Below are 144179 nucleotides of genomic sequence, written 5' to 3'. Positions count from 1 at the left end.
GATCTGCTGGATCCAAAAGCCCTTCTGTTCTCTGACACCTACCCAGAGCAGGGGCCCTGGTGTACTCGTTTTCTGTCCTATTGGGAGCAATGGGAGGGACTTATTTTTTAAAAAGAAAGTTGAGGCAGGGTTGGGAGTGGACACACACGCTGCCCTTTTTTCTGCCCTGCCAGCAAGGCATGGACCTGGCAGGACTCAGGATTTGGAGATTCCTGCACCTTGGGTACTCTTTCCTCTGCTCGTTTTGGACTGCTCTACCTAGGATTGATATTGTTATGGGTTTCTGGGGTACCAGAGTTTGTGGGTAAAGGTAAAGGGACCCCTGACCATTAGGTCCAGTTGTGACCGCCTCTGGGGTTGCGGGGCTCATCTCACTTTATTGGCCGAGGGAGCCGGCGTACAGCTTCCAGGTCATGTGGCCAGCATGACTACGCCACTTCTGGCGAACCAGAGCTGTACAGAAACGCTGTTTACCTTCCCGCCGGAGTGGTACCTATTTATCTACTTGCACTTTGACATGCTTTCGAACTGCTAGGTTGGCAGGAGCAGGGACCGAGCAACGGGAGCTCACCCCGTCGCAGGGATTCGAACTGCCAACCTTCTGATTGGCAAGTTTTAGGTTTTGTGGTTTAACCCACAGCACCAGCTGCGTTTGTGGGGGCAGACCTTTTAACCCCTGGACCCAGCAAATGTAAAACTGCAAGCCTGTCTGGCTTCCTGGAGAGGTGGGCTGCCAGCAGAAACCAAAGACAGGGTGATGACTCATCCAGAAAAGCACCAAGGAGGCCTGGGGCCCTACTCTGAGCTCTGAGCACCAGAGTATGGAGGGAGAAGTGTCAGGATTGCAGTTGGTGATGACATAAGCTGAAGGAAAAAATAGCTGGTGGAAGGGGAGTCACAACACAATGTGGGCTGGAAGTCTGAAAACAATGTGGTCACATTGGGAGTAACAGGACTCTCAGAGTGTAACGCCAGAAGCCCCTCCATCACAGCCTCTGGTTGTATACAGGTGTAAATAAACCATATATCATAAAGACACCGCCATCTCCGCTGTGCCTCGTTTTCAAAGGAAACACAAATCCTGGGTCAGCGCCTGGAACCCCTGGAATCTCTTGCTGCTGTGGAGATTGGGGGGCTGTGTAACAGTATTCATGGGAGGCAAGGCGTTGATTGCTTTAGGCTCCGTTAAGATTAGCCATTAAACTTTCATGTCGGGAGGCTGCGTGCTGTTAAATGCCAGATGCTGGGAACAAGCAGGAGATGACCACGACCTTCATGCCTCTCTGGGTGGGAGGGCAGGGTGACGGTGGAGGCAGGATGCTGGGGAGATGCGCTTTGGTCTGGTGCAGCAAGACAGCAGTGCTTATGTTTTTATATCAACATCCAGAATGAAACCCTTTCAGCTTAATGCCTGTGAGGGGTCACAATACCCAGACCTGAGAGGGTGAGAGACGGGGCCAAAGGAAACGGATTTCATCCAGTTCTGTTAACAGCAGCCCTGCAGATCCTCCCTGATTCAAAGTGAACACCAATCCAGGGGAGAGGAACAAGCGCAGGCGGCTGCCTCTGAAGGAAGACAATGCACCCCAATATATTTTGCATCCTTCCCCCTCACAAAACAAGCTCACTGTCTCCATCAGCGGCCATTCTGCCTGGCTTGTGAAGAATCTGCGATTTGCTTGTTTTCCTCTTCCCTTCCCAATCCATTTCCTTTTTGCATTGTGCCTACTTGATTGCGAGCCTGTGGGTGAACACTCTTTTAAAACATTGAGTATATTGCAACTGGTGCTGTTGTGATTACTCAATACAACAAACTAGCAATTTGGTGTTCATTTATTTCTTCTGAACATTTATATCCCACACTATCCTCCATAGAACTGTTGAACCTGAAATCTAGAATCAGGGACGCCAACTTACATAAAATAGTGGGGGTGGGAGAAGGTAAGCCCTGCCCCACATAACTGATCACATGACATGGCACACACACACCATTTGAATAGCAATGCCTATCAGCTTGGGGGGGGACCTCAGATATTTTATTGGTGGAGCTGCAGGGACCTTGGCCCCTAGGAGTTGGCTCCTATGTCCAGAATTATGCCCCCAGCATCATTCCAGAGGCGCTGGATTGGGCCTGCAGCTGTGGCAGGTGTGCTTTTTGTTTTAAAGGCCTTTCCTTTGCATACTTGAAATTGCCCTCCCGAATGCTTTGCAGACCAACAAATACCCGTATTCTGTCTGGCCTTGAGTAAATGAGGTTTCTAAAATGCATTGTGTAACAAATGGCATATTTTCTATCTTGATCCTGGGAAGGAGGACGTGTGAGAAAAAACCAACTTTCTTCTTTAGTCTGTTTTTGTTACAAGCTTCCGTCTCCTTTATCTTTCCCCTCCTTTAATTCTTCTTCCTCCTTGTTTGCCCCTCATTGTGCCTGCGCCCTCCACGGACAGACTTCTGAAAAACAAACTGGGCAGAAACAGCAGGTATGAAGAAACAGCGCAGCCCAGTTATTCAGAACAATGGCAAAAGGGTAAATAACGGGGACCACAATCTAGTCCTCTTTCTAATATTTATTTATCACAGGTATGTATGTATTGTCATAGATCTAGGGTACCAGAGTATGCTAGTGAATGGCAGAACTTAATAAATGGTAAAATTTAGATAATATTTGGGATATGAAGGGAAAATACAAGCTGCAGAACTGTGCTAGACAAGAAATTACTGGGTTAGCTTATGCAGACCAGCCTGGCCAGGCTAGCGAAGTCAGAGCCATTGAGGAACAAGGAAGATCCAGGCCCTGGGCCATTGAGGGCCACTGGCAGGGCCAGATTTGGGTGTGATGAGGCCCTAAGCTGCTGAAGGTAATGGGGCCCTTTATATGTCCAGCTGTCCTTTGTCAACAACAAACTGCCGCTGTTTTGTGTGTGGAACATATGCTATGGTAATTTATGGACCTAATAGGCATCTAAAGGCATTTGCCACTGTTGCCGTATGTAGGTTTTATTTTATTTGTTTTTTATCTTATATTTTGGAAATGTACATCCAGTGTTTTTTCCCCTTTAACTTTTTGGGGGGGGCCCCAAGAGAGTGGGGCCCTCAGCTATAGCTTGTTTATCTTATACGTAAATCTGGCACTAGCCATCCTTCCCTGCTGCTTTGAGGAGTGGACAGAGACGGGAGATTTGGGCAGTTGCCAAATGTGTCCTTTTTGAAATCTAAAGTTGTTCTGGGAGCAAGAAGGAGGAAGAAGGCAGAACTCCATGTGGTGCTGGATGGAGGAGGCTGTACTGACAGGCCATGACTCCCTACTACTTTGGACTCAAGTCCTGCAGCTATGAGGAAAAGGGCAACGAGAGAGGCTCTCGGGGTAATCATGTTCTGCACCCCCTACATTAAAGACTCCAGGTGTAAATATGTGCAAAATAAACCATGTTCCTCAACAACTCTAGCCACTGCTGGACCCCTGAGTGAGTGCCTGGAACCCCCTGGAATCTTGCTCCCACTCGGCAGAGATTGAAGGTGGTGCCCAACCTTCATGACAGTATTTAGGCATTATAATCTTATTTAGTTATTTATTTATGATGGGTGGACAGCTTTTCTGCTGAAAGGCTGTAGCTCAGTGGTACTTTTGCCTGCAAAAGTTCCTAGGTTCAAGGGCTGGGAATGGCCCTTGTCTGAAACTCTGGAGAGCTGTTGTCAGTCAGTGTTGGCAGTCATGAGCAAGATGGAAGAAGGGTCTTGAGGGTTAGAACTTTGTGTTCCTGGAGAACCTCCCAAAGCAGTTTCCATCAAAGTGCACTTCTTCTCCAACAATATGGATTGTTTATTGTGCTGAATAGTAGTTATAAAAACAGCTGCCTCTTTTACCCTGCGCTGTTACTCAGGGTCAGAGAGGCATCTGAGGCCCTGGAAGGCAGAATAACTTCAGGAACTGTGACTTGTCCCTCCTTCTCCTCCTTTCTTTCCAACTTTAAGAAGAGTTGAGTCTCCAATCTGTAAAGGCCACAAAACCTGAAATGTCCCTTTCTGATTCTGTAGGGTAGTTTCCCTTTAAAGAAGTCTCTGGTTTCAAATTTGTGAGTTGTGGTTCCTTTTTTTACAGTCTACACATACTGTTTACATTTATTTAATTTGTCCTTAACTTGTGGATGAAGTGCTGCATCAAAAGGTCTTTACTCCAGAGTGTTTGGTGCAGGTATAGTCTTGTAAAGGCTTTATGTCCTCTTAACAGGTCAAAGCAACTCATGTAAGGTGTTCATGGTGCCAAGTGTCAATTAATAAACTATAGGTTCTCTTTTTTTAACATGGTCCTTCTGTTCACCAGGCTTTTAGGTCTTGGATGGTACAAGGAAATTGTCATAAACATTATGCCATTACTCTGGAGGTATTTCTGTAGGTTAACTGAAACAGACAGCAAATGCTATTCTAGGCTACACCAAGAGAAGTAACAGTACTGCTCTTGGAGTCCCGTCTCCAATTCTGGGCACCACAATTTAAGAAGGATTCAAGTTACAAGAAAGGAGATTCCAACGAAACATCAGGAATAACTTCCTGATGGTAAGAGCTGTTCAACAGTGGAACAGACTCCTATGAGAGGTGGTGGACTCTCCTTCCTTGGAGGTTTTTAGGCAGAGGTTGGATGGCCTTCTGTCATGGATGATCTAGCTGAGATTCCTGCATTGCAGGGGGTTGGACTAGATGACCCTTGGGCTCCCTTCCAAGTCTACAATTCTTCGATTCTATGTTCCAATTTTTGCAAGAAATGTCACTTCAGGTCATTTTAATTTTATTTAAAATATTTTAAAGGTTAGGGTTAGACACATATTTCACAGCCAAAGAACAAAGATCACAGATTTTTCAAAAATGTATGCAACCCCCAAATTACCAAACTATGCTTGGGTCCTCCTCTTCCTTTCCTCCCCCTGCAGCACCCTCATACCCCCCCCCCAAAAAAAATTGCTCTGGAAATTGAGAGATTCTCTGGGGCACATGGGAGTGGGGACCAGGGGGGGTGGCGGTGGCAGAAATCTGAAGGAGGAAGGAGAGAAAGAGCAAGTCTCATTACACTCATTGATATGATTTTGCCCTATGACATACTGTTTGTAATTACCTCAGCTTGTCTCCATCTGGCCACCGCAGTCTTGTCAAAGTAGCTGTTTAGTTAGAATCATTCCCAAATAAAAAAATCAAATATTTTATTTATTTACTAAATATATATACCACCCTTCATCTGTGGATCACAAAGTAGTTTACAGTATAAAAACACAAAAAATACATAACATAATGGTAAAGAAAACAAGAACCAACACCACCCTGTAAGTTTGATAAAACAACAAAATTATAATTATTCACTTACTACATAGAAGTCCTGCAAAGCATGTTGACTATCTGTCAGTGTTCCAGTATCTTCCAAGTCTTGGAAGGCCTTCTTTTAACTAAATGGGCCTTCACTGCTTGGTCTTTCCTCATGGGTGCTGCCCATCCTGAAACAGAGACCATCCCTCGCGTCTCTGTGTAATGATAACTTCTCCCTCATCATTAGATTTCACTTCATCCTCTAGTCTAGATGGGGTACAGGCAAGCCAGATAAGCAGTCAGCAGTCACATTTGTGGCTCCAGGAAGACAGACAGTTTCAGAATCGAAGTCCATCAGCTTCACAGTTCATTTAGCAATTCTTGGGGTGGTCTTATTAGAACCTCTTGCGGTCTGACAGAGGACTGACAGAGCTTTATGGTCAGATCTGAGAATAAATTTTATATCCCGTAAGTAATTGCTTATCTACATTTACCTTTCCACTACATTGCACTTTCCAGGTATGTTCTGTACTTTAAAGCTCCAAGTGCTATATTTTTTGTCCCAGAGCTTTCCCTGTGAAAAACTGCTCATTAAAGCAGAATCAGAGCTAACGGCAGTCTGCAAAAAAACAAATTGCCATTTGTTTCAGCCGTGAACCGCCCTGAGATCTCAGATGAAGGGAGGTATGAAGGGCAGTATACAAATTTAATTAGTAGTGGTGGTGATGATGGTGGTGGTGGTAGTAGTAGTTGTAGTAGAAGTAGTAGTAGTAAGCCTGGAAAGAGTGGGGCAAAAGGTTAGTGTGGATAAGCCCCAAGTCCTGAAATGTCTCCCACCTCAGTCACATGGGACTCGGGGCCCATACACACTTCTGTTTCTGCTATGATTTCAACTCATGGGTCCAAGAGGGGGTTTTATTTGTCCTGCCGCTTTCCCCAGGAAAACCTGCTGTTTGCTGCTGAATCGGAACAAACATTAATTGGGTTTTCTGTGGGTTGATGTTTGTTCTGATTCAGCAGCAAAGAGCGGGTTTTCTCAGGGAAAGTGGCAGAACAACCGCTCCCCCCCCCCCCACCACTTGGACCTGTGACTGGAAATCACTTGAAATCACAGGACGAGCAGAAGTGGGGGTGGGCCCTCAGTCAGTGTTTGGGAGCAGCAGTGGAATGCTAAACTTTTGTGAAATGTTTTAGAATTTCCCACTCAATTTTTACACCCTTCTCACAGAGGTAGCACAAAGGGGGCTATTTGTGCAGCATGTTGTTTTACACACTTTGAGCAGTGTTTGGAAAATCCAAGGCAAGACCAAGAGTTATCTTCATGGTCTGGCTCTGGAGCTTCATGACTCCTTTTTATTACACAGATTTTTACTAACCCTCTCTAAGTGCACCGTAGGAGCACCAGTAAATTGTTTGAATTGATATTTCTTATTGAGTAGCAGTTCATATTGCTGAATTTTTTCGGGGACATTTTTCAGGATAATGCCATCTTCAGATTAATTCTTGCCATATGCTAGGATACTGTCATGGAGGTATGTAATACCTGCAGCCTCTCAAAATACTGCATGGACAACATGCTGGAACACCGATGTGGCAGAAATCAAACTTTCTGGCATGTGTCCAGATATAAATAAGGCTTCTGGAGTGATAAAGGTAGCATGCATGTGGTATTTTTCTACCGAGGAACCTGGTGATAGTACAAGCATAGAGCAGCAGTTCCAAAAGCTTTCGCTTTTTTGAGAGTAAGCAAGCTCTCACCGATATGGGACAGAGAATGTCAGTCCATAACAGCGTTTGATTTGTGATTTGACCACAACCATGTGGCATACACATTCTGAGGCGTCAACAAGCTCAGTGATGTTAGCATTGTATAATTTGAGAATCCCTTGAGTGGCTTCCTCAGCTCATTCCTTACCCTATGGTTGTGTACACACTATACCTTTAAAGCCCATTTGAAGCACATTATTTCCCACAAAGAATTCTGGGTACTGTAGTTTGTTAAGGGTTGCTGGGAACTGTAACTCTGTGAGGAGTAAACTACAGTGCCCAGAATTTTTTGAGGGAAAGAATGCACTTTGAAAGTGCTTTAAAGGTACAGTGTATACACAAACCATAGCTGCAATGGCACAGATCTTTTCCCCAGCTGAATCTTGTATTTGAATTTTCTGGTGACCTCTAGAGTGTCTCTGAAGACTTCCAGAAATGCAGCACATATTCCTGCATGGGAACTCTCTGCCATTTGTAGGACTGGTTCTATGCTGTTTGAAGTCTGAACCAATTTAAGAGCTCTTTGATGGTTCCATCTTAGTATAGTTATGCTCTTTGGGGCCATATACACTTTTCTTGAGCAGTGTGACCTTTGTGTTCTGGACTCACAGTAAAAATGATAATGATGGGAGACTAACAATACCCTCTGAGATGTATGTCTGAAGGATGTAGAGAAGGAGAAGTAGCAACAAATCTCACAGAGTGCAGATGATCAGGAATAATAGTGTTTAGTGAGCTGGAATCTACTAGCATCCACAATGCAGTGTCACTTAACTCACAATCAGCAATGAGAAAAGAATGGATTTCAGTAATATTGAAGACACTGGCAGAGTTGTTCAACACCATGGAAATTCTGATACATTATGATTTAGCAAAATGTTCTTTTAAAATTGTATTTCTTGCATGTTGTAGATTTTGCCAGGACACATGTAAACATCTGTGTTTAGGAGTTCCACACCAGTAATACTGATCAGCCAGTTTGCGATTACAAAGGGGCAGAAATTGAAGGCATTTTCTTTGGGGTTTTCTTGCTAATAGTCTAATGCTGTACTAAATATCTGGAGATAACAATCTAGCAAATAACTATTTAGAACAGCGAAGAGCACTTTTCACCTCCCGAGCAATTTCAGTTGTTTTTTCAAGACTCAGACCCTTTTCCATGAGGAACTTCTCATGGATTTTGGGATTATTTGTCTTAATTGCAGTTTGATCCTCTGTCATCTCATCTGCACAAAGAAGTACACAAGTTCCACTCAAGTCATGCAGCTGAGCTCTACATTGGTCAAAAGACTCCCGAGGTATGATTATATGAGAATGTAATTTAAGATGTTCTGATACATCACTCAACATGGAATTAAAATCTTCATCTAGGACCCATATGACTGCATTGTTGCGGCTGCATCTTGCAGCCTTCAGGGCCAAGGCAGTGTGTAAGCAGAGCCTTCTCTGTTCTGGAGAGAAGACATTAATTGCTATAGCTAGTACATAATTACTGAAAGAGAAATACGACTTCCATTGTTCCCATGGGAGCCTGGGATCACCAGCAGTGAGCAGGAAGAAAATGGGGGTAAGATCTGTGACATGTTTGAAAATAGCACAAGACAGGCACTCATACTGCAGTTGTGGTTCCTAGATGAACAATAGAAACTGTGTCCACACAGAGGCATTATTTTGCAAGCAGGATGTTCAGTTTGATTTTTTGCATTCGCAATTTGCTTGCAAACACCCCCCACTCCTATTTCTCATTCACCATTGACCTTGCTGCTCCATCACTTACTGTCCACTTTAGTGGGTGAAGCCTGTTGGAAAAGAGCCCTGATTTGTTCCTCCCTTCAGTTCCTCCTCACTCCCTTTTTACATTCTGGGCTCATATGCAGGTATTTCTGACTTGGGTGTACACATTGCCTTTCTGAAGAAGAAAAAAGTCCCTAGAAATATGCAAGATCACAAAAGTAAATGCTTCACAATGGACAAACAAGTGGGTGGGTGGGCACTATGCAGTTTTAAAAAAACCTTGCTGAGAGTTTTGCACAACTTAAATCTGCCTGAATCTCCACAACTGTGTGCAAGGTATCCCAATGTCCCCGGAAGCCTCCCTCTTGAGACCTCTTTACCTTGTGATGTGTAACCACTCCAATCATTCTTCAGTGCGGATTATTTTATTTGCGGCCATAATTATATGCCCTCATGAAAATCCATATGCATTTAAGAGGGAATGTCTCCTAATATACCTATTTTTGCAAAGCAATTTCCCCAAATAGAATGCATTTTAATGTTTGTTCATTTTGACTAATATCTTGTTACAGATTTGCAGGCGGCAAGGGTCCCCCAAGATTCCTGGGTGCCAGGTTCTACTCATAATGTCTGAAATTAGAAAATGTGGGCTCAAGCCAAGTGCCTCGGGAGCTAGGCTTAGCGTCTGCCATCCAAAAACAAAGACATGTGATAGCCGAGTCATTTCCCTGACAAAAGGTGAGACATTCAGCATTAGACAAGAAAGGATTACAGGGGGCACGGTGTCACCACAGGAAAAGGGTCTGGAAGGGGAAGGGGAGGAGTTGTTTTCTGCAAAGGCTGCTGGGAAGAAGAAGGTGAAAGAAAGCAGAGCTCCTTTGGACCCTCAGGCTGCACTCAGAAACCGGGGGTCATGACTGGCTGCTGCTTTGGACCCAAGCTTGCTGAAGCTATGAGAGGAGCAACGAGAGACCATCTTGGGGTGTAATGTTCTGCACCCTTCCACTGAAGGCTTAGCTGTAAATAGGCATAAAAAAACCATATTTCTTCCATATGCCTTGATTTCCCAATGGAAACACAACTTTGGGTGAACACCTGGAACCCCCTGGAATCTTTCTACCTCTTGGCAGAGATTGTGGGAGGCGTATAACAATTTGCATTATTGTCCACACCCTGCCCTAGTACAGTGGTACCTCGGGTTACATATGCTTCAGGTTACATATGCTTCAGGTTACAGACACATGTGTGAAGCAGAAAGGAGGTCCCATCTGTCCTGAACAATTAAAGCAGTATAACTTTGATCTGTCATTGCTTCCCCCAAAGAATCCTGGGAAGTGTAACTTGTGAAGGGTGCTGAGAGGTACGAGACCAGGCCTGGCCCACCCATGAGGTGGGGTGAAGCAGCCACCTTGGGCAGTGGAAGTCCCCAAGGCAGAGGGCCCCATGGCCCCTCTGCTGCCTCCACCTCTGATTTCTGGTGAGATCTTGCCGAAAATCAGTCCTGAAGCAGGTGTGGTGGGTGACACATTATAGAGAGGAGGGCAGGGCAGCAGGAGACCCTGTTTTCCTCACAGAAGTACAATTCCCAGAGTTTCCTGTGAAGAAGAATTGATTGTTAAAGCACTCTGGAAGACTCTCTTCCTCCATTCTCCCAAACGATGTGGTATGTATTTATTTAGAGTATTAATATCCTACCCTTCAGGATGACTTGCAATAAAATGGTTGACATAGTGCAGTTAAATTGCTGTCTGTTGTGTTTGGGTGGCAACATATACAGCATTTCTACCTATCTCCATTCTGCAATGATAGAGAAAGAAGTCAAATTGTTTTCCCAGACCAGTTGAGAAAGTTATGTACAAGCCCATCACAGAGTTCTACATACTGTGGCAAAGGAGAGTGATTTCTAGATGAAGGGTGGTCAGAAGGTAAACTGTAATCCACTGGTGGATCACAGACCAGTTTTTGGTGGATCACTGAATGCCTGCTGGTTCCTGGGATTCTTCTTGCAAAGAATAACCAAAAGTGCATTCTCAGGATCACAGAAATTAGACTCATTAAGTGTTACAAGATCCTGAGCATACACTTTTGCTTTATAATTTTTAAAAGGGCTTCTAGATTTTTGAAAATGGAAGTCAGCGTTTCCTGATGCCGTTTCAGGGGTAAAGAAGAAGCTGAAATGCCAGTCCAGCAGTTGGATGTTGATGCTATCAGCCTTGTCCCCTGAAGAGGAAGATGGGCTGTTCACATAAGCATCTTGAGTTGATTTTCAGGAATATGTTAGCAGTGATAATTGATTGCTACACATTCCACAACATTTTCAGGGCAAATGGTATTTCTTGTTACTGGAATGTAGTGACACTTGCTTTTGATAATATCGGCCCTCCACTAGGCTGGTCCCTGAGAACAACTTTTAAATCCTACAAAAATCTCATCCGTGCCATTGGGGCGTATTACACCAGGCACAAGAGTTTATTATGAGCACAAGAGTGCTAGCAGAAGCTTGCTTTTGTCAAATCTCCCAAGTTGTTTTGAACATTGTATATGAAAGTTGTCTGAGAAACTGTTTCCTTTCTTCTCCATCTCCACACACCTCTTTCCCCACCCCCACGCCGGGTTTCAGCAGGAAGAAAGCCAAAAACAAAAAAGCAGAAACCAATCCATAAATTGCAACAGGCCATCAAGGATTCTGGAACAATAGCCCAGTCTCCCTCCCACGGGTCTCCCCATATACTTGACACTAGTTTGCAAAACCAATTAAATCCCCAGTGCCACTGATGTGAGACGTGCCCAGTGAAGCAGAAAGGATGGGGATAAAGGCTGACAAGGAAGGAGAAGAGGGGCATGTTGCTAATTGTGCCCCACCCCCTCTTTGCGAGAGCAGTCCTGATCAGAACCATGGGATGCATGTGGCTTTGATGTGTGTGTATTTGTTGTGGTGAAACAGCATTGGGAGATGTTTGGGGAAATAGTCACTTGCATTTGGAGTGGAGCTATGGGATGAACAGTTGCTTGGGACAGTGCAAGTTGGTGCGCGCGCACGGATATGACAGTATGCAACTAGCCAGCTGAGATCAGATAGTATAAGAAGGTTGGTATCCAACACTCATCGAGGAGGTTGATTTCTCTCTTTTTCCATCATCATATGTCCATGAGTCCATGACTCATTTCTGAGAATCCAATAGCTTGTCTGTTTAGGACATGCAAGCCTAGGTTTTGGTGCTCCTGTTGCCACCTCCCAGTTGTCCAGTGGATCCAAGGCTGGGAAACAAAGAGCTAAACTGATGATAGGAAGCAAGAGATCAAGCAAGGATTGTGCCCTAAACTGGTCACAGGTCACTCTATAGAGAAACTGGAAAGGGAAGAGGTAGTGAGCAAGCAAGCAATGAATTGGGGGGAGCAATGGGAGAGCTGTGTGAATAGAGAAACAATGGCAGACAATCACCACAAAATCTGTAGGGTCTAAGAAGCCTAGTGAAGGAAGTGCACTAAGTCCTATCTCTCTTCTGCACTCCATCCATGTACAGTTTGCAGTATAAATATTCTTCATAGCTGCTTCTTCTGTTACCTTTACTTTACCATATCAGCCTTAGCATGACAAGAGCATTCCGAGTGCAGGAAGCAAGGTATTGTTCTGCCTCAAATTGTATTGTATTGAAAAACCAAATGCTTTCCCCCGACAATAGTCCATGTGTATATTGATAGATGTTCTGATTTCTGGATTATTGGGTAAAGTATATTCTTCACAGTTTTATCATCTCCATAGCATGGAGGTGGCATTGAGATGGTTCTGGCCATTCAGCCTATTTCATAAAACAATTTTTTAAAAAAAGAATAAAAGGCTAGAGAGCAACACTGTGGTTTGATCCTGCAATGGAGTGCAAGCAATCAGAGTGATAGCAATAATGTCAGCCTACGTGTGACTCCTTAGAAGTAGGTCTCATTGTTTTCAATGAAGCTTGCTCTCAGGAAAATGTTCTTGGATTACAACCTTGTTGTAGCTTTGACTTCTAATGCCTTCTTAGTCTGATGGCAGTCTGAAAAGTGTCTGAAAGCTCGTGCAGTCACTAAGAGAGTGGCATTTCTCACAGAGGGTGCTACACAAAACAGTTATTTGTCATGTATGCATGCTCTCTTAATTTGCTTATCTGCAGGCAAGTTGCTCATTAGTTTACATGCAGAGTAGTCCAAAACAGACTGGGAGGATAAAAGGCAGATGTCTGGAAAGTTTTCTGGCCCAAATGAAATCAATGAATGTCTCAGATCCCAGGCAAATGTCCCAGATCTCCAGCAAACACCAAGAAAGTAGATCAACAGACCTAGATAGTCAACTTTCATTTAATAAAAAGTAAATTTCTATCCTTTAAAGATACACCTAGATACACATTGGTTAGAATTATAGATACACATTGCTTAGAATACTTTACTGCATAGCTATGACCATGCTGTGGATTCTGAATAACCTTCTAATGAAGCCTCTAGATATTCCCAAGTATGATGTGCTATCAAAATTCTAGGTCTCACTGGAATTGAAATAAACTTTCAAAAGTGAAGTCAGTGGGACACTTCTTCAAAGAATAGTGTTATAAGTTTGAGGGCATTAGACTCCCCTAAATGTCTGGGTCCAGTAGGGGTTAGAATTTAATCAAGGCAAATGTAAAAATATAAGCCCACTCAGTTTCCTGATTGGGTAACCACCTAGGAGTTGAGCCATTTAGAGAACAAAGGGAAGGTAATGAGCCATTAGGAAAGCCAAAAAATTATAGAATTGTAGAGTTGGAAGGGATTCTGAAGATCATCTAGGTGGGGTAGAAATAAATAAATAAATAAATAAATAAATAAATAAATAAATAAATAAATATAATTGCGTTCCAAGGCTTGAGACTGAGGCCAATGGGCATGATATTGTTATTATTAATTTAATTTGTATACCATCCGTCCTCTATTAATAATAATAGTAGTAGCAATAGCAGTATATTTTGCCCTTCTTCCCAAGAGCTGGAGATGAAGCACATGATGTCACCCCTTTGATCCTCCCAGTGACTCACTGCAGTAGCTGAGAGGACAGTGGCTGTGACTAGTTAAGCACTAATAAACCAAAACTCTATTCCGGCAAGACAGAGATATGGATAGTAGGTGATTCATCTGATCTGAGAGCTAGTGTTCATAATCAGGGCCAGCCTACTTGTGAGGCAAGGTGAGGCGATCCCCTCAGGTGGCAGAATCCACAGCAGATCCAGCCTCCAAGGAATGCATTGTCTGCTTTTGTGGTGTCAGCCATGGCTGTGGTGGGCTCCCTGGAGGACACATCTGCCTCCTCCTCAGCAGCCTCTACTGAAGCCTCTTGGCAAATAGGAAGCACTGCTGGTCTCTCACCCCTAGGGAGGAAATGGCAGGGGCTGCCCTCTGGGGGTCTCCTGGACCCTGACCCTGCTTGGCATGATGCAGAGTCATCCCCCCCCCCACATGACAGCCTTTGATTCTCACTTTTGTGTAATGTTGATTTGATTTACACCTCTTGTTCCTGAGGTAGATCTTTATTCCTCACTTGTTCCTGAAGTAGGTCTTCACTCGCCCCTTCTTCCCTGGCAGGGAGGATGCCATTTTGTGGTTCGCCTTAGGTGCCAGAATGTTCTGGATGGGATTATATTTGATGGAATCAAGTTCACTGCTTTGGGTGCTGCCAGATTCAGCCCTGTTTTTGGATGCCCAAGTGACGCCAGCAGCATGAAGCACCTCCCACCAACCTATTCCTGGTCAGAGAGAACTTGGCCACTGACATTCCTATCTCAAGAATAGACTAGATTGTGAACGCACTGAGGGCGGCGTTATCTTTGAAGACGACTCTGAAGCTTCAGTTCATCCTGAATTGCAGCTGGCAGAGCTGGGACCAGTCAGACAAAACACATCACACTACTTATGAAATAGCTTCTCTGGAACTGCTGGCCAGATTGTGATGGTAGAGATGTTGCAGATGCCCCTGACCGTCTGAACTGGCCTTCAGGTCAACCTACTTTTCCAGAAACTCAAGAAGAAAACAGCAACTTAAGGACCTGTGGCTATGCCATCACTTACCCCCAAATCTGCTGCTGTCTCCACCCAAAAAGAAGAGACTAGTTCAGACAGTGACTCAGGTGGGTACCTTATGCACAAACAAGCAAGTTCTTTGGATTCTTAATCATTGTGTCTTTTACTGAGGAAATGTTTGGACTTACATACTATGGAGGCAGTGAATGAGACAGGAGTTCCTTCTGTTTGAGGTGACCTGTTGCTTTTGATGTTTACAACTGGTGCAGAATTACTTTGCTATGGGGATATCTCGCACATTGGCAGATATAGTCGCTTGATGAAGAATCACACTTGGGAGTGGATTGGGGGATTCTCTTGGACGTTTATGTCCAGAGGCCTGAGGCAGAATGGCAGAATGAACGGGCCTTCTCTGTAGTAACTCCCTGTTTGTGGTATGTCCTCCCCAGGGAGGTTTGCCAGGCGTCCTCATTATTTATTTTTAGGTGCCAGGCAAAAGCGTTCCTCTTCAACCAGGACTTTAGTTGATTAATATTCTACAGCCTGTTGATTAATATTCTACAGTGGACTGTCTCACCAGAGTGGTGCATGCTCTAGTTATCTCTCGCTTGGACTACTGCAATGCGCTCTACGTGGGGCTACCTTTGAAGGTGACCTGGAAACTACAACAAATCCAGAATGCAGCAGCTGGTGACTGGGAGCGGCCGCCAAGACCATATAACTCAGGTCTTGAAAGACCTACACTGGCTCCCAGTACGTTTCCGAGCACAATTCAAAGTGTTGGTGCTGACCTTTAAAGCCCTAAACGGCTTCAGTCCAGTATACCTGAAGGAGCGTCTCCACCCCCATCATTCTGCCCAGACACTGAGGCTCAGAGGGCCTTCTGGTGGTTCCCTCACTGCGAGGAGCCAATTTACAGGGAACCAGGCAGAGGGCCTTCTCGGTGGTGACACCCACCCTGTGGAATGCCCTCCCACCGGATGTCAGAGAGAGAAAAAACTACCAGACTTTTAAAAGACATCTGAAGGCAGCCCTGTTTAGGGAAGCTTTTAATGTTTAATAGACTATTGTATTTTAATATTCTGTTAGAAGCCACCCTAGAGTGGCTGGGGAAACCCAGCCAGATGGGCGGGGTATAAATAATAAATTATTATTATTATAAATGTATCTATGGGAAGGCAGGAGTTATTGTTTTGCTGTTTGGTTTTATTTACTTACAGTACTTGTTTTTTGTCCTGTATTTTATTCTGTGATTCACCCTGAGATCTAATGAAGAAGGGCAGTAAGGAAGGCAGGGAAAGAACGAAAGAAAGAAAGAAAGAAAGAAAGAAAGAAAGAAAGAAAGAAAGAAAGAAAGAAAGAAAGAAAGAAAGTCCTAAAGAAAGGCAGGAATCCTGGGCAAGACTTTCCAAAATAAAAAGGATGCCATCAGTCTGGAAACAAAGCTCACACACAATGACAAGAAAGAACCCTGTTGCAAGAAGCAGCTTCAGCAGTATGTATCTTAAGAACATTTATGTTAACTCAGTAAGACTATGCCCAAAAAGAGAAGGAGCCCGTTTTTCCATTGTGGCAGGATACCAGAGATTTCACCAGGATGCACATGACTGTCGCAGCAGAAGTGGACACACTTATTCTGCACCCAGTGTGCTCCCACTTCTGGTTTAGGAAGTCGTGTACACACAATGATTTGTACACTGATTTGTACACACAGTGTTTTGTACAAACAGTTGTGTGTACAAATCAGTGTACAAATCATTGTGTTTTAAGCTGGTAATGTGTATGCAGCCCAGCACTTCAAGAGATTACTCTGAAACTGCAAAGATACAACTGACGAGAGATGCCTTCCTGTCCTGTAACCCATAGAGAGACAAGACGCTAAACCAGGAGGAGAACAAGTTCACCATTTTGGAGTGAATCTAAATAGCTGCTCCCAATTCACCATCTCACTGAGAAATTAGAGGCGGCCATTTCAGTGACATTTTGGGAGATGTAATTTGACCCCTAAGAGAGGGAGGGCAGGGAGGTGGATGAACTTCTTACCTTTCCCCTTTTCTTTTTCCTTTTTATAACTTAAAATAAAACAACAACAACAATAATAATTTATTTATTTTTTTAAAATAATATTTTATTAGGTTTTATGAATAAACAGAAAAAACGAAAAAACACATACACAAAAATATAAAATTACGAAATACAAACAACAATTAGACATTTAACTTATAAAAAAGGGGAAAAAGACAGAAAAGCAAAAAAACAAAAATCTTTTTAAATTCTCATCTTTGATTCACTTATTTTCCTGACTTCCTCACATCTCCCTTTTTTGTATCCCTTTTGAAAATTAATTCAGCAAATTCATATCCAATTAACTTATCTATTATCAATCCAATCTTATTTTTAACCTTGTTGCTAGAACCCCTTCAATTCATTTCAATGTCATCAACATTCAAAAATTTTACAATGTTTCTGTAGATAAATTTTAAATTTCCTCCAGTCTTCTTCCACCAACTCTTCTCCCTGGTCTCGGATTCTGCCAGTCATTTCTGCCATTTCCATATAGTCCATTACTTGCATCTGCCATTCTTCCAGAGTGGGTAGGTCTTGTGTCTTCCACTGCTTTGCGATGAGTATTCTTGCTGCTGCTATAGCATACATAAAGAGAGTTCTATCCTTCTTTGACACCAATTGGCCGACTATGCCCAGGAGAAAGGCCTCTGGTTTCTTAGGGAAAGTGTACTTAAGTACCTTCTTCAATTCATTATAGATCATCTCCCAGAAAGCCTTAATCCTTGGGCACGTCCACCAGAGGTGAAAGAATGTACCTTCAATTTCTTTACATTTCCAGCATTTATTATCGGGCAAATGATAAATTTTTGCAAGCTTGACTGGGGTCATGTACCACCTGTACATCATTTTCATAATATTCTCTCTTATAGCATTACATGCCGTAAATTTAATCCCGGTGGTCCACAACTTCTCCCAGTCAGCAAACATATTATGGCCTATGTCTTGTGCCCATTTTATCATTGCCGATTTTACTGTTTCTTCCTCAGTGTTCCATTTCAGCAGCAAATTATACATTCTTGATAGAATCTTAGCATTGGGTTCTAGCAATTCTGTCTCTAACTTTGATCTTTCCACCTGGAAACCCACTTTTTTATCCTGGTTGAAAACCTCTCTTATTTTAAAATAGTGTAACCAGTCTCGCACCTTCTCTTTAAGCTTCTCATAACTCTGCAATTTCAATTTGTCACCTTCCTGTTCTAAAACAATAATAATTTATTATTTATACCCCGCCCATCTGGCTGAGTTTCCCCGGCCACTCTGGGCAGCTCCCAATCAAGTGTTAAAACAGTACAGCGATAAATATTAAAAACTTCCCTGAACAAAAAGAAGAAGATGCTGGCTATTTAAAGGTTTAAAAGGAAGGGGGAAAGGTGTAAGGAGTTCTAAAAGAAAGTAGGGGAAATGTAAGCCTCTTCCCCCAGAAAGGGCACAAATGTTTCCTGACCACCCTGTTATTTGCATCTGCTTTGGAGTTGGCCTCCGAGTCCCACCCCCACCCAAATCAAATGGACCAGCCCTAGTGCCCCCCCCCCCGTTCCTCAGCACTTACCTGCAAGATCAAGCCAGTGAAAAGAGCAAAGAAGAAAGATTGTGTTGATGTATTATTTCTCCTATGAGCAACCACGAAGACACGATGGCCCATGCCCACAAACAGCAGCTCTGAGGCAATCATGTACTATTAGAATGGTAGCAGTGCCTTATTCATAGGAATGGCAGAGTGTTCAAGCAACAGAAGACAGCAATTCCAGAGGAAATGTGCCAAGAGAGGTTGAAGAGGATTCCCAAAGGACATCTTAGAATGGTACTCTGCAAATGATAGGCAAGGAATTTGCTGTTTTGGCCCGAATGGAACACCCAAATTGTAGACCCCTCAAGTGTCCCGATTTAATTTGGGACATACCGAATTTAAAGAAGCTACCCTGGTTTCTAATCCTATTCCAGGATGTCCAGTTTTACCCAGGCTGATCCAGCAGGGACCTTCCCAAGGCCACTCTAGGCGACTGAGCAGGAGGCCAAAGACAGTGAAGGGAAGGAGGGGGCAATTGGGTGGGCAAGGAAGGGGTCAGTGGTAGGGAGGGGGAGAGCGATGGAGATGGGTGGTGGTGGTGGGGAGCCCCATATTTACTTACAAAATATTGGAGGGTATGAAATTGAATTGTGGCAGAACTGAGCCGCTTAAAATCCCAAATTCACCCAGCTAAGGTGAAATATACTCGGAGTCGAGAGTGGATTTCATGCTCTTTATTCAGCTCATAGTAGTGAGGAGGCATGGAAGTTCCCCCGTAATATGTGCTTTATATACATTATTTACACAATGGGCCCCACGTGATTGGCTAATTCCGGGATTCTCCTGTAGGCCAATCAGGTTGTGGATTCACTTCCACCTGGAGCTGGATTGGGTGGCTCCTGCGGACCAATCATACTGCTGCATTGTTCTAGGACCAATCAGACTGCTGCATTTTGAATCCTATTCAACTCAGTACATAACATAAGGCAATCCCATGATTGGTAAGCATACTTAGGAGTTTTTGGTGATGAAACTGGATACCCCTCTCCACATGCATATTGACACTCTCAAGCACACACACCAACTCCATGGGGCTGAGGCCTCTATGGCTCCCACCATGTCTGCTGGGACAGGGCTCAGTCCTCCCCATCTTGAGGGGGCAGAAGAGGTCTGGCAGGAAGTTGCCTTGGGCTATGCAACCTTGAGAGGTGCTGTATGGACCAGCATAGTCTGGTGGGCGATTGTCATATTAGAAGGAGGACTGATTGGCGTCTCCTGATGTGACAGTTGTCACACATGCAACGTGTGATGAGCATGACGTCATGTGCATGTGCATTTTGCACATGACATCAGCCCCCCCCCCTCATGCTGAGTGCAACTTGGTGCCTGTGCTCTCAAATCATTCTAAAATATTAGTCAGACAAAGCTTGCCTTTGCAGAAGCCATGCTGATTCTTATTCAGCGAGACTTGTTCTTGATAATATTATATTTAACTATGCTTTTTACCGGTTTACTCAGAAAGTGCATTAGGCTGAGCAGCCTATAATTTCCTGGATGTCCCCCTGGGCCTCGCTTTAAACACTGCTGTTACTTTGGCCACTTCCCAGTCCTCAGGTAAGGAGGTCAGCCTTACAAATGAGCATGCTCAGTAGCCCCAGGATATAGAGTGATAGTTGGAAAAGAAAAATGGAACCCTGGCTGAGGGGAAATGAAATGCCTTGTTTGGACAAAATGGCTGTCTGGAATCCAAAACATGAGCCTTCCATTTAGATGGGATATATTGCAACATTTTTTTTTGCAGGTCCCACTCATGAAATCATTTGTTGCATGACTGTAATGTACCTTTCACAAGATGAATATGGCTACAATAAAAATAAATAAATAGACATAGTCTTTTTAAAAAATGAACAATTAATGAACTGCTCAGAATTAATGTTTGTCCAATTGTACACTAGAGAACCAAGATGTACTAAAATACAGGACAGATAATTATGTTCTATGAAGAGACATTCAGCTTGGTTGAGAACGTGATCTTGGATGTCCAAATTCATTTGCACCTTTTCTGTGGCCACTGGGAGATTTGAGCAGACTTGAAGTACACTCGAAAGACAAATAGTGCTCGCTTGCCCTTTCAGACTGGAGTCGCCAGACGTGAGCCAGAGAAGCTGGTGGCTGTGAACAGTTAGAGCCATCCTATCATTACTAAATAATTCAAAGTCTCTCTCTCTCTCTCTCTCTCTCTCTCTCTCTCTCTCTCTCTCTCTCTCTCTCTCTCTCTGTCATGGCACTTTCCTACATGAGAAGATTGTGATAGCAAGACAGACTTGGAGAAGACAGGGCAAAGAAGCTTGTGTTTTTGCTGCAGCAACCCTTCCTGCCTTTGCACAGGGTTTGTAAAACAACAGTGGTTCTCACTGAAGCCATTTCTCCCCCTCTGGTGCAGCCTCCGTTCCACCAGCAAAGGTCAACCCGTTCTCTGTTCAAAGCAAAAGCACACCCCCTGGTTATCAGATTTAGGAATTCTATAGGGAGGCTGCAGATGGAATATGTTTAAAACAGGAAGAATGCTGCAATTCTCCATGAAGAGAGGTTGTTGAGGTCAACACGTAAAAAATCGGAGAATGCTGACAAGCTGTGTGAGTACAAGGAGAGTGTGGTCAGTTTGGAGTGTAAAAAAAAGGAAGGCAGTCAGTGTGTGTGGGAACCAGGGAGGGGGTGGGGTGTCAGGGGGCACAGAGTGAGGAAGAGAAACTCAGGGATCCAGGTGTGCTGATTAGCGAAGGAGAAATACGATTAGGAGGTAAGAAATCAAAGGCTGTGTGTGACTAATGGAGGCATATTATCATATGGGGTTTTTAAAAACTTAAATGCAGCTTTCACAATTACTCGGCTGGTCCACCTCCAGATAGTTTTAAGCATCGGGGAGGGGAAAGAGTCAGAATTGATTCTGATTCTCGGATAACAAACAGGAATCAAAGGTCGGACTTTCAGGTGCTGTTTTTGCTTTTTCATACCAGCAACCATAAACCTCTCCGGATTGCATTTAAGAACACAAAGCTTGCATTCATAGTTGAGACCAAAAGCCCATCCAGTCCAGTCAGGGGCGGCCCATCCCATTTTGCCCCCTGAGGTGAAATGGGAAGGTGTTCCCCTGCATGTGCACTGTGCACCATGTGCCGTGCACCCCCTTGCCTCCTCCACCAAAGCCTCACTTAGTGGGGTTGTGCAGCTGTGGTTTCTGGGTTCCTGTGAGATCTCTCAAGCCCTAGGAGATGTCATGAGAGCCCCCCCCCCGATTTAGTGGGGTTCTTGTAAGATCTCGCTGGAAGCTGCCACAGCTGCTCTTCCATACTTCTCCTGGGGCTGGACAGGCCCTCCTTGAATTTCAGTGCCTGAGGTGGCTGCCTTACTCTGCCTCCTAGACAGCCCGGCAGTCCCAGCCCTCAGCCTGGTCTTCTGCCCCATGTCTGGTGCTGGCACACAGAGCGAGCGGAGCTGGCCAGCTGTGATGCAGGGACAGTACCAACATTGGGGAGTCTGGTGGGTCACTACTGGGATCTGATGGGAACCAGGAAAGGAACGGATGAATTTCTCCCCTACTGACCTGTATCCTTGGCTTCCAAGTAGGAGTTTTTAGCATTGGATAAAAGCAAGGTGTGTTGACATGCTTGCCTTTGGTGTTTTGACACTTCAAAGCACATGCAAGCAGTGCCTGATCCTTATGCTCTCACTACTCCTATGCATTATATAAGAATTGTGGCCAGTCTCAAGACTTGAAATGGGATGATCCTAATTCAAGTCCTCCTGCAGCAAAGGGTGACCTTGAGTCAGCCACTGGCTCTCTGTCTAACCTCCCTCACAATGATCATTTCCATACATGACTTGGGAGAAAACCCAGGCTTGCCATTGCTTGTGCATTTTCTCACTCCTGTAGTATGTGCTTGTCACATCCACACCGCTGCATTTTTAGGCATACCACAAAATGTTATGTGTGAAGGGACCCTCTCTGCACCAGGCCTTTGTGTCTGACTGTTATTCCCCTTACATGTCATATTCCTTCTGGAAGGAGGGAGTCAGTGATCTCCATGACAAATGCACACTAAGCCATTTTTACATGGCATGCACCTTCTGCACAGAGAAGAGTTGCTTCTCAGACTTCTCTTTTCTCTTTCCCCCCAGCAATAGGAAAAGGCAATTTCAAAACAATTTCCCACTTTCTTCTTCCTCTTCTTTCTTCTTGGCATCCCCCCACTGCTTTATGCTTGCTGCCCCTGTTGTGCTGGTGCACACAGCAGCTGTGCTCTTGGGAGTCGCCTGGGCAAAAGAGACGATGGCTTCTGAAGCAAGGAAGAACACCCTGCTTTGCCCCCGCTCTCTCCCTCTTGATGTCTCTGTGAGTTTGGAGCTGGTTTCCTTCCACTGGGAAAACACATTCTGGTGCTTCCAGGAGCTGAACACTGCTCTCTAAAATGACGAAACCATCTCTTCCCCTGACAGAAGCTGTTATACGCTTGGGCCAAGATGCAAAGAAATCAGGAAAAGAAAAGCTGGCTTTAAAGAGCGTGAAGCTGGGCAAGCTTGATAAGTGACAGGCCAGTAGTTTATTCAGGGTGCTGGGAACTGTAGCTCTCTGAGGGGTAAACTGCAGTTCCCAAGCTCCTTTGGGGAGAAGCCATGCACTTTAAATGTATGGTGTATACACAAGCACACTGAAGGAAGCTCAGTGCAGTCTATTCCACGGAGGGTTGTTTTTACGGAGTACTTGATTACATTTTGAAATGGGGGGGTCTGTTCCCCACCTGCCTGTGTTACTCACAACTGCCTTCGATTCCCCATCTCTGCTTCTTTCTCTCTTGGGCAGGGTTCATTGCAAAGAGTCTTCTCTGCCTTGTCACAGCCTTAGGCAGAATGGCCCCATCATTCAGTAGGCCAAGGCCCCTGTTACCAGGAATAGGAAAACTGTTATTCAAAGCATCAGAAGTGAAAATACTGGTTGTTGCTCTCCCTTCTGACCATGTAACTCTACTGGGTGTACCTAATAGTTTGGTCTGGCTAACATGACCAACATGAACAATAGTCAGGTATGATGGGAGTTGCAGTCCAAAATATCTAGATGGCAAGAAAAAAGTAAAGGACTCATTTCACTTCAGGCTGAGGTTTTGTCCGCAGACAGCTTTTCTGGGTCATGTGGCCAGCATGACTAAATCGCTTCAGGTGCTACAGAACACCATGCTGGAAGCCAGAGTGCACAGAAACACCGTTTACCTTCCTGCCACAGCGGTATCTATTTATCTACTCGTGCTGGTATGTTTTCAAACTACAAGGTTGGCAGGAGCTGGGACAAAGCAACGGGAGCTGACCCTGTTGTGCGGATTCGAACCACTGACCTTCTGATCGGCAAGTCCAAGAGGCTTGGTGGTTTAGACCAGTGTTTCCCAACCTTGTGCCTCCAGCTGTTTTTGAACTACAATTCCCATCATCCCTGACCACTGGTCTTGCTAGCTAGGGATGATGGGAGTTGTAGGCCAAAAACATCTGGAGGCACAAGGTTGGGAAACACTGGTTTAGACCACAGCGCCACCCGCTCCCTCCTATCTGGATGGCACTAGGTTGGGAAAGGCTGATGCAGACCATCACTATTGTAGCTTGGTGTGATGTGAGGATCCCAGGAACTCTCCTTTGCATAAGAACACTGGCGTGTCCTTGGCTGCCAGAACAGTGGAGCTTGAAGCAGAGTCAGAAAAACAAAGCTGGAACTTCAAGTGTTGCCTGAAGTTCAGAAACTGAAGCTTTTCAACCCTTGTGCCTTAAGAAGTATCCATCTAATGGACAGTAGCCATGGAGAAAGAAGGAAGTTTATGAGTTAGAAAACAATGTATTACTTACAAATGAATAACTTACAAGTGAGACTAGAAGTGCCACAGCTGGGGTGCTGCAGAAAAGCAGGGGAAGGCAGGAGGGGGATAAGCTGTGCAATTTCTGAACCTGGCAAAGTCTCATTGTTTGTTGACTCAGCAAAGTTGCCTTTACTAACAGCTTCACTTCCTGAAGCTCAGGAATGAAATGTGGCTCTTGAAGTTGACTTTAGAACAATCTCCACTTGAACTCAAGTGCTCTGTGCATTGGGGAAGAGAAGCCGAGGCTGAAAGAGGGAGGGAGAGAAAGAAAGAAAGAAAGAGAGGCCCTCAAGAGAGGAAGGAGAGGAGAAGGAGAAGGATGAAAAGTGCCATTTATCTCCAGGTTCCCTCCTTCATCCCTCTTTCTGCTTATGGCTTCCCTTTCTCTTTCAATACCTTCCTGCTGCCAAGGGTGCTCCACGTGTTTGAGCAGTGAGGAGATCTCATCTTTATAGAAAAAGATGGTCTGTCAGCAGCTGTGACATTATAAAGCTGCCTTATGCCAAGTCAAACTGTAGCCCACCTGGTCTAGCCCTGTCTGCCCACAGGCCTCTGGCAGAAGTTCCCCCTGGCCCTGCTGGCCCTGGGAGGGAGAGATTGAACCCAGAACCTTCCAGGGGCAGAGTGTGGGCTCTGCCACTGACACATAACCTTTCCCTAAACAGACAGGTGAGCCTGACCTCCAGGCATGCCTGCTTTCACCGGTATCAGGAAAGGAGTTTCACAGGTGAGGAAGGAAGACCTTTTCCCCAGCACTGGGAGTAAGGACATCTTTTCTTGGCAACTACCATTTTTTTTGGGGGGGGGAACACACTATGAATCAGTCAGCAATATGACAACTTTCTCATGCGTCCAATGTCAATATTGGGCCACTTCAGCTTGTTAAGCATACTTTTGGGGTGACCACATTATCCCCCTTTGTTTTACTTTTTTAATGAAGCCACATACTGAATGCATGCTCCATGCTATGGGACTCCATTTTGTGTTTAGATACTGGGCCTTGGGCCTCTGCACTCCTGATAGCAATTTATATTCACTTATTCTTATTCGGTGGGAATCCGCCTGTCTTTTCTATTTAGTTTGGCTAAGGCATTGCATGGCCTTTCCAGATAAGAAAGGGGTGTAAAACTTTGGCAGCTCGTGTATCAAGACTAGCTGTTGCTGCTTAATTCTTCATGTGCCCTGTTCTATCTACCTATCATCCATCCATCCATCTATCATCTATCTATCTATCATCTATCTATCTATCTATCTATCTATCTATCTATCTATCTATCATCTATATCTATCTATCTATCTATCATCTATCTCTATCTATCTATCTATCTATCTATCTATCTATCTATCTATCTATCATCTATCTATCAATCATCTATCTATCTATCTATCTATCTAATCTATCTATCTATCATTATCATCACCATCATCATCTATCTATCATCATCTATCTATCTATCATTTATCTATCATCATCTATCTATCATCTATCAATCATCTATCTATCTATCTATCTATCTATCTATCTATCTATCTATCTATCTATCTATCTATCTATCATCTATCTATCTATCATCTATCTATCTATCTATCTATCTATCTATCTATCTATCTATCATCTATCTATCAATCATCTATCTATCATCTATCTATCTATCTATCTATCTATCTATCTAATCTATCTATCTATCATTATCATCACCATCATCATCTATCTATCATCATCATCTATCTATCTATCATTTATCTATCATCATCTATCTATCATCTATCATCATCATCTATCAATCATCTATCTATCTATCTATCTATCTATCTATCTATCTATCTATCTATCATCTATCTATCTCATCTGTCTGCCTGTCTCATTTGTATACCACCTTTCCCCCACAAAGAGCTCAGGGTGTTGTACATGGTTCTCTTTCTTCCCATTTCATCCTCATAATCCTGTGAGGGAGTTTAGGCTGAAAGGCAGCGACTGGCCCAAGGTCACTCAGTGAGCTTCACAACTGAGTAGCAATTCAAACCCTGGTCTCCCAGGTCATAGTCTAACACTCCAACCATTATGTCACAATATGGAAGTGCCTTTGAGCATGGGAGATCAGCAAATATACTTCTTAAATAAGTGATAAATAGGATCTGCTTGCACTAAAGTAGTGATGGCCTAATGTAGGGTAGCAGTAACAATTTTGTGTTTGTGCCCTATAACCCCAAGAATGAATGTGAGTGTGGGTATCTATCCTGTGAAAGAATCACCGGTTCCATCTTTCCTCCCATTAAAAACAACAACTGTGTAACCGTATATGCTTTCTCTTACTGGATAAAGGGAGTGTACAAACTAGAAACATATTATGAAAGACTCACAATATGGCAGGTGATGTTGATGGGGAGATGGTAGCTTTGCTGATACTTGAATGTTTATTTCATTTCATTTAAAAAAACCACCACCTGGACAGTGGGAAATGGTCGCCATTGAATGGTCAGGGGAGATTTAGTTTTTAAGTTTCAAAATTATGCAAGCAAGAGTCACAAGCACAAACCAAAAAGCATCAATGGCATTCACAGACCCACAATATTGACAATGGGAACAGATGTATCAGTGGGTGAGGAGAGTGTGCTTGTGGATGACCCGGCAGTTTGAGTGGTGAGAAACTGTTTTCCTTACAGCTGAAATGTTAGCTAGGGGAAGAAGGCATTTAGCTCATCCCACAACCATTTCATGAGCAAGAGGAAAGATGTCAATACCCCAACCCACTGTGTAATGAACGAATATCCATTCCTTGTGCAGAAAGACCTGCCGTCTGCCTGTGAATGTTGCATTCTTTTCAGTAAGTGTAAGCTACATTTAGTTCGGTGGTTACCAAATTGTGTGCTGCAAGAGGTGGAAGGTGCGAAAAATTAAGCCGCTGCAGTGGGTGCATCAGGCCCCACACAAGGAGGCCCTGTGTGAAATTGACCCCCCTTCGGCCAATATACAGGCAGTGAAGTGATAGATGCAAGGAAGAGGGTCATGCCACAATTCCTTGAGGCTGTCCGTGTTACAGCTGGGAGGTACAAAAGAATCTAGAAGTCCCATTCTGTCCCTGGGCTGCCTGGGCAAAAGGAAGGGCAGGTTGCCTGGGGGTAATGTTAATACGCGGATTCTTATAGATGCAAAAAAGATGTTTGCTCACTGTTTTTGAAGTTCATCACCAACAACAAAGAATGGGTGGTATTCAGCAGAGTTTTACCAATAGTAGACCCACTGAAACTAATGGACCTTACTTAAAAATGCTTATTCATTTCATTGGGCTTATTCTGAATACCACCGGTCGTACTTGAGCATAAGTGAAACACAGCTCCAGTTTCAATTCAGAAAAAAGCTGTTCCCCAGCCCCCTAAAGACTTAGGGGCACTTTCAGATTCCTGCTACTTTGGGGTGGGATTCAATCACATACTGGCTAATTCAGGTTGCACAGCGAGCGCTGATTTGGCGTTCTTCCGCAGCAAACTTGCTTCCCCACAAAATAAAACAAAAAAGAAAATCAAGGGGGAATGCACTGGGAAATGTGGGATAAGCAGTGCTTGACTCAGTGTTGTATAACCTCTCTGTAAACAAATCAGACGAGTGCTTAATAAATAGTGACCTCGTCTAACCTCCGTGCAAGGTTGGCACAAACAAATCAAGATGAATATTCAATTAAAAAGTTAGTTGGAGCAAACAGCATTTTGGGTTTTCTCCGGATTGATATTTACTACGATTTAGCACTAAAGAGTGGGTTTCCCTGGGAGCAGAGCAGGGCAAGGGGACCCTTGGACCCGTGCTTTCTAGGCACAGAATAATTGGAAGTGCGGACAAGGCCACCCCCATTTCTCTCTCTCCCTCCCTCTGTGTGCCTCTCAATAGAGAGTATCCCATTTGTCATCTTGGTAGCCTTGACAATATGTCAGCATGCTTGCACTGGCAGTTGTTTCGTTGGTGCAATGGAAGCAGCCTCATGCATAGTTCAAAAATCACACCAGCCAAACCCTTGCAGCATTGGCAGATTTGTAAACATAATGGTGCAGCTGCACTGAGGCGGATGGACAGACAGATTTAACTCTGGTGGCTTGGCTACCACCAGTGGTACCCTTGCCCAGCTTAGACTGATGTGCCAGCTGTTTCTGATCCTTGAGACTGGAAGATCTGGTCACAGAAACTAGCCTGCTACAATGTGCTCTGTGTGGGGCTAGCTGCCTCTGAAATGCGTCCAGAAATGTCAATTGATCCATAATGTGTAAACTGCTTAGATATTTTTCTTACAATCAAGCAGTATATAAATTTTGTTAAACCTGCGAGATCACCTTACCACACGTCAAGTCAGCTACTTTGATCAGTGGAATTGGCACGGCTACAGGGGCCACGTAATACCTGTTCCACATTTGTTAGAACTAATGGTTTAGTGCTGCAGCACCTGCACTTGGGAACTCCCTGCCTATTGAGATCAACCTTCACTGTACTCTTTTCCGTGTTTGCTAAAAAATTCCTGTTTCAACAAGCTTATCCAGATGCTTACAAAACTGGTAACTTTAATCTGTTTTAGTATTTTAACCTTTGTATGTTTTAAGGAAGGGTTTTTATTGTTTTATCTCTTCATAAAAAACCTGAAATCGGTTTACAATCAAGCAGTGTATAATTTTTATGAAATAAATACAATAAAAATGATGTGGCCAGATGGCTAATTGGAGCAACTGATCCAAGGCCCCCTCAGAGGCCCTGCTGCATCCTCAGTACCTCCTGAAGAATGCCTGGCGTTGGGATCAGTGAGATGGCGTTTTGGATGGCTGTGCCTAAAGGATGGCTTTCCTTTAGTTTTATTTATTACATTTCTCTTCCCCCTTTCCCCCAAGGAGCTCAAAGCAGCACACATGGTTCTTTTCCTCCCCTTATTACCTTTGCAACAACCACCCTGTGAGAAACACGGACAGCCCTAAGGCCGCCCAATGAGCTTCATGAAGGCTTTTGGGTCTCAAATAGTCTTTAACCCTGCAGAAAGCGCGGTTGCTTTCCATGGGTGCTTTTAGTGCTGGCTGCTATGTTCTAACTCTGCTGTTTTTCACTTTCTTGTAACTGAACTTGTTTTATTTTTTTACTTTTCATGGTTTTTATTCTCCCTGGACTTTTTCTGCAGAAAGGTGAGATAGAAATAGTGTAAATAACCCTTCTCATAGAGGTTTGCCACTTTAAGAAACTTAAAATAGCGTAAGCGAAACATGTCTTTCAGAATCAGAAACAAAAGTGAGCCGACATGGGGGTGGCATTCATCCCAAGAGTCAAAGGCCCAGGACCTCAGGAGCAGAAGGCACGGCTGCTTCTCCAGCAACTGCAGCTTGCAGTTTAAAGTGCCAGGAAAAGGTGATTTCCATGCAACAAAAGGATTGCAAGTACTTGCTGGTTTCCTGGAAAACTACACCAAGTACATAATAATAAACGTTCCTCTTTAACCAGGCCTTTGATTGACTGACATCCGATGCCCTTTTAAAATGTGTTGTGGAAGGGGGGGGGGTTATTGGGTTGTCTTTGTTTCTATTATGTGTTTTGTTTTTCTCATATTGTAATTTTATGTTGTGAACTGCCCTGAAATCTACGGGTATAGTGTGGTATACAAATTTAATAAATAATAAATAAAAATAATAAAATAATAAAATTATGGGGGCTATGTTGAGGTTGGGAAGTTCTCCCAGAAGTTGTGCATAAATACTTAAATCCAAGTAACTGGTGGGGTGGGGGGTGGGGTCCTGTTTTCTTTTCTTTTTTGGTCTTGTGCCCCCAGCAAACCACGTGTCGCATGAAACCCCCCCAATTTGAAAAAAATTAAAAGCAGCCTTAGTGCGCTGCAATTTGGAGCTGTGGTGAGGGAAGGGTGCTTGGCCTTTTCCATACTGGCTGGGGTTGGGTGTCTCTTTCCCTCCCCCCCTTAAAATCCCACAGCTGCGTTTCTCCTTGTGGGAATGGCAAATGTGCACTTGGATCACCAAGGGAAAAGGGGAGGCTCTGAATGGAGACTGAAAGAGGTTTAGCACTCGCTCTAAATCAAAGCCTTCGGAGGCTTTTTCTTTCCTTTTTTTAATGTAAGGTGATTTGACACTTGCCCTTTCGAGGAGACAAGCAGCAGCGGCCGCTTTGGTACCTGTTTGCGCCCAGTGGAAGCCAGAGGCGGAAATGTGCTGGGGGGCGGGGAGGAGAAAAAAGAAAGGGATTAAAAGCAAAGAACCTCCCTGGCTTGTATTTTCACTCCCTCCTCTTCTTCTTTTTTTTACACTTAAAATGCATGATAATCGGTCCTTGGGTGTGGAATGCCGAGGTGGTTTCCGTGGCATTTAGAGGGAAATGTTTTTGGCGTCGTTTGCAGCAGCAGCAGCAGCCGCCACCTCCACGCCACCTCTCCGGGGGCCTCTTCGGGGGGAGGCGGAGGCCTTTTCCGCCGCGCGAGACGCCTTTTATCTGCCTTCCTCTTTGGCAATCGGGGAGCGAGGCGGCGGCTCAGCTGACCGGCCCTGGCGGCGAAGCATCCTGCGAAGCAGGCGCAGAATTAAGGAGCAATCAGGCAAGGATTATGGCAGAGCCCCACTAAGAAAGCGAGCCGCGGCTTCCCGCTCCTGCCACAACAACAAGCGCGGCCGCGTCAATCAACGGCCCAGAAGCCGCCCCGACAGCGCGTCCCTGGCCGGGCTGCGGCAGCCCAGGCGCCGTCGCGAATGGCTCCGGGCGTTTAGGGGGCCCAAAAGCGACCCGAGAGGATCGCGTCTCTTGCAAAGGGCAGGCCAGCCGACGGGCGCAAAACAGAAAAGCGCCAAGGGCTGAGCAAGGCATTTCCTCGGAAGCAAAGCCGTCCGCATTCAAGAGGGCCTCTTCCCGAGTTTGCATGCTCAGGATCGCAGCACGAGCTGCAACCAAAGTGTGTACCTCGAACTTCCTAACGGTGTTTACTCTCAAGGAAGCCGCCCCCGCCCGGCTATCCTCCAATACCACCGTTACTCGAAAGTAAGCCCCTCTCTGCGTTTCAGCCAGCGGCAGCTTCTGCTCGCCCGGTGCGCCGACGCCCTGCTGGGCGCATCGCCTCCTTCGGCGCGAGGAAAGCCGAGCAGAGCCGTCGAGAGCGCAGCTGCCGCCCCAGGCACAGCCGGAGGCCGATGCCTTCGGAAGCGTCGCCCCTTATTCCCGAGGAAACGCATCCCGGGCTGCTTGTCCCCCCACCCCCTCCAGTTTCAGTAGCCCGTCAGTCCGAGCCTCCCAGTCGCCTTCCTGCTTTCCATCCCGGTGACCTCCTTCCCCGTCGGGTGGAGTTCCGCCCGCCCGCCCGCCTTGGGAGCAGCTCTCCAGCCCGGCCCTCCCCGACGAGCGAGAGCGGCTCCTTCGCACGCACTGGGGCGCTGGGCCGCGAAGGCGGCGCCCCTCGACGGCTGCAGAGAGCGCCTCCGGCTGCGCCCACGCTGCGCCCCACAGCTCTTTGGGGGTCGGATGGTGGCCTCGGACGCGCCGCCTCTCGGTGCACGAGCTTTTGGGAACGTGAACCAAAAGTCCAACCCAGCCCCCTCCGCGCCGCCCGTCGGAGGCGAAGGGGCGGGCAGCGTGCACGTGTGAGTGCGCCACAGCTGCCAAGTCCACTCGGGTTTCCGCGTGTTTTAAGCTCTCCATTGTGAGAGCAGCCCGGAACAAGGAGGGGAGGGCCGTCTTTGCGCCCCCTCCTCGCCCCCTCGAACTTTTCGCGGCTTCCCGCCGCGTCCGGGGGAGGCTGAAGTATTATTTCCAAGCAGCCGAGCGCGAGGAGAGGAAGGGATGCGGGGGAAAGACTGAAACAGGAGGAGATTAGATTAAAATCTCTCCATGTGCGTGTGTGTGACTGCTTGCTGGTGTTGCTGCGTTATTTCCCCAGCCCTGAGCCTCGTCTGAGCAGCTCGATCGATTCTCATTGATTGTCCCTGACGAGCTGCTCCACTTTCCAGCCAATGTCAGCCTGTCTGCATTCGGGAAAGAGAGAAATTAAGGAAAATCTCTGCCGCCCTGGCGGTGTCGTTTCCACACACTTCAGCTGGCAGGCTGCCAGGTGCTAGGCTGCAGCCAAGAGCCGGACCGAACTCTCCTGAGCCGGGGATCCGGATTCGCGGGGGGGGGGAGAATCACGAGAGAGAAGCCGCAGAAGTCCGCGAGGAGTTGCCCGGGGGCGGCTCCTCTTCCGGGGGGGGGGGGGGCACGAGGAGAAAATTGCACACAGCACGCTGCTGCATTAGGCTGGACACTGAGAATATTTTTTATTTCCAATAAAAGGGGTGCAGATTTTGTTAAATGCAAAATAAGTAGTAAATAAAGGCTAGAGCTGACCTGCAGGGGTCAGTGTGCACACCCATCCCACTCTTGCCTCTGAGAAACAAGGGGGGGGGTGTTACTTCAAAATTCCCCCAAACCTGCTCAGTCAGAGGTGATTGTGGAACAGAGGAAACGCTCTGTTCTGTAGCAGAGGAAGCCAGAAAAACCTCTCATTGTTATTTGCCTGTCTCCCAGAGTTAGAGGCGGTTTTTGGAGAATGTGAGTGTAGGTGATATTTCTGAAAGTGACCTCTCTTGACAAGATGCTAGATGTCCCTGAACAAATTCATGCCATTGACCATGCGAGAGGGCCTCCATGCAAGCGCCTTGAGAGAGTGTGGTAGAGACAGCACAAGGCTGTGCAGCCAGCTCAGTTTGTATGGAGGCCTTGGCAGGGATTGTTTTGAAGGCAGCAGCTACTCCCCTTCGCTGAATGTATGGGAGCTGCCTCCTCTACATGGGTCTTTGTAGGAACAGAAGAAGCTGCCATATACTGAGCATCTGCCTCTGTGTTTGCTCTGTCAGAGGACATTCCCTATCTGGAGTTGCCAAGGAGTAAACCTGGGATCTACCACAGAACTGCAGCCCTTCTGTGGGAAGACTATACAAGGCCATTGTTCCAGCGGCCTACTACCTGACCACAAGATTTTCATGGCATGTCAGGCACACAGAAACAAGCGCAACCTGAATTCCCACAGAATTTATTGGCATGATTCCAGAGGCAAACTGGTATCTCCCTTTCTCAGAGCTTTGGACTCTGATAAATATATCGGCTATCTATAATTGGTTTGTGTCACACAATGACCTGTTGACTCTGTGCAAAGCATCACCCCAGCCCTCCAGGGGCTACCCTGACTGTAGTATCTCACCTGATCCCTCCCACAAGGCCAGACAGTTTGCAATCCAATTATGTTAGCTCACTCCCCTTTCAAGCCAGCTGCCCTTTGTCTGAAGAGTGCTCAACTGGCTCCCCTGCTATGTAAAACCACCGTGACCATTTTTTGATGAATGTGTGAAGACACTGTGGGCAGTCAGGGCACAGGCCCATCCTGGCCAGAACCACATGCAGTCCACCAACTTGCAGCAGCTCTCCAAGGTTATTGGTACATTTTTCAAAGCATAGCACAAATCAATAGATCACTCTTATTTGAGCAAACTAATGTTTAACATTTCAGAAGCCTCACCATCTAATTAGTTGCAGTCTTCTTTGGGCGCGGCTATTTGAAATTGCGGGACACAGGTGGCGCTGTGGGTTAAAGCCTCAGCGCCTAGGACTTGCCGATCGAAAGGTCGGCGGTTCGAATCCCTGCTGCGGGGTGCGCTCCCACTGCTCGGTCCCAGCGCCTGCCAACCTAGCAGTTCGAAAGCACCCCCGGGTGCAAGTAGATAAATAGGGACCGCTTACCAGCGGGAAGGTAAACGGCGTTTCTGTGTGCAGCTCTGGCTCGCCAGAGCAGCGATGTCACGCTGGCCATGTGACCCGGAAGTGTCTCCGGACAGCGCTGGCCCCTGGCCTCTTAAGTGAGATGGGCGCACAACCCCAGAGTCTGTCAAGACTGGCCCGTACGGGCAGGGGTACCTTTACCTTTACCTTACCTATTTGAAATTGCAACAACATACAGGTGACAATTGAGCTCCAGGCTGAAGGAATTTGTTCCACTTAGGAAGCAGCAGGAAAGATGCTGGCCAGGTTCAAGCCAGAGCATCACCCCTCTAAAAACTCTCAGGTAGAGGCTTGCCGCTGAATGTCAGAATAGACAAATAGTGGGCTGCGTGGATCAACTGTCTGACTCGGTGCAAAGCAGCTCTCTGTATTCATAGAAACGGATGGCACTGCTGATGGCACATTGCAAGTGAACAGCCAAGTGGTCGTCAAACAAAGAGCAGCAGGCTTGAAAGGGGAACAGGCTAACCTAATTGGACTGCAAAGTGTCTGGCCTCCTGGGAGGTTCATGTTACACCTCTCTGAGCAAGGAGCTCAACATTTTAGCAGGAAAATAGGGGGGAATCACAGCACAAGCCAAGAGGATCCAGTCAAGGTTGCTTTTCATGCTTCTATGGGTTGAGCTGAGAGAGAGCGTGATTGTTAGAGCTATAATGGGGATTCCGGTATTATGAGAAGGAAAAGGCAAGAAGGCAAATGAGAATACATTTTGGGAGGAGTGGGTGTGAGTTTTACAGCATCTTCCCTAATTGTTCATGGTATTCATATACTTGGAATAGCCTTTACAAGAACCTTGCATTGGCTCCAAAATCAGAAACAACAAGTAAAACTGATAGTTGGTAAGGCAAGAACAAACCTTGGCTTCAGATCCTATGATTTGTTTTAGCAAAACAAACCATGACCCTCAATTCAGATGCAACACTAAGCCAACATTTGCTGTTTGCTGCCTCCCCCCTTGCTAGTGAGGAGCCTGCCCCATAGCAGAAGCAGTCTGAGCATTCATGGTAAACCATTTGCCGTGACTTACCATGAAATGGGAATACAGCTAGAGAGTTCATGGCTAAACTGAGAACTCCCTGGTTCACAGCTCATGCGATTAACTGTGAAGATGTGTGTGGTTTTTTTACAAGATTTTAGTCCAAATTAGAAAATATCTGAAAAACTTGAAAACAAGTCATCTTTATGCTGTGCTATTTTTCAAAGCTGTTAAAATATATAAATGTTTTTGTAACTATGCACCCCTTTCATTGTGCCATTAGGATTTACTCGCCAAGCGTCATTGTGTTAACGTATCTATGTGTGTGTTATTTCATATTTTTGTGTTGTAAACTGCTCTGTGGTCTTTGGGTGGTATCTAAATTTAATAAATAAGAAGAAGACATAAATAATCTGCTGGGGGTGTGTGTCTCCACTCTGTATCTCAGCAGTTCATGAAGCCTGGCTGTGAACCACTTTGAATGCAATGCTTACAGAAAGTGGTAGACAGATAAGGTGACTATGACTACAGGATGAACTCTAGAACCCCTTCCTTTGGAAAGCTCATTTGGCCACGTCTCTCTCTCTCTCTGCCATCTGCTGTTTGATAAAGACATTTTTATTCTGCCAGGAATCTGATCTCTTGGACTGAAGTGTTTTAATTCACTGACCTATAGCTTTTCAATTGCTTACCTGCTGTATCTGGCTCACTTTCATTGCATTGTTAATTTTTATTAGTTATTTGTAGTTTTTATTTATTTCTTACATTACCCATCAACCATTTACTAAGCCCTTGGGCCGTCCACAAACTTACTTAAACACACACACATACAAATACAATCCAGAAATTAAAAACCATTAAAAATCAACTACACACAGTGCAAATGGGCAGAGAAATTGTTTTGAAATTGTGGTCAATCAGCTTGAGCATAGTAACTACTGTGGAAGGACAAGGTAAGTTTTTCTTAACTAATAAATTGAATGATGAGAGATTGCTGTGTCTTGCCTTGCTATAGGTTCATGTAGCCCAGTGTTCCATCAGTGGTGCTGCCTGGTGCCTCTTGACGCTCATAAGCAGAGCATAAGGTCCCAAGATGTTCATGGTGAGCTGATTCAGAGGTCTGGTTGTAGGGGATGTTTTCTTGACTCCCTTGTCTTGCTCAGATCACTTCCTTTTGAGGTTTAGGTTGATGGTGTTAAGCAGAGATGGCGAACTTGATAGAAGCTAATCAGGGGGCTTTGTGAGAACCCTTTGAGAATATTTTCAGATGGTTGTGGGCAAAGTATAATGTGAGGTGTACCCCATCACCCATATGCTTTACCTTTGAACCTTGTGACTCACAACATCAAGCAGGTGTGACTGACCACCTAGGTCCAGGAGACAGTGAATGTCTCTACAAGATGAAACTGTCCTGAAAGGAGGTGGCTGTGGAACTCCTCTGAAAAAGTTCTCTGTGGACCTGCAACCCTGCAACAAGAGTCGGGCAGTCACAAATATTCTTTCTTTGTGAGGTCTCTCAAGTGTGTGGTTGCTGTCTAACTCTAAGCATTCTGGGGTTAGACTGATCATTCAGTTAAGCCTCAAGTGAATCCAGACTGCAACTCATCAGTGCTGCTACTGTGAACAACTGTCTTTGCTCTGTGGGCTCTTCAAGCTGAAACCAGGACAGGACAGAAGGTCCTGGAGTGGACAACGCTGACTCCCTGAGTGATGTCTCCTTTTCCTCCAAGCTTGAGGGGGTGCTGGTAAAGGCATGAAAACATGGCACAAAACAACCTTTTAAACAGAATAGCTGAACAATTTCAATCTTTGTGGATCATTCTAAGAAATGCAACTTTAAAAATGGTGCAAGCAGAGCTTGCGTTCCTCGTTCCTTTCTCTCTCCATTCCCCTTTTCCTTGTGTGTCATGTCTTTTGCGTTATAAGCCTGAGAGCCATAGGCACCAACTCTATAGGGCTGGTGTGTCTTCAGCTCCCCACCCCAGTCTGTTGCAGTGGGGCTAAGCACCCCCAAACCTGAGGAGCCAGGCCTCACAATCCACGTCATGACACATGTGACATCACACACACATGTTGGGTGGAACTTGGCACCTCTGCAGAGAGCAGGGACTTGCCTACTACTGATTTTTGTAAAATGATCTGAGAGTCTTGAGAGTCTTTTCAGCTAAAGAGCAGGATAAAACACTTAAAAAAACCTTAAAGTTATTTCAAAATTTATATGAATGAAGTGAGAAAGAAGGGAGAGAAAGTGGAGACTTAGCAGTTTACCAACTCGGTTATAGTATTGTACCAATCAAGATTATAACACTTTCACTACAATTCCGTATAGTAAGTGAGACTAGGAAAATAGCCATTAGGATGAGGCTAGCATTCTTGACCGGGGGTGGGGTGGGGGTGGTCAGCTAATACCAGAAGGTGCTTGCTATAATCAATAAGTGCAATAAAAATAATAAATGAGTCAGCTCTAATGTTTTTAGATGCCCAAAATGCACTTGATCACATAGAATAGAAATTTCTATTTTATACTTGCAATGCTTAATTTGGGAGGTAATTTTTTGAACTCTAAGAGACCAACATTTCATAAACGCACCATTAGACCATTGAGATAAATTGTCAGAAATCTGAACAGATGCCTTGCCCCACCAGAAGAAGAAGAAGAAGAAGAGGAGTTTGGATTTGATACCCCGCCTTTCGCTCCCTTTAAGGAGTCTCAAAGCGGCCCACATTCTCCTTTCCCTTCCTCCCCCACAACAAACACTCTGTGAGGTGAGTGGGGCTGAGAGACTTCAGAGAAGTGTGACTGGCCCAAGGTCACCCAGCAGCTGCAGGTGGAGGAGCGGAGACCCGAACCCGGTTCCCCAGATTACGAGTCCACCGCTCTTAACCACTACACCACACTGGCTCTCACCAGATGAGCCATTCCTGCTCCTTTCAATTCCTTGTGGATCCTAATCTCTATATTATAGCACACATCTTAAAATAATCTCTTAGTTGCTATAAACTAATATAATTAAGGGCTTTTTCCTCCTGAAAAGTATTAGAATGTACTGTCAATTGAACTCTTATCCTGGTTCTACAATTGTATAAATTGGTATCATCTGATTTAAATGACGATCTATTGCCATAGTAATGTTAGCTGGATGGAGTAATCTGGAATAGTTTGTGAGTCCTTCTGTCTCTCTGTTGACCTCTCTTCTATTAATTTTTAATAGGGAAATTGACTTAAATATGGTTTTTCAGGGTTTAACAATTATCACACAAAAGGGATATTGTGGAAGTAAAATAAAAGAAAAGAACAACAAAAAATAAAATGTATTCATTATTTCCACCTAAGAGATTTTATTTTTAACATATTTAGGAAACGGGGAACTGATGGCCAGATTTGATGAGATTTGACCCAACAAAAGTTCCAGCTGTGTCTTTGTACCTTGACCTTAAAAAGCATAACCATAAAGTAATATAGTTAGTACCTTGCCCGATGTAGACAGAACCGAATTCGAAAAATGGTCACAATTAGCACTGGCATTATAACAAAGCAAGAGTTGAGGCACAAAACTCCCTCACAGTAGAGGGATTTTGGAAGAAAAGGTCTGTCTAGTCCAGCCTAGAATCCTATTTTTCATAGGGCCAGCCAGTTGCTTCTGTAGGTCCTTCATCAAGAGAAGAAGGCAATAAATTGCCATTACTTGCTCTCCTTTTTTTAAATTGTTCAACAAATTTTACATACCACTTGATTTTTGGTAAAACCTCTAAGCAGTTTATAAGAAATAAGAACATTATAAATAAGAAAGAGGTAAAGACAATAAAAAGCATTTAAAGATAATTAAAATTTACAGAAAAAGAAATTAAAACACGTCAACATCTACATCTCCTTTTTGTCTCCTAGTGACTGGTATCGGTAATCTGGCATCGTGAGTTATAGCTGCCCCTATACCCCTATGGATATGTCTAATTCTCTCTTTTCTTAGAAGAAAACTTTCTTGATCATCTTAATAACAACATAACTTTACGACCAGGGTCTCTCCTTTTTGCCTTTGTACAAGACTGACAGAGAAACATTTGCTACTTTGACAACCTTGAAACGAACTCCTGGAATGTCACCAACAGCATGACCTTTCCAACCAAAGCCAGAACTTCATCATTCTCCTCAATGAAGTTCAAAAAACCATCAATAGGAACAAATGCTGTTTTTTTTTGCCATTCTTGGTCAGCTGAACTCGGACATTTTTCCTGATGGCAGAATTTGGCTGCTTAGCCTCCATGACAACTTTCCCCAGGACAAATCATTTGGCATGGGAAGCTCCCCCAAAAGGGTTGGCTTTCAAAGCAGTGTCCAGACGGGACTTCTTGTATTGTTTGTCGTGCCACTGCTGATCACGTGGGTGACTGTGCAACTTCCTGGCTGTGTGAAGCCTGCCACACTTGCCCATTGTGCTGTACGAGAATCCCGGGGAGGAAAGAACGTCTAATCAATCCTCTTCTGATCTATTGATCATTATCTCATCCTGTGGCAGTGAATTCCATACTTAGTTATGCTTTTCCTTTGTCTGTACAGAATCTGCTGCCAATCAGTGTCAACGGGTGACCCAAGCTCGAGTGGGAGGGGACAAAACTCTCTCCACACCAGGAGTTGCCAACCTACTTCTATCCCACTACCTAATCTTATGTGGCCCATAACACAGTTCCCTCACTGTGAGAAGTGAAATTACAGGGAACAAGGCAGAGGGCCTTCTTGGCAGCGGAATGTCCTCCCATCAGATGTTAAGGAGATAAAGAACTACAAAACTTTTAGAAGACATCTGAAGGCAGCCCTGTATCGGGAAGTTTTTAATGTTTGATGTTTTATTATGTTTTGATATGTGTTGGAAGCAAGCCAGCAACAGGAGCAGAGTATAAATAATAAAATGATTATGATTATGATGATTATTATTAGGGCACATTGCAATCCCAGTGTCCCCACACTGCAACGACAAGGCAGGAGCCAGAAAATAAATTGGAACTGCCTCCTTTCTTTGCTGCAAGTGAAGGTGATATGCAGCCTTTATCTCCTTGAGATTTTTGCAGCTTTTGGCTTTCCACGTGAAATAGATATTTAGTCCTGGGAAGAAGTGATGGAGCGTATCTAAATAGTGTCTGGGTCAGGCGTGCAGGGCACAGACGGAGCCTGCTGTGGCACTGGTGCAAGGGCGCACTCAAGCGCCCCAGTCCTCTCTCTGCTGGAACTGCCGGCCAACTGTGAGGAAACAGGAGCTTCCTTGCACGCCACAGCCTCTCTGTTACCCCAGGCCAGGCTTGACTGGGGGACGGAGAAGCCACAGCCAAGCACACTGCAGCCACTCTCCTTCCTCGGCTCAGGATTGACCTGGTTCGCGTCCCTCAGATTGTGCACCCGGGGCCACAGCCCCCATGGTCCCCCCCACACACTACGCCACTGCTGGGCAGGCAGACATGACTGTGTATCTTTCAAACATACTTCTAGTGAATGATGGCATTCAGAATGTTGACCTTACAACATTTTCTCTCATCCTGTAGAGGCTGCACATGTCGCCCTTCCAACATGGATAAAACCTTGTGGCACCGACCTCTCCATTTGACACAATGCTGATATTGTTGAGGCGTGTGTTTGAGGCTGGGCTTTATAAGTCTTTGCGTTTAAGATGGGCCAAACTCTGAAAATAGCTCATGCTCAGAGTTACAGCCCCTGTAATAATGGGATCCGACACCTTCTTTAAATCTCTCTTAGGGAATCTTGTCATATTATATTACTGAGCTGTGGTTCAGGAAGGATCCATAGCTCTGTGGTACAGTATAGGCAGATGATCCAGGGTTCAAACTGGCATTTCCAGTCAGCAGATGGTGTAAAGACCCCAGTGTGAGATCCTGCACAACCACTGCCAGTCTGAGTTGACAGTACTTGACTAGATAGGCAAATAAGCTTGACCCAATATAAGGCAGCTTCTCATGTGCTTTGATCCTGGAATAGGGGACAGGATGGAGAATAACTTGGGACACTGTTCAGTGCTCCTTCTCTGACTGTTTATAGCCCAGAAAGGCCTTGGCTTTGTTAATCTCTAGCCCTGTGCACAGATTTTGTTTGATTTGCATGCCGCCTTTCATCTGAAGATTGCAAGGCAGTTGAGAACATAAAAATATATAATAAAACAAAAACATTATTATTTATTAATAATAAAGTCCACCAGCACCATGCTCTCTAGCTCAGGCAGTCCTTGACAGAGGATAGGATCTCAGCCAAAAGGACATTCAGGCTGATAGATCATGATTAGAAGGGAAAAGCTGACAAGCACCCAAACAAGGAATGGAGCAGATGTCCAGTGTCTGCTTTATGTAATGATTAGGAAAAACTAAGCTAAGCTAAGCTAAGCTGATTGTGTAGTGCCAGGTTTGGTGACTGCTCCCTCTGCAAGGGGATCACCCACAAAAATGAAGGGGGGCTCCACACAGTTATGATGTCATACTTGTGTCGTTTTCATTTCTGAAGCAGAGAACCTTCTCCCATCTGAACCTGCAGGGAAGGCCATGTAAGGGAGGCTGAGGTCTTCCTGCTCCTGCAGCCCCATCCTAGCTCCTTCACCTTTTCTCCCCTGCTGGAGTTTCAGAGCTTTAACAGAAGAAAACCAATTGTGGGTGGGGAGTGGGGAGGGCGGACACCCCCCTTCTCCATATGAAATCACCTCTACCAGCCTTACTTTATATTTGCTCAGGGATGCCAGGTGGTCTAAATCGTAATCTGATGTCATCACTAATATGATGACATTGGATTTCCACCTACAATATAGATTCAGCATGCCAAGGTGAAAAAAGGTAGCATTGTGCTTCTGGGCCTAGAAAAAGTTGCAGGAGAGGGCATTTGCCAATTCTAGCTCTAGTTTATACTTGGGTCATTCTATCCTGATTCGCTTCTCCTCTTCCCCTTCTCTGATTTGTCTTTCTTTCTTTTTAAAATTAGATTGTGAGGGAGCAGAGATGAACTGTCCTTCCTTTTATTTGATGAAAAGTGTTCAGATTTTAGAACTGTTGTAATGATGATGATGACGATAATTTTAAAATGATTCTTGCAATCATTTTTAAAAATGAGATGGATATGAACTCTCCTGGCCAAATATCATTTCCCATTCTGTAAGAAGTACCTAGAGTGGCAAGGGTTGTCAGGTTCATCAATCACCCCTCATAAAACTGACATGTGTTAACACACATGGGGGAGGCAGCGGGAAGAGATTCTGGAGGCCAAATCTTAGTATCAACCACTCTTTCTGCGCTAAGCTCTTTCTTCCTGAGAAATACCAATGAGATCTCCCTACAGTTTGGTTTTGGAAACCATAAATGGTTAAATTATGCCCATGTTACTATCGAACCCTTCTTTGCAGTGATGGAAGAGGTGTTTGGTGGTTTTGCTTAAGTATTTAAGACATTAGTCCTTCGTACTGCCGACTTTGTTTCATTCCTTAGTTTCAAACTTCCCTTCTGAGAAATTGTGGTAACAGAGCAACTCTGGAGATATTTGAAGATCACAAAACTCACTAGAACATTCCAATCCACTTCAGGCTGCAGAAGCAGCATTGACTTAGGTGATGGATTGTCCTCAGATAATGGGGGTGGGGGTGGGCAGACAGTTTTCTGTGCTGGCAAGATTAGATCTATCAGCCATTCCAATAACATTGATCCCCAGCACAGCTGATTCAGCTCCTTGTAATTTGGATGTGTGTGATAGTTACTGTACCAATAGTTACTATTGGTCTCAACCAACTCAGTGTCTCTCAGGTATGTGTTATAGGGAGTTGACTAAGTATGATGGACTCTACATGGAGGACGCTTACACATGGATTCCTGGTCCACAGACAGATCCATTTTTCTACTATTAATTCCTTAAATTAAATGAACATATATATGAAAACCAGTTCCCAGCATTTCATCACACTCTAGTGTCTCATGTTAGCATAACCAAGACACCAAGACACTCAATCTAGGTTGACTGACTTGACTGATGGACTGAATTTACTTATATGCCACCTTTCCACATTGACATTTCTGGTACTGGCCTTGCTGCACTCCAAGGAGCCTGGCTTAAATGTATTTCAGAGGAGAGGGCTAGGTGACATACAGCTGGCTTCTACACCTCTCCTCCAGAGGAGGCCGACAGCAGCAACAGGCAAACGTTGGAGAGGTCAAGGATAGTAAGCCTCTTCTCCAGTCTCCTGGAAATACCAGCTGCTGCTGCTGCAGGTCTTACTGCTTATTGCTGATGATATACAGATAAGAAGCAACATTGTTCACAACTAGTGGGGAATGCTTGGTGCTGCTCGGGAATTTGAAGAAACCCAAGATCATGATGAATATGCTTAATGGCATATTTTAATTTGAATTATAAGATGTAGAAACGTGGCTGTTTAAATAAAGTGGGTTTATAGTTCCTTATTTGTGTGTTTTTAATGCTCTGAACTTCATTGGTACTCTGAAGTAGCCATCCGAATGTTCTTGCACCATTTCACTGATACCCCTTCTTCTTTCTAAGTTGGTTTCTAAAATATGCTGAAGGGGGGGGGGAGCCAGGGGTTGCAGCAGTAGACATCCATCTGAGTTGCTTGACGATTTTTGAGGTGGATAGAACAAATTGTGATGATAGTGGAAATTGGCAGGAAGCTTGTTTTTCCTCTTCTGGCTTCCTCTTTAACCCCTCCCCCTCCCCCAACATTCTCGCTTGAGTTCCATTGACAGAATCAGGCATTCCAAAATCAGTGGAGGTTCTAAGTAGAAAATTGTCTCTGCCAAGCTGACCCTCACCCCTAACTATGCAGTTGTCTGCTTACTGAGCTCTCAGTATGTACTTTTGCAGCTTACCTGGTGTCTAGTATGTCCCTTATTGCCGTATTATAGTTTATTATCTATCATCGGGAGTGGGTTAACATGCTCCTCTCAAAATTAATGTTGATGTTTGTGCTCAGTGGTTCAAAGCCACATCTTTGGCAAGCAACCATATAAACAGTAACACACACACACAGTGCCCTGTCTCTTCTGATGCAGCTATCACAATATGTAATTGTGCCTGTGAATTTTCTCTCTTCAACAGTGATTTGGAATGTGGGTTGGGAAACTCAGGAGGGAAATTCACATTACATAGTGAACTTGACTAGCTGTTACAAAAAAGCCATGGGTGTCCCATTTTCAGAAGGAGCCTTGGTTCATCTAGTCCAACCTCCATTCTTCAAATCTGGATTCTTGTCAACATCAGTTTGGTTATGTTGGTACTTGCTCCAGGATTTGATCACTGCACCTGTCACTTATATTGTGGGTTCCTGACCTGGCAACTGGCAACCCAGGCATATAAATAATAAAAGCATTATTATTATTATTATTATTATTATTATTATTATTACTACTACTACTACTACTACTACTACTACTATCTCAAGTCTTTCCATCTCAGTTTTTGCTATCCAATTGAACATGTGTGAGTATAATTATTTCAAGCTGTCATTCACATTGTCATTGGAGTCTTTGGCTTGGTGCTTGTCTGAGTACCTGATTTACACCGTTACCTTCCCAACTACAACTTACATTTGCAATTTGATCCTTCAAAGGCTGCTCATGGCCTTCCAAGCTGTACTCCCATGTTGCACTCTCCATGCAAAATAATTGATGGGTTGCAGGCTCATTTGATCAGGTCTGGGAAAACCTTGCCAATTCTGTCTTTGACAATGTTGCTTTCTAAAATTAAGCACTTCATTACAGAAAGTACAAGATATATTGGTGTTTTGGTATTTTGGTCATTGGGCATTGAGCTTTTCATTCATGCTGCCATTTGTTTATTTCGTTATTCATTAGGGGATGTTTTAAAATCTTCATAAGCCAATCACTGGCTAACTAGTAACACAATAAGGGACCAATGACCAGTCTGACACTGGTATTGGAGAGAGAGCCAATTTCCCTTATGTTGAGGCAAAGGGGAAAGAGTAACCCTATTATTTACTGTGAGCTTGACATGAAGTTAAACAACTGGGGAGGATGAATAAAGTTCTAGGATCAATCCCACTATCCTAACTCTCTATCTTCTTAGCAGGACCCTGGAGTAAATATAATGTTGAAGAACCTGAGCTTATATCTCAAGGTGAAGTCAGTGAGACAAGAAATTACACAGCATCCCTAGTTCTGACAGGTGTCAGCAGGCTGTGGAGGGGGAAATGAGGGGGAACCTGGCTGGCCAGGAACTGGCCACTCAGCAGCTATTGCTCAGCATCTCACCTGAGACACAGCCGTCGCCCCTGACTCTTCCCTTTTTGCCCTCAGTAAGTGCAAAGGCCTGTCATGCTGAGCAGAAAAGAGCAGGCAGGGCCCTCAAGCAACTGACCAGCCAACTGCAAGCAATGGAGAGCTAGCCAGATGGGGTGGGAAGGGGGTGGGGACAGCCCCAATGGGAGGAGGAGCTCATAACGTAAGAGCGAATGGGAACAGCCTCAATTATGCTTTATTCCCATTAATATATCAGGGTTCTGGGGTCCTTCTGGATGAAAAGACAGCATAAAAGTAAAATAATAATAATTTCCTGCGCAGTCTATGCCGTGCAAAAGGGAGACAGCATAGTCGCCTCTCAGGTGTGCATGATTGAACATTCAGCCCATGGTATCCTCAGCATATAAATATGTTGTAGTCCTGCAAGAAGGATGAATTTATTGGAGCACCGAGTCACAGCTGTATTCCTCCACCCTCTCAATGATTTACAGGAAAGGAGAGCTGGTTTCAGGGGAAGCTGCTATTTGACCTCTGTGTGTACCCAATCAGTCTAGCCAGAATGCGCTGCAGCAGTTTCTCCTCTCTAAGTTGGGGACAGACAGCTGGGGTTAAAAATTAACAATGTCTGATGCACATTTCTTGCAGGATGGAACTATGTTGAAGGATATACATATTTAGAATTTGGACCAGATTCTGATGTGAACTTTGGACCATATGAGAATGTTACTTCAGCACCGTGTCCTTAATGTTGCTGGCATTGTTTTAATATATATTAAAAACGGGATGAGTCAGTCCAGATTTATAATCTTTCAGTGCAATTCTTCCCATGTGAAAGAGTATTGGCGCAATTAAGTGAAGCTGGCTTAGTTGGGACCAGCTACCAGGTTGCATTACACTGGAGTAAGTTGAAAACTCACAAAGCTCATAAGGTTACATAAAAGCAAGTTTTTGTTTCACGTTAGCCTCATTCAGCTGCTTACCCATCTTCCTATATACTTTCCTACTTTATACAACTCTAAATATAAAAAAGCAAATGGCTGTAGGAAAGCATCATTTAATCAAAAATGAAAAGGTTGAAGAGATATAACATTATGTAACAACCCCCTAGGACAGATTCAGGTAGGTAGCCATGGTGGTCTGACACAGTAGAAATGTATTAAAAAAAAAAATTGTCCAGTAGCACCTTAGAGACCAAGTAAGTTTGTTCTTGGTATTGCAAGTTTCTTTGTGAGGCTGGTGGACTTCCATTTCCTGCGGCTCAATGTGGTGCCTTCCATGGTTCTAGATTCAGGTAGCGGTAGGTAGCCGTGTTGGTCTGACGCAGTAGAAAGAGGTGGTTGCTTAATCTTTTCCCTCCTTGATGCCTTTCCACACTGAAAGGTAAATGGCCTTTCTCCCCTCCCAAATGCCAAATACATTTGGAGAGGCAAATATGCATTTGGAAGTATTTTGTTGGGGGAACAATGCATTTTCTTAGAGGAACTTGCTTTTCCCCAGGAGAAACAACTCCTGGTCTTTTGCTAAATGCCAAATACAGCAGTACCTTGGTTTATGAACTTAATCCGTTATGGAAGTCCGCTCTTAAACCAAAGCGTTCTTAAATCAAGGCGTGCTTTCCCATAGCAGTGAGGGACTCAATTTACAAATGGAACACACTCAATAGGAAGTGGAACATGTTCTGCTTCCAAGGCAAAGTTCACAAATCAAAACACCTACTTCCGGGTTTGCAGCGTTCTTAATCCAAGTTGTTCATAAACTAAGCTGTTGTTAAACCAAGGTGCCACTGTATGGGTAGGTAGGCTTCAAGACTCAGCTTCCACAGGGAGCAATCCTATGCACAAGCTGACATAAAGCAAGTTGGTGTAAATTAAGCTGGTGTAAACTGATCGAACCATGTTCAGCAGCATGGCTGCTGCTGCTCCGTCTAAGCCTGCCAGAGGCAAAACAAGCCTTCAAAATACTGTAAGGTCCTATGCTGAGGTGAATGGGTCTAAGTCTCTTGTCTCTGGTCCTGTCACTGGAAGGCCCCTGTCTTGGGATTTCCAGAGGCCTTCAGAAGCTACAGCTGAGCTGCGATGAGCATGTTCCACTGATTTATCTGCCAAGATTTGCAGGATCCTAAACTTCTCATCCAGGAGGATCTTGCCATAGTATGGCCCCACAGCTGGTCTGGACATTACACATAATCTATCTTTGGATCTAAAAGGGACGCAGGTGGCGCTGTGGGTTAAACCACTGAGCCTAGGACTTGCTGATCAGAAGGTCAGTGGTTCGAATCCCCGCGACGGGGTGAGCTCCCATTGCTCGGTCCCAGCTCCTGCCTACCTAGCAGTTCGAAAGCACATCAAAGTGCAAGTAGATAAACAGGTACTGCTATGGTGGGAAGGTAAACGGCGCTTCTGTGCGCTGCTCTGGTTCGCCGGAAGCTGCTTAGTCATGCTGGCCACATGACCCGGAAGCTGTACGCCGGCTCCCTCGGCCAATAAAGCGAGATGAGCGCCGCAACCCCAGAGTCGGCTACGACTGGACCTAATGGTCAGGGGTCCCTTACCTTTACCTTTAGATCTGTTGCTTTTAAACCACTTTCTACCACCATCACCTGAGGATCTATTTCCAGGCAGTAGCCTGTAATACTGGTAGCAATTTTCAGAACTTACCTGTATTTTCAAAAATTGGATTGATTTAAAGCTTGACAATTATTTCATTCATCTAAATCATCCAGAAAAAGAGATTGATGTGATTCACTTATTTAAATCAGCTTCCTCATTTTGAAATCCATGTATTTCCCAAATAACCATGCAACTAACTGGTTGCTGCAACAATTAAAACAGCCTGTCTTGCAACTAAATAGAGCCTTTAATACAGCCCAGAACCATTGGTCCTGCAGCCCACATGCCTTTTGCACTGCATAATTGTATCTGCTCAGAGACGTGACACAGATTTCTGTTTTGCTTTCTCTCTGCACATACAGTTACTATGCAAGATCACTTTTTTCAAAGCTAAGGCCAATGAGTCCCACTGAAGAAGTGGGGCATACAAATAAATATGCATAATATCAGGCAGTTGCAAGTATCCAGAACTTCCCAGAAGGAAAACAGTGCAACTCTGTGAGTTAGAACATAAATGCCCATGCTGCTTGATTGTGAAGAGACATACATATTCACAATCCGAGACACGGACACATTGTAGAGGAGGACGAAGGCATAAAAAAGTGTGTTTATAAGACACTATTTTTGTTTTGCTGATATTTCCTTTAGGTTTTTTTGTTTGTTTGTTTGTTTGCTTATGTTTTTTGTCTTAACTTCTCAACCTCCAGTTTTTACTAAGTAAGTTCCTTGTGTAAACATGCTGAAATATTTATAAGAAATTAGGTTTCCCGTAACCTAATTTTGTGCCCTTTAACATATTGGTGTGAAAAAACAAAAACTGCCATTAGTTTAAAACATTTTTTCAATCAATCAATCAATCAATCAATCAATCAATGTTTATTATGGCAAACAACCAACATATTTAAACCAGAATTTCTGCATAATTCTCTACATAAACAATAAAACTGATTGATCTGAGGTTTAAAACATTTAAAGCAATTGCCATAATACTGTTATCACATAACAGCACATATATTTTCCAAATAGAAGATTCATTCTTTTTAAAATACTTTTGAAATTTTACAAACATTTTTGTGGGCAAAGAGACAGATCTGTTATCTCACATTGGATTAATCTCTAAATTCCAGTCGCCATCACTTACTATTTTTTCCTGTAAAAAAAAGTAAAATGTCTTAATTATTTAATTTTATAACGGAGTGATTAAAAATATGCACTCCTTACTGTGTAAACAAAAAGTGATTCCCAAAAACAAAACCTTGACTGAAAATATACCACCAATAGTAAATCAATTTTTCTTTTATATTAACTCTAAGGTGATGAAGATAGCTTTATCTTTAGTTTTCATTGGGGCCAACTCCTAGGGGCTGTGGGGGCTTCAGCCCCCACAACAAAATATTTGAGGGGCCCCCACAAAGTTGATGGGCATTCCCGTTCAAATAGTGTGTGTGCACTGCATCATCTGGGCTTACCTGGGCCCCCACAATATTTTATTCAAGTTGGCACCCTGGTTTCATTAATGCACATACAGAACACGTTTCTATACGGTGCACAGTTGTTAACGTGTTTGCCTCACATATGACTCCAAACCACCAACTCTCGCTTGCCTCTAACGGTCTCCATCCTGAACTGATTTTGCAAACATGTTCTAGCCATGTTCCAGTGTGAGCTCCGAGCAGGGCATAGTTCAAAAGCTGGGAAGTGAAGAACATACATTTGATTCATTTCAGTATTGAAATGCTTGCCCATTATAATTTGTATAAGGAAACTCACACCCTGGTTATTCCATGCACTTTAGCATTTGTACTGTACAGCACTATGTAAGACAGCTCAAAGACCAAGTGGTGTGGAAAGGAATGAGAAGTCAAGCATGCCCTGGGTCATCGTCTTCCCAGGCACCTGAGGCCTGCTTCACACACAATGCTCTTTCAGTGTCAAAACTGTGTGTTGATCCAGCACGGTGGTCACTTGCATATTTGTTTCATTGTAGATACATGTACACGATGGGAAGATTTCCACAAATATGAGGATGACTGTTTTAAAGACCAAAGGAAGCAATTGCCTCCATAGCATCACCGCCACACCCAGGGCCAGCCCAATACATTTTGGCACCTGAGGCGAACCACCAAATGGCTCTCCCATCCCCCCCCCCCAGAAAGAAGGGGTGAGTGAAGATCCATTATCAGGAACAAAGCGGGGAATAAAGATTTACATGGGGATCTGCCGCCCCTGTGGATCTGCTGCCTGAGGCAGTTGTCTCACTTTACCTCACCGCACCAGCACAAAATAACATTTCAAAATGAAAGTGTTTAAAATACTCCAAAACATCAGAGCCTAAGGGTTTCTTAAAGAGGTGCTTATGACAATCACATGGCTACGTTTCACACAACCACTAAATAGCAATGGTGGGCCTAATGGCGGAGAGAATAGATTTTAACAGCAGTCTCCAAGTACAGGGTGTTTGTGTGTTGAGGTCTCTGCAATGGTATCAACAATACTAGCACTAAAAGGTGTCAACAATACCAGCACTACTCACTATGGCTAAAGTGCAGCAAGAATGACATCGTCTCTCAAAGAATGAAATGGCAGTATAACACTTAATTCTGAACCTTTACTTAGCGGCACATGTCAAGTGCAAGCATTTCATATCTATCCATCACAGAGTGTGCTGTTTTTAATCACTCATGAGGTTAAGGACATTCGAAAGTTTGCACAAGGTCATCTTAAACATTATAGGGGTGCAACAACTGATTTGAATCTGAAAACTTAATTGTGTGTTGCTGATTTGCCATTTGTAAGGCCTTTTTTATCTGAAGATCTAGTAAAATGGTGAAGATGTAGCAGGGTGACTCCACTAGCACTGTGAATTGGCAGATACTCATCAAAAGCGAACAGCTATACCAACTAAATACTAGGGTTAGAGACTAGTTAAGTGGCCACTCAAAGAATGCCAGTTGCCTGCTGATTATTTGACCAGAGTCAGATATTGTCAAATAGTCAGGGGAGCCAGGAATATCCTTATGCAGGTAGTGGCTCTGTGCCAAAGTTTTAACTATCGTTTTCGTGAAGGTTTTCAGAACAAAGCCAAATAGTTACACTCATCTACATATAGTCATAGAGTTGGTGATGCAAAGCTGAGGCCAGGAAAATAAAGGTGAGAAGAAAAGAATATTGATGGAGTGTAATTGTGGAGACCTTTTAAGTGGCCAAGCATCACACAGAAAAGGCAGGCATGCTTCCAGGTGCACGGACTCCTTCCTTTTTAAAAGTTGCAAAGGATCTTCAACTGTAACTGCTTCTTGGGGAGCATGAATCCTGCCAAATTTCAGGTGGATAACTGCAGTAAGCTCCCACAAGTGTAGCTGATACAGTGGGCACTTTAAAAAAAGGAAACAATCACTTAATTTTCTCTTTGGAGGGGCAAGTGTCCGTAAAATGCAGTACGTGAGAGATACCCTTGGGTAAGAAACCTGCCAAATAGCAGACAAGAATGCCCAGGAGCTTTTGTACTATGTATCTTTAAAGCTCTTTCATTACTCCTAAATTCATCATATTGGTAAATGGTCACAGGTCTAGGTATTTCTGTTTTTCAAATGGAACTAGACAAGGCCGTCCCCACAAGCTGGAAACGTTTAATTAACTTTTAATAATGTAAGGGGCCACTGCTGAATGAGACTTGCTTCTGGAGGAAACAGTAGAGAAGAATATTGGTCACAGGGAAGGGTATCACTGAATAGGATACCTGAAGGAGCATCTCCACCCCCATTGTTCAGCCTGGACACTGAGGTCCAGCGGCGAGGGCCTTCTGGCAGTTCCCTCACTGTGAGAAGCCAAGTTACAGGGAACCAGGCAGAGGGCCTTCTTGGTAGTGGCACCTGCCCTGTGGAACGCCCTCCCACCAGATGTCAAAGAAGCAAACAACTATCTGACGTTTAGAAGACATCTGAAGGCAGCCCTGTTTAGGGAAGTTTTTAATGACTGATGTTTTAATGTATTTTTAATATTTTGTTGGAAGCCGCCAAAGTGGCTGGGGAAACCAGATGGGTGGGGTATAAATAATAAATTGTTGTTGTTGTTGTATGGTGTTCTATCAAGTGTTGCGTGGAATCTCCTTTTTAATACCACTTCTAGCTAATAAAGAAAACCCAATTCCCAGCAGTGCTAAAGCCTGCTCTGGTGTAGAAGGTGAAGGCGATGAGCTAATGGGCAACGAGAATGCCTTGGGTCCAGGGGCAGCATGTCCTGTTTGGCTGCTTGAGGCAAAACAAGAAGCGCTCCCCTGCCCTGACCCCTCCCCGGCGCCACCAGACCTGTCGTCTGCACCACTCGCCCTGCCACATCCGCCGCTGGAAGAGAAGCAGCTCCAGCATCAAAACTGGTGAGATCTTGCCCAGAACTGGTGCCGATGCCAGCCCCGCTTCTCGGCCGCTGGTGGAGAAGCAAACAGGGGGCCTGCAGAGGCACCACTATGGGGGGCTTCCACTGCCTGGTGGCTGGGATGGCCCTGTTTTGCTCTGAGAAAGTATTGAGGCACCTGAGAAAGATGTATGTGAATTCCTTTAAACTAATCATATTGAAATGACACAGGGTCAAATACTATACAAACATATCATAAAAATTGCCACATAAATTACTGCAACAAGGATATTAAAAATATTAAATATTTTATATTTTATCCTTTCGGGCAGTAGAATGTAAATAAACAAATGAATACATGAATAAATAAAGAAATAAAATCTCTGCAGTTCTCATTAATGTTATATATCTGAATCGAAAACCAACAGCTTCACATTGAAGTTCTTCTATTATCTTCACTTTGTTTCGTCAGTTACTTCTAAAATGACTTCCGTTGCCAGCTTTTATTGACACAGGACTTTAGGTTTATTCCAGAAAACAAAACCTAGAACCTAGTTCAGGCATGGGTATCGACCCAGCATGTTCACCAGCAATTTCCATCTTTTCCTTCAACATTTTCTTCTTCTTTACACGTGTCATCTAATGGGCTGTACCTGCCTTCCAGCTTTTCATGCACATTCTGTGTTAGATTTTATCAGTGCTTTTTTCTAGGGGGACGCAGGGGTATGCGTACACCTAAACATTTTGTGAATCTTTGTACTTTTGTCCATTTGCTGTATTTATTTTTCCCGATTTGAACTATAAAATGGTGAATTTCTTGAGTCAAAATGAGAGTACCCCTAAACGTTTTGTTTTAGAAAAAAAGCGCTGGATTTTATATATTTTTAGCTTGTAAAATTCATTCCATACTTATTTATGATTGGCTTGCTAGAATTTATGCTTCTCATTTGGATAAGACATTTTGCCATGGGGAACACAAAGGTGTGCATTTTCAAATGCATTGTGTATACACACACACACACACACCTCTCTATCATCTATCTATCTATCTATCTATCTATCTATCTATCTATCATCTATCTATCTATATCTATGTATCTCTATGTATCTGTCTATCTATCTATCTATCTATCTATCTATCTATCTATCTATCTATCTATCTATCATCTATCTATCTATCATCTATCTATCTATCTATCTATCTATCTATCTATCTATCTATCTATCTATATCTATCTATCCCCTACATGGACTCATGAAGGAGCTCCTCTCATTGTCTACTAAAGAAGACATTCTGTTGCTCCCATAAGAGACAACTGTGAGAGGGAGCGGCTCATATGTCCTGAAAAGAATTTCACCCAGTTGTTTTTTTTACCCAAGTCAATAACTTCTGGCACCAGCAATTATCGACTGGCCTCACGTTTGCTTGGAGGAGGTCACATGACCTTTTGACCCTAAAACTAGAGGACGGAGACTAAAATGCAAACAGCACCGAAGGATCGTGGGACTGAGTGAAACAGCCAAAACGCTAGAACTCAGGATCACCCAATGAATTTAGCTGATGGAAGGGTCAGAGCAGACAAGAGAAAGGGCTTTGCACAACATTAGCTTATGCAAGCCCTTGACATAAATTTAGGTTGCTTTTTAAAGGACTTTTAGAGACTTTTGAAATATTAAGGACTTTGTAGATGCTTTTAAATAAATAATATATAAATTAATTAATGAAGGATAGGCCTGTCAATAGCTGTTGGGGACTCCTCGGGATAGCTCAATGAAGCCTCCATGTTCAGAAGGTGTGCACTTTGAAATACTGGAAATGGGAAGGTGGACAAAACTCCCCCCGGTTTGATCCAGCAGGGTTGTTCTCCCATTATTACGTTAAATGATGCCAAGCCGAGCTTTTCGTTCTTTTCTGGGGCTTCGCTTCCATGCCATAATTTCAAATATCGTTGGGTTCGGAGGAGAGGACAGGTTCAGTTGGTATGCCAGCTGCTGCACTCCTTCCCAGACAAGGCAGACTGGGCCATTGTGACACATCGAGATGAAACTACTGCAATATGCTTGGTGTGCAGCGACAGTTGAGAGTTCATCCAAGAGCACATTTACACTAATTTTATGCCATCTTTGTTGGCTCTCTGTTTTGTTTCCAAGCCTAATTCAAAGTGCTGTTTTTGTTTTGTTTTTAACCTTTAAAGCCCTAGTTGCTTTGGGACCAAGGAAACAGAGGGACCACAAATCCACCCGCAGGTTGAAATCCTTGGGGGAGGCCTTTCTTTAAGGCCTGCCACTATTTGAAGTATGCTAGATGGGTCCAAGTGAGAGAGCCTTTTCAGTGGTGGCTCCCAGGATTTGGAACTAGTTGCCCTTCAATTGTTTGCTCTTAGATTGTATTCCAGTCAGTTTTCACTCAGGTAATGGTTGACAGCTCATCCTTCTGTTGCCAATGTGTTTGCTCTTATTGCCTCTCCTGCTATATGTTGTTTTTATTGACTTTTCCTTGATTATTGTTTTATATGCTATTGTGAGGTGAGGGTGGGTGTTCTCAGGCAGTTGCCTGAAGGATTCATCAACAAAGCCACCCATCATACAGCCTGATATGCCCACCCAATAACCACCATCGTTCTACTAAACTAGATTATACATCATTAAAGTAAATCTACTTGCTGGCAGATCTTGTCTTTTTAAATGTTTTGTACAGCACCTAGATTCAAAAATCAGTATTTACCTATTTATACATACATAAAGAAGCAGAGTTTAGATTTGATATCCCGCTTTATCACTACCCGAAGGAGTCTCCAAGCGGCTAACATTCTCCTTTCCCTTCCTGCCCCACAACAAACACTCTGTGAGGTGAGTGGGGCTGAGAGACTTCGGAGAAGTGTGACTAGCCAAAGGTCACCCAGCAGCTGCAGGTGGAGGAGCGGGGAAGCGAACCCGGTTCACCAGATTACGAGACTATCGCTCTTAACCACTACACCACTGGCTTTCATTGCTTTTTTTCTAGAAAACTAGGTGCTGTTTCTAGAAAACTCGCCATGAAGTTGTTACAGTAAGTTCCACACTTTTTAACAACAAAGAGGTTGTTAAACCTGCATACCATTGAGTACCCCTGAAAAATAATAGCACTGCATACCTATATCGTACCGGATATTGAGACCCTTAAAATGGCTATAACACTTACGACTTTATAGCTGGTACTATTTTGCTGCGCGAGATCCAGTCAAAAGCAAGCACACGCTTCAGTTTCTCGCCCTGCAAACAATGCCTAACTTGGGCTTTTGCGTGACTGTCACTCTGAGCCTCAGCCAGAGCTTAGCAGTGTCTTCCAGGCATGTCTCGCCCACTTCTGCACAAGGCTCAGGCTGGATCCTGCCCACTCTCCTCCCCTGGCCAGGCCCTCGGGCAAGTACTGAACGGAAGGATTCCGCGCTCTGCTTTGAGCCCCGATCTGGTTCCCGAGCGCCCAGCCGCCCGCCCGCTCCCCGCGCCGAGGGAGGAGCTGCGCTTTGCCCGCTTCGCGGGCGCAGCAGGAAGGACGCGGCGCAACTCTTCGCCGCGGAGGAAAGAGAAAATGGAGGCCCCTCTCCACTAGCTCGACGCCTCGCTTTCCTCTCGCGTCTTGGAATCGAGAAAGATCAGGGTGGATTCAGGGATCTGACCTTGCCGATCTCAGGGGAAGATGGCAGCTGAGGGGAGTCCCAGCAATAAATAGCTGGCCCTCGGTCTTCGCCCGGGGCGTCCCCGGTGGCTTTCATCTCTGGATTTTTGTGCGTGTTTGTTTTAAAAAAACGAGCTAAACCTGTGCCAGTGGGTGTAATAAATATAGTATTAAAGATCGCCCTGCAGTTATCCAAAGCTACTTTCCCCACTGCATGCACCAGAGTCAGTGGCTACGGCGCGCTCTTGCGCCGCATTTCGGGCGGGGGTTGTTGACACCCCGAGCTTCCCCCGCGGCGCCCCGTCCTGCTCGGAGCCGAAGTCGAGTTTTCCCGCAAGCAGCTGGACGTTTGCACGATTCTCGAAGTATCAAGAAGCGGGCACACTGGGAGGCGCGGCGCAGGCTCAGCTCGCTCCTGCAACTAGCAGCGCTTCAAAGTTTTGCATCCTACTTTGGCTTGTTTGTGTGTGTGCATCTGTGTGCGCGTGTGCTTAAAGGGGAAGCCCCTGCACTGGACAACATGCTTGCTGGCCTGCCCTCCGAGCGCGGGAGGGGGGCGAGGAGCCACCAAGGGGGCGGGCGAGGAGCGCGCGCGCGCGCGGCCAAAGGCGAACCGGTGAGCAGGGGGCAGGATCGGGCTGGACTGGCGGCGCGGCCACTGCGACTGGTCCGCGCCGAGCAGAGCCGGGGGGAGACCCAGGGGCCGAGGCGAGCGTCTCCGGCGGAGTTAAGCCGGGCTTGGGGAGGCAGAGGGAAGCCCGCCATGGGAGCCCCCGAGAGCAGGCCGGCAAGAGCGCGACCTGGAGGAAAAGCGGAGGACGGCGGCGAGCAGCAGCAGAAGGGCCAGCTGCCAGGGCGCTGCGCCTGAAGTCCGGTCCGGGTTTTGCCTCCAGCCCCGGAAAGCGGCGGCGAGAGCGGCGGCAGCGGCAGCAGCAGCAGCGAGAGCAAGCGGCCGCCCTTTGCAATGTGGTCGTCCGCCCGCGCCGGTGCTCGCCGAGCGAGGCTGTAGAGGAGGCTTGGCCGAGAAGCGGCTCCGAGCGAGCGAGCGAGGGCTGCCTCCGCCCGCGGCCGCCCGCCTTGCGCAACTTGCCCGCCCCCCCCCCGACCTGCTCTCCTTGCATGCCGGCCGCCCTCTGCGTCGGGCTGGGCAGCCCCCCCGGCTGAGGCGCCAGGCGGACGCGGCTGGGCCACCTCGGGGCAGGTGCCGAGAAGACCCGCCACCTCACCGGGGCGGCGCGCGCTCCGGATCGGGACCTGTAATCCGGCGGGCGGGCGGGCGGCAGCGCGCGCGCAACGCGCACACCCGGACTGCCCGGAGCGGCGGCGGCGGCGGCTGCTCCGCGTCCTCCTCTTTCCTGGCTCCCGCTGCTCCTGATTCGGCTCCGGCTCGCTCGGCTTCGGGTAGGTGCAAGAGTCCAGCCCCCCCCCTCCTCTGTTTGGCTGCGAATGCGGGGCGGAGGCAGGAAAGTACCGCGGAAAAGTTTGCGGCGGGGAAGGGCTGGCCTTTCCCGGCGGGGGCTGCCGGCGGAGCGGCGCGGGTCCTCTGGCCCCCGGCCCCCTTCGCCGCCGCCTCCCTCCCGCTCTCCCTGCCTGCCTGCCTGCCTGCCTCCCGGGGAGGTGTTGCCGCCGCCGCCGCCGCGGCTCCTGCCGCAGCCGCCGCCACGCCGGTCTCAGATCAGTGGCTCCAGACAAAAAGCGAGCGGGGATTTGGGGTGGGGGCCGCGCGCGGGTCTCGGCAGCGCCGGCGGCGCAGGAGGTGTGTCCCCCCCCCCGCCCGAGCCAAGCCGGGGCAGAGACCTGAGCGCCGTCTTTGCGGACGAGGCCGCCGGCTGCGGGCTCTCATCTCTCGTAAGTGGCGCCCCCTCGGCCGCTCTGCGGGGTCCCGGGCGCTGTTCCGGGGGGCGCGGGGAGCGCGCGCTGCGGAGCAAAGTTTTGTTGGCGAGCTTCAATCTCCCCCCCCCCGCGCCCGCCTCTCCGCATCCTTATCTGGAGGTGGACAGATGCCAGGTTCTGGGGCGCAGGATTTATTGCGCGCCCGCCTTCCCTCCCGCCTCTCCGGTCCCTGCGCCCCCCCCCGCCCCCCGGGCCGCCTAATCGGTGCTTCGTTTCCCAGGTTACAGCCGCGGTGTCTGCAGCCAGCCAGGCGTTGGAGGCGGCGGCTGGGTCTGGCTGACCCTCCACGTCGCGCCGGCTCTCCCTGGGCGGATTAGCGCGGCGCCCGGCCCGCCCGGAGCGCCACTGCGGGGCTGTCAGCCGCCTCGACGCTGCCTTCCCCGCGAGGGGCCGCCGAGCCGGGGCGAGCCCGGGGGCGCTTCCTCGCCTGCTGGCCGGGGCGGGGGGGGGGGAGGCCGGGATTGCTGCCCCACCACTGATCTGCAGCGGAGAACGTGGAGGCCGAGGGAAAGGAGTTATTTTTTCCAATGGGAAAGGGTTGCGCTTCAGCTCGACCCCCTGGCTCCGGACTGCTTTGGGGCTGCAAAGCAGAGGAGCTCGCGACCCCCGGCGCTTCCCTGCACTTTGAGACTATTTTGCAAACTGGCAGAGCCGCTGGCGTCGGCTCTTCTGCCTGCCTGTTGCCTTTCGCCCATGTGGCGGCGGCACTTCCCCCTTTCCACTTTGGGAGTTAGCCGTCTGTTTCCAGACTTTCTGGTCGTGTGCCATTCCGCAGAGTTGTGTTTGTGCGTGCTGGTGCCTGCGAGGGACTCCTTTGGGGCAAGCCGTGCCTCTCTGGCAAAGTGGCTTTCTCCTCCCCCAGGGTCAACCCTTTCCCAGTGCCTGGTGGGGGGGGCACCCCCTGCCTGGGCCTTTCCTGCCTGGGAGCCTCCTCTGACACCCCTCCCCCAGCCCTTCTCTGGAGACTCCTTCCAAGATGGCACTGGGGGCCTGGTCATGAGACACAGAAATCTGTGTCACTGCCTGCCCAGGGGCAGCTTGGCGCTTCCCCTCAACCAGCGCAAGAGTCTGAAGTGAGTGAAGTTGGGGATATGGAGAGCACTTTCACCTCCCAAGTCAGGGCCTTCTTGATGGGGGGAGGGGTCTTGACCCATTTTACCTGTGGTTTCACGAAATGTGATTTGGTTGTTTTTGTGTTCCACTGCTTACTGTGATGGATGGCAAATGCCAAATATGTGCCCAAGAAACCTCAGAGGTGGTAGACTACAACCTTCTTCCATTGATGGATACTGCATTGGCAATCCAGAACCATCTTAAATGTAACCATGCTGCTGTTTAGAAGGCAGGAAGTAATAGTAGGTAGTCATGATTTGAGTGTGACAAATACTGCACACAAGCAAAGTGCCCCTTCATAACACGGGCAGAGCCCTGCCGGATACGGCCCCTGGCCCATCTAGTCTAGCATCCTGTTCTCTCAGTGGCCAAGTGGATGTTCATGGGAGGGCCACAAGCAGACCCTGAGTGCAGCTGTGCTCTCCCCCCTTGCAGTTCCCAGCAGCCAGTGCTCAGAGACATTCTGCCTCCAAGAGTGGAGGCAGAACACAACCATAATGACTGAGAGCCACTGATGGCCTTAGCCTCTGGATTTGTCTAATCCTCTTTTCCGAGCCCTCGAAATCATTAGCCACCACTACAGCATGTGGTGGTTGGCTTTGGGGAGGGAACTTGGTGGGTGGTGAAAGGGCAGTAGATCTCTACATACTGTGCACACGGATACTTCTAGCAACCAGTGAGGACCAGGCCATCTGGTGTCAGCAGTAGAGGACATGCTTTGACCTCATCGCTAGTGTCCCCCAGTGCAGCATCTTATATTCTCCCACAGAACTGAATGGCTTTATCCACTCTTACGAGAGTAAAGGAGACAATATTAGGGCATGTCCCTGGTGATCTCAACCTTTGGGAATCCATATTCATCTGCATTCACTCTGTTTCTTCATCACTTGGTGTGATGGAATTTTTGGGACAGACAATATGCCATCTTCAATCCTTGCCAGACATAGTAGTTTATCCAGTCACAGTCCCTTTAAGACTGCCCTGGAGATAACTTTCCCACTTTTTCTGGTTTATTTGGCTTCTTAATCCATTTTTCCTTTGCTCAGGTGATCAGTTCTTTAAAGTGTGGCTCATACTATGGACCATAACCACCAACAAAATTGTATAGAAAGAGAGATTGTGATCAGAAGTCCAATGTGTTCAAGGCTCTTCTTTCTCAGGCCACTCCAAAGATCTTTTACAAGTGATGGTTGGAGTTCCCAGGAATCAGCCTAATTGTGGGAGCAAAGAACTGTAAGATTCAGAATGTTTGGGAACCAGCTGTCAGTGATGGAGGGTCTGGGCCAGGGGTAGGCAACCTAAGGCCTGTGGGCCGGATGCGGCCCAGTTGCCTTCTCAATCCGGCCTGCAGATGGTCCAGGAATCAGCGTGTTTTTACATGAGTAGAATGTGTGCTTTTATTTAAAATGCATCTCTAGGTTATTTGTGGGGCATAGGAATTCGTTCATCCCCCCCCCCAATATAGTCCGGTCCACCACATGGTCTGAGGGACGGTGGACCGGCCCATGGCTGAAAAAGGTTGCTGACCCCTGGTCTGGGCTCTCCTCCGCCAAAGTGAATCTTCTTAGACACCTGTTGCTAAGAAAAGGCTACTATGATCAGATTTCTTTAAGGTGTTGTTCCTGCTCAGTCTTGTGGCATCAGGAGGAAGTCTGAAATGACCTGCTGCTGCAGCCTGGCCTTTAACAGGCATGAGATGAATTCTCTAGGCTTCTTGGTCTCAGTCAAGGTGACATTGCCACGACTCAGTGGCTGCCCTTTTAAACAAAGTAGAATAGCATGATATCATTTGTCTGGCTGGCCGGCAGATATCCAAGCTTGCCAGCTCTTGGGAGATTTGGGAGCGGTGGTGTCTTCTGCTGTAGTCTCTGGAATTTAGTAGTTCTGAAATGATTCTGTCAGAGATTTTAGGTAAGAGATCTGAGGGACACCAGTGTTCTGGCAGTTTTGATAGACAAGCGTGATACTTGGTGGAGTAAATCCAGATGGACTTGCAGACAGGTGCCATAGCCCTGGTAACAGCATTACTGTTTGGAGCAGTCCACACAGCTGACCTGCCTTCCTACAGTGGTTGTGATGATGTCCCAGCAGAAACAATTACTTATATTATTTCTGAAATAGAAAACGTGTATGCAATATATTAGTTATGAAAGTTGTACATGTGAATAAGTTATGGTATTTCCCTTCCAACATATATTTATGGCAATATATGCTAACTTGCTTGTGCACACACAAAATATCATTTCCCACTACAAAGTGATTCATCTCTCAGTTAACTACAAATATGGAAGGAGAGCAGTTAGCTGTTGTTTCCTCAGTTTGCTGCTGCTTGAATACCTTTTGCTCCCAGAAACCTGCTTTATGGATTGTTTTGGGAGCAAAATATGGCTGAAAATAATTGTGTAAAGCCTGTGTAAAGTCACCCAAGCCAAGAAAATTGGAGCTGAAAGTGCAATTCCTGCTGTTCTTTCCTTTTGTGCTTCGAGAAGTCTTCAGACACTAGACACTTATTTTTTAATTTTTTCTTTGAACTATCAAAACCTACCAAACATGAAAGGGAATCATAAGAAATCATCTGCACCTGTTTTTTGAATGGTGAACAACCTTCACCAGGTCCATGGGAAGCAATCTCCCAGTAACGTGCTTTCCCCTGTCTTAATGTGAGAACACTGCTGTTAGAGGAAATAATTCTCTTCATAAAAATATAAATATGGGTCACATGTAGCCTCTTGCCCTTCACTACAAGTACTTTTTAAAGGGATATTTATTAAACGAGAATAATCAATAATAATAAAAGACTGCTGGTGTTCCATGAAAATTAAGAAACATGAACAAAATCTGATCTCATAGGACATCGAATTTCTTTAGGATTAAATAAGATCTCATGACAATTTCAAGGGAACGATGCCCACTTACCCCACACTTGATGTCATAAGTGATGTTCAGTGTGGGGCAGGCAGAGACGTGGCTGCCAGTGCACAATCATGAGCCTTAAGGTGTGTTTCTTCGTGTGCATTGGCTAGGGAAAAGAGGTTTTGGCCCTACTTCCCACCAGCTGAATGGGTGGGAGAGCCATAGCCTGCCATTTTGCTCAAAGTTTTCCAAGTCAGCTGGCTGCTGTGTGGGAACCCACCAGTCAATCCTGTGGTGTCATAATGATGTGTGATTGATGGGTGGTCTGTCCTACTTGGCAGAGTTGGCTCAGAGTTGGTGGTACCAGATAAGGATCTGGCCTGTGGAGCCAAAAAGTTTTCCCACCTCTATTCTAGGAAGATTGATAGCTTAACTCAGCGGTCTATTATTCTGCAAGTAAAACTGCAGGGAAACCTGCCTATTATCCTTTTGTCAGGGAAAACTACGGCTGAACTCTACTCTCCATATATTTCAGGTTCTAGGCAATCTGCTTCTTCTGTACATTAAAGCTAGCACTGTACGTTATGAGAAAATGACAGTTCAAAGTACTGGATGAATGAAATCAATGTAGTAAATGGGAAGAATGACTTAAATGTAGCTTCTAGTTATGTGAATGAAAACTGCTCTTTGAATGAATGAACTTGTCTGGGAGTGTTGTTGATGTGCTGTAAATGCAAAGCACACATTACAAAATTGAAGTCTCTAAATGTGGATCGGTCAGATGGTAACGTTTTGTTTCCACTGAGCCAAAATACACATTTTATGATTGCAAATAGTACTGATAGCGAAAAGACCTTCACTATACAGAATATTTTATTTATGTGTTCCACCAATGAATTTAAAAAGAAGACACCCCTGCCTTGGTACTTGGAGATTACTGCTGCTTGGGTGGACTGTCAGTGAGCTGGTTTGGACATTAAGACAAACTATCATGATGGGAATGAGCCACAGTGAGCCTCTGTCTTATGTGGGCACCCCCTCTCCCCCTTCCTCCTCCTCTTCCAGTGCAGCCATGAGGAGAAGACTGGAAGTGTTTGCTTGTTTTTTCAATTAAGTGCAGTCTCCTTTACTTCAGAACTGAATTGCGGTTAAACTTCAGCTATGATTCATTGAAACAAATGAGCTTCCATAACAAATGGTTTGAAGTTTGCTTGTTTTCAAACAAACCATGGTTAAGATTAACCATTGTTTGTCTAGGTACAGATAACATGACACGGTGTGTCTTGCCATTAAAATGGAAGCTAAGTCCCTGCTCTACTCCTCACAGCTACACCAGAGGAGGAGGAGGGAGCGCACAAGTATGAGGATCACTGTGGCTCATTCCCATTATGATAAGCCATGGTTTAACACAATGGCTGAACTCCATTTATATGTACCAGTTGTTTATGAACATAGGAAGTTATGTACTGGGTCAAATCATTTGTCTGTCTACTCCAGTGCTTCTCATCTAACTGGAAGTGATTCCTAAGGCTTTGGACAGTAGGTTTTTTCCAGGCCTGCTGTCCTCTTCACTGGCCATGTTGTGATCTCTGCATGCATAGCATGCGCTTTACCATTGAACTGTGGCTCCCTCCCTTCATGCTAACATGCACTGCTAAGGTACACAACAACTTATTTGGAGTCCTGCTCTTGGTGATAAACTTTCCCATGTTAGCCCTCTTCATGAACAAGCATTGTGAATGTCCCTCATTGCACTGTGGCTTCTTTCCTGTGACAATGTTTTATATTTCCACCCCAGAAAAATGCATCTGATTGCATACTGATGCCTAGCAGCTGAGATGTAATTCTTTGTTCATCCCCACCCCCTGAGCTTTGCGTGGCTCTGGCGGTGGCACCAGCTGTGTTTCTGACCTTGGGCTTCCCTAGCTGTCCCCCTCCCGTGTTTTTTTGCACACTCCAGTAGTTATGGGTGTCTGTGTATATGGGTGCACAGCTGTCTGTCTGCATAGCCTACATTATTATTGTTATGATTTTTGAAAAAGAGATCAGCCCACTGTCCAGAGAGTAGAGCGAGCACAGCTGGGCAGGAAGTCGTGAAGAGGAGGAACAGCGAAGGAAAATGGGAGATAAACCTGGACAAAACAAAACCATGAACAATGGTGGCAGAGGAGGAGTGATGCAGTGTTGCGAAATGTGGAATTAGTGCTGAGGCCGTGGCGCTAGAGCGGTCGCTAAGCTAGCTTGGCACTCGGCACGATAAGCTTTGTTGATCCAGGTGCAGTTGGGCCTGCAGATGCTCATTCCAGAATTTGGCCAGCAAGAAACTGCTGCAGCCCCACAATGACTGAAGCCCCAGGACTGGTCCAGCTGCAGCAGCAGCCTGGCAAGCAGACTTGTGAAATTAGCAAGCTGAGGAGCATCGGGAGATGTTTGCTTCCAAGAATCTGCTTTCAGCCTTGGTCAAGAGATAGGGTTGTTTTGGCTATGGCAGGGGAACAGTGGTGGAAATACCAAAAGCATGGATGCATTTTTTCTTTTTGTCATCTGTCCTAAATCAGAATAAGTTACCTGGGAAAGCTGCTTTCTGTATTCTGAAGGACCCAAGGCTTATGCAGATTTTTTCAGGTTTGTGGTAATCTGTTCTGGATTGTTCTAGTTCACCCGAGGGTGGTCTTTGTAATGTATTTCTTTATTATTATTGTTGTTGTTGTTGTTGTGGTCCTAAAAATACTCAGTTACAGCAAACTTTAGTCCCTAGTGAAAATCAGAATTTAGTGCAGTCCCTAGAGTCTTCAGTATGAAGATCTCTGGGCTCCAAATATTATATAAAATCCTGTAAAAATCCTTAAATATCAGGATTTTATCTCTGAGGCCATTCAGTGGCCAAAAGCTTTGTCTTCTCCAGGATGATCTTTTTCACCATGTTTGCTGAGAAGTAAGCCCCATTGTGTCCACCTGGACTTGCTCCCTACTTTATTTAGGATTGCAGCCTTCGTGGGGCACTTAAGATTCTGACACAAAGTGCTGGTTTGTGGTTCTTCCAAGCCACAGTATGGATGATGTCCTATATTATTTTTGTGGTGTAATAGACAAGAGGAACTGATACCTTTTCATTTTGAAAGGATTTTCAAGGCTCCCTTGTTTGAAAATGGGGGGAGTTTGTGGAATATCTGAAAGTTGACATAGAGAGATTTGGATTGTAGGTTGTAATATCTCCGTGTGTAAAGTTTAGGATAATAAATTTCTTTTGCAAAATATGCTATATTTAAAAAGTCCACAGAAACTTTCAGAGTTTGAGATACGGAAAATGCTACTTGTAGGTTTAGCCATTTAGTCCTGTTTTGTTGGGAAAATTGAAGTAGATTGTTAGGAAATGCAGATGACATCAGAGTATCTCTAGGGATGTTTATAGGAGTCAGTTTTATTTAGACAGCATGATAGGCATGGAATTTTGTCTGTGGCAAAGTTAAGACTGGTGGTTCATATGGATGGTTTTTTTTTGCAGTACTACTTAAAGGGTGTGTCTTATGATAATGATGTCTAATTAATGCATTTTATTTATTTGTTTGTTTGTTAAAATGGTATACTGCCCTTCATCTAAAGATATCCAGGAGGTTTACCGTTTACAGCATAAAAATGCAATGTAAAGACACAAACTACATAATACAAACAAGAACAAAACAAACTAATAACCCCCCCTCCCATAAACATGTTTAAAAGGATATAGGCTGTCAATTTTTGTGATTTTTGGCAAGGTGAGCTTGGGCAAGTGTGATACTATGTGTGTGGTTTGCCTTCTGGGGCTGCTGTGGTCAGTATGGTTGTGATGTGCCTAAGGTGTGTGTGGCACTGTATATTGGAACACACTTGTGAATGGGTGGAGGGATTGTATTCTCAATGATAGGTCAGTCTCTACTGAGTTCCGCCCCCTCTTGAGCATCTTTCCTAACCATCACTGTTGCTACGGTTGGTAAAGAGGAGATCCCTCCAGGGCTTGGGAGTAAAAATCCCATGTACCTGGCACCTAGAGCTCCAGAGGCACCATCAGCTCCACACCTGGAAGTGAGCTCTGCTCCTCACCCGGTTAAGCCCACAAAAAGGCATTCAGCAGCTGCCTGTCTGCAAAAGGCACTCTTGGATGTAGTTCATGGTATGTTGCAGTGTTGTGGCATTGTAAGAAAAGATTTTACATTGACGAGTTACGTTGTCAGTTTCATTTGGCTTCTTTTGTCTCCCAAACCGTTCAGTAGCCTGAGATTGATTCAGTTGCACTTTAGGGTTTTTAACCATGTGGGAAGCCTCCATGAGTATAGGAGACCCCCTGCTGCAGACAGCAGTGGGGAGGGGGATGTTTGTGTTTCCTTAATGCCCCTCATGCATTTACTTCATCACTAACTCTGACCAAAGAGTTATTACAGCATAGCTAAAAGCATGTGCAGTATTTCTGAGGTGGTAAAAGCTGCCACGTTAGGGGGAAATATTAGACTTTATCATTAGAATTGATATTGTTTGCAGGAGAGGATACTGGAAAAGGCAGTTTAGCTTGCTGCGCTTCTAGTACCACATGTACATACTATTTCTGGTACTATAGGAAATTATTAGTTTGGGGATTATTATGAAGTGAAATTTGCACAATAAATACATTTGCTCTACAAATTCTGAAATTTGGTGTCACAGGAATGTCCTGTGAAATGTCTGCAACCATATGTATTTAGGCAAGCTCTTGCTGTTCTGTGTATGTTCAAAAAGTGGGAGAAAGATTATTTTTGAGCTAAAGCATTCTCAGCTTTCACATGTGAACATAGACATTTGCAAAATTTCAGACAAGCTTTGTAAAATAATAGAGTTGGGAACAATTTTGGGAGTCATTCCTAGGTAGTAGAAGCTTTCAGTGTGTAACAGGGATTGTAAAAAAAGAATTATGAGACTTGAAATCCACAGAACCTCAAAAAAGAAGGGATGTTGTTTTTCTGTCAATACGTTCAGCATACATGGACAGCTTTATTTGGTCTTCATGCATATTGCTTGTAAAATTGTTTCAGAGCCTTAGCAGGAGGCCAAAGAAAAACTGGTGATGTTACAGGAATCTCTGGGGAAATGTTTTTAGGTGTACAGTCATATTTCACAGGATGCTATGTAGGCCAGAAGCAATGTGAAGGGCCTGTCTTGTGTGCTGCTGCTGAATAGCCAGCACCTGACATGAACCGAAAAGGTGCTTCAGATTATTCAGTCACGTGAAGGAGAATTCATGGTGCACACTTGGAGCCACTTTTAAGTTTGCAATGGGCAGCAGCCAGGCTGGAAGTGGTGTGAGAGCCATGATTCATTATTTGCTTAAAACCAAAGGTCATCACAAAGGTCATCACATGACTCATGCATTGGTTCTGATGTGGCTGACAACCAAGCAGGAACTGACTACATGCCAGAGCTCTCTGTGGCACCACAGGTGATTCTGGGGTACATTGTCAGCCCATGACCTCTGTACTCATATGTCGGTGAGCTACCCTGCAGGGCTGGAGGCCTGGCCAGGGATGGCAAATCTTCATTTCCTTTCTCTGTGTGAAATTGTACATGCAGCCTGGCATTTAGGCTCATCTCGCCATGCACAGTGTGCTTTCTCCTTCTGGCAGATATGACAAACTCCAGCCGCCTTCCTCTTCTCCACGGTTGGGAGTGGGAAGAAGATGGGGGGTTGTTTGGTTTTTGCAGTCAGGCCCTCTGGACCAGAATTTTTTGCTTGGCTGTCAGAAGTTTTGGACCCTTGCTGGTCATCACAGGACAGAACTCGTTGTTTGGCATCAAACCTGGGATTGGGAATTCTACACTTGATTCCAGCATTACAAGTGAAGGGCGCTTTGGCTGTTTAGCCTTCATCCCACTGAGCTGCTCCTTCCTGGTTGGTTTTTCTCTGCAGCCTAGTCCTGAGATCAGATTTGCCAGTCAGGAAAAGCAGCAGGGGGAGGATTAAGCCCCCTTGCAGATGTCCCCTCCTTGTCCTCACTTTTTGCTTTGAGAACACGGAGAGGATGGCAAATCTTGTATTTGCCCATCAACAGTGAGTATACTTCTGTTCCAGTTTCTGTAGCCCACTTTTCTATTCCACATTGTTACAGAACTGTGTTTGAAAAATGCTAGCTGTCCTGGAATCCATACACAACCGTTCCGTTTTCTATTAGTTTTGCAGGAAAATCTCGCAGTGCTGAGCTGTCCAACTGCTTTTGAAACTTGAGAGTATTAAAAAAAGAAAGTAAGTTTGTGGTTGAGTGGTAGGAGTCCCTGCAGGGAAAGTGGAGAATCCCGCGTCTCTTGTGCTGTTGATTCTTCTGGGTCTCTGCCATTATCTGCAAACAGCTCCAGTGTTTGTCCTTTGCTCATGGTCACCTCTGTCTTGCTGTTGCCTGACCAGCAAAAGGACCTGGGCATCATAGTGAATTGCTCCGTGAAAATGTAAGCACAGTGTGAAATAGTGTGCCAATCCAAAAGATTTTTTTGGGGGGTGGTCGTGGGTGGAATTCCATGCAATGAGTCCTTAGGAAGGGGACCAAGAATAAAGCTGCCAATATCATCATGCCTCCATGCACATCTATGGTGCAACATGGAACACTCTGCACGGTTCTAGTGGCCTCGCCTAACAAAAAAAGGTATTGCAGAGCTGTGGGCAGAAAAGGAGCAAGCGAAATGATTGAGGGGCTGGAGCAACTCGCCTTTGAGGGAAGGTTACAATGCATGCGGCTTTTTGAAGAAGAGGAGACAGGACAGAGATGTATAAAATTACGCATGTTGGAGAGAAAGTAAATAAAGCGAGCCTTTTCTCCTTTCACAATACTAGAATCCAGGCTCATCAAATGAAGTTAAACGTTGGAAGATTCTGGACCGTGAATAGGGAGGCATTTGAACTGTGGAAGTTGCTAGTGCAAGATGCAGCGATGGCCACCAGTTGGATGGCTTTCCAAGGGGATGAGACCAATTCATGAAGGATACGGACATGAGTAGGCAACCTAAGGCCCGGGAGCCGGAGCCGGCCCAATCGCCTTCTCAATCTGGCCCACGGATCGTCCGGGAATCAGCATGTTTTTACATGAGTAGAATGTGCACTTTTATTTAAAATGCATCTCTGGGTTATTTGTGGGGCAGAGGAATTAATTCTTCTTCTTTTCTTCCCTCCCCCCCAAACTATAGTCTGCCCCCCCACAAGGTCTGAGGAACAGTGGACCGGCCCTCTGCTGAAAAAGTTTGCTGACCCCTGGATAAGGCCACCAGTGACTTCCTCACACCCAGCCACAGCTCTACAGGGAGCAGAGTGGAGAGTCACCCCTGGGCTGCATGCACAAGGGAGTTGCCAAGGCAGCTGACCGTTAGATCTGACCTGGGGGTGGAGTGGAGGACAGTCAGCAGCAGCGCTGTCGCCCCTTTCCTCTGCTGGGCTCTCTCCGCCCCCCTTAGGGATACGCCCTGTGCGCCCACCCTGGGCAACAGAAGCATACCCCCCCCCCCAGTCTTAGTGCTGATCCAGCAGGGCTTTTTTTTTTTAAAAAAATGTTCAAATCTTTTTGCATCATTTTGTGAAAAAATATACGAAATATAGTAGATTTCAGCTCGGCATGCCTGTTACGCAAGCTCTTGCAAAGTTAGAAGATATGGATAATTTTGGTGCAGATTAATCAAGTTTTCCCTGTTAACCTTTTTTTAAAAAAACAAAAAACCCAAACTTTGGAGCAAGATAAATGATCCTGGATATAACTTTGCTGCAGTGCAAACTCTGGTGCTTGAGAACCAAAAGTAATTTGCATCTTAAATTGCCTTTACTGAGGAGGACCTGCGGTCTCCTTCTTGACAGCCACACTTGGGACTTAAAGATTGCCCTGTGTTTTAGCTTTTTTGGCCTCTAGAATGGATTCTCTCCAGCTTTCTCCTCCGATTGCTATTCAAATGCCTTCTGTGCTGAGAAGGATCTGAATTTCCTGTCAGCAGTAGGTTTCCACGCTTTGTCTGGCTGCCACTTCATCACATGCTTTAATCGCCACATCCAGGCTTACACTGAGTAAGCTGGAGCCAGCCTCCTCCTAACTCCCAATCCCCAGGGTGCAGGCCAACCACCTCCTTCGGAGGCTGCTGTGGTCAGTTGATCTCCTTTGTTCCTTGGCAGCTGGAGTGACCTGGCCTGGTCTGCCTGCTTCCCCTCCTTTTCCTTTGCTAACAGACGGCTTTCTCTTACAAACCTTTGAATCAGAAGCAGGTCCAGGATTGCATGCGCACACACACGCAAAGACCACAGTCTGCTCTGGAAATGCACCCCCCACAAAGCGCCCCCACCCACCTCCAGGCAAGTTGTTCCTATTTCTATTCAGAACTGAGTTCAGGGGAAACTGATTCGCCTCATTCCTCCAGCCATTGGTTGCGCACTGTGCTAATCGGATGAGGACTGTGATGCCAAAAATGCACCCCCAACTTCGGACAGTGTTACAGTTTTTGTCCAGTTTTTGAACAGTTTTTTAGCTGTATCACTGTTTTAAAAAACAACACCAAATAGCCTATCTGCAGCACTGAGGAGGAAGGGTGAGGAATTGGTCACCAATCAATGCTGGAATTTGTGTTAGATATGGATCTATCTAAAAGATAGCAGTGGTGGGAGTAAACCAGCCTTATCCCATGAGTGGAAAAACGTGGCTGCAGTTTTCTTTTGATGTACGTATGTACACACCCTAAGTTCATTAATAGTTAAACTTTCAGCTCATAGCTTAAACTCACCAGACCACGAAAAGCCTCCATTAGTTACTCATGCTCTGTTGCTCAACTAGAATATAATGCTGAAGGCTTTCTCTCCCCCTGCCTATGCTTCAACTTCTGAGGTGTTTTTTTGTGGCGGACTTAACTCCTGGAAAGTGGCTCAGATGGTTGGGTGCTTCTGGCGCTCTTCCCCTTTAGGTCTCTCTTCACATTATTTCTCCCTGAAAAATGCAGTTCTTTATTATGTGGGTGGAAAGTTAATATCTTTCACAGCCAAATGAAACTCTTTCCTCTCACCGCTTCCAGGTTCTTTGCATCACAATGTTTTGTGTCCACACAAAAGTGCTATATTAGCACAGTAGCGCTACAAGTGCTATATGCTTTTAGGAATATTGCACCGATGGGCGGATTCACAACTACAAGTATCATGATGGAAGAGTTGAAGCCCCCTCCACCCAACCCCCGCACTGCAAGGAATAAAAAAATGTCTTTTGGTGGAGGTCGATATGTGACTTCATGTTATGACATCACTACGCTCTGTTCTTCCCTGCCAGCCAATCATCTGGAGTGGGAAACCATTTGATGTCATAATGTGAGGCCAATTTCATTAGGTGTTGGAGACGGAGAACTAGATCAGGGCCTACCATACAGTCACATCTAATTTGTCTCTGTTCTGTAAACCCTTTTTCATTTGGGGTGGATTTTGGAACCCTATAGGAATACAGCATGAACTGAAAACTCTGCATCAGTCAAGCTTGTAAACATCTGCTTGCTAAGTAAAATTTTTCCACCCATCCTGAAAAGGAACATGCTGCACAGCTTGGGAGAGAAATGATGCTCTCTTTCTTTTATTTGATGTAACCAAAATAAATATGTGTGCGGTCATATATTCTGAAAAAGTGATGGGGAAACAGGATAATTGTATTTTAATAAAAACAACAACATGTGGGACATCACCTATAAACAGTAACAATAGTAGTGATAAAGCGGGATATCAAATCCAAACTCTTCTTCACCCACCCACCCCTTCCTCTTCAAGGTGGGGGTTCAAACGCGTGTTTTATATCACAAGCATAGGTTTAGAAAGGGGGGAAGCCACTAGAGGAGGCATGTCTAGTCTGTTTCAGGGGCCTCATCCGGCCTGCCAGTCGGTTTAATCCGGGCCCTGTGGCAGTTTATTTCCTGGGGCAAAATCCTAAAAAAAGTTCAACAACTTCAATCCAATAAAAAGCTCAAAAACTTTGGGGTAAAATTGAAAAAACAACTTCAATCCTAAAAAAAGGTCAGCTTTGGTCGGTCTTCACGCGTGTTTGCTTCATCAAATCTGGCCTTCTTTGACAATTTAGAGTGGGAAAACTGGGAATGGAGTACCTACTGAGCGCCTTTTCTCAGTTGCCGCCTCCTGAGGTTGAAGGTCAGGTGATCAGGAAGCAACACATATGGAGTTCAGCTGTTTTCACTTCTGTACTCTGGGGAAGGGACATTCCCAGTCACTTGTCACCCTTTCCCCACACTCTGCCCCAACTGGTTCTCTGCAATGCCGAACTGGATTTTCCTGTTCCTGTAGGAAGAGGGCATTGAAATAGGCTGACCCACAGACAAAGATACGGGAATTTTACATTATTGAGGATATAGCACTTACAGGGGTTCACTTACAAAGATTACAAAATAGCCTGGCAAAGACTTGGTGCCTTCCAAGAAGTGTGGAAAATGAAGAAATTTTGTGGTGTGTGTGTAGAATTAGTCTGTTTGAGCACATGGCAGCAGCATCCTTGCATTGGGAGAGACTCTCCACAAGGTCTTTCATTCATGTCTTTCATTCTCTTCCCCCACCTCCGCTCCAGGTTCTTACAAACTTTTAAGATATCTGGGCTCCTCCACAAACAGCAGCCTCCTGCTAGTGCCTTATTGCTAAGGAATTTCCCATTGTTTTATCCCTCCTGCAGTTTTTGTTCTAATAGATCAGGCTTTTCCAACTTGGTGCCCTCCAAATGTTTTCTGGGCTGTGCTGAAAATGTGGTTTTGTGGTTAAGACTAGATGAGTCAGAAGAGTTGTAGTTCTGTTGATAGTTTGCTTTGTTGGAGGTCTGGGGAGAAGTTGAGTTTTACATCTTCAACAACAACAACAACAACAACAACAACAACAACAACGGGTTAAGAGAGCTTCCAGAAAGGCTTCATACTGTGTTTCTGCCTATGCCTCAGCAGTGAATTCATCTTCCTGCCCTTTTTAAAAACACTTTTTCATTTTGAGAGTGGAACTTCATTTAAAAGCACAATAGTTGCCTTTTGCAACCGAAGAATTATCTTCTGAATGCTGCCCTTCCCCCACCTGATACTTGCTGGAAATGGCTCTTTTTCTCCCATGCATGTGGACAGTTGTTATGCAAATAAAAGGATTTTGAGGCCAGAAGCCTGGTGCCATGGCAAACACTTGCATTTCATGGAAATGTTTGGAGTTAGCTGGTATTAACAGAGTTAGCTGGCTTGCGACAAGGATCTGAAGAGAAACTTAACAGAGGATTCAGTTTGATCCACAGTGTGGAATTGTCATCTTTCAGGTTATTCCTTGGGGGCCAATTTCCCTGTTATACAAGCCATTCCCTTGTTTAAAATGGCAATATGGGAATAGCTGCATAAGTGGGTACTCACATAAAAGTCACAGGTATACAGAGAATGGAATTTCAGCCAGAGTTTCTACTGTATTTGTTGACAAAGGACCTGTGCCTTTCACAGCTGCAGAACAGGCAGAAGTGAAACTGCCTTTTCCCAACATGCAGATAGGGAAAGTCAAATCTCCTGCATTTCTGCCTGTCATGGATGTTACAATGTCATAGTACCTCTGCCATGAAAAAGTGAACAAGCATTGACTGATACATCACAACCAAATACCTGAAACCAGATCTTATCTGCAGCAGAACTGAGGGATGCTTCTGATTGTATGATTTTAAGAAAACTTGTTTGGAATATATTCTGTGGTACTTAAGCTGTAAGGATGGGGCTATAAGTCACATGAGTCATCTCTATTTCTGAAACAACAGCGTGAGAAGTCCAGGCTTGTTTGCTTGCAAAATGGATTTTCTGTGTCACATGGTTCATTAAGTCTCATTTCCACCTCATCCACCCCCCCCAAATATTTCACACAACCCCTTTAGCTCAGTTGAGCTACTTAATGAATCCAGAGAGCAATAAATAAATAAATAATAAAATCAGAAACAATCCATGTGAATCCATGGAAAAACTTAAGCAAGCAAGCAAGCAAACAAACAAACAAACAAACAAACAAGCAAGCCCCAAGTCAATATTCTGAGTCTGGGTCCATCCACTTTTCCCATTGCTTAGTAGTTAGGAAGACTTGCTCCTGCAGTGGCATAGAACTCTCTGCATGAAGCTTCCAGCCTGGCAACTAGATTGACTGTTTGACAATATTTGATTGCATTTTATAATCGATGCCCCTTGACAGTATTTGACTGGTCAATTGATAGGCATGCCAACTCTATCGATATATAAACTTTTCCAACCAAGAGCACCTGCCTAGGCGTTCATAGGCAAGGCAGGGCTAAGTTGCTGTGGGTCTGATTTTCAGCACTGCAAAGTCCCTAGCAGCCATTGCCATGTCACAACCCCTGCTAAGAGGGCACAACTAGTTTTTGACAACTTGGTCCTTTCCCTCTTGCTAGAGATTTGTCTATTTCCCTCCATGCCAGTTTGATGATGCAGTAAACACTTTGTGAACTGCTGACTGTCTGTCTTCAACAAGTATGCAAGAAAGTTGGTTTTCTGTATTGCTGAGAATCGGTGGTTTGTTCTGCCTTTGAAGGGTTCCATATACAGTGAAAGCTTGCACATGTTTCACCAATATAAGTTAAAAACATGCCCTCACTTTGTGTCTCTGAAAATGGCAGTGCACTGCTCATTCCATCCCTCTGCTCATTCTGACCCTCAAGTTTGTAAACAAAATTCCCAGATTTTGCTGTTAGACCAACTATGGGAATAGGTTGACTAACATAATGCTACTAAGAACATTGAAGTAATTTTTGCTTGCAAAATAGGGACTTGGGATTGTTCATCAGGACTAGTCTGACACCTGGGATATAATTAGAGATGTAAAATTTCCAGAAATGTTGAAGAGTAAAAAAAAATAAGGAAGTGTAGAAGTATATATAGAGTATTATTCCAGTTTTTAGAAATACATGGGCGATACTGTACTAAGTCATAATCAGAGGTCCAATGATTTCAGCAGAATTTCTCTCTCTGTGTTGAATACTGGATCTCACCAAATCACTTTTAATTAAGGGGAGAGAAAAAAATAAAGATGTGCTTACTTCCACATTGAAGTAAATTGGACTTCAAATAGCAAGGGGCGTAGAGTTCAGCTCCTTTATGGCATGCATTGCAGCCCTCTTGGAGAAGGATGTTGGGGTTCGTTTCAGGATCTAGTTGACTTTTCCAACCCTGAAAAATGGCCAGCCGATGGAAAAGCCCATAAATTTGAGTCATTTAAGGTCCCCAGCATCTTCTGACACATTAATTCTGTGACAGCGGCCAGCATCTGTCACAGGGTGGGTCTCTTGGGATTCAATAGGGATGCCTGCTGCACTGGCGCAGTGCTAATCTCTTAGCAGACAAGGGGTGTGTGTGTTTAGACAAGCTCAAGAGCTCCCTCCTTTCATTCCCCCAACAGATTCCCAAAGGAAATTAATGGGTGGAGCAAGGAATCCCTTTAAAATGGTTGTATAGTATTTTCATTTTTTAAAAAGCTGCCTTGGCGGTCCCTTGGGACCAAAAATGTGGAGACTGGCTGGCTCACTCAGACGTATTTGTTGAAGGGTAGGTGGCAGTTCTACTGATTGTTTTTGCTGCACAGGTAAAGCACCTGTTGGAAATACTGGAAGTTCATCATGCTAATAATTAAGGAAGCAATCCTAACTGGGGCTGGGGTGATGTGGAATAGCAGATTTTCCACAGCAGCCCTATAATCTAGTCCAGCATTTTAGGGAAGTGTGTGCCTATGTGTGTAGCACACCAATTCTAGGCAGTGTAATGCTCTTCTTTGGGGCTTTAGGTTAACTAGACTTTTCAGTGGGTGCAGCAGCACCTGAGTGAAGGTCCACACCACCAGTGGACCCCCTAGAGCAGGCATGGCCAAACTTGGCCCTCCAGCTGTTTTAGGACTACAGTTCCCATCATCTCTGACCACTGGTCATGTTAGCTAGTGATGATGGGAATTGTGGTCCCAAATCACCACAGAGTAGGGGTTAGGATTGCTCTGCCCAGATGTCTGCTTCATAAATCCACAATTTGCATATCCATAACATTGCATATCTGGACACGGGTGGCGCTGTGGGTTAAACCACAGAGCCTAGGACTTGCCGAGCAGAAGGTTGGCGGTTCGAATGCCCGTGACAGGGTGAATTCCCGTTGCTTAGTCCCAGCTCCTGCCAACCTAGCATTTCGAAAGCACATCAGAGGGCAAGTAGATGAATAGGTACCACTCCGGCAGGAAGGTAAACGGTGTTTCCGTGTGCTGCTCTGGTTCACCAGAAGCGGCTTAGTCATGCTGGCCACATGACCCGGAAGCTGTCTACAGACAAAGGCCGGCTCCCTCGGCCAACAAAGCAAAATGGGTTTGTGTGCCTATGTGTAAACCAGAGTCAGTCACGACTGGACCTAATGGTCAGGGGTCCTTTTACCTTTAACATTGCATATAAGACAACTTGTGCTTCCCAAATTTGGTAGGCCTAGATACAGCAACTGTAAAGTATGATTTCATTTCTTTTGAGCCAACTTCTGATGGGATATTGGCAGACTTTTGTTTCCTGCTGAAGGTGGGTATATTATTTACAGTTTAGATAGACAACTTTAAATTATGCCTCTGGCCTGAATCTTTCCAGAGAGAAAGATCAGAACAAGCTTCAGAAAGGGAAAATTTCCCTGAGCAGTTGTTGAAGAATGAGGGCAGTAAAAATGGTGGATGCATTTGGCTGGTTCTGCTAGGCAGTCACATGGTGTAATTTGTGGGCCATGGGGTTTAATCGGCCCGCCTTCCCTTACTGCTGTGCTGTCACAGGCTCCGGCGACTGTAAGACTCTCGGTCAGTGCTCATGTGGCCTGGGTTGTGACATTGGCTGTGGCCTTTCTGGAATGTTTGTGTTTAAACACCAAAACAGGATTCTCTGTGTGCCTGTTGGTGGTTGCATGACTGTCTCAGCCCATGAAAGCATGGCCAAAAGTCAACATTGGCTAATTAAAAGCCACAGCTGCCCCAAGCTGATGAATTTATGCTCAAGGCTTCATGTGATCTGTGTGTCAAGCGGGGCTGCAAGCTCCCCTGGACCGAAGCAGTTGTGTGAATGGAGCTTGACAAAGCAACAAAAATTTGAACTCAAAGTTTCATGAGTGTTTGCAAAATTGAAAAGGCAGACTTAGCTTAATTCCATTGAATCAGTAGTCTGTTGACTTAAGTTGCTAATAATTACATGGATTCTCCCAGATAGTGTGTTTAGCCAAAGGTGGATAACTTGTTAGTTTGGCTCCTCATCCTAACAATAGGAAAGTACTTTTTTGTTCTTCTCTCAGTCATTGTTGCCTTTCCCATTGTTGCCTTTCACCTGTGGAGGTCCAAGTAGATTCCAGCTAAGGATCCACTGCTTGTTCCTTGAACTGACACAGCAGGATTGAGAGGGTTGTGTTCCAGACTCCATCTATTACGCTGGATCCACACAGTATTGTAGAACTGGAATGGTGGGGCTTGTTTTAGGAGTGTGCTCATCCTGTCGCTGTTGTGCCTGTTCTTTTTGGAAACCTTTGACCTAGTAAGTGTGGCTTCGGTGAATGACTGCAACTCCTGGCCATGGGTGTCATTGCTGTACTTTCTTCAGCTATAATCTGATAACCAGAAGTATGCAAAGCATCCCGAATACAGGCTCACGGTTTGACTCCTCAGGAAAGGTTTTCTTCCCTATTGCTATTTATACAGTGTACTTGTTTCTCTCTGTGTTACAATTACAAAATGAGTTGTGTCTTACATTAGTCTTGCCTTTTTAAAGTGCACATTCAGTGACTTGGTGTGCAAATCAGGCAAAACATGTGCCCTGAAGCATTTTTTATGTCAGGCATTGCAACATTATAGAGCTGCACATTTAGGGGAAAAAAACAGCAGCCAGCTTCCACAGTGATCTCTAAACCAGGAGTGAAAAAATAGCAGTTTGTAGCCAGTTGCATTTTTTTTTTTTTTACTGTAGGTATATTTCACAAAAGCTGCTTTCTACTTTTTCAAAGACCACAAATGACTAATGGGTTTGTGTGCCTATGTGTAAAACAATGTTACAGAGCAGTAACCTTTGTGAACTTATTTTGAAGGCAGAAATAAAAAACTCAGAGGGGGAGCCTTGTGGGTTCCCAGGGGTTGGGGAGAGAGAGTGCGCTGGAGCTTGCGTCCTGCTTTCAGGTTCCGCACAGGCGTTTGGCTGGCTACTCTCAGAACAGGATGCGGTCTAGATGGGTCATTGGCCTGATCCAGCACATGTTCTTATGAGTTGCATCTCAGTATCCTGGTCAACTAGGACGATGGTAGTATGTAGAGTGAGTGGAGGTTCTGCAGATCAGCCAAACAACACAAACATATTTGGACCCATTATACAGAAGAGGCATTCAGCATTGAGAAGTGTTTGGTTTTTACTGGATTTAAGTGTCGAGAATCATCAGTGCTATATTTTATAACTCCATCTGTTCCATTCTGCTCTCTTCATCCTCCTTCACATTTTGGCTATCTACAGACTCTGAATAGTTTGAAAGTCTGTTGGCTTCCATTGCCTTGTGTGCTAGTTGCTCTAACTCAGGGGTAGGCCGCCTAAGGCCTGGGGCCGGATGCGGCCCAATCGCCTTCTCAATCTGGGCTGTGGACAGTCCGGGAATCAACGTGTTTATACATGAGTAGAATGTGTGCTTTTATTTAAAACACATCTTTGGGTTATTTGTGGGGCATAGGAATTGATTCATTTTCCCCAAAAAATATAGTCCGGCCCCACCACAAGGTCTGAGGGACAGTGGATCGGCCCACAGCTGAAAAAGGTTGCTGACCCCTGCTCCAACTTTTTTGTCTCTTTATTGAATTAAGAATAAACATGCTCACTGGCTCATTTTTTTGCTGTACTACTTAGGAATGATCATGTTCCATACATCTATGTCCTTAGTAAACACAATCTGTACATACACTTTGCGTTTTGGTCTTCATCTGCCTCCTTTCTAAGCACTCAGATGGCTCTTAGGATTTGGGTACACTCTGAATAACCACGCATGCAAAGACATTTCAGACCATCATTTACTTGGAATCAAGTCCCATTGTCTTCAGTGGGGAGTACTTTTAGTGTGGATAGGATTGTAGCCTTAATGACTGTCTGCGGTGCTGCATCAAAATACTTCTCTGGAACGTGCAATTCCCATTGATGAAGCTCAGTTGCCATTTGGAAAACATCTTTCTGATTTGTTAGAAATGTGTGCCCTCTCAGCAGTCAATTAATGCAGTCACTGCTTCTGTACAAGTCTTATTTCTGATTGTCACTGGGGAGACACATCTGGATATTCTTGTTTGGGAGGAAACCACATGAACGCAACCAAACTTAAAGAAAAGAGATGGTATGAGCAAACTGGTTGCAGACCACTGCTTTTTAAAGTTTCTTCCATTGAGAACCATGCTTTGGTTTCTTTGTTGTTGAGAACTTGAACCGTTCCCCAGCAGCTTTCCCTTTTGGTCCCATGCATTTGCCATCCCTCTGGTGTTTGAGGTTCTCACTGGAGCCACTGGCGCTGCTGAAGAGACAAGCTGCTTTTCAGTTTAAATTATTCTAAAAGCAGCATGTCTATTTTTCCTTTGTTGCTTTCATCATAGCCCACAAGTGCACCAAGGACAATGGCATAGTCCAAGACATACCATTGATGAAGATTAAAGGAACAGTGGAGGGTGCACAAAGTCCTATTTAGAAGAGCTTAAGATTTTGTTGAAGACTCTCTGCAGTTGCCGCTTCTGACCTGTAAGCAGTCTTCCTGAGCTCCTTTTGACATGCAGAGAGCCCTTAACACACACTGTGGCCAGTCTAGCCAGCCTTCTCACAAAACTCTCTGACCTGCCACAGACTAACAATTTATCCAGAAGTTGGGCATCGCCACCAACAGATCCTCATAAGAACCTTTTCATGATAGACTGCTCATATTAGTATTTTCAAAAAAATGACAACTGGCCAGCTCTGAATTTAGGCGTGTGTGAACTCTCATTGGGATACTGCTGCAATGTTGGTCATTGTAGTCCAACTTTTTGCTGTCTTCCGTTACTACAGATTCTAGTTTGGCAGAAGGATGTATACACCCTGGGCTCCTTCACAGCTTGCCAGCCATCCTTAAAATCCAATAATTTGTTCATAAAAAGTGCCATGAATGAAAAGGTCTTCAGAATCTACCAGGATGGTTTTTATTCAGCCAAGAGCTACTACATAGAGGTTGAAATTAATGAGCCTAATTAGTAATGCCCATCAATAGCTGCACCCTTCCCATTCTGCCACATCGGCAGCAAATGGAGAAATCTAATAATAAAATTGATAATACCACGTGCACTAATATCAGAAAGGTATCTTGCTGGTATCTTCAACTTTGGACCAATAATGCAATTTTGTGTGGCTTTGTAATGTGGATGTCTATGTAGATGGAATGGAGAGCTAAGTGCTCGAAAGAGAGTGCTCTGAACCATCTTGGAGAGCGCTGAAGAGGAGACCGTCTCTTTTACCTCAGGCTAAGCCCAAGTAACTGTAATGCAGCCCTGGGCTTCTCAGGAATGTTGACATTGAACATGCTCATTGTTTTCAAAAGATCATGGTCCCTGCAGTTACTGGAGTGTATATGAGCTGTTCTCTGTGACTGTTCAGTGACTAGTCTGTCATTTTCTTGCATGTTATATATTTTATGCCCAACAGGTCCCTTCCCACTTTCCTGTATCCAGTAGGACCTTGGTTTACAAACTTAATCTGTTCCGGAAGTCCGTTCTTAAACCAAAGCATTCTTAAACCAAGGTGTGCTTTCCCATAGCAACGGGGGACTCAATTTCCAAATGTAACACACTCAACAGGAAGTGGAACATGTTCTGCTTCCAAGGCAACGTTTACAAACCAAAACACCTACAGTGGTACCTCGGGTTACAGACACTTCAGGTTACATATGCTTCAGGTTACAGACTCCGCTAACCCAGAAATAGTACCATGGGTGGAGAACTTTACCTCAGGATGAGAACAGAAATCGTGCGGCGGCAGCAGGAGGCCCCATTAGCTAAAGTGGTGCTTCAGGTTAAGAACAGACCTCCAGAACGAATTAAGTTCTTAACCCGAGGTACCACTGTACTTCCGGGTTTGCAGTGTTCTTAATCCAAGTTGTTCATAAACTAAGCTGTTCTTAAAGAATGATACCACTGTACAGTATTGAGTTACTGTCCTGTGTATTATGCATATTGAATGCTCCCTGCTTGCTTACCTGTGTGGAATGCTAGTCCTTCCACCCAGTTTGCAGGAGTCCTGGGGACATTCCTGTTCGCTGTTTTGTGTCTCGGGACTTCAAGATCTGTAAACCTTGCAGCAGGGATGGTATACTCCTCCACCCATGGGCCAACTTTGACAGAATGACAGCACCACCAGCCTGTCAATCACTTGACAGTACAATGACGTCAGGCAACTCATTTTCCTTTAACTTCATGGTTTACGGCAAATTCACAACCCTTTGCAACCACTGATGATCAGCTGATCGTTGGCACTTTCAAAACCTTTGCATGTGCTTCCATAGTATTTGGAAAGCACAACTGGGTGATGTTGGCGCTTGAAAGAGCTGTGCTGTCTCCTCAGCTGCACTAGAGAGTTCTTGATGTGCAGCCAATTTCAGTGGAGCTCACAGTTGACTCTAGACAGCTTTGTTAGCAAGCCCCATTATGAAGCCATGTTCTTGCCTGCCTCATAGTGGATATCAGCAGGTGTGGGCAGGGCCAGCCACCCATGAGGCAAGGTGAGGCAACTGCCTCATGCGGCAGGACCCACAGGTACAGCAGACCCCAGTGTGGATCTTTATTCCGTACTTGTAGATCTTCACTCACCCCTTCCCTGGCAGAGAGGAGGACACCATTTTGTGCTATTCCTGAGGTGCCAAACTGCATTGGGCTGGCTCTGGGTGTGGCGCAGGTGGGTGTGGTTTGGCAAAAGCAGCTTCTTAGGACAAATTGCAACCCATGTAGGTCGTCATTGGGTCTACAGCGTGGAGCTTCTCCATCCTGCCTTACAGGCTTTAGAAAAACCAGTGTTCACAAGTGTTGGAAGAGCACATTGATCTCAAGCCAGGCTCTTTGTCCCTTTTCACCAGAGTTCCCCTTTGTGCGCTCTAGGCACGAGGCCAGTGATGTAGCCCAACACAGTCTCACTTGCTATTTTTTAACATGTTTATTTACTTACTGATGACATGCGACTTGGTTTACCTGTCTGGGGTTTATATATTGCAGGCTGAGCTGTGACCAACTACAGAGTTTGCATTAAGGAAAGGGCTTTACTAGTTCTGTTTTTATTATTATCTGTATTTTACTAGATTTGTGTTTAATATTGTTTTAATTCTATTAAGAGTTGAATTACTTTTTGGCAATTATCTTTTATATGCTTTTAGCTTTTTGTATTTTATCACTGCTGCTCACTCATTTGTGTGAGCCTCCCTGAGTCCCAACCTGGGGAAAAGGTGGGATATAAATAAATATAATAATAATAATAATTTGATGAAATCTTAAGTTCAGTTGTGGCTGCGTGGGAAGCGATGGGGACGTTATTTTGGGCTCTGAAGGGAAATAATTTATGTGACTCTTTCTTGCTGGAGTCATGTTATGCTGTCCCTGGAGACAGGACTGTTATGTGAGGGAGTTGAGGTTACCAACCTCCCCCTTTCCCAGCTCTGCCCAAGTCTGGCTCCTCTGCTAATGGAGGTTTACATTGGCATAACCCTGGTGGCACTAGTGTGGCTCCCCAATGCCAGTGTTTCTTCAAGGTACTCGAGTGCACAATCAGTTTTGTTGGTATTGCATATTATCAGGCGCTCATTTTCTTGCTCAAAGCATTTGCTGCAATTCCAGATACCCCCAGGCAGAGCTGCCTAAGGTCTGGCACATGGGTAGGCAAACCAAGGCCTGGGGGCTGGATGCGGCCTCCTCGCCTTCTCAGTCCGGCCCCGCGACGATCCGGGAATCAGCGTGTTTTTACATGAGTAGAATGTGTCCTTTTATTTCAAATGCACCTCTGGGTTATTTGTGGGGCATAGGAATTTGTTCATATTTTTTTCAAAATATAGTCCGTCCCACCACGTGGTCTGAGGGACGGTGGACTGGCCCCCTGCTGAAAAAGGTTGCTGTATCTGGCATGATACAGGTGGGATGAGGGGAGGGGACTTTCCTTTTCGGCCAACTCTCAATGTTCAGGATTAGAGAGGCAGTCATGGCAGCCTAGTGATGTGAAGAGGAGGGATGCAGTGCTGTGCCAGAAACCCACACAGGTAATTCTGGCTCCTGCTTCATTATCATCATCCTTGCCTCATTCTTTGTTATGTCATGGTTTATTTATATGCTGCATTTTGGCCCAAAGCTTACCCCCCCCCCCAAAGTGTCAAACAGCTTTAGAAGAGTGGTCGTTGGCTTTCCTGTAGTTCTGGTCAAGGGGTTGAATATCCCCACTCTTGGTTGTGGAAATTTTGCTCACTCCTTTCTCTTCTATTGAATCTGGTCTTTGGTTTGGCAGTACAGTAGTACCTCTGGTTACAGATGCTTCAGGTTACATACACTTCAGGTTACAGACTCCGCTAACCCAGAAATAGTGCTTCAGGTTAAGAACTTTGCTTCAGGATGAGAACAGAAATCGGGCTCCGGCAGCACGGCAGCAGAGGGAGGCCCCATTAGCTAAAGTGGTGCTTCAGGTTAAGAACAGTTTCAGGTTAAGAACAGACCTCCGGAATGAATTAAATTCTTAACCCGAGGTACCGCTGTACTTAACCTTAACTCAAAAAATAAATTCTAGAGCAAACTTATTCTTAGGCAGTTTTTTTCTTGGAAGAGTGGGAAATGTCTGCGCTGTTTCTCTTCAGTCCCCTTGTCTGCAAAACAAAAGGCGTGGTTAAAATATGTTGAAATCTGGCATCTGATAACAATAAACAAAAATGTCCCCTTCATTTTACTTGAAAGCACTGAGTACTTTTAACTTTTATCACTTGCCGATGTGATAATTCATTTAAGATTACCACAAATAGTCATTTTCAATGTGAAAGATGTGAGGTACAGGCAAAACTCATTTTCTTTGACTGCAGTTGTTCTTATTAACAGGTTTGGTGAAAAGAAAGTATTTTGACTTTTGTCTACAGATTCTGCATTGCTTTGATGGATTTCTGAAACGATTAATACAGTATTTGCATTCCTGAGCTGTTGACAATTTCAGGCCCAATCCTCACTAACACAGAATTTCTCTCGCTCTCAGAGGTTTTGCTCATGGTGCCATTTAGTTGTTTGTCAAGTCTGCTTTCAACCTGGAGGGACCCTGGAGCAGCAGTGGTTTCACCTGTGATCTACTGCTGGGTGAAGCTGCCATCGCTCTGCCCCTCATATGGAGGAGCAGGCTGCAATGCTGGGCCAATACAGCTTGTTCCTCCCTCGGCTTCTTTAAACTGCTCCTGCCCCCCAGATGAGTGATCCCCAGCGCAGTTTAAGGCTCAGCTGGGAGGCAGGCGCCTTCCCAATCTCCAGCTGAGCAGAGCAAACAAGCTGCATTGTCCTGGCTTGCTCTGCCTGAAATATATATCTCTTGAGTGTCAAAGGCCTTCCATGAAGGCAACTCACAGAGCTGATAGAACATATGAAGTAAATGAAGTAAGTGGTACCTCTAGTTACAAACTTAATTCCTTCCAGAGGTCCATTCTTAACCTGAAACTGTTCTTAATAAGAGGCGTGCTTTCACTAATGGGGCCTCTTGCTGCCGCTGCGCCGCCGGCACACGATTTCCGTTCTCTTCCTGGGGCAAAGTTCTCAACTCAAGGTAACTCTTCCAGGTTAGCAGAGTTTGTAACCTGAGGCATTTGTTCCTCTAGGTACCACTGTAATTCCAGTATAACTCTTGGGGACTGCAAAGCTTATGTTGCAAGAACTGTCCATTTAGTTCTACCCTCTGTTTCCTGTTTCTTTGATCAAGTGTCAATCCATAAGATAAGTCATCCTGTTTATTCAGCAAGTTCTGGTGAGGAACCTCTTCAAAAACATTAGAGAAGTTCAAGACTATATAGATAGAGGTGAGCTGATGGACATGCTTGAGAACCCCTTCAGACAATTAATAAATGTTGGTTGGACCATACATCCCATAGTAGAAGTCCTGCTGATTTTTCTTCAAGCACTGGTTTTTTTTTATTAAAAAAATTAGTAGTGCTTTCTACCAGTTTACTGGAGAAGCACATCAGGTGCATGGATCTGATTTCCTGGCTTTCCCCAGAACACTGTTTCAATATTGGTGTGAAATGGGCTACTTTCCAATCTTATGGTATGAAAGCCACGGACAGGTTGCATATTTTTTGTTAGATAATCAACGATATTACATCTGAATTCTTTCAAAATTCTCAGGAGTATATCATCCATACTTGGTTTTTTGTTTTATCAATTTTCGGTAGAACTCTTGATGTCCTAGGGGGAAAGAGCAATCCATGTGTCCGTATGTCGCCAGTATCTTTTGCTGTGAAGACTAATGCCAATAATTCTTCCAGTTTCTTTGCAATCTCCCTATTTTCTTTCAGTAGTTCTTTTACTCATTTGTCATTTGGTGCTACAACAGTCTCCTTGGCTGGTTTCCTATTTCTGATGTAGTTCTGATGATGATGATAATGTTGTTGTTGTTGTTGTAAAGTTAGCCACAAGGACCACTACTGTAAAGAGAAAATCGGGGCATCTCTAGGATGCTTTTCTGTATGCTGGGTAGGAGATGTGCTGCTGGACCATATGGTCAGGGAGCGCATCCCATAATATAGAGGTCACATCTGAAAAGTGTGTGCTTCCACAACCTGTGTATCTGACCCTCTGGTCTGGGATATGGAGCAGGGCATTACCCTTTCATCTTAGTTGAAACTGGTTGAGTAAAACAGGATGGTTTATCTTTGAATGCCTGGAAGTGTGCAATGACCATTAGCTCTGTCTCCCAAAATGGAGGTCTGACAGGCCGAGAGCTGGATGTGATGTACTTTAGACTTCCTACTCCTAATCTCCTTAACCTCACCATCTGCTGCCATCACTGTTAGATGATAACAGATACAGTTTTGCCATGAGGCCCAAAACAGCACTTAAACTGTTGTAGTCCCATAGCACCAATCTTTAACTCTTCGGTGTCTAAGGTGATGTTGCGTTCTGGCAAAGGACAAAGCTTTTATTTTATTTTTTCACCGATAACTTTAAGCTAGAGTCACGGAACATCATGGGTAAGTTCTTTAGCTACCAGTCAGAAACATTATTTGTTAGTAAGCTCAGAGAGAAGCACAATAGAATTACATATAAAATCAAACTTAGTAGCAGAGTTCAAACTCCTGCCAGGGTTGCTCTGTTTTTAACATAAGCTTCACCCATAAACATTGACAAATGATAGTGCTTAAATTCACTCCATGCAAAGATCTACCTCCTGATTGAGTTACAGAGCAGGCCGGGCAAGTTTCTTTTTGATCAGTTGGCAACCTTGTCTTTAACAACACTAGGCCAGCCAGTCTGCCTTTGGTCTTCAACCCCAGATACATACATTCAACCTGGCATTGCTTTGTATTTTTCTCTGCCTGGTGAGCATGACTGGTACCAAACTGTATGGGAAACTGCCCTGCTAGAAAAGTTAACCAACAAAAATAAATTAGCACAGGCACATGCAAAAAAGGATGCTTTCACACCAGTGTGGCTCCCTTTTATCACATATACAGCTCAACAAATCAAGGCCACCATGCTGTTACACATAATTGTATAGGCTTAGTGTATAAAGCAGGTACTGTATAGGCAAACTCCGGCCCTCCAGATGTTTGGGACTACAATTCCCATCATCCATAGCTAATGATGGGATGATGGGAATTGTAGTCCCAAACATCTGGAGGGCTGGAGTTTGCCTATGCCTGGTATAATGCTTTAAAGCCACTTTCTGTAAAAAAAAACAACAACAACCAACACCCCACACTCTATGGCCAAGGGTATAGAATTGCTAAGAATAAGGTCACACCAAAATAGGAAAAAGGCTATTACATATGTTTGAAATACATACGAATTCAAATGTTCATCAAATTAAATGAATAGCATGTTTAAAACTAAAAAAGAAAAAAAAAATGTTTTCTGTAGCTCACATTTCAGAATTGCCAATGGTGAATGACACAATGCCCAGTAATGTAACCGGATCAAAAAAAATCATTATTCATTACCTGCACTGGCAATATCACAGCTTGACTTACTATTTGCTAGATTTTTTAAATGTGTGTTGTAAAACTGTTTCTTTCCTTAGAATTTACAGTTTGTGGAGAATATTTTCTGGAGAACTTTCTAGGAGAAAATATTCTTGAGAATATTCTCATTCACGAGAATATTCTCACATCACGAAGCGCGTCTGGCACCGTTCTTAGTGTCTCCTTCCTATTCCTCTCACCTTGGTCTTTGACAACTGAATCTGTGTTTTCAGGAACCCTGTGACTTACAGTTTTGAACTGTTTTTAATATTGAATTTTAATTAGTTGGTGAACGGATCCTGGGATCTAACGGAGAAGGGCAGGAAATAACATTCAGTAAACAATAATAATGTTATCCGCAGTACCAGCCTGTTTTGCACCAGCCTACCTGCCTGAACTGATCACCTTCATGTTGTTCCTTAAAGGCTTGATCTTTTGGGCATAGCTATCCATTCCATGAATACTTTTGGTGATGTTCTAGACTAAGCTGTTCTTAAACCAAGGTACCACTGTACTTTTTTAAAAAAAGATATACCTCAAACTTGGGGCAAATTATCCTTGAATTGGATGCCATCCTAGAAGGGGTTTTGCCCCAGGGTGCAGACGTCTTTAAATGTCTAACTCCACGAAGGCGTCTCGCCCCACCACCCGCCTGCTATAGTAGCATAATGTTTGTGATACTTATAAACTGGCAGTAGGTGGTGCTGCTAGTGCTGATTACATAACAGCATAATGTAGCAAACGGGGACTTTTCTTGAAAATGCCCTTGCCTTCTCTGTGGTAGACAGGAAGAAGCCATTATAGTTCCTTGGAAGGAGATGAAGTTTACTTTACATTAGAGTCGTAATGAGTTTTTCAAGGGAGATATTCAAGCAAAATCTCGTAACTCTTAATTTGCTTGCAGAAATTCAAATGCATATTCTCGTAATTTGATTTCTACCCCAACATCAGCAGTTAAGCATGCTGTGGGGCTAGAATATTTTAGGAAGAAGCAAGGAACCAGCAAAAAGGTAAAGGTACCCCTGCCCGTACGGGCCAGTCTTGCCAGACTCTGGGGTTGTGCGCCCATCTCACTCAAGAGGCCAGGGGCCAGCGCTGTCCGAAGACACTTCCGGGTCACGTGGCCAGCGTGACATCGCTGCTCTGGCGAGCCAGAGCTGCACACGGAAACGCCGTTTACCTTCCCGCTAGAAAGCGGTCCCTATTTATCTACTTGCACCCGAGGGTGCTTTCGAACTGCTAGGTTGGCAGGCGCTGGGACCGAGCAACGGGAGCGCACCCCGCCGCGGGGATTCAAACCGCCGACCTTTCGATCAGCAAGCCCTAGGCGCTGAGGCTTTTTACCCACAGCACCACCCGCGTCCCATAAGGAACCAGCAAGTTGATACTTAAAACATTATCTTAAAACACATTACAATGGTGCCTTGGTTTACGAACTTAATCCTGTCCAGAATTCCGTTCTGAAACCAAAGTGTTCTTAAACCAAGGTGTGCTTTCCCATAGCAGCGGAGGACTCAATTTCCAAATTGAGTCAACAGGAAGTGAAATATGTTCTTATTCCAAGACAAAGTTCACAAACCAAAACACCTACTTCCGGGTTTGCAGCGTTCTTAATCCAAGTTGGTCATAGACTAAGCTGTTCTTAAACCAAGGTACCACTGTACTTTTTTAAAAAAAGATATACCTCAAAGCCATCAGAATTCTAAAGAATTTTAAATCTGAAATGTATTAAATTTCTAATCTCTTACCTTGTTTCAGCTCTGCACTGTACAAGTAAGCAACTACAGAGAGGAGACAAGGACAGATTGCTTGCATAAGAGGATCTTCAGTTAAGAAAGAAGAGTCGACCAAAGTGTGGTAGGCAACTTTTTTAAGTCTTGGTTGTTGTAATGTGGGTTACAAATTAGCAGAATGGACCTACTGGTCTCTGTGAGGCTCTGCTTGAAGCCAATGGAATGTTTGCCACTACTTTCAACAGGAGGGAGGTGAGCTCTCAAATTCTTTTCAGCCTAACTAAGGGACACTTGGTCAGGAAATCTGATTACCATCTGCCAGCCCATCAATAATGGAGCTTAGCAAAACAGCTTCGCTCCATCTGATTACTTGGTCTAGGAATCACACAGCAGCCGCCCACCATTCTAAGTGACCCAGGCTGGCAGATGATGTGCAAGGAGGGGCCTGGGCTGAGGCTCCAGAAGGGACCAGAATTTGCACTCCAAACTTCTACCTGGTTAGTTCTCATTTCTGTAACTCTGTTTTTCCATGGGTCTTTGTTTATTCCTTCCAAAATAAGCTACAACGTGTGCATTTCTGCTGTGCCTTAACACTTGGGGTATGCTAGAAGGTTTTGTTCGGGTTTTAAATGCTGATGTTTTGCTTAGCACTGAATCAGCTTGAATGATTTTTGCCACCAAAAATGAAGAACTGCCTCCTGGTAGAGATCCTACTGGAAAGGTTTAACACGTCATCTTAATGGTTCAAACTTAGACAAAATAGATGCCATCAGAAGTTAACAGTGAATATTATCACGTAATGTAAAATGTGAAGATTCAGATCTGAAGGTTAAATCTGCAAAATGGAGTTTCACTTCCAACCCAGCAAAAGCACTATTTAAAATGCATGTAACCATTTAAATAAGCCTTTCTCAACCTGTGGGTCCCCAGATGTTGAACTACAACTCTCATCACCCCTAGCTAGCAAGGTCAGAGCTCAGGGATGTTCTTATGCATCATCCCCAAACCAGCACACAACTGGTGTGCATATGTGTGGGCTTCGGCCAGATTGGATGGCTTTAAAAAAGGATTGGACAAATTAATGAAGGATAAGGACATCAATTCCTGCCAGCCTAGCAGTTCGAAAGCACGTCAAAGTGCAAGTAGATAAATAGGTACCGCTCTGGCGGGAAGGTAAACGGCGTTTCCGTGCGCTGTTCTGGTTTCGCCAGAAGTGGCTTAGTCATGCTGGCCACATGACCCGGAAGCTGTACGCCGGCTCCCTCGGCCAGTAAAGCAAGATGAGCGCTGCAACCCCAGAGTCGGCCACAACTGGACCTAATGGTCAGGGGTCCCCTTACCTTTACCTTAAGGACATCAATGGGTACAGTGGTGCCTCGCAAGACGAAAATAATTCGTTCCGCGAGTCTCGTCTAGCGGTTTTTTCGTCTTGCGAAGCACGGCCATTAGCGGCTTAGTGGATTAGCGCTATTAGCGGCTGTTAGCGGCTTAGCGGCTTAGAAAAAAGGGGGAAAGGGAAAAAAACTTGCAAGAAGCAAGCCCATAGGGAAATTCGTCTTGCGAAGCACCTCAAAAACGGAAAGCTCTTTTGTCTACCGAGTTTTTCGTCTTGCGAGGCATTCGTCTTGCGGGGCACCACTGTACTAGCCAAGATGTCTATGCTCTGCTTCCATGGTCAGGGGCAGTAATGCTTCTGAACACCAGTTTCTGGAAACCACGCGGCAGGAGGGTAGGGCAGAGTGCCCTTGCGCTTGGGTCCTTCCTGTGGGTTTCCCATGGGTCCGTCCCATTTAATCCAGGATGCTGGACTGGGCGGGCCATTGGTCTGATCCAACAGCCCCTTTTTATGTTCTTGCCAATTTAAGCTCACTTTTGGATATTGCATGTGTTTGGTTGACCTTGCTCCCAAATCATCAGGAATATCCAAGTTGGATTTATTTTGACAACTGTTTGCAAATATTGCTGACACTGGTTTTCCCAGAAAGGCTCATCACATCACCCCTGTGCTTGTGTGGGACCTGCAGATGCAATGCACCTAGTTTCAGCTCTTCATTTTTACAAAGTAAAATGATTGGTGGTTGTTTTTTTTTTTAAATAAAATTTTCATTTTTAACGGCATTATTTATATTTAAATCAATTTCAAATTTCACACATCTGAGATTACAGTGGTGCCTCGCAAGACGAAATTAATCCGTTCCGTGAGGCTCTTCGTATAGCAGTTTTTTCATCTTGCGAAGCAAGCCCATTGACAGCTTAGCGGATTAGCGCTACAGCTGTCAAGCGGCTTCCAGCGATCAGCTGTTAAGCGGCTTATCAGCGGAACAGCTGATAAGCGGCTTAGCGGCTTAAGAAAAGGGCGAAAAAAGCGGGAAAAAAACCGTGGGGGGATGCAAGATTTTTTTCGTCTTGCGAAGCAATCCCATAGGGGAATTCGTTTTACGAAGCGCCTCCAAAACGGAAAACCCTTTCGTCTAGCGGGTTTTTCGTCTTGCGAGGCGTTCGTCTTGCGGGGCACCACTGTACTTGAATCTTCGGACTTCCCTTTGCCCCCTCCCCCAGTTTCAAATATTTGTCTATTTTTTCTACTGCATCTAATTACATTTTCCAAATTCATTTTATATCCACTTTTATCTTTAACCTCATTACATTATAAATGTTAACAATCCTGCTAATGTTTTTAAATATCTACAGTGATCTTTAAGGTTCTCAATAATTTCCCCCCATTCTTTACTAATTTTCTTCTCATCTTGGTGTCTGATCTTCATTTTTGCCATTTCGGCAAAGTCCATCATCTTGGTTATCCATTCTTCTTTGGTTGGGACTTTCTTTTCCTTCCATCTCTGGGAAAAAAGCATTCTTGCAGCTGTTGATGCATGCATAAACACTCTTTTCAAATCCTTTGGTATTTCATCACCTATTATTCCTAATAAGAAAACTTCTGGCTTTTTGACAAAGGTTATCTTAAACATTTATTCAATTCATTATATATCATTTCCCAGAATTATTTTGTTATTTCGCATGTCCACCACATGTGGTACAATGTGCCTTTCCCCCCCTTACACTTCCACTGTAACATTTTTGCTAATCTTATAGGAGTCAAATACCAACAATACATCATTTTCATATAGTTCTCTTTCAATGTACAACAATCCGTAAATTTTTAATCCTCCTTCCACAACTTTTCCCATGAGTAAAGTTGTATTTTATACTCAGTCATATATATGACGATGATTGTAAGTTCAAACTTAAATGGCACTCAGTGGGAGAACCAACAGACTTAGAAATAATAGGCAAGAATTATTATTTATACTGCTTAACGCCCAAATAGCCTTCTAAGCAGTTTACAAGTTTCAAAACCAATGTCACACAAGCATTAAAATATAAACAACTATAATTAGGGTGCACAATTAATAGAATTGTTTAAAACTTTTAAAAGATAAACACCCATAATTAAAATATGCAGTAATAGGATACTTGAGTCCATAGAGAATATTGAAGAAGAGAGGGATATCAAATGGTAGCATTTGAGTAACAAAATAAAGAAGCAAGCCACACCTTGAGGCTCTTGTCTGTCCGAGGAGAAGGGATGGGTTCTGTCTACTAATCCGTAATATACGGCCTTTTCTATTTTGAACTCTTGTGATCCCTCTGGAGTGAAATTTTTTAAGGATTAGCTGGGGGCCTGGAGCTTCAGTTGAATATTCATGAGGCAGGGCCTTCTCTTCCCACCTCCTGCTGTAGCTGAATCTCGTCTCTTTATTCAGCTGAGCCGAGAGTCTCTGCAGTGCATTAGGAGAGCTGGCAAAACATTCTGTATCAGCAGGACAAGGGGAGAGCGAGGCATCAGCATTATCCTTTGGAACTTCGTCCTGTCTCCATTTGTTATTGAAAAGTATAAATGCAGAATAAGCTGCTGGAAAGGCAAAGTCAGAAAAAAGAACGTGTCACTATTTGGGGGCTGCTTCAGACAAGGGCAGTTTTCCTAAATAGATGTGTCTTCCATGTGGACCATGAAATGGCTTGGCATGTGGTAGGAAGTCCTGGCTGGTGATGGGGCCACACCATGGATGGTGTGGGGAAACAGGCACCTCTGCATTCATCACATGTGCTTTAGCCAACACACCTCCATCCTCCTACCAGTTGTGACATGTTTGCTCCAGTGGACGCTGTCTTATCCACTTGCCTGATCATGTAATGAAACATCACTCAGGAATGTCAATTGTCACATCTTAGCATTTCAGGAGAGGAGAGCACAACAGAGCGCTGTCTGCAGTGTATTTAGATTAGGATGAGAGCCAAATCAAGGACCTGGAGACTTAAATGAGTCACAGGCTAGATATTGGGTGGGTGGGTGTTTTGGTCAGAAAAGGCAGGCTGTTGGAGGAAGATCTAAGAGGAGTGTTGCTGTTAACGGTAATGGGGAAGGGTGAGTAAGGATTCAGTAAGAATTTATTATTATTATTATTATTCAGAAAGTCCGAGCGGAGCATCTTTAGTTAAAGGGCCTGAAAATGCAGAGCAATACCTTCATGGCCTAGGAATGGCTGAAAGAGCAGGCAGGCGGAGAAGGTGAAAACTGTGACTGATGAGGCAGCTGCTGGGGGGGGGGGGGAGAAGGTCCTTCCTGTTTGCATCTCTTGGCAATGGGAGACGGGGCTGCAGATGGGAGTATCTCAGCCAGCGTGTTGCTGAATAGATGGCTGTAGAGGACAAACGCTGGAATCAGCTGGGGTGACTCAACAACAGCACACTTACGCAGTGCTGGCTGTGACACCCCCACATCCGCTGCTGTCTCCTGCCACTGAAAAGGAAGGGTGGGGAAGCTGCCCCCTCCAACAAGCAATTTGCCTCATCGGTTGTTTCTGCTTCCAAACGTTGCAGGTGTATTCACATGTAATGGAGAGCCAAATCATGGCTAAGTGCAAATGTGTGGGCTCCTAGGGTGAAGATCGTGGCCACTGCGCTCCTTGGGAGTAAGTAATGGTTTGGCATAGAACCCAGGCTCATGGTTTGTCTGGTGTGAGAGAAATCACAAGCCTGGGTTTGTTCTTCAGCTAAACCCAGCAGTCACTGCACCCTGGGTCAGCAGCAGGGTCGCGAGAGGTGTGCTGTGGCCGCAGTAGTTCATGGGAAGCCATGGTTTGGCTTTGTGTTACATGTGAACCAGGCCAAAGTGTGTTTCTCATGACTCCCCGAGATGCCTCATTAGGTGGCTTTCCACTCTGAAGGTTGTTCCCATTACAACTGAACAGATCACAGAAGATGTTGTCTTCCTGTCTGGTAGATCAGATTTTCAGTTATTTTCCCCTTCCCCTCAGGCACAGTCCACCATGCCTCCCTACCTGTAGTTCACTTTTGGTGCAATCAGATCATATCCCGCAGGATCCTGAGGGGAAGGGGAAGTTGATACAGTGGTGCCCCGCAAGACGAACGCCTTGCAAGACGAAAAACCCGCTAGACGAAAGGGTTTTCCGTTTTTCGATGCGCTTCGCAAGACGAATTCCCCTATGGGGTTGCTTCGCAAGACGAAAAAAATCTTGCATCCCCGCGGGTTTTTTTCGCTTTTTTCGCCCTTTTCTTAAGCTGCTAAGCCGCTTATCAGCTGTTCCGCTGATAAGCCGCTTAACAGCTGATCGCTGGAAGCCGCTTGACAGCTGTAGCGCTAATCCGCTAAGCTGTCAATGGGCTTGCTTCGCAAGACGAAAAAACCGCTATACGAAGAGCCTCACGGAACGGATTAATTTCGTCTTGCGAGGCACCACTGTACAATTGACGGGTTAGGGTCAGTAAATGGTTTGTGGAGTAAGAGGCAGCTGTTTTTCCTGCACATTCATGAAGTCTGTTGGCACTCATTTTAGCACCCACACTCTTCCCAAAGAGACATAATGCTGACTGGCAGCTCATCACCAGCTTGCTGGTCTACCAACGGCATTCAGTTCCTGTTGCTCTCTGCTTGCCATCCCCAAATCTGACAAGCCACTGTACATTCAGGATAGCGCCAAGAGCAAGAGCTGGGGCACAACATGCTCTCCCTGCTTCTCCAGAGCTGATGCCAAGTTGAGGGCCCTCCTTGATAGCTCCCCTGCTCACCAGTCCAGAGCGAGCAGGCAGGCGCTTCTCCTCTTCACTTCCATCGTCATGGCCGCAGTTCACTCAAGAGAGCTTGCAGGTGAGCAGGCCGTGACAGTCACTGTTGCTGCTTGTTTGCCTGTGGTGAACGTTTGGTTAAGACTGCAGAGATCTTCTTTTTAGCCTATAAGTATCTTGTTTTGGCTTGTAGTCTGCTGTGTATAGCCAACACATTTCTGTAACGTTGCACAAGCTGCATCTTTATTAAATAGCTACGCTATAGAGCTGCCTTCTACTAAATCATGTTGTTAGTCCAGCTAACCCAGTGCTGCCATCTTTGACTGCGCAAGGCCCAGCAGGCTGAGGTGTCTTCCCCAGCTCTGACACCTGAGAACCTTCAACAGGGGATACTGAGCTGAACCAGAGACCGTCTACATCCAGAGCATGTGTTCAACCACTGAGCTGTGGCCTCTCTTAGGGTTACGATACGGGGAAGTATATTGTTAAAATGTCATCATTTAAGCTTGTAGAGTTTGCATGCCTTTGTTAGGAGTACGGAAGCTTTGCAGGTTCACATTCTGTCTGTTAGATACTTTTGGACATGTATCTACATATGACGCAAATCATATGCAAATTTAATGCAAATCTATGCCCTCTTACTTTCAGTGGGTTGGAGGGACCAATCCGCATACAGTGTACAGGGCCAGAAAATCCTGTGGCCATCCTGCATATTCTGGTGGTGGTTATCCTGTTTCATGGGGCAATGCAATAGGTCCCTTCCTGGCAGATATTCACCTTGGAAAGTGGGCATTCTAATTCAGCTAGTAGCTGTTTCTTCTTCCTTACAGCTGGAGGAAATAATCCCAATGATGTACTTTGGCATAGGGAACTGTGCAAAACTTTGGCAGTTGTGGGAATAAGTTCTTTCAACAAGCCTTATCACCTCCAAGAGTACTTCCTGGTTTTTATGCTCTGTAGCCTGAAGAATCTTCTTTCAAACTGGCTTCAATCAAAACTGCAATCCTATATGCATTTATCTGGGAGTAAGCCTCATGGAGGGATGCTGTTGGCGCTGTGGTCTAAATCACAGAGCCTAGGGCTTGCCATCAGAAGGTCAGCGGTGTGAATCCCCACTACTGGGTGAGCTCCCGTTGCTTGGTCCCTGCTCCTGCCCACCTAGCAGTTTGAAAGCACGTCCAAGTGCAAGTAGATAAATAGGTACCGCTCTGGCGGGAAGGTAAACAGTGTTTCGGTGCGCTGCTCTGGTTTGCCAGAAGCGGCTTAGTCATGCTGGCCACATGACCCAGAAAAACTGTCTGCGGACAAATGCCAGCTCCCTCAGCCAGTAAAGTGAGATGAGCGCCGCAACCCCAGAGTTGTTTGTGACTGGACTTAACTGTCAGAGGTCCTTTACCTTTACCTTTAAGCCTCATGGAACGCAATGGGAATTATTTCTGAGTTGACTTAGGTGTGCTCTAAGAGTGCCTCCCTTGAAAACACCTCACATGAACCTTGGGCAGCTCTGTGGCATGAGAATTGTGGCACTGTGCTAGAGTGGTTCTGGCTTACCTAAGGGACCATGTGGAACTGGCAGTTTTGCAGGTACCACATAATACTGATTCTGCACTTGTAATAAACCACTCTTTCAGCATCTACACGTTGGAACTCGCTATCTAGGGACAGTAGGCAGGAGCCTTTGCTATGCTCTTTTCAGAAGCTGCTTAAAACATTTTTGTTTTGACAAGTCTATCCACACATGCAGAAGTTACATGCCTTCTGTTTCATTTTAGCTGCTGTTGATTTTAATCAAATTTTGAATATTTTAAAATACCTATTTCTAACAGGTTTTATCAATAATTTTATTTTTTAAAAATAGTTCTGTAAACCACATAGGGGTTTCCTTAAATTCAAACGTTATAAATGTTTTCTTACATTCAGAATAAATGTTACATCTTTATAAGGGTGAATTTTCACCAGGTTTAGGGCAGTTTATAACCTTCAGATGACATGAGCAGGCTGTGCAATTGTTCTAGTTCCAGCCTTAAAAGATCCTTTACCTGTAGCAGCTGCACGCCTTGAGCCTGACAGCTTTGCAAACAAGATAAACATTTAAAAGCATGGTATGTGTTCAAAATAAACCCTTTGACCTAATTTTGGTGGATGACAACCCTGAATGGAGTTTAGACCTATGATGAAACTAACTTTGAAGGTGCTGCATGGAAACAGACCAGTTTCAAATTCTTTTGATTTAAGTAAATAAGTGTGCTTCTTTTTCCCAGATGGAACAAACTGAAGCCTGTGCCATAGTTGTGGAAATACTTGACCAAATCAGTAGAATTATTATTTTTTATCTTCCCATGTGTTTTGTGTGATAACATCACAGCGGAAATGGTTCTGTAAATCCTTGCAGTTAGCAGAGGTGCATCCACCATCTCTGGTCATCCATTGTAACTTCAGTCCTTGAAGCAGAACACTGAAAATGTAATCGTGTTTATTTTTGTCTGGAGATTGCTGTGTTGTCCCCCCCCCCCCCCCCGTTCCTGGTAGGGTTTATGTGTGCAGCAGATCAGAACAACTAGTGCACCTTATCTTTGAAATCCCATGTTTTGGGCCCCTTAAAGAGCAAGTGAATAAATGCAGCAGGTAGTGATGGTTTCTTTGGAGCTGTTACAATCTGCCATGTACAATGAATCCATCTTAGTTTGTGGATTATCGGTCCGGTAGACTGTAACAGCTCTGTCAGCTCCTTCTGGTATGGTATGTCCAAAGGCAAACTAATGTAGCTTATGTGTGGTTTTATTTCTGCTCAGAATATTCCCAAGAATTTTTTCCCATGCAATATGCAATAGAAATCTTGGCTGCTTCCTATTCTACTTCTGAAAAAACAGCTGAAGAGGTTCCAAGGATTTGTGGAAGAAATTATACATACTTGCTATAGCTACATCTATTTAATATACAGTGGTACCTCGGGTTACAAATGCTTTGGGTTAGAAATATTTAGGGTTACAAACTCTGCTAACCCGGACGTAGTACCTTGGTTTGAGAACTTTGCCGCAGGATGATAATGGAAATCGCGCAGTCGCACGGCGACAGCGGGAGAGCCCATTAGCAAAAGCGTGCCTCTGGTTAAGAAGTTTTTGGGTTAAGAACGGACCTCCAGAACGAATTTAGTGCATAACCTGAGGTACCACTGTACTAAAAAAGGTCTGCCACTCCAGATTCCCCACCCCCTTTTGCCATTGGCTGGAACTGCTCTGACATAATGGAGTGTTAATGGTGAGAGAAAACACCCTAATGGCTTGATTGCTGCAGCCAGATTGCTGACTGGGGCTGGTCATCAGACATGATCCAAAGTGCTGGTTATAACCCATAAAGCCCTACATGGCTTAGGTCCAAGCTATCTGAAAGATTGTATCCCCTCATAGGAACCTGCCTGGGTTTTGAGAACCTTGAGGCTTTCTCTCGGTCCCACCACCCCCACAGGCACAGGAGAAGACCTTCTCAGTGGCTACTCCCAGACTTCGGAAGTCTCTCTCTGGAGAAGTTAGACTGGCTCCCTCCTTGTCCTTCTGCCGGCAGCTGAAGACCTCCTTGTTCCAACAGGGTTTGCGGAACTGACTGTTTTTAATGAAAGGGATGGTGCTTTCCTGTTCTTATTGCAATGTTCTAAACAGATTTTATATAAGCATATAGTTTAAATTCTATTGGTGTTTAATTGTTTTCAATGATTGTTTTTTCTAGGATTTTAGCAGTTCTTGTTTTATCTGTATAAAAGCTGCCTTGAGTCCTGTCAGGGAAAAAGGTGGGGTGGTAGTAGTAGTAGTGGTTAATAATAATAATAATAATAATAATAATAATAATAATAATAGAATAATAATAATAATAATAATAATAATAATAATAATAATAATAATAGCAGCAGCAAACTAGGAACTAGAACTCATATTAGCTAGAGCTGCTATATGGGCCTTTCTAGGATTGCCACACGTGCTCTATGTCCTCTGCTTCCTTCTCATGCAGAAATCAGTCTTAAAAGGCAGAGGCAACTTTTGATTTTAAAAAGTACATGCCCTTGGATGTTGGGTCATTGTGGGCCTGGAGATGGAGTTAGGCTGGACTAGGGAAAGCCTGGCTGGGCAGAGCCTGGCATCCCAGAAGACCATGACTTAGTCAGGATGGAACCTGGTGGTGGATCCCCATCGGCCCATTTTGACCAGGCTAGCTCAGAAGTCTTCTGGCTTTTCCGATCCCAGTGTATCCTGTGGGAGATTCTTCTGCCGCTGCGTCTTCCAAGTCATCAGGTTATAGGGCAGTATATATATTTAATTAACAACAGCAACCTGGACAGAAAGTGAGGTGGAGAAAGAAGATACCACGTGAGATTGTCAAAAGAAGAAGGCAAATGTGCGTTAATAGTCTAACCAGGGTGGGGCAAAAAAGGACACGCATCCCAAGCATGTGTGTGTGAAATGGGCATATAAAGATAATTGGTTGTCTGTCTTTTGCTGTTGACAGTACAGGAGATTTTAGTGTATATGGGCTAGTTGTTTTTAATTGAGTCATTATGGCAGGTTGCTGAAAGCAACAATAACCTTCGTTTTTTTCAAAAGCTGATAAAATAAAATATATTTTTTTCTGTTCCCAGTTTGACATAATTCAACATGTTTTTAAGGCAATAGATTAAAGAAAAAAGCCAGATATTGGAGCCTTGCTCATAGGCTTATTCACCTTCTCACATGCCAGCTCATGCATTCAGCCAGGACATGGAGGGGAGCAGCATCCCAAGGCCATGGCCCTAATCGCCTCATGGAGGACTCTTTTCTGCATTCCTGGCAACATGTGGAGGTCAGTGGCGGGACAGGCAGCCTCAGCCCTCCTCCCCTCCTTGCGTTGACAGGGTGTGGGGGCTCTGGATGGTGTGCCCAGGCCTACTGAGGCAGCGCTGTGGCTTCTCCTTGACTTTGTCGGTCAGCCACAACATGAAGGGGCATTCATATATGTGCCTCTTCGTATACAGGTAAAGGAGAGGTGGGAGCTGTTCTTTACATGGAAAGCAGCATTTGAGGAAGGGGAAGGTAGAGCTCCTCTGTGCCTTGGCTCCCTGCGCTCTCCCTCAGCCCTGCTCCAGTAGCAACGCTGAGCTAGGCTGTGAGAAAATGCTGAGAAACAATAAAGTGCTGTGAGGTAAGATGCAGGGGGAGAGGCTTTTGCGTCCCTCTCCCATGCGCTCTTTACCTTGTGCAGCTCTGCCTCCACAGTCTGAGGCAGCAGTGCTGCAGAGCATCAGTTGCTGGAAGCCATGGGGGCTGCAGAGTCCTCTCGCTTTCAGGTCCTGCTTTTGGGTTTCCCACTGGAGCGTCTGGTTGGCCACTGTGAGAACAGGATGCTGGCTAGAGGAGCTGTTGACTTGATCCAGCAGACTCCTCTTGTCTTCATTGCGTCCTCTGCTTTATATGTGAATATGACAGGCATGTGGATAATATAAATGAAGCTGCTCTGTTCCAAATACCGTACTTCACCACATAATGGTTGCATTTTTAATGCTGATTTTTCTTTTCAAAAAAAGGGGGGTGCAACTATTATGCAGTAAATGCATAGTTTAGCCTAGGTCTCTAACCCTGCCCCGCGAGCCCCACTCGGAAAAGTGGGGCTTGCTGCACAGGCCCTGCCTCAGGCATGCACCCCTCTGCCACTCGCTCCCCGCGCATGCAGTTACTGGGCACATCCACGAGCCCCAGCTGCCCGCCTCTGGGCAAGACCTTGCTGCTGCTGCTGCATTTCTCCTCCATCGCCAGCTGTCGGGCAAGGCCTCCTCAGCTGCTGCCACCTTTGCTTCCCGCGCAGGGCTGCCTCATCCTCCATGGGCTGAGGGCCGGCTCTGCCAAGAGGCATGTCCCACAGGCAGGCCCAGGAAGAGGCTGGGAAATGGCTGCACCAGAACCATTTCATGTACAAAAGCGGGGAAATGCTGTTGAGCAAAACAAAATACTTCAGAGCAAAACAAAATGTCCCACTGGCAAGGCATTTTCACCCCTGCGACTATCATGTGGTGAACGCTCTGGGGACCGATTTTAGGGTCCAAAAAAGGGGGGATGCGCCTGATATGCGGTGGTGACCATTACATGGTGAAATATGTTAGTTTGGCCTCAAACCTCCAGACAAACGCAGCAGTCATTCACTGAATACAGATAGCAGAGGAGGGAAAAGTGTGAGTGAAATGTGTGTGGCTATCTGTAACTTTTTTGCACAACAGCTTCTGAGCTGACTCACAGTGGAGTAGCAGAGGCAGTCTATCTGGCAGCGAGAACGGCGGAAACTGACTCATTTTTATGCTCAGAGACTGGAGTCCCACTAACACGAGCTGTGACGCAACCGTGTTGGAGTATGTAGGTGTGGAAATATGGCATCACCCAGCATATGAACTCCACTCAAAGGAGTGGGTGACATACATAGAAACTTGTGTTTTGTTGGAGTTATGGGGTTAAACATAACCTCTTGGGAGTTTTCTTAAGCAACCAAAACTCCTTATCTTTGGGTCTAGTACACTTCCAGGCCCCTTCAGAGTATCACACAGCTTCCAAGCATGTAGGAGTTCCAGGTCTAGCACGGAGCGTACAAATAAATTGCAGGAAACATTCAAATACAGACAGAATTCTTTACTGTTGTTCTTTAAGCATAACAGTTACAACAGGATACAACCATCTTATCATCCCAGATAGAGGTTTAGTTTAAACTGTTCCATCTAGCCCTAAAGCTGCCAGACCTGCTCTCACATCTTCACACCACAAGAGCAGCGTTCAGACTAAACATCTCTCTGTGTCCAGCACTGAAACAGATATGTAGGAACATTCTTTAGAGTGACCTTGCACCTGTTGTAAACAAACCAGCTTCAAGCGGCTTTTGGAAATCCTTGTTTCTGGGAATGAACGACTCTCATCCCCAACATGTTTATCACCTGCGCTTTCTACCAAACTCGATAATGAACTGCAGCCCAGTTGCAACCCCAGTCAACTAGACCCCAGTTGCCAAATTTGTGTGCAAAAGCATCTACAAAGAACCTCAAAGTGCAGTCCTGGGAGTAAGTGCCATGTGGACTTGCTTCTGAGTAAACATGCGTAGAATCAGCACTGTAAGTTTGCTGCAGTTCTGCTCTCTAGGTGTATTCTTAAAGCGGGGGGAGGAACTATTACTTTACTTCTTTCCTTTTTTAGTATATTTTTATTTATTTATTTTTATAAATCTGTTTATTGAGCTTTTACAAAATACATTAAACAAAAAACGAAAAAAACACAACGACACACACTTTAAAAGACAAAAGCAAAGTAAAGAAGAAAAAAGAAAAATTCAGAAAAGGGAAAAAAAGAAAAGACAAAGAAAACAAAAAGACAAAATCAGATTACCACATTTCACACAAATTTACAAACACTTGACCTCCATCCAACCCGGTTTAGGCTAGATACTCTTATACCCTTTCTGCAGTTGTATACTACTGATTCTATATTCTATACATCGCAGGTGTTAAATTCCGTCCACTGTGACTTTGGTAATTCCCAAATTAGCTTCAATATAACTTAAATATTTATTCCAATCGTTTTTTAATTTAACATTATTTTGATGCCTAATTCTTTGTGTCAATCTCGCTAGCTCTATGTATTGAAACAATCTCATTTGCCATTCTCTGACCGTGGGGGTGTTGGGAGTTTTCCAGTTTTGCGCCAATAAGATCCTGGCCGCCACCGTGGCATACTGAAAGAATGTTTGGTCTTCACTTTTGATCTCCTCTCCAATCATACCCAAGAGAAACGCCTCCGGTGTTTTAGGGAAGTTATATTTCAGTATTTTCTTTAACTCATCATAAATTTGTCCCCAGAATCTTTTCACCACGTCACAAGTCCACCACATATGGAAGAAGTTTCCTACCTTGTTTTTACATCTCCAGCAAGTGCTGTTTCCGGTTTTGTACATCTTCCCCAGTCTTGCCGGGGTGATGTACCAGCGATACATACCCCTCTTCCAAAGTTTCAGCCATCTGTCATATTCCAGGTTGTGTTTTTTAGTATATTTTTAAAATCATTCAGCTTCTGGAGTCTGGTATTTGCAACAACCCCTTTAGTAATTTAAGATGAAACCTACAATTGTTGTGAGGGAAGCAAAATGGGGGAAGCTGCAAAAATTTGTATAAATAAACTTTCCGCATCTAAGTTTTTTCTCTAAACTGTGACATCCTAGCAGTCCAGGTAGGGTCTACTGAGGGACACAGAGCTGCTGTACATAGTTTAATATCTCTTGGTGTGAGACATTTCATGTGATGAGGAGCCAGGAAACAGGCCATGTTTTGAGCAGTCATTCTATGATGAACAGTAGACTGACCTTCAGCTTACTGGTGACTCTCATCAGACTCCTTCCCTCTGCTTCTCGCTAGCCACCCTTCCTTTATGCACTCAACTCTCCATATGGCCTCTTTTGTACCCCATCCCATCCACAACAGCCATCATTCGGCTCCTTTCCGCTGTCTCCAGCTTCCTTTGAGGCAAAACACTCTTGGATGGAAAGGTAACCAGTAACCTTTGTTTAACCCATATTTTGTCCTTCATTCAAGCTCCAGTGTCTTTGATTCAGTTTTTGCAGCACTATTTGTGGGACAAATCTAAATTTTGCCTGCTTTACTGTGGGATCTCTGCCTTATTTGGGGGGTGCAGTAGCTGCCTTAACATGGAATATTGAGTGATGCTCCTCCTCTTGAGTTTAAGATTATGATACTGATTTGAAAAAAAGAATACATAATCTTACTCCCCCCACCCCCCGAAATATCATGGTGAGGAGGAGATGGCCTGGTTTGCTCCTGGGTATTTAAACAAAGGTTTGATTTGCAGAAGTCATCAGGTAGAGCTTTTCATAGCATGGCAGTAAACATTATCACCTACTAACGTCTGGATACCAAGCTGCTCAACTACGGGACTTGCATGCTTCAAAAGTTGGCAACCCTTGAGAGTGAGGCCCCTGTGAGTAATAAAAACTGGGAATTGGCCCTTTGCACACTGCAGATAAGTAGCAAATGCTTCATACAAGCATTTCCTCCCCCTTCCGTGATTGCTGCCATAATTATCATTTTCTTCTGTGTTCCAATTTCCAGGGACAGATCCATGGATTTGTTGATGACTTTCACGTGGATTATAATTTAGCCTGTGGCGATCTGCTGTGGTCCGTAGAAGAAGAACAGACCATCCACCTTTCTGCTGCTTTTCTGTTCAAGCCAAAATCCTAAGGTAGATTATTACTGTGATCAAAGACTCATTAAATAAGGCACTGGACTAATTTCAGACGTGTGGTCTACTGGAGGACAGAACTGGGGAGCTTTCACTTCACAAGTTTACACCACTGATTATTCTGTGATCAAAACCCCTTGGCTTGTGTGGATCCACACATCCAGTGGGCAGAACCAGAGGTTGGTGGATGCAGAAAGATCCAACAGCTTGGAAAAGTTTATTCTGAGAGAGATCTGTGATCGTATAGCAGAAGTTTTGTCTTTTACATGCAGTGTTGGGGCCTCTGATGAGCCCCACAGGGTATGCAATACTCTTTACATCATCATCATCACCATCATCAATATTACTATTATTAATTTTACCACTCTGGGCGGCTACACAGGAACACACTAAAACATCAAATGTTAAAAACTTCCCGATACAGGGCTGCCTTTTGATGTCTTCTAAAAGTCAGATAGTTGTTTATTTCCTTGACATCTGATGGGAGGTTGTTCCACAGGGGGTGCAAATACCAAGAAGACCCTCTGCCTGGTTCCCTGTAATCTTGCTTTTTGCAGTGAGGGAACCACCAGAAGACCCTTGGAGGAGGACCTTAGTGTCTAGGCTGGAGGGATGGGGTTGGAGATGGTTCTTCAGGTATATTGGACCAAGGCCTTTTAGGGCTTTAAAGGTCAGCACCGACACTTTGAATTGTGCTCAGAAACGCACTGGTTGTCAATGAAGATCCTTTAGGACTGGTGTTATATGGTCCCTGTGGCCACTCCCAGTCACATGTGAAGGGGATAACAGACAAGCGCTAACCAACCCTGCCCCTAGATGTCAGCATGGTGGTCTGCAAAGAACAATCCTGTCTACAAGGAGCTATTCCATGTGTAGGCTGCTTCTTTGCAGATGACCACACGAACATGCATATGTTTAAATAAGGGTGAGGCAGCAGACTTGCCACCAGGGCCAGGAGTGCCACCCTGCTCCCTAGTATTCCATGATACTCCATTCACACAAGCAATGAATGAAGGGGGACTACGCTGCATCCTGTAAATAGTCGAAGGCAGATAGCAAGGCCATGTGGAGTCAGCATTCTTTGAGTGAATTAATGATGGAGAGCACAGAATCAGGTTGTGGTGGCTATACTGAATTAATACAGAGTATTATGTGTGTAGCATTAATTGACTACAGGTACAGCCCAATGCATACTTACCTCTGTGTGTGTACGTATGCATACAAAACAAACACACACCAATGATTGCTTTGTAAGGCTGCAATGTTCACTAACTAAAGGTAAGTCCTGTTGAAATTCAGTGGGAATTATTTTTGTGTAAGCACACACAGAATCCAGCTGCAACAATTGCTCCACCTGGCATGGTCACCATCACTTCTAATGCCATTTGGATAAAACTCATGACAAACTCAATCTCTGCGGGAAGAAGGTGCCACTTAATCCGTATGGCTGTGGAGAAAAATCTGAAAAATTCTTTCCCTCTTCATTTCATTCTTCATCCTCCAAATTGCTAACAACATAGAAGATTTGGGGAGAGGTTTCTGTGGGAAGGAGGAAGAACAAAAATCTCCAAAAGTTATCCAAAATATTGCAGGTAATTTTTTTGATACCTACAGACTTTGTCGAATCCAGCTGCAAAATTTGAGGGTTGGGCCTTGCCGAATTTTTAAAGTATAGAGTTCATAGGCATGTGTTTTTTAAACTTCGGGTTTTTTGCTTGAGGTGTGAATGGAACTTGGGAAGCTTAATAAGAATCCCTTCCTCAGGCCAGTTTGTGCAATGATATATTGAGCTCATAGAGGGAACTCTCAAAAATTGCCTTATGCCAACGGAAGTGGCTGGATTCCATTTTTCTGGTAGCGCTGATAACGGATGGATTTTCTCCCGGCTTCAGCTGTTTTCCCCGTGCTTCATTTCCCCTTGAATTCCAGCTCATGGCCTAGGTTGCCATGAGGACTCCAAGCCAAGCACACCCTCAGGCAGCCCCTCTCAAGTCTTCTGTGACCAAATGGGTGTTTCTCTCGCCATGATATGTGGGTGTGTTTTAATCCTTCTCTAAATGCAGAGAGCAATACTTGATCAGCAAGGAGCTGCCTGTGTGGGACACTGGTCATCGTTTTGTTGTTAGTTTATTATTGTTAGAGGTGTTGCTAAGGACTTAAAAGATCCAGGGCGCAGGCCCATACACACAGATATGTGTAACATTTGCATAGGCTACTTTGTAAGTATAGGTGCACATTTAAATAAATTATGCTGCTCCTTAATTAATTCTCCCAGTGTAATATCCTACTGAGTAGCTCAGATCATACTGGCTTGGCAGCATCTCTGTGCTGGAACCACTGGCTGTCTTGGACTGTCTTGAGAAGATGGGGGAGAGAAGGCATAAGAGAGGAAAGGGATGATTTCAGTCAAGTCAGTTCCCAACAGGACACTGTAGACACCCTGTTCTGGGCTCGTTCCCTATCCATTGTTGCCATTCTCAAGGTGATGAATCTGCAGTCCTGAACTCTCCTGTGTCCCCTGTCCCCTCTTCACGTTTAAACTAATCTCTTCCTTGGACACATTTATGCAGAAACTGACAGGCTTCTGTCCATGACATATTGGCAGCTTACTTAATGTTGTGGACCAAAAATGTTTCAGTTGGCACCTGGTGAAGGATGATGGGGAGCTTTGGGTAAAGGAGGAGAAAGCTGATGGAACAGGCTCTCTGGGGCAAGACAAGGAGGGAGCTCAACACTATTAGCAGAGTCCCAGGCAGTGGCAGGGCTTCCCCAAACAGGGCAGCCTGTCAGCTCAGCTACCACGGCTAGTTGGCTGCTCCGCATGCCATCGGTGGGAACTCTGCCACGAGTTTCCATTTCCAGGGGAACTGAATTTGGGCAGAGAGAGAGAAAATAGCAGCCCATTTGTTTTCTGTACAAACACATCATCGCTAGAAATTGAATAGGAGTTCAGTAGCCTTGGCCTCCCCAGCGCCCACATAGCTGAGTGGTGGTGCAGTGCTACTTCCACGCTTGACTCCTGCAGCCGCTGCTGTCAGACCCATGGTGTGTACATGGGCCCCTCAGGCCACCCCCTAATAATGGGGCTGTTCCTCTCTGGACTGGAAGGATGATGGGTGTTGCTTTTCGTTTTCCATTGGGACCCTTTCTGACACCTGGCATGGCTAGGCTGCCTCCAGTTCTCGAATGGCTCCACAACGTCTACAACACAGGGACACTGTGTGATGTATTTCCTTATTTCCTGTCTGTTAGAAAGTGGAGTGGTAGCGCCAAAAGTGGAACCCAGGTTTGTTATCCAAAGGCTTTCTGGCCCTTGTGGCACAAAATAATGACAGAATTCAGAGAGGGAGCCCTGCCAGGATTCTCCTTTGGTATATTGAGGTGTGAAGGCCAAGCAGCTTCTCAGCAACACATCCAGGGCTCACACAGTTTGGATGGCCTGGGAGCAGGAGGGGGCTTGGCTGTGGGCTTGTGCTGAGTTTGACAAGCAACATAAGGCACATCAGTCCTGCTTCACCACAAAGAAACTTTTATCAGTGAGATATTTCTGATTTGGACAGATCTATGTGTATTAACTGTCCCGGTCTAGATTATCAGCAGTTGCGCTTTTTGAAGAATGAGAGGTGGTTGTGACCTCTCCTGATATCTGTAGGTTTCAGTCTGACCCATGATCTGTGGACTAGAAAAATGCTGAGAAGTGTTGACTTATCCCTGTGCCTTCACCATAGAAGCTGTCGCTGTTACAACTAGCCAGGCTAATAGCTGTTCCTAGGTGTAACTCTAGGAGATGGAGAGGGGCACAGAGGAGTGCTAGTAATACTCATCAGGAAGATAGAAGAAAGCTCCAAGCCAAGCACAAAAAGCACTGCCATAGAAGCTGACCATCGGTAGCCGTCGCTGTGTCTTGGCTGTGAGATTGGCTTTAAGAGAGCAGCTCTGGTTCACTCTTCAGTTAGAAAAATAGAGGAAAAATCCAAACAAACCTCAGTCATCAGTCATTTGTTAAGAGCAAGCGCAGAGGGCGCCAGCAGCACCAGCAATTGGCATAGGCAAGCGGTGGGCGAGTGAGCTGCATGGAGGAAGCATCTGTAGAAGCCAGCTTGCCAAGTCACCATTATCTGCATGATCACAGGACCCACGCAGGTGCCAAGCAGCCTCAGAGGTTTGCTCAAATCCTCCCTCTCCCGCCTCACAACCTGTTTTATGGCCTTCTGAGTGTCTGATGGGTAGAAGGAACAGGGTGGGTGGGAGGAGACATACGCCTGTCATTTGTCCACAGGGCAAATGAAATCTATGAAGTGGGCATTTTAATTTTCATTATCTCGGTAGCCACTCTGCCTTTGGACACCAGTTCTCCAAGTGGCTAGAGAGATAAAATGTTAAGAGAGTTTCTGCAAATAGACTTAAATAGGATGTGCTTGCATAATTAAATCAGTAACAAGCCTGAGCATCTAGGAGTGGGTCCCTTGCATCAAAAGGTATGTCACATGCAGCTTTTGCTCAGTGTTTTCCTACTTAAGATAGAGCCCATGAAAGGCTCTCTGCTGTCCTGAGAGCAGCTAGGACTGAACCACTGTTGTCATGGGCATGTATGATTGTCTTAATTGCACATCTGGCTCCCAATTCAAAGTCCAGGCAGGAGAAGAAATTAATGCAAGTCTGAATAAGGGTTGCACAGCCTCCCCCCCTCCCCAATGGACCCAGTACTACTCTCAAACCTACTTTTATGACTGTTGCTTTTGTTTCAAGAGTGGAAACACCCAGATATTTGGACTGCTGTTTTGTATGCAATGAGCTTGTACCCATCAGTGCAGGAGTACTGTTTTATGCTCTTTTGGATCACACTTCTTCTTGTTTTGCCTTTCTAAGTGGGGTGTATTGCAAACATTGCAATCAGACAGCTGCTTTATACTGAGTCAGGCCATAGGTCCAGCTAGCTCAGTATTGGCTACATGAAGTCTGGCTAACCTTTGACCCTCCAGGTGTTGGTGGACTACAACTCCCATTATCACTGACTCTGGAGCCGTGGGAGCTGGAGTCCAAGAACATCAGATGAGCCAAACCTGGACTACACTGACTAGTAGCATCTCTTTCCCAGCCTTTCCCCTTTGACTTTTTTAGTTTATATTTTATAGTGTGGGTTTTTTAATGTTGTAAGTTATCTGGGATAGCTTAGGAGAAAGATGAGATATAAATATATTAAATAAATTAGGTCCATTAATTTCAATGAGTCCTTTGAGTAAAATGTTGTTGTATACCATGCATAGGAAGGTATCCTTAAGCTACCTGTAGCAGTGGCACATTCCCATCCAGGATACCTTCAGGTCCAGTGGTTTGGCAGTGGTTGTAGTCTTCCATATGGTTGTGTTCATGGGCGTGATGGGGACAGAGCTGACTTTATCACGAGGGGAGGGCCTGAGTGAAAAACAACACGGTGCAATTGTTTCAGCAGACACCTAACTCTTCGCTAATTCACTCTTCCCTTTTTAACTTTCAGAGGCACCTGTCGTATATGAAACTGCAGGACGTGTTGTGATGGCCTTGAAAGTGCACTGAAGACGGACCTTGCCCCCTCCCCGCCATCATTTGTGATTGGTACTGTTAGTATTGTGGCGGTGTGTTGTTTTCCACCGTGAGTGGGCTTGCTGCTTTATCTGGTCTCCTCTTTGTTAAGAAAAAAGATGTCCGAAGCTGGCTCTCATCAAGACGCCAGTTCCAAGCCAGGCCTATTGGAAAAAAACAAGAACCCAGATGACTCTCAGCCGTCAGTCAATTCAGAAAGGAGGAACAAAAGTGGGATAATAAGCGAACCTTTGAACAAAAGTCTTAAGAAGTCTCGACCACTTTCCCACTACTCCACTTTTGGTAGCACCAGCTCATTAAGTGAACATTCTGAGAAAGGTGCCCCCGTAGCCAACGGCAATGAAGCAACTATGGATAAAAGCAATTCTACCTCAAAGCACAAAAGCATCTCCGACATGCTGAGCAAATCAGATATTTCTGCAGAAGGACAGAGCATCTTGCAACAGTTTGCTCAGTCGACAGAGCTGCTCAAAAGAGTAGTCCAGGAGCACATTCCCCTGCCTAATGACCACGGGACGGGCATCTCAGACATGGAAGCCGTCTCGGCTGCAGAGACAATGAACAGCCCATCTGATTTTCCTTACCTGGGGGCTTTTCCTATCAACCCTGGCCTTTTCATTATGACCCCTGCTGGCGTGTTTCTGGCAGAGAGCGCACTCCATATGGCTGGCTTAGCAGAGTACCCAATGCAGAACGAATTGGCATCTGCCATCAATTCAGGGAAAAAGAAACGGAAACGGTGCGGCATGTGTCCTCCTTGCAGAAGACGGATAAATTGCGAGCAGTGCAGCAGTTGTAGGAACCGTAAAACTGGGCACCAGATTTGCAAATTCCGAAAATGTGAGGAACTTAAAAAGAAGCCTTCTGCTGCACTGGAGGTAATTGGGTTTGGTCAGGCAGCTTAATAGTTCCCCCTCAGCTGCTCTGTGTGGAACCACAAGGCCAATTTATGTGGACTGGATGTGGAAATGTCAGGGGTTTGAATCTCTTAGCAGTTCTTACCTTTTATATTCCACTTGGCTTCAGTCTTCTCACATGCAGACCATTATTATTAGTAATTGGGAAAGAAACTCTCAGATTCGCCCTCATTCCTGTGATGATATGAGTGGCTCTCTGGGGCCTTCTGTAGACTCCTTACAAATAGCTGATGGTGTGTTCAATCTGTTTCTGGATTCCATTATCTCAGACTGCATCTGAGATCTCACAGGACTTAAAACACTCCTTCACAGGGGAAAAATAATAATAATAATCCCCGACATTGAAACTAGCATGACAGTGTGGGGGTTGTTCTAGAACCCTGACATGCTGCTTTACATGTAATTATAATAATGTACATAATGCTTTTGATTGTTCAAAGTGTTTCCATTTCTGTTATCTTCTCACCAGTGTTTTTTCCTTAAGAAAATAGGTGCTGGTATGCACCATGCCCACCCCACCCCCGCTCGCTCCCCCACCTTTGCCCCTTCCTCCTGCTCCTCCATCGCTGCTGCTTCCTCCTGGAGATGCTTTGGAGCGACCCCTTATGATCGACAAAGCCCCTTCTGGGAAGGTGCCTGAGCGTCGTAAAAGTCGCGCCAGTGCAGTCTGGCACCTTCTGGGAAGGTGATCATAAGGGTTGCGCCAAAGTGCCTCTTCTCTGGCATGCCCTTTTTACAATCGTCAGACACCTTCACAGGAAGTAGCGGGGGGGGGGAGCAGCAGCGGTGAGATAGTTGGGGGGGGGTAGAGGTGGTGGTACACTGACCAAAAAAAGCACTGCATCTCACAATTCTTACAACTATAAGTAGATGAGCATTATTGGCTCCATATTTCAAATGGGAGGCTGATTCAGAAATGTGTAGTGGCTTGCCTTGGTGGTAGCCTGGCTGAGTAACAGGGATTCCTGATTTGTAGCTCTGGCTCCTTCACCACAACACAGCACTAGTTCTCATTTTGTACAAATGGGTGTTCCTCTGCCCCACTTCAGTAAGGAAGCATAGACGTCAGAAGTGGTACAGTTTGGACAAAGATTTATCACTTCAGCTGCTGTTTGTGAGAGCTAGGCCTTAATGCCAAAGTCTTTTATACCATAGGGAGAGAACACGTCTCCTCTTCTTAACCGTTGGCCAATCACCAATTTACAGCAGTTTCTTCTAGCAGGTGAACTTCATTTCAAAATGTTCTAATCACATTTCTAAGCTAATACTCTGAGTGAAGTCAAGACATTGTGGCCTCTCCAAAACCTCTACTGACCAATTACTAACTCTGACTTTATAGGTTTAGTATATGAAGCTTCTGAGTACAGATCCTCCTACTTTGACTATTGGTCACTTTCTAAGGTCTTGGGCATATTTCTTTCCCAGCCCAACTACCAACTGCGAAATGCCAAGTTGAGCGGGTTTTTATTTCCTGGAAGTCCCTTTGGGAGGGGTGAAGTGAGTCTTGTCACAGACGTTGGGCTGTCTTGACTTAGCCTAGCAGCTGTGATTCTTGAAAACTCAATGCCTTTGTTGGTGCACTTCTTGTCAATGGGATGTGACTTAGTAAAGATTACAGACCTCTGCCTAGCAGCTCTCAGTCTTCCTTGTAAGTTGAAAGGGGGTTCTTGGTGAAAACAAAGCAAAACACAGTGAAGTAACATGACAAGCATGCTATGGAAGATGGCAAATGAAAGAACAGGACGAGTAATCAGATGCATATGAAATGCAAGCAGATCAAGGTAAGGATGCAACCCTGTCAGCAAACAAAATTATCTTAGGAAAGTTTAGCGCATCTTAAGATGCAGAATAAATTTTACTTTGCTAATCGGTCAGTTTCCCAGATGTGGAAAGGTTTGGGGCTGTTCATTACTCACACTAGAGCAGGTTGGGGGACTGGGGATTTGAGGCAAGGACCCCAAATCCCAAAGCTGCCAACTCTCTGCAAGCCACATTGTCAAGTGGGCCGGGTTGCCCACCTTACATATGACATTATGTGTGGATAGCATTCAGTGCTGAATGCAAGCCAGGCAAGGTAGTGAAGCAGTAGCCTTTGGGCAGAACTACATGTTACATGCAAATGTGTGCACCAAACCACAATGTTTGCTGCTTCAATAGGGGGGGAAAGCAGGTGCTGTTGAGAAGCTTGATACTGGTAATCCAGAATGGAGAAGCAGTGGGAAGAGATGCTTAACCCTTCTGATACTTGTTGTCTTTCTTCTGAAACACTCATCACCTCTTCCGTGGGTGCTTGCCCACTTCTGTGGGGTTCCTGGTGCCTGTTTGCAAAATGTAAAGACATATTTGGAACCTGATGGGAGAAAAAGCAGCATAGCCGGGGAGAGGAATTGCCAGAGAAATGTAGCATGCATAGGAAAGGGTTAAGCACCTCTGCTCAAAATTGCTCCCTTCCAAAATGCTTTTTGATAAAAGCAGCAGCCATCATTATTCATATGTAACATGTAGCTCTGCCATTCTCTTTCATATAAACAATGCAGTCTCGATTGAGAATTGCTTTAGGTGATGGATCAATTCTATTGACACGCCTTGCTATTCCTGAGTTGCAAAGTTGTCAGGTCACAACTGAAAGAAGGATCCTGTAGCTTTGAAAATTAGGTTCTGTGGCTGATGCAGAGCTGATCTCCCCATCACCAAGCAGTGCTCAAGAAGAACGGAGGAAGTTGAAGAGATTGACCCACTTGGTTTGAGCCCCATATGATTGCAAGCACAAACAGAAAATATGCACTGCTGACATTTGGGCCTAAGCTAGCTAGCTTTATTGAATGGAGGGAAGCAAAGTATTGTGTCTCCTTTGCCATTTGACCTCCCCCTTGTTCCTTATTTGGTGTTGAAGGGGGAGAGAGAAGGCATGTAGCATCCATGTTTGTACAACTCTCTGCTGCTGGTCTTTGAAAGTTACAGGCCCCTTCTCCAGGTTGCAACCCTTTCTTGTTAGGCAGCTGGCTAATTTTTGAAAAGCTTCAATTTCTGGGGTGGGGAGGGGGAACCTACCCCCTTCAATTCCATTTAATCTAGATATTGGGCAGTGGGGCAATGAGTTTTTTTTCCTGGTTATGCTGCTTAAGTTATTTTCTCTGAGGTTAGTGAAGGCTATAGGCATCACACACTCAATGAAGACAGCAATACATTGCACAGAGAATGTAATAACTTGCTTTCTTATTAGCCACATTCAACGTTTTTCAATTAGCATCAGATTGGAATGCATACTTAGGGTGGGGGGGACCAGTCTGGGTGGTGGTGATATGAGGGGCTGGTATCTTCCCCAAACTGCCATATTGCTAAATTCTAATTTGCTGAGTCAGTGATCTGGAAAAGGGGAAAGGGGAAAGTCCATCTCTCCTAAAGAGACCCAAAGTGGGAAAACGGATTCCACAGTGCATATTAGGCTGCTGTGTTTTCCCTCATTCTCTTTGCATTATGGGGGAAGTTAAATGACACAGCGAACCTGTGGAAGGCTTTATAGCTTGGTTTTTCCTTTTTTATTTTGTTCTCTTGCTGACTGGGAAATGGGAATAAATGAAACCGCTTTCAAATTATATGATGGGACTTGCTCCATTCACAGCAAGTCTACTCTAATTTTGGGAGAGTTAGGACCAGCATCTCCCAAGCAGTGGCAGGCGTATTCTGAGCTAAAATTAATTGCTACTGGTTTATATCAGATAAATGAAAATAATGTAAGGAGAAACCTGCTCAGTCTTTGATATCTCTAATGCTGCAATCCTGTGTACACTTTCCTGGGAGCAAGCCCCAGGGACCACAGTGGGACTGACGTGGGAGAGAGCATGCATAGGAAATAGGAGGCTGCATAAGTAGATAGAAACTACTATATATATATATTAATGGTTAGTGTGAATAGGAAATAAAATGTTTGACTTTCATTTGAAGTTAAATTTGTCAGAATCCTTTTTTTAAAAAAGAAAGAAAGGGGGGTGTCCCACAGTAATTTCAGTTGTCCTGTTCTATAATGGAACATGGTGCATAGGCCAGCTGGATGCTGAGAAAGATACCATACAGACAGGTGGCAAAGCAGGCTTACATTTAAGGATCTCCTGCAACATAGTTTTGTAAACTTCTTCAAAGGTATTGTTGATCATCTCTGTACTTCATTGATTCATAAAATTCTAGCATTGGAAGGGAACTTGAGGGTCATCTAGTCCAATACTCTGCAATGTGGGGCTCAAACCCAGGACCCTGAGATTAAGAGTCACATGCTCTACCAACTGAGCCATGCTAGGGTCGCTTATCCCTTCTGTCTCTTGCACTTCCCTTGAGGAGCTCATCTTGGTGCAGGTGGTCTCTCCCCCCCCCCCCTTATCCTCTCAGCAAGCCTGTGGTGTAGTTTAGGCTGTGTGGTAGAAAGCGACCTGTACAGTCGCGGCCTGATCTCGCTAGCTGTCTCACTCAACACCGAGAGCTGCATTTGCCACACAAATCCTGGATCACTAGCAAGCAACATTTGTTTTAGCCAGACCAATTTAACTGGAAAGTTTGTTCTATCTAAAATGCCTTGCACAGCCCTCTTCCCCTTTCTATAATAGTCCACAGGTCTGTGAACAAAGGCATAGTAGAATTGTGTCTAGACTCCTTTCAGTATTAATAATATCATCTGTGCAGGATTATGTAATCTGCAGTCACAGCCCACTGCAGGATTTCCACCCTGCTTACTTAACATGAGTGACAAACACATTCTGATGTCTCACCATCTTTCAGTCGTCGTCACCTTAGCAGACTTCCTGAGTCCCACACAACTTGTTATCCTACAGGCAGCAAAAATATTCTTCTCCCACTCTGGAGCTGGTGAAATTCCCCACTGCTGAACAGTTTGCCCTGGAGCAATATCAGCCATTGATTGGTTTTCTGCCATCCTCTGCTCTTTTGGGTGGAAGGAAGGGATAGTAATTAAATAACTAAAATTATGTAATTTCTCCAATTCCTGCTTCCCAGTCCCCAAAACACAAGCCCTCCCTGATAGATCAGACCAAGGTCCATCTAACCCAACAGTGTTTTGAATAAGATGCAGGCCAATGCCTTTGAAATACCACAAGCAGGGCATCAAAGGTACTCAAAGCATCTGTTAACTTGATAGATAGGCTGCAGTTGTATGTGGAGGCTATCATTTATGCCTATTCATGCCAAGTAAATACTCTTGTTTCAAAAGCCAGCTTGCAGGGATGTTGCATGTTTCTGTACAGATCATTGATGTTAGTATGACTAAAAGTTAAAGGGACCCCTGACCACAGCCGCAGAGGACTCTGGGGTTGCGGCGCTCATCTCGCTTTACTGGCCGAGGGAGCCAATGTTTGTCCACAGAGAGTTTTTCTGGGTCATGACTAAGCCGCTTCTGGCGAACCAGAGCAGCGCACGGAAACGCCGTTTACCTTCCTGCCAGAGCGGTACCTATTTATCTACTTGCACTTTTTGGGTGTGCTTTCGAACTGCTAGGTTGGCAGGAGCAGGGACCGAGCAGCAGGAGCTCACCCTGTTGCGGGGATTCGAATTGCGGGGATTCGAACCGCCAACCTTCCGATTGGCAAACCTAGGCTTTGTGGTTTAGCTGGCACAATGCAAAAAGATTAAAAGTGTGTTGCCCTATGAATTAAATTTGGCATTTGCATCTGTATCCATGCTGAAGAAGCCTAGCCGGTACCCCCCCCCCACCTGTTCCCCCTGCCTCCTTTTCTAATCCTGGAGACGTGGGCTTTGGTGATTGTTCCGATTTCCACAGCTCTCCAGCTGAGCCCCCCCCCCCATATTAATATACAAGGGTGGTTTAGGGGCAGCAAGAAGGAAATCAGCCCTGCTCTGCCAGTAGACATGGGAACAGCTGCCCAGCCCATTTGCATCTGACATCCGGAACAGCGGAAGGAGCAGGGGAGTCAGCTGTGCTGCATCTGGAACACTGAGAGGACAAATAGAACAATTGCAGAGGACCTGCTCCAGATCATTTTAAATATCCTTTCAGAAATTGCCTTCTCCAAGACCCGCTTTGCTGTTTTCTCATGGACTCTCCAAATTTGTGAGGCAAGCCTGTGAAGGTTAAAAAGTGATTATTTCCCAGTACACACTCTCTCTCTCTCTCTCTCTCTCTCTCTCTCTCTCTCTCTCTCTCTGTGTGTGTGTGTGTGTGTGTGTTTCAGTGACAGGTCAGGGTAACCCTGCAAGCACGGGAAACCTGGCTCATTGTCAAAGAGTTGTGTTCCAACAGCAAACTGAACCTAAGAGCTCCTCACAGCAGGAAATGCTCCTGAACAACTCATAATGGCTCATCTTAGTGAGAAATAAGCATCCTTTTCTGTCCCTTCAGGTTCATCAGCTGGTAAATGCCAACAACTTGCAGGATTCGAATAGCAACCATTGTGGGGCAAAGCTGTTGATTCAGAATCAGAATCATTCATAAATATCACTTGTGTTTCTCTGACGAGGGACACCTTTAATAAGTGCAACCCAAATGTTGGCTGTTGGACAATCGGTTTCCTAAGAGGAATGTTACACTAGATCATAGGTTTAGGCTGTGATCCAGAACATGCTTACTTAGGAGTTTGGTCCCAGATGAATTCAGTAGAAATGACTTCTGAGTACAGATGCCTAAGACCAGGCCACAAGTTTATCAGGCCCAAGCTAGCTGTTATGAAATATCTGCATGTTTGATTGCATGGATCAATGATTGATTCCCTGTTGCTTTGGCAGTCTTTCAGGACAGAGACAAACATAATGTGTGGCAGAAATGTTTTCAATGGCACATTTGCTACACCTCTTTTCAGGACAGCAAAATCTTGTTCAGGCCATTTCCACTACACTTGCCCTGCCTGCCTCCATCATTTTTATTCTTTGAAATGACACATAAAGGCAGTGCCCACTGCTCCCAAGTGGCAATTCCCGGATACTCCATTAATGGCATGTGCAAGTGGTATGTTTTACCACTTCAAGAACATTCATAAAACATATTTTAAAGGTGTTACTAAAACAGTTGCTATCTTTTGGAATAATAAAGACAGAGGAATGAATAAAATGCCGCTTTCAAAACTATGTATCGGTTTTGGAAGTGGTATTTTATTCATTCCTCTGTCTTTATTGTTCCAAAAGTTAGTGTTTTTTATAAAGTAGAAAAGCAAGATGGCGATGATTAAAAGGGAAGAGAAGCCCAGTTGGTATTTTCTTTAGCATTTTTGTATGATAAATTATTTTATTGCAAGTCGCTCTGGACTAAGACATATTTTGAGTTCTACTGCCTAGTCTACACGACCTTTTTAGTCAGAGGACACTGAAGGACTACCTAATCTTCCGACCTGAAGCAGCAATATGAAGCCTTAAGGAGGGATGGATAAATCCTTCCCTTTGCCATCAGTCATGGAGGAAATGGTGCTGTGTTTAAAAAGTCAACAATGAGTCCCTTTATATTGTGGCTTTTTAAAGTTCTCAGGCTGTTAACCATCACATGGCTGGACAGGTTGGTGGCAATTTCCTCGGCTTTCACCTCCTTTGTGTCTGAAAAACAAGCGAGCCAATAAAATACTAAATTGTGTTGCCAGCCTTGCATTGGGAAGGAGAGATGCTTCCCACACAATGCCATTCCTAGCCTATCAAAGTTTCTGTATAGCTCTAGCCTCTATAGTTTTATACCCAGAGACATAAAATGGACACATCAAAATAACATGCCAAATGGCTGGAAGGTAAATATCTCAATAACAGAAAATATTACAGTGCTCCTGGAAGATACTCATGCTTTGGCCAGATAGAAGGAATTATACCATTGTGAAACGGCCACAGATAATGCCTCCCCCTCCCTAACCCTAACCCGCCCCATCTTTGAGATGCGTCCTGAGCAACCAATGAAACCAAACCACAACAACAGCAACCAAGCACATTCCTGGAGGCTTTGGTAATTAAATGAGCAAAGCTTTTCATTCCAGCAGACCCCATTCTCCTGTTAGCTTTGTTCAAGAAATTTTGACCTACCTTCCTTCCTTCCTTCCTTCCTTCCTTCCTTCCTTCCTTCCTTCCTTCCTTCCTTCCTTCCTTCCTTCCTTCCTTCCTTCCTTCCTTCCTCCTGGCTTGTTTACAGTAGCAGGAAAGGTTGCACGCCACAGCATGGTGAAGTCAATTTTAAAAGATAGGTAGTCCTGTCTACCACTCTTCCTTCCAGATTGTGAAGTTGCAACTCTTTATTGCCCCACCTTGGTGGAGATTACTGTGCATCCCTGAAGCTCTCTATTATAGGGGTAAGGATATGTATGCATGTGACTGACAAAGTAACAAGCACAATAAACATGCACAAGTATCTCCTGAGCGTGTAACTGCCAGCCACGAGTCCCTTCATCACAATACTGTATGCATTTGCTGTGCTATTGGAATGGTCAGCAGGGAATCGAAGTTTATTCTTAGTGGACACTGCATGACATGAGGCCAGTGATCAGTGAGGACTTATTTCTGTGTTCATATAAAGAGACTTCAGACCACTTTCTCCCCACTCCCTGCCAAAAAGTACCATTTGAAAGTATGAAAAGAGCAGTTTGCCGCTTCTTTAGGCTGTATACAGCAAAAGCATTTGGCCAAAGGGCCAAAAGGTTTCAGAAGAGACTGGGTACCATGAAGAATTGCAAATAGAGAAGATGTGAGGTTGTAAATATGTCTTTTGCAGGAGCAGAAAGTTGGAAAAATAGGTTTGGGAGGGGAGGACACCATAATTGGAATTACAAATATGTAATGGTGTAAGGTTAGCACTGAAGAACAGCCACACTGGAGCTGAATGGCAGGGCATTGTGTGTGGTGTAATGTTCTGGACTTTCCTTAAAAGGCGCAAAGCTGCTGACTCTGCCCGGGGCTTGTTCTTCTCCTCCCTGCTCATCATGTGTCCCTGTTCTGTTCTCTTCTGTCTCTGCAGAAAGTGATGCTTCCTACAGGCGCTGCATTCCGGTGGTTTCAGTAGGAACAAGAATCCCAAAGCTCTGTCATCCAGTGCAATGTCACTGCTTGCTTGTGTTGTCTCAGGCAAGGCCTTTTTTGGGCGGAAATGAATGGATGCGCCTGTGTCTCCTTTAGAACCAAAAAAATTTTCTCGCAGATTTCATTCCTGTTTTTATAATTTTTTTGGCATTTGTTTAACATCTTCGAGTACTAGTAAAAAACAAACATTAACTGCTTTTCAAATAATTTTTTTAAAAGAATCCATAAAGTAACAAGACATTATAGAGTATGGACAATCAATTTATTTTCCTGTGTTTTGGTGTTGATGTTGTTTATGTGTGGAAGATGCAGTTTTTGTGTAGAGAATGTAAATTTACAGTAACCTTTTAAATCTAGTTACTAATAAGCACTACTGTAATTAGCACAGCTGTTTATTCATTCATATTTTTGTTTGATTAATTTCCATCATTAAAGAAAAATAGTGTGGCTAGTTTCTAGAATCGCTCAACTTCATGTTTATAAATGAAAATATGTTTAAAATAAGGTAGTTTCCCTTTCCCTAACATACACATAAGATTAAGGTTTAATCAGCAAAATGTTTGGTATGAAAAAGTGGAAATGTACTGCAAAACTGGCAAGTTTTTAAAGCAAAGCAAAATAATAATTAAGTTTAGACCAAGAAGAACTGCACACTAGAATAAACCTGGAATTAACTGCAATTATTCTCTTTTAGAAAAACATTACTGGAATTCAGATATAAAGCTATTGCAGAACCCGTGTTGGAAACATATATGAGTCTTTTTCTTCTGTTCAAAGCCCTTGTTTCCCTGCTTTCTGACCATCACTAACTGAAAGGCTGTTTGTAATGTTCTAGCGATTCAGGCTGTTTTGTGAATAAAAATGAAAGCATGTTTTGTGTCATGGTTTACATTTCCATTATTCTGTCTGTTTTGGTTGCATGCAGGGGGGCTTTGTTTATGTTTTGATTGCCATGGGGGGCAATACTAAGGCAAAACGAATATGGCCTCTTTTAGATACGTTGGGTTTCCTCCACACACACAGTATTTTCCAGTGTTTGCCATTCAGGTGGTTTAAATTAAGGCAGCTGGTTATTTTTAAGGCTGCAACTCTAACCTTACTTAAAAGGTAAAGGTAAAGGGACCCCTGACCATTAGGTCCAGTCGTGACGGACTCTGGGATTGCGACACTCATCTCGCTGGGAATAAACTCCATTGAATGCAGTAGGATTTACTTCCAGGCAGGCATGAACGTATGATCTCCCAAGTCATATGGAGAGCAGACCCATTGATTTTATTGGGTGTGCTCTGAGTAGTACTGACATTAGAGATCACACCAAGGGTTCTTGTTTGTTCATGTTTTCTTCTTAAATAACTCCCCCCCCCCCCCCCAGAAATGAAACAGTGAGACCTTTCCCTTTGTAAGCAGCATTGTGTTACTAGCTAGCTGAACATGTTCCGCAAATATATGGGTATGGGATCTGGATTTATTTATCAACCCAAACAAACATCTGATAAGTTGAAAGGTCATCAATTTTCAGAACAATTAGAAATCAACATAGCATTCATGTTTCCAAATTTATAGGGATATTATCTGTCTTAGGCCACCAAATTGTTTTTGCCTTAAGCAAATGAGTTGCAAGTGGCTGTAGAGCAGAGGTAGCCAACACTGTGCCCGTCAGATGGTGTTGGACTACAATCCCATCAGCTCCAGCCACCTTGGCCAGTGGTCAAGGATGATGAAAGTCAATGGAACTTACATCATCTTTAGCCATTTTTTTGGGGGGGGGGTCTGATGGGAACTATAGTGCTACAACATCTGAAGTGCACCGTGTTGGCTACCCCAGCTTCAGGGGGGTTATACACAATTGTTTCCCTCCATATATGGAAAGCTCACTGATCCTTTGGAGGCTTCCATGCATTTTCACTGAATTCCCCTTTCTCCCACAGCTCCCTAGGCCACCTCCCATGCTTTTCCAAAGTTTCTCTCTCCCCCCCCCCCCACCTCTCCATAGAAGATGGGAAGGGGTGTGCAGAGGACAAAAATGTTTTTTTATCAACAAAGACACACAACTGGATGCAGCCCGGAATAAATTAAATATTGGTTTATTTAGGGCTGTCAGTTACTGCAAAGAAGGAGCAGGATTTGGTCTTTCTCGCATAGCTGCTGTCACTGAGTTCCTTGATATCTTGGGCTTACCTCTGTTTTGCATAAGGCAAGACAATCTCATTAACATAAAACAGTACTTTTGTCAATAAAAATATTAGGTGAGTGCTTAAGAGAGGGTTTATTTTATTTCTTAAGTGACTACACCAAGGAAGCAAACTTGTTCCGATATTGCCATTCAGTCACTGCAAATATATCGTGAATTCATGCAATTCAAGGAAATCTAAAGTATAAATTGATTTGGAAACATAAGGATGGAAGAAGGCAAATTCTGTATCCCAGGACCACCAAGAATACGCCATACTTTTGAGCTATAGCACCACTTGCACTTTCCTCTTGCTTCACGGTCTGAGAGAAACAAGTTGTAATTTACAACTAGCAACACAAAATAAGGAAATACAAGGAAAACCGAATTCCAGGTGAGCATGGACTAGGTTCCTCTCACCCCTGCTTGCCACAAACCTCTTCGTTTGACTCAACTGGGCATCCCACCATCCTGTGGAAGTACTCAACCTCAAAAACAAAATGTGGACTTAAAGCCACGAAGATCAGCTGGAGATTGGGGGAGGGGGGGCAGCAGAAATATGTGGTGAATTATTGGAAGTCTGTTGCTTCCTGGGGTCTGCTGGTGCCAGGATTAGCAAAAGACAGAATATGTTATGAAGCAAAGGCATGCGGCTTTCAGAATTCTCATTTTCTTGACACAGAATTTGTAGTGCCTTAAGTGCACGTATTTTTAGTGCATGTAGTTTGTATTTTTTTTTTACCACAGAAATGCACACAGCTCTGTTAGGTGCAGAGTTGATCAGGAGCACAGACTTTAAAGGAATAGGTACTCTTTTAGAGGTCTTGCAATGTCATAGAAAATAAGCACCGTTTCTGATCACACAATGGACATCCTGGAACGCTGCAGATGAGAGATGTTCTATGATCGGGAAAACCACAGCACACAGCTTTCAGACACAATGGGCAAGCAGACATCTCCGTAATCCTAGACCTGCAACTGCTTAGAATAGGCAAGATAACACTGCGGCCTCTGAATAAGATGATGGTAGAATGTGGCTGTTGGCATTAGAGGGGCAGCTGGGTGGCCAAATCTCGACCCACAGATTGCTGTTTTAATAGCAGATAAACTACAGTGGTGTGAGCAGCTTTTCATGCCACAGAGAGAACAGTTGCGTTTCTGTGATGCTTTCACAGAGGTTGCCACAGCTTGATTGGAATGCTTGTGATGCAGACTAAAATTCAGTTACCCATTCTATACCCACAACATCTTGAAAATGAATCCTCCCCTTAAAAACTATACAAAATGATGCTGGAAAAGAATTCCAAATTGCATTGAGCACTTGTCGTAGATAGAAATTGCTGACTTCTCAGCAATATTCCATGGAATCTGTAATGAAGAGTAGTGTATAAATCTTTACAAAATATATTTGCTGGCAATGCTCATGGTGTTCTCTGCTAAACAATTATGTGGGAAATGTTTCCTACTCAGAAGTCAGTGCTGACACAGTTTATACCACCACTTCCTTCCTGTGCTAGGCCTACATACACACTCAACTAATGCAAATTCAGCCCAAGAGCATGTTTCAATTTACTGTCGTCATCATTTAAATTTGTGTTTAAATTCTTGTCCGATGCTAACCACACTGGAAACCTGCTTTGCACCAGTTCAGACTATTTGCTCATCTAACTGCTCCAGGGATTCGGGGCAGAGGCCTTTCATGATACAGGCTACCTGAATCTTTTAACTGGTAACCTTAGATCAGTGTTTCCCAAAGTGGGCGCCACTGCCCCCCGAGGGGCTCTGGAATGATCTAGAGGGGCAGCAGGAGCCTCAGGTTCAGTTGGGGGGCGTTGAATAAAATTAAGGGGGCGGGGGAAGCATAAAGAAGAGAAGAGAAGAAAATTTCAAAAAAACACATTCATACACATTCTTCTGTCGTATAATGATGTCGACTGCCAGGTTGGGCGCTGCTGCAGGACAAGGCCTCCCTTGGATCCGATGGTCCTGCTGGAGGCGAGGAGTTTTCCTGGGCCTGTGTGTAATGCAAATGTTACTATGGTTGATTTTAATAAATAAGTTTAAAAATCCAAGCTTCAGGGTGTCATATTTACAACAACATTTTCTTTATTTTGTTGTAGGATGTAGGTAGAAACAGAGATACATAAAAGAACGCAAATTTGTCACAGCATCTTTCTGTTTGTTCACTTAAAGAAGGTAGATTTCCAGGGGTACAAAGTAAAAAAAATATTGGAAAAGGGGCCAAATAAGTTAGGGAACCTCTGCCCTGGAAGAATGAACCTAGGACTTTCTGGATGAAAAGCAGCAGCTGTAACATTGAGCTGCAGCCTCTAGTCACGACTCAAAACCTGGATGCATGTTAAGGGAGAGTTAACATCCCTGGCAAAAAATGTGGCGCTTGATGCACATTTCATCTTGGGAGAACCAAGAGCAGGGCTGGGTGTTCAACTGGGTCCTTATTGCTGTTGCTGCTTTGTTATTATTTACGTAGGCTCTGGAATGATTGACAGGCATGGCTGCCATTTAGTTAATTCATTGATTAATGTAACTTAATGCCTACACAGTCTGTCCTGCAAGTCCTCTGGCAGCTGGGATTCTGAAATGACAAGACATCCATACAAGCCCCCTAAAATCACAAATGTATTTGGTGTTATATGGCTATGACGCTTACTTAGGGACTTTACTTGACTCAAGCACTTGAGGAATCCATGCAACAAAGCGTTCAGTTCCTGCTTGAAAGAGATGTTGGCTATGGGATTCTGCAAGCAAGTCCCAGGGCCGGTTTTGCTGTGCTACACAGAGCAATAAACTCATGGAGACAAGGAATCATAAAGATGGCACAAGTGGTGGCATTTGTATGGAAGGTGCAGAGTGAATCTCTTGTTGCATAATCCATGGAAATCAGACAGTATCTTCTACTGTAATAAAATAAAAAATATGCCATGTCCCTACTAGTGGCTTGCCATGATGAGAGCAGTGGCTATTTCCCCATAGTCCCTGAAAGTGTAATGTACTCTCAGCAATTCAGGGATGAAATGCAATATGTGCTCAAGTGTTGACAATTCCAGAGGTGACATTCCAAAGCCAAGCCGATTTTCATGGGTGCTCTTATCTTTCTCAAACAGCTCAAACTGGCCTAGCCAAGAGAGTAAAAATTTGCCATATTGGGGAAGGGATTTTTCCTCGCAGGGGCTATCCACTTCTGCTCCTCACAACCAGCCAGCACACTCTTGAGTACACAGCATCATGAATGTATTACTACTAGTTTAATGGCAAAATAAAGTGCCTTATTTCATTCTGCAGCTTTGGGGTGAGAGGAATGAAATCTACATGCACAGTTGCTACAACTGGTGGGTTGTGCTATTCCTAATAACAAGGCTAGTGGAAGTGATGACATTCCAGCTGAACTACTTAAAATTTTAAAAGATGATGCTTAAGGTGCTATCAAGTTTGTTAAGCAGTATGTGGACCGAGAACTCGCAGAAGTGCAAGCTGGATTTCGAAGGGGCAGAGGAACCAGAGACCAAATTGCAAACATGCGCTGGATTATTGAGAAAGCTAGAGAGTTCCAGAAAGACATCTACTTCTGCTTCATTGACTATGCAAAAGCCTTTGACTGTGTTGAGCACAGCAAACTCTGGCAAGTTCTTAAAGAAATGGAAGTGCCTGATCACCTCATCTGTCTCCTGAGAAATCTCTATGTGGGACAAGAAGCTACAGTTAGAACTGGATATGGAATAACTGATTGGTTCAAAATTCGGAATGGAGTATGACAAGGCTGTATATTGTCTCCCTGCTTATTAATATGCAGAATTCATCATGCGAAAGGCTGGACTGGATGAATCCCAAGCAGGAATTAAGATTGCTGGAAGAAATATCAACAACCTCAGATATGCAGATGACACAACTTTGATGGCAGAAAGTGAGGAGAAATTAAAGAACCTCTTAATGAGGGTGAAAGAGGAGAGCGCAAATTGGCTGAGAGAATGACTGCTTCTTGAAAACACTGACGTGCTGGATTTAGAAGGTTTTAATAATGCATTTGGTTGGCATGCATATTTGTGGTATGATAAGGTAAAAGCACATAAAGCGTTTAAAAACCATATTGTTAGAAAAGCACTGTTTAATGTTTGGATAAGATATAAGGATTTGTTAGAAAAGAAAAACCCCAAGATGGTTGTCACCAATGGAAGCGAAGGCACAGAAAAAGCTCAACATGGAGGCCAAATGGCCGAAATATTGGGAAATTCTGGAACAAGATGGAGACAGAATAAAACTGCAGACCTTTGAAAAACTGAAAAACAAAGTGCGAGATTGGCCCCATTATTACCAAATAATGGAGGCATACAATTTGGACAAAAAAGTTGGTTTCCAGGTGGAAAAAGCAAAATTGGAAACAGAATTGTTAGATTCAAAAAGTAAGAACTTGTCAAGAATGTATAACTTGCTGTTGAAATGGAACACTCAAGATGAAATGGTGAAATCAGCTATGATAAAATGGGCACAAGACGTTGGACATAACATAATGATGGCTGACTGGGAACAGTTATGGACCACAGGTATGAAATTCACGGCATGTAATGCCCTAAGAGAGAATTTAATGAAAATGATTTACAGGTGGTACATGACACCAGTCAAGCTTGCAAAAATTTATAATTTACCTGACAATAAATGTTGGAAATGTAATGAGACTGAAGGTACACTCTTTCACCTTTGGTGGACATGCCCAAGGATTAAGACATTCTGGGAGATGATGTATAATGAAATGAAAAAGGTATTTAAATATACCTTCCTGAAGAAACCAGAGGCCTTTCTCCTGGGCATGGTCGGCCAATTGGTGCCAAAGAAGGACAGAACTTTTTTTATGTATGCAACAACAGCAGCAAGAATACTCATCTCGAAGTATTGGAAGACACAAGATTTACCCACCCGGGAAGAATGACAGATGAAGTTGATGGACTATATGGAACTGGCGGAAATGACTGGCAGAATCCGAGACCAGGGAGAAGAGTCGGTGGAAGAAGACTGGAAAAAGTTTAAAGACTATTCACAGAAATACTGTAAAATCAATGAATGTTAGAAAAATGTTGGAATGAAGTTATATGGCTTTAGTAGAAATGTTATAAGGAACTAAGTACAAATAGATTATTAGTGTATTAAAGGGAAAAAATAAGGATAGAATATGTTAAGATAATTACAGGATAGAAAACAGAGGAAGATGAAAAGGAATTGCTGAAACAATTAACTGAAGTGGAATACAAAAAGGGAGGTGTGAGGAGGTCGTTGAAACAAGTGAATGAAAGATAAGATATTGAAATTGTTTGATGTGTCTTAAATTGTTTTGTTTTGCTAGTTTAATGTCTTAGTGTTAGTGTCTTTGTTTTTGTATTGTACTGTATTGTTTTGTTTAACTTTTTTTTTCTTTTGTAGTGTTTAAACTGTTGGGAAAGTAATAAATATTATTTTTTTAAAAAGTGGAGAGCGCAAAATATGGTCTGAAGCTCAACATCAAAAAAACAAAGATCATAGCTACTGGTCCCATCACCTCCTGGCAAATAGAAGGGGAGGAAATGGAGGCAGTGATAGATTTTACTTTCTTGGGCTCCATGATCACTGTAGATGGTAACAACAGTCACAAAATTAAAAGATGACTGCTTCTTGGGAGAAAAGTGATGACAAACCTAGACAGCATCTTAAAAAGCAGAGACATCACCTTGCTGACAAAGGTCCCTATAGTTAAAACTATGGTTTTTCCAGTAGTGATGTATGAAAGTGAGAGCTGGACCATCAAGAAGGCTGATCGCCGAAAAATTGATTCTTTTGAATTCTGGTGCTGGAGGAGACTCTTGAGAGTCCCATGGACTGCAAGAAGCTCAAACCTCTCCATTCTGGAGGAAATCAGCCCTGAGTGCTCAATGGAAGGACAGATCCTAAAGCTTAGGCTCCAATACTTTGGCCACCTCATGAGAAGAGAAGACTCCCTGGAAAAGACCCTGATGTTGGGAAAGATGGAGGGCACAAGGAGAAGGGACGACAGAGGACGAGATGGTTGGACAGTGTTCTCGAAGCTACTGACATGAGTTTGACCAAACACGGGGGGCAGTGGAAGACAGAGGTGCCTGGTGTGCTCTGGTCCATGGTGTCACGAAGAGTTGGACACGACTAAACAACAACACACACAAACACAAACATCCCAGTGATCCAATTTATACTAAGCCGTTTCCCATGCCTCAATATTTATTTTGTAGATTGCCTTGAAATCTAGCAGGGTGGTATATTAATATTTTTAACAAGCCAATAGAGGAATGCTGGAAAATATTGAACAGCAGACTCTTAGAGAGCCTATCTAAGCACAGTGGCTTTGTGGAAGTTCAACTGAAATGGCAGCTTTCCAAGTCATAGTCTCCGTATGTGACCTCAAGATGTGGGTGCATATCTAATCTCAGACATACACTCAGCCCCCTGGCAACTGTATTTTTGCACCATCTGCAGCTTCCGAGATGGGTGCAAAGGCAGCCCCACATACAGCATACTGTAGGTGATCAAAGCATGGCAAGGCTCTCTCTGTACAGAAATGGGTAATGGGCATTTTGAACTGCTGAGATCATTTTGGTTTATTGTGACAGCAATGGACCTGAAGCTCCTCAAGGTACTTACTTGCTCCTTCTGAGCTGGTACACAACCCAATCTCCAGACATTAGAACCACCTATCCACAGGGTCTCTGCCCTTTCAGGATTTTCAAGATCCAATCCCAGTTTGTTAGCCCTCATCCAGTTAATGACTGCATCCAGACACCAGTTTAGGACATGCGCACCCTGTCCTGCTTCAGATATGACAAAGAGATGAAACTGGATATCATCAGCGTAGTGGCGACACCTTGCCCCAGATCTGCTAATGCCTGCCCCCAGTAGCTTCATATAGATACAATATTATTTCAGACAAAATCATGCCTTGTGGCACTCCACAGATCAACTGTCAGGGGGTGAAGGCACCGTAACCCAATGCTACTTTCTGGAACATTCCCCTTAAGTAGGAGTGAAACCACTATAAAATGGTTCCATCAATCTACAGCTGGTGGAGACCGTCATGGAGGATACCACGGCCAACAATATATGATACCACTGAGTAATTCAGAAGAATCAACAGGGTCACATTCTCCCTGTCCCTCTCCGTGAAGATCATCCATCAGGACAGTAAAGGTTGTTTCTGTCCCCAAACTGAAATGGGTCAAGACAATCAATTTCATTGAAGAGTGTATGCAGCTGAATTGCCACCAAACTCTCAGTCACCTTACTAAAAAAAAAAAAAGTGTATTTTGAGCATGCAGTACCTGGCATAAACTTTGGTTCCAGGGTGTTTTCTTCAGCAGTGGCTGCACCACTGCCATTCACTACACCCTGGATTCACCCAGTCAACTTTCCACTGCCGGCACAAACCAGGCAGGGTGGGATGGGTTGAGAGAGCATGTAGTAGGCCATACAGCTGCAAGCATCTTGTCCAGATGTAGCCATGTTGATTTCAAGCACTCCTACCTTTGGGTCCCAGAGGCAGCGGCAAGTGAAAATGATAGCCTTTGCAAAAATAAGTGCAATGGGGACAGATGAGCACAAAGCCACAAATCACTGGGAAGACTTCCAAGCCGTGCAATAAAGGAAGAGCTGCGTCCAGCACTTTGGGCTTGGGAAGCTGCATAGGCAACATCCCTTGAATCAGAAGTTTATTCCTTCCCAAACAGCCCCCTTTGCGCTTGTTTCTGACAGGGAGAAATTAAAATGAACTACACTTTCTTAACCCCCTGCCTTAGACCCTCCCACACTCTCTCTTCCCTAATTATTGTCTTTAAAAGCGGAGTGACCTCAACACAGTCACTGTGGCAGATGTCCTTTGATGTCCACCCCCAGATGTTATAAACTACAGCTTCCATCATTCCTGACCATTGCCCATGTTGGCTGACGATGATTTAAGGTGGCACCCACAACATCTGGACCTGTGGCTCTTAGGATACTACTTGTTTCTTTTTTTATTATTATTTGACATAGTAAAGCAATTTGTTCTTCATAATTACATGGAAGAGAAGAGAAGAGACTGGAAAACTATGGGCAGTGAAGACTGATACAAAGGAAGGCACATTGATCCAGTACATTTAGGGTTTCATAGGTCATCACCAGCATCATGAACCAATTGAATTGTAACGACACAAAGAAAAAGCCTGTGGAGAGGTGTAACAGGTTTCCTGCAACACATACCTGAGTGGCTGCATTTTGGCCAGTGGAAGCTTCTGAACTATATTCAGGGGCAACCCTATATAATATATAATATTAAATATGTCATTTTACCAACACATGAATAAAACACATCAGGGTCCTTATCTGAACTTGGTCTGGCAAAACAAAGGCAAGATGAAAATACTACAAGTTCTATAAGAAGATATATAGAACTCAGTACAACTATAATTCTGACTTTTATTTCCATGAGGAACAGCCGTGTTAGCCTATTGCAACAAAAATAAGAAGTTCTGTAGCCCCCTTAATGAATAACTGATTTATTGCTATGTATGTTTTTGTGGAGTGGAGACTATGTCCTAAAACTTCAGTGACAAAGAGTGCACTCATCTATTCATAAAAGCTCATTTCACAATAAACCAGTTTGTCTTTATTATGCCATAAGACCTTCATATCACACTTAGCTGGTAGAGTAGTTTGGGGTCTTTATACCTTAATCAGAAGGTTTTTGATAGCTGGATGAGAAATAATGATCAGAAAAGACAACATGAAAGTGCTGTAGATTAGCAACTCAGACTTAGTTGAATCTGGCCCACAATTTTTTAACTTCAAATGGCATCAACATTGCCACTCCATTTATATGTATTTCTGCAGCAATTCATTTGCTCCAAGTCTTCTTCTTGCCTCTAGCTGCACTCTGGGGCAAAAGAAAAGTGGTCCTCTCGTCCTATCTCATGAGAGAGGTTGTTAAGACAAAAGGGAAGGGCAGTATGGACAATGTTTCTTCAGATGAACAAAGGTTGTTACCTTCCTTGTTACCAAGCCGTTTGTGCAGCTGCCCCAAGCTAGTTGAACATGAGGCAGGGCAACAAGAGGAGCTTGTTGTTGTTTAGTTGTTTAGTCGTGTCCAACTCTTCGTGACCCCCTGGACCAGAGCACGCCAGGCACTCCTGTCTTCAACTGCCTCCCGCAGTTTGGTCAGACTCATGCTGGTAGCTTCGAGAACACTGTCCAACCATCTCGTCCTCCGTCGTCCCCTTCTCCTTGTGCCCTCCATCTTTCCCAACATCAGGGTCTTTTCCAGGGAGTCTTCTCTTCTCATGAGGTGGCCAAAGTACTGGAGCCTCAGCTTCAGGATCTGTCCTTCCAGTGAGCACTCAGGGCTGATTTCCTTCAGAATGGAGAGGTTTGATCTTCTGGCAGTCCATGGGACTCTCAAGAGTCTCTTCCAACACCATAATTCAAAAAAGAAACAGATTAGCAACTATCAAAAACTGCCACTGCCATCTCCTCCAAAGGAAACAGACCATTCTGGATGGTTTTATTTGATGTTTTAATGTAGGCTGTAAACCACTTTGAGATTTTTTCCTTAAAAATATAAAGTGGTATACAAATGAAATGAATCCTAATCCTAATCTCATGGCTGCTTCCACCACTCAGAGAAGAAGTAAAGGCACTAGGCACTGGTTAAAGGGGCAAGGAAATGTTCTCAATGAGCAGCAAACCTGTGACATGACGATACCTGGTTATTTCTTGTATGCAAAGGAGTCTTCCCTACAATCATAAAAATTAAATGTTGTCCTGTCTGCTTAGAGAAAGGCACTAAGGCTCCAGCTTACTCAGTTCAACAAGCAGCAAGAGGATTCATTCTAATTAACATGGATTTAATTACTTCCCCTCCTGTCTGCAGATCTCCCTGCTGCATTGGGCTTTCCATACGCATGATCTTTGCAAATGTTACATCCACCACATGGACACCTGACAGCCTGGGACAGGCACACGTGGCAGGCCTGGTCAGCAGGTGCCATCTTGCTTCCCCAACACGCTAAAGCTCTGACACATAACAAGAGCTCATACAAAGTTGCTCAGTGACGAGTCTCCGACTGAAAATGATACAGATCAAGCTGCATCCATGATGTGACTTCAAATGGCTGGTAAAAAGGAGCCATTTTCCTCCCTAGAATATCTGGACCACTACTCAGCCCAGTTTGCAGTTCCATATTTAATTTTCTTTTACTGTGACTTTACTTATGGTTTTTCCCATCAGTTTACTTAGACATGCCTATGCCCATTTCCCCCGGATTTTCTAACTATGACCTGAATCTTCTAAGTGTTAAAACAGAATAGGCGGTCAGCTGTTTGAGGGGTGGCTCCCCTTGCATGATCTTGCAGCCCCAAATGGCAAATTTCAAACCAGGCTAACTTACGCTTTGAGTCTGGTTGAGTTTCCTTTGATTGAGGCTCTGTATAACTTCTGTTTAGCGTTTCCAGAGTGTTAAGTATTTCTGGATTATTGTTGCTTTTGCGGCTGTTTTGTAGGGGGCAGCTCATCGGAGCCAGGGCCTGAATAACATGAAGGGGAAAAAGAAACAATTCCTCAAGATAACACTACCCATCACTTTCACAGAGGAGCCAAGTGTTTCTCAGGAACTGCTATTGTCATGCAGGATGAGGGCTGCCATGTCCCTCCCCCTCCCCCCCTCTGCCTGCCCACTTCCCTCTGGCTTCATCATCTGCTCAGGAGGGCTGCAGCAGATGCTCCGGCATCCTCAGGGCTCCTGCTTTGCTCCCAGACTCTTCCTTTATGATCATGCGGAGAGAAAAAGTGTGACTGGCACAAATTCCTGATAAGCCCAATGGCTTCTAGGAAGAAGCCATTTCCCCTCTCCTCATTAATATTCTGATTACGTGGGATGCATGAAAACCTTGATTCTTCAACATGCACCCTGCAGTTATCCAAGTGTCAGAAGTAGAATGTAGCATATACATAAATTGCCAACTCAAGTCCCAAACTCATCAAAGGAAGCCTTCTGCACAGTCAGGAAAAACGGCTCTCTTCGGAAAAGGGCAGCGGGTGAAAGTAAGGATTTATAATGGTTTGTGATATCCAGATATTAAAGGCCTCCTATGCCCACAACTCCTGTTAGGGGTTGTTCATTCCAACCCCTTCCTTATATTTGTGATCAATAATATTGGTCTCTTTTCTTTTGTTGGGCCTAATACACACTTTGTGGCATTGACTTTGTAAAAAAACAACAAACTGCTTTGAGAGTCCATAATTGAGGTTGTCAAAGGATATTTGCCAGAGTAGCATGACAAACTGATTCATATGTAATCTGCATGTGAAGAGGGGAGCAAGAGATGAATTAATGTACGCTTACACTTTAAGCATAAGCAGTAGATTGCAAGCAGTAGAATACTGTACATGCTTTGCGTCCCAGATTCAAGCCGAAGCATTGTGCATTAAAAGACACAAAAGGGCTGAGAGAGACTTGCCACTGTGTTGTGGTCTAGAGGCAGAAGAGGATTTAGGGGAGCGCAACAGGTGATGCCACAGCTATGCTTTAGAATGGAGCGCGAGAGGCAGAGGGCCAAAATTTGGCATTGCACAAGCGTCACAGAAATTTGAGTCCCCAAGGGCCACTACTGCTGATGGGATCTCTGGTCTGGGTCAGGATCAGCGCAGTGAGAAAAGAGCCATCTTTTGAGGGAAGGAACTGTATCTCCAGGGGAAAAGAGCTGACATTCAATGAAATTTTAACTCAGAGTAAACTCACTGAAATGAATTGACCTAATTGCAATGGATCTACTCTGGGTCATGGGCATAGCCAAGGGGCGGGGGGGGGGGTCAGTTCTGCCCCCCCAACAAAAGTCCTGCACCCCGAACAAAAATCCCGGCTGTGCCCATGTTCTGAGTAAAGCTTCACTGAATACCACTCAGGGTTAGGAAAGACCACTGACTGGAGAAGTGGTGCCAGTCAGAGTTGGCAGACCAATGGCCTGAGACAGTTAGGCCTGCCATACATCCGGGATTTTAAAGGCGGAATTGACATCCAGGGGGAATTTCCAAATGTGGAGCTTTCTCCTGGATCTTAGGCAAGTCAATTGAAAAATCAATTGCGGGGGTTTCCTTAAAACAATTTCAGTGGTTCCCTAAAAACAGAAAAAGCTCAACAGCTTTTGGGGTGTCCTGGTTTTTACTTTTTGAAATATGACAACTGTAAAGACAGTATGAACCTCAGTTTTTTGTCCCCACATTCTGGAAATCAGAGATACACTGCTATTGAACATGAAGGTTCCCTTTAACTATACTAGTTAACTAATGATAACTGCTTTGAGCAACATTTTGGAGAGGAAAAGTAGAGTGTCAGCCTTTCTGATAAAATAAATATATTTCTCATTCTCCACTTTTACTCAGGGACTTTCTGATGGTCATGGTGTCTTGAGATATTTCTGATCAAATGGAGCCATCAAGGTCCAGGTAGTCTTGCTACCTGGAGCTGATTTTACATGTATATATTTAGGTAAAGCACTCACATTTTAAAATATGGAAAACAGGCTGATCGAACCTTGAGGCAGGTGTCAACTTCTTGAGCTTTCTTCTTCTTCTAAGAATCAAAACCAAAACAGGAGTGGCCATGCCAGCCATTCATGAGCTTTATACAGATGTTTCTGGCACTCCTTACTTCCTCTCTTACCAGACAACAGACTTCCCAGCCAGCTACAGACCTTACACATCCTCTGAAGGGTTGGGAGGGTTGCTGCATGTACTCACTCTCCCCACCCCCACAGGTCCCCACATATATATTTGCAATACAAAGGCTATGCAGGTGGCCATCTGGTTCTTCTTTACTAGCCTTTTAGTGGCAACTTGCATCTCAGTGAGACACCACAGTGGCTGTTTCCCTGCTGTCACTCAAAAGGGCTGGGCTGTTATTTAGATGCCAACAAGGTGGAGCTATCACTTTACATAATAAGAAGCTGGATTCTGCAGCAGAGACATAATCTGATTTAAAAGAATGGTGTCCTGCTGGGGGCTATTAGAATAACAGGGCAGGAAAACTGTTGCCCTAGAAGCTTTATGGTTAATCTGCCCCATTTGATGGTCTCATTTGAAAATGTTAATTTATGTAAATATAAGCATAGTAACAGCTGCCCTTCAACAAGCATTTAGGGTGAGCTTTCTCACAGTCCAGATGATTTTTTTAAAAAATATGCCAGTTTTGGATGGTTCAAATCCAGTAAGGATCAACTCTAGCTGAAGGCACTTAATTTGGGTTCATGCATTTGGGGCTTCATGAGGCAAAACATGTTTGTGGACAAGCCTCCTGTGGTCCATTAGCCAGAGGAAGGGTAGAATGCATTGTGTGTCTAGGCTGTGAAAGAAAAACTATCAACACGTGGCTGTAGGCCTCTAGAGTATACTTCTTGTAGGATTGCACGTTAAGAAAGTATGTGAAAAGGATGCAAATTCAAAAATCAAATAGAAAACAAATCTTCAGATTCAGCATCAGACTTCCCAGTTCTCATATTTGTCTTGCTCCATCATGTCTTAGCAGGTCTTCTTGGGGTCCCTTTCATGGACAGTATAATCATTAAAACCGAACACATCCATCCACTCTTCATTTCCTCTGGTTAGGCTGGAAGCAGGTCAGCAGGGAGTAGAATGACTTCCTATAGTGGCCGTCATGCCTCCTACTTTGCAGCTCTCTATTTGGAGGACTGCCTAATCAAAGTCTGGCTTTAAAGAAAAAGCAACCCTAAGCAGGGGGAGAGCAGGAGGGGCCTAGAAGTTCAGTGGTTAGCACCTGGGCAGCAGGCTGACAAGGCAAACACAGGTCACCCACTGTGGTGAGCTGGACTGTCTTCCTATATAAATTTACAGTCATTATTTGTATGTACCCATCTATACATAAAAAATAGCACACATTTTTCAAAATGAAAATCTGCCTCTTCTTTTGTGCTCTATTTGATGATGCATGTCCTCTTTTTGGTGATGCAAAAGTGGCCACCTTTGGGAAATGAAACATTCTTTTTTTTTTTTTAATAAATTTTTATTCATTTTCGAAACACATAATAAAAAACAAAGCACAAAACAAAAACATACAAACACTTAAACATGTATAATTTCATACTCTTATTTTCGTACACCTTCTTTCCCCTGACTTCCCCATACCTTCCTTTCGCTGCATCCTTGTTTTGCATTTCTTTAGCAACTCCTCCAGTCAATTAACTTTTTGATTCCCTTTCATTAAATTTTCTTTAACTTAATAGTTACAGCTGTAATTCTCTATTTCTTATTCCTTGACATCTTAACACTCCTCAACTTTACAACAGTTTTTAAGATATATTTTAAATTTCTTCCAATCCTCTTCCACTGTCTCTTTCCCCTGGTCACGGATTCTGCCGGTCATCTCTGCCAGTCCCATAAAGTCAATCACCTTTGTCTGCCATTCTTCCAGAGTAGGTAGTTCTTGCGTCTTCCAATACTTTGCCAGAAGAATTCTTGCTGCTGTGGTGGCATACATAAAAAACGTCCTATCCTTCTTCAACACCAATTGGCCAACCATGCCCAGGAGAAAAGCCTCAGGTTTCTTAGGAAAGGTCCACTTAAGGACTTTCTTAATTTCATTATAGATCATTTCCCAAAAGGCTTTAATCCTCGGGCAGGTCCACCAGAGGTGGTAGAAGGTACCTTCAGTCTCATTACATTTCCAACATTTGTTATTGGGCAAATGATAAATTTTTGCAAGCTTGACTGGGGTCATGTACCACCTGTAGATCATTTTCATTATGTTTTCTTTTAAGGCATTACATGCCGTGAATTTAACACCAGTGATCCATAACTGTTCCCAGTCCGCAAACATAATGTCATGACTGATATCTTGTGCCCATTTAATCATAGCTGATTTCACCGTTTCATCCTGTGTATTCCATTTCAACAGCAAATTATACATTCTTGACAGATTCTTAGTATTGGAATCTAACAGTTCTGTTTCTAACTTTGACCTCTCCTTCTGAAATCCTATTTTCCTGTCCTGTTTAAATGTCTCGTTTATCTGATGATAATGCAACCAATCTCGTACTTTGGACTTTAATTTCTCATAACTCTGTAATTTAACCTTTTCACCGTCATATTCTAAAATTTCACAATATTTTGGCCATTTAGAGTCCATATTAAGTTTTTTCACCTCCTTAGCTTCCATTGGTGACAACCACCTGGGAGTTTTACTTTCCAGTAAATCTTTATACCGCATCCAAACGTTATATAGTGCTTTCCTAACAATATGGTTTTTAAAACCCTTATAGACTTTTGCCTTGTCGTACCATAAGTATGCATGCCAACCGAAGCTATTGTCATACCCTTCCAAGTCCAAAATGTCTGTGTTTTCAAGAAGTAGCCAGTGTTTCAACCAGCAAAAGGCTGCCGATTCATAGTAGAGTCTTAAGTCTGGCAGGGCAAAGCCCCCTCTATCTTTTGCATCAGTTAAAATCTTAAATTTTATTCTGGGCTTTTTGCCCTGCCAGACAAATTTAGATATGTCTTTCTGCCACCTCTTGAAACAGTCCATCTTGTCCAAAATCTGCAACGTCTGAAATAAAAATAACATTCTAGGCAATACATTCATCTTAATAACAGCAATTCGGCCTAACAAGGAGAGTCTCAACCTTGACCATATTTCTAGATCTTTCTTGGGAAATGAAACATTCTTGAAGGCTTCCATTAGCCAGATTTAGATGCTGACCATCTTCCATAGTTCTTTGAGGAACCATGAAGAATTAAAAATAAAATTAAAGAAACAACAAGAGAAAGGGAATACTGTATATCTCCTAATTCAGGGATCTCTAGGACATGTAGTCAGGGGACACTCCTAGCTTCCTCTGGTTATTTTAATCAGCTTCTACTGATTCAAACAGTTTATTTGAGCAAACAAAGAGATCTGCTAGACTAGAAAGCAATTTTACAGTATGTGTGAAAACAGCTTTGTTGATCTAGCACAGCCCTTCTCACTTTGGGTTCCCAGATGATTTTGGACTACCACTCTTGTCATCCACGACCAGCAGGAGCAGCAGTCATGAATGATGGGAACCCAAAGTTGAGAAAGCTTGGTCTAGCATCTCTATATCCAAGAGAAACTGAGATTTGAACTCTTGATCAGTCCAGCCTATATATCTATGTAAAGTTAAATAGAAGTGTCCTGAACTTAAAGAGGCTCCAGGTGAAAGAAGATCTCTGCAACAGAGGCGTAGTAGCAACCCCTGGTGGCACCTGGGGCAGACTAGTTGTTGAGCTTTTTCTGGGAAATCAAAGTTGTTGATTTCAGGGATGCCAAAAATGCCCAGCAATCGCCCACCTGCTGCCAAGAATCCCAACCCCTGAAGCACAGCAGCCACCATGATGCCTGCCCCCCATTCCAGCGCAGAGCGCCCCCCACCCCACCCCGGGCTAGCTACACTACTACCCTGCAATGGACTCTGTACAGCACTAAATCCATAAAGAATACCAGTGGTGATGGTAGCCAAGGTGACACAGTCAAGTTCTGTGAAGAAGAATGGAGGCTGGGGTTGGTTTTGGTCTGGCTGCAGTCAAAGCAGATGAGACTGGAAATGCTTTTACCCTCCACTTTCTTCCCTCCAGATGTTTCTGAGTGAAAAGGTGCACCAGGAAGCAGAATGAGAGGAGGCGAGAAGTCCAAGGTCACCCAGCAGATCGACAGCGAGGTTCAGTGCCAGACCTACTAGGGCTCGGATAAGTGCCACACGAGAAACAGTTAGTAAAGTGGCAAGTATGTGCTGCTGGGAATGGAGCTGTGCTCACCATGCACTGAGCAGTCTTTATCCTGTGAGTTTTGTGGATTAGCTTTCTGCAAATCCAGATGGGAGGTTTCCTTTAATTTGCTTGGCTTACATCACTAAAGGCTGCCCTGAAGATTTTCCTCCCAGCACTCAAGGCTGCCATGCCGCTGCCCACTTCCTGCCAGGCTTTCATCCGTTTGCTGCTCCCTCTCACACAAGGCCACTGCTGCTCTTCCTGGGCGGCGGGGGGGGGGGGAGTAACTAGCCTGGGCAGTGGGGAAGCCCAGGGAAATGCAGTTTGAAAGAGACACACTTCCTGACACCGTATTTGAAAGGTTCCTTGTGAGAGTGGCTTTACCATATGCTGATAATTGTCCAGATGGGTGCTGTGGGAAGACTGGGACACACAAAAATGTCTAAGAGGAGCAACTGGGTTAGGGGGTACGTTATGAGGGTCGCTTCCTTGCTCTGTGTTGTTATTCCCTCCCTCTGAAAGATCCGTGTCTTGCAAAAAGGCCAAACTTGCTTTTATAGAGCAAAAGTCAAGTGTAATAGTCTCACTCTCTTTTAACAAAATGCAGCCACAGGAGCCTGGGGCCTGAGCAGTAAGAGAGAAAGTTTAACCCTTATCTTGCAGGCTGTCTTCCCAAATAATCACTACTCGTTCCTTTCCACCACTGGATGGAAAAGCAGCTCCTTAGGGGATATTTTCTTTCAGGGGGCAAGGGTTATGTCAAGAGGAGGAAATTATCATTTTTAAATTTTAAAAATAGGTCAATCAGTGATCCTGTTAGATGAATCTCCTGTGTGATGTGTAGTCTGTCCCTGGTCATGCCAACGAATAAGTGGAACAAGCAAAGTGTAGATGAGTCCTAAGTACTGGCAGAGAAGAGGCTGGTGAATTTTATGAGGGTTACAATGGGACTGCTCTAAATTTCACAAAGCTCTTCATAGGATCATAAAATTATGGAACTGGAAGGGACCAGAAGGGTCATCTAGTCCGACCCTCTGCAATGCAGGAATCTTTTGCCCACGACCCTGAGATTGAGAGTTTCACAAGAATGAATTCAATAGCTTATCAATTTAGCCAGCATCATGATAGCAAGATTATAGAAAGGGAAGGGCGAGGAAGATGTTTGGAAGCTGGGCACCCAGAATGTTGTGAGGGAAGTCTCACCTTTATCCAAAGCATTTCAAGGGAACCTCATCTGCACCCTGCATTTATTCCTGCATTGTAGGGGTTGGACCAAATAACCCTCAGGGTCCCTCCCAGCTCTACAGTTCTCTGGTTCTGTCTCTGCGGGCTTACACAGACTGGGCCCATGCGGGTTATTTTCTCTGTGAAGCACCAGAGGCGGCTGGGCACTGCATCACAGTCCTTAATGAGATGGCAGCTTTCCTGCAAGAGAGATTGGCCCCCGTGCTTCAGGCTGACTTCCAACACTATCCCTGATGAAGCTTACATGTAAGGAGGTGTGCCAAGACACCATTTTGAAGGCAAAATAAGATTGGCTCACCGCTTGTCCTCCCCCATGACATCGAAAAAAAGGAATGATAGAGGAAAAAGGAAGGAATATGAAGCAATCTACCCCCACCCCTCCCAACACACTCTGTAAGATCATACATAAGTCTTGGTTGGTACGTGATGCATTTTATTATGAACAATGAAATGGCAAAATCCACAAAAGTCCTCCCATTAATTTCAGGAGACAGGAGGGAATTGTCAAAGGCTAAGGATGCGGGTGGTGCTGTGGGTTAAACCACAGAGCCTAGGACTTGCCGATCAGAAGGTTGGTGGTTCAAATCCCCGCGACAGGGTGAGCTCCTGTTGCTCGGACCCTGCTCCTGCCAACCTAGCAGTTCGAAAGCACATCAAAGTGCAAGTAGATAAATACGTACCACTCCAGCGGGAAGGTAAACGGCGTTTCCGTGTGTTGCTCTGGTTCGCCAGAAGCGGCTTAGTCATGCTGGCCACATGACCCAGAAGCTGTACACCGACTCCCTCGGCCAATAAAACGAGATGAGCGCCGCAACCCCAGAGTTGGTCACGATTGGACCTAACGGTCAGGGCTCCCTTTACCTTTTAAGGAGAGTGTATTGCAGATTAGCCACACTGGGTCAACACAGCCATCAAGAGACCCACAAATCATTTATTTTAATATAGATGAGAATGCAGGTGGAAACATAGTTGGCATGAGAGATATAGTTAGAGACTTGGGCTTGCAAATATCCTTCATGGAACATGTCAAGAATCAGAGGACAGTTCTCAAAGCAGTAGAAATGTAGGTGATACAAGAAAGATGAGTCAGGGTGGATCCACACCATACATTTAAAGAACACCAATGCACATTTAAAGCACATGGCACCCTCCAAACCAAAGTTTCCCCTCACAGACTTCCAATTCCTAACACCCCCAGGATTTGGGGGGGGGAGCCACATGGTTCTGCTTTAATTGTAAGATATGGATTTGCAGGGAATATACTAGAAACAGGGAACTCTAAGTAACAGTTTCATCTTTTGACTTAAGTGGTTCAGAGCATTTTGAGGAACGCAGTTTCACTTCAGTAACAGAGATTTAGCACTGAAGTCAGACACATGCCAGGGAATCAAACATCACACCTGACAAATGATTACTGGCTTTCTCAAAGCATCTGGCTATTTCAGAACAAAGCATGCTGCATCTGACTCTGGGGGACCTGGTGTGTATTTGTAAACAAGGATATGGGAAGCCTTAGCAAATCTCATTGCATTCCTAAAAGAATTCAAGACCATGTCATATGTATAATAAAAAATGTGCCATTTATCTGTCCCCTAAATTTCTGGATGAAAAAGATCACCACCGCAACAGAAGGAAATTCTGAGGCAACCACAGCCTCACAAACTGGGACGGATGTTAGCAGTCTTCACGCTGTTAGAAAAGTTCTTCCAGACAGCTACTAGAGGATACAGTGGAGGTAGCAAAGTGTCTCCACCATCACATGATAGGTGCAATTAGCTTTTCAAAATGTGTGTCGCGACACCTTGGTGTGTTGGCTGCAGTGTGCAGGTGTGTCGCATGAACACTCCCTGCTCTCCTCCCGGGACTGGAAAGGGGTTAATTTAACCTCCAGTTTGCTAGTAAAACTTAGTTACTGTGTCGCAAAATGATGTGTGTCTAAAAAGTGTGTCACCAGCATGAAAAGTTTGGAAAGCTCTGCTCTAAGGAGTGTTTGATCAGGCACACAGTATTCTGCCATCACTGCTCCAGCTGTCATCCACCCCCCTCCCCAAATATCTCACACTGAAATTCCAGGGGATGTTGAGGGCTCTACAACATTGGAGATTTTGCCACCCACTGCCACCTGCCTCACCTCAGGTGGTGGAGGCACCTGGAGAAGGATCTTTAAAGGTGATCTCAGTGCACAGGGAGGTTGACGCATGAGAAGATAATCTTTCAGGTACCCAGGTCCCAAGCCAAATAGTGTTTTAAAGGTAAGCACCAGCACCTTGAACTCAACTCAGATTCAATTTATTTGTTCTTATTTTGATGGTGCACTGCAGCCTGTCTAGCCAAGGAGGGCTGCCACCACCAGAGCCAGCAGCAGAAGAGCAGAACATTCAGTGCTCCAGCACCAGTTGCCAAGGCAACCAGCTCCAGCCAGCAGTATGCTAAGGGCAGCGGCCAAGAGGAGTGGAGTGGCTTGACTGCCAGGGACACTGCCACTCAAAGAAGAGCCTCCAGATATCTTGAGACATCTCAAGGCCTGCCATACTTTTCCTGGCCAAGGTTTCCATCAGAAAGGCAGATGGGTCTATATCCTACACCAGAGAACCCAATGGCATCCCTCCCCCTCCTATGGGATGAGCCTTGCACATCCAGTCACATGTTCTCAGTAACAGCCAGTCTCAAGTGTGCAAGTGCAAGGAGGAAATAGCCATCTTCACCCCTTCCAGGTCTGAGGTCCAAGAAGGTGATGGGCTGTATCATGGGCATAACCAGGATTTTTGTTGGGAGTGGGGTTTAGGACTTTTGCTGGGGGGGGGGCAGAACTGACGTGATTGGTCAGTTAGTTAAATATTTCGGGGGGGGGCAGCTGCCTTCCTGCCCATGCCCATGGGCTATATTGTGTGCACTTCGCTTGAGGTCACCCCCAAATCCTCATGCAATTATATACAGAAGCCCTGTGAGCAACTTGCACGGCATGTAAAGGCTTGGTGCCAAGACTAGACAATTGGACAACTCTTGCTACATATTCAACACGTATCTCTGGTAGAAAATTATGACTATAATAGGAAGAAATAATCTACAAAGCTCATGTGAACAGCACTGGATTTAAGACAGTGGTTGCCCTGCACAGAGTGCCAAGCTGAGGAGTGCAAAATTGAGAAGATCCATTTGGGGGTGCCAATTTTTGTCCTCACACAGGGTGTCATATTACAAAAGATTACTGAAGTATGCCCCTGATGTGATTAACATTTTCCAACCAGGCTTCAGGCTGTATATACAGAATCAAGACAGCAACAGGATGGCAACCAGCCCACCCCCACCCGCTACTTCCAATCCAGCTAAGTCCTGCTAAAAACTCATTTTCTTTCCCTCTTTCTGCAACAAATTCTTAAGGGCTCAAATTTATGTATTTGTTCCTCCCTCTATCTGAATGGTACCCCTCTCCCAAAGGATTGAGGAGAGATTCCAGAACATTAAGGGAAATTTCCACAGCCATTAGCTCAACTTCTTCCTTTTAGCAAGAGATCAGCTTAACACAAAAGATGGCTGCCCAACAATATGGAGTGATGAAGTGCATAACAAAGGCACAGGACTTTGCTTAAAGGGCTCCATGCCGTCCTTTCTTTCCATATCACCAGCACTCTTTCTCCATGCCAGTGATGGTTTTCATGAAGACTGTGTTGCAGCTTAAGAGCCGAAGCAAATGTCTTTCCTGTAGGGAAAAGGATCTTATCCCTTGCAGCTGTTGAGGATGCTACAGTCAAGATCATCAGGATAAGATGCTGGCTCCTGCACTGATGGCCTCCAGAGATGGAAGTGCTATACTGTGAAGCCATGGAAACAGCAGAGCCGAGTACTAAGCAGTAATTGGGCCACTTCTTCACACAGTGCAGCTGATGAGGAAGGGATGCCTCCTCCTTGCTGTGTGGTTCCAAAATACGAAGCTACAGAGAGAGTTGGTGGCCAACCAGCAGCAATTGTTCGATTGTATGCCGGCAATATTTCAGAGACTTGGAAGCAGTTTGTAGAGAATCCACAGAAAGAAGCTGCCTTATACAGCCCCGGTCTATCCTGTTGGCCTATTAGCCCATCTAACCCAGAATTGTCTGCTGCAACCAGCACTGGCTCTCCTGGGTCTTTCACATTGCCTGTTCCTTTCATAACTGGAGATGCCACAGGTTGAATCTGGGGCCTTTGTAAGCAGGGCATGGGAGCCAACTCCTAGGGGCCAAGGTCCCTTCGTCTCCCCCCAATAAAATATTTGAGGGGCCCCCCAAGTTGATGGGCATTACCATTCAAATTGTGTGCGTATCATGTGATTGATTATGTGGTGTGGGGCTTACCTGCCCCTCCTCCAACATTTTATTCAGGTTGGCACCCTGATGCAAGGCATGTGGTCTACCACTGAGTCAAAGGAATGCCTGTAGGGCCATTGCCTGCCTTACGGGCACTCCTTTGT

The 144179-nt window shown here is 44.6% G+C and overlaps 1 protein-coding gene and 1 pseudogene across 5 annotated transcripts; one reads left to right on the top strand and one right to left on the bottom strand.

The window, feature by feature from the left end:
• Positions 1-38982: 38982 nt before the first annotated feature.
• LOC309373594 (small ribosomal subunit protein uS12 pseudogene) lies at positions 38983-39499 on the bottom strand (annotated as a pseudogene). Its single transcript has one exon. The product of its transcript is annotated as a small ribosomal subunit protein uS12 pseudogene (transcript).
• Positions 39500-56525: 17026 nt separating this feature from the next.
• CXXC5 (CXXC finger protein 5) lies at positions 56526-120425 on the top strand. 4 transcript variants are annotated; one of them, XM_081917911.1, is made up of 5 exons: positions 56526-57296; positions 88731-88829; positions 103908-104040; positions 109538-110501; positions 119482-120425. In XM_081917911.1, exons 4-5 carry the CDS (start codon positions 109722-109724, stop codon positions 119524-119526), a joined length of 825 nt encoding a protein of 274 aa, XP_081774037.1. In that variant the 5' UTR covers positions 56526-57296; positions 88731-88829; positions 103908-104040; positions 109538-109721; the 3' UTR covers positions 119527-120425. The 4 variants fall into 4 exon arrangements, with proteins under 4 accessions (XP_081774037.1, XP_081774038.1, XP_081774039.1 ...); XM_081917912.1 differs by lacking the exon at positions 88731-88829; XM_081917913.1 differs by lacking the exon at positions 103908-104040.
• The last annotated feature ends 23754 nt before the right edge of the window (positions 120426-144179 follow it).

Source organism: Podarcis melisellensis, assembly GCF_964234715.1.
Source record: "Podarcis melisellensis genome assembly, chromosome: 7".
Classification (NCBI taxonomy): domain Eukaryota; kingdom Metazoa; phylum Chordata; class Lepidosauria; order Squamata; family Lacertidae; genus Podarcis; species Podarcis melisellensis.
The sequence above is the reverse complement of the archived record's forward strand: the minus strand, read 5'-3'. Positions and strand labels throughout refer to the sequence as shown.

Coding starts and splice junctions, on each gene's coding strand:
- CXXC5 (XM_081917912.1), top strand. CDS start 109,722: ATGTCCGAAGCTGGCTCTCATCAAGACGCCAGTTCCAAGCCAGGCCTA. Junction 110,502..119,481: donor AGCCTTCTGCTGCACTGGAG/GTAATTGGGTTT, acceptor CTGTCTCTGCAG/AAAGTGATGCTTCCTACAGG.